This window comes from Mustelus asterias, chromosome 17 (assembly GCF_964213995.1).
Source record: "Mustelus asterias chromosome 17, sMusAst1.hap1.1, whole genome shotgun sequence".
In the NCBI taxonomy this organism is placed as follows: Eukaryota; Metazoa; Chordata; class Chondrichthyes; order Carcharhiniformes; family Triakidae; genus Mustelus; species Mustelus asterias.
Window position 1 is genome coordinate 54,754,915 of NC_135817.1, and position 144,179 is coordinate 54,899,093.

At 42.3% G+C, this 144,179-nt stretch overlaps 1 protein-coding gene across 2 annotated transcripts; it reads left to right on the top strand.

Annotated features, from left to right (window-relative positions):
• Window positions 1-7,407: 7,407 nt before the first annotated feature.
• tbx15 (T-box transcription factor 15) lies at window positions 7,408-107,094 on the top strand. 2 transcript variants are annotated; one of them, XM_078232701.1, is made up of 9 exons: window positions 7,720-8,217; window positions 38,907-38,938; window positions 44,515-44,740; window positions 49,814-49,915; window positions 57,562-57,733; window positions 62,101-62,268; window positions 65,646-65,710; window positions 91,740-91,837; window positions 103,099-107,094. In XM_078232701.1, the coding sequence occupies exons 1-9, from the start codon at window positions 8,117-8,119 to the stop codon at window positions 103,875-103,877; spliced, it is 1,743 nt and encodes a 580-aa protein (XP_078088827.1). In that variant the 5' UTR covers window positions 7,720-8,116; the 3' UTR covers window positions 103,878-107,094. The 2 variants fall into 2 exon arrangements, with proteins under 2 accessions (XP_078088826.1, XP_078088827.1); XM_078232700.1 differs by lacking the exon at window positions 38,907-38,938 and having other exon boundaries at window positions 7,408-8,217.
• The last annotated feature ends 37,085 nt before the right edge of the window (window positions 107,095-144,179 follow it).

Below are 144,179 nucleotides of genomic sequence, written 5' to 3' on the forward strand. Positions count from 1 at the left end.
TATACTTCTAATGCTGGAGCCCGTCTGAACATACCTGTAACATTATAGAATGCATGTACGCCTGTAAGACTGGAGACTTCTGTGTACATCTGCAATACTGGAGACTGTGCATACCTGTAATAGCAGAGAATGCCTGATGTGCCTGTAACGCTGAATCTGAGTGTACTGTCGGAGTAAATCTGGAGTCTCGAAATGTCTGAAACCAACTGGGGGAATAACGTCGGTCCCCCTCTTATCTCCTACGTTTTAGTTTATATATACATTATAAAGGTTCACTCGAGGACCATAAACTCAGACAAATCAGCTGGGATTAGAAACTCGCTCATTCCACATATGTTACCCGTTTATTTAATGTCGGTCTAAAGTATAATCCAATACACTTGTGTAATTACCATTAGTAATAATGACCCTCACTAACTGTACTGAACAATTACATGTTTAATTTTTCATAAAAGATCTGTTTAAACAATTGCATTAATAGTCCACGTTGCAAATAAAGCGTTGGTTTTTGCAAAAAATAGTTTCTGGCCGTGCTGAGGTTTTTTAAAAATATATTAGCTGCAACCGGAGACACGCACACTTCCATAGTGTAACAAACTGGTTTTTTGTCAGGGTTAAAACATTTTATTAATTGCTAATATTAAATATCCCAATAGCAAGAAGTGTATTAAGGGAACAAAGCCATATTAGTAAAACAGAGGTAAACATCAAATTAATGTTGCCAATAAAATCTCCTAATTGCGATGAAAATTCATTTCGGGGATTCGCCTTCTAACCCTTCACTCTGTCTGGTTTATGATGTTATTCGTTCTCACCCACTGAGAGACTCCGGATACAGGAGGAATTTCACAGTAACTTCATTGCAATATTAATGTAAGCCTTACTCGTGACGTTTAAATAAACTTTACATGAAGCGGATTTGTGTTCAGACAGGTTTCGCCATTAAGTGCGATTGTCACCGTGTGAAAAGCCTTGTAGATCGGAGTATTCCCAAGAACCGATACACTGGGGGGGGGAGGGGGGACAGTTTTCTATTCTAACTTTCCGGGAGTGGGGGAGTAAATTGGCGATCACTGCAGCAGGCAGATTTGGCCCATCAAAAATAAATAGTGTACAGCACGGTCGATTGATAATTATTGTATCGAGAAATATGCCGGCAAATACAAGCATTTAGAAGCAAAGGCAGTCCCTCCAAGTTATTCAGCAGGCTGCGTTTGTTTCATGTGTTAAACACAAACCCTAATGATTAGGAAGTGAGCGTCCATCGCTCTAAGAAGACATTGGGCTGAGTTTACCAGAGTTATTCCAAAACACGTTTGCAGTACATTTATCTCGTAAACAATCTCTTTGATTGATGAAAAGGTCACACATCAATGGTTTGGATTTGAAAACACGCGTGCCAGTGCCCTGAGAATGTGTGTAAAGAAAGGAGCCGTCTGCACGATTTACCTACCTCTGTTGTTGGTCCAGATTGCATTGTATATCGGAGCCAGCGAATGGCTTTGATTCTGATTTGATTTATTATTGTCACATGTATTAGTATGCAGTGAAAAACATTGTTTCTATACAAAGCATACCGTACATTGAGAAGGAAAGGAGAGAGTGTAGAGTGTGGTCACAGTCATAGCTAGCGTGTAGAGAAAGATCAACTTAATACCAGGTAGGTCCATTCAAAAGTCTGATGGCAGCAGGGAAGAAGAGTTTGAATTGAAGCATTGTTACAGATTTTAAAAGAGTTAGAGTTTTAAAAGTGTAGAACGAGAATAAAATATAGAATTAGACGGTATGCTGGACTTTAGAAAAGCTTCCTTAATAATATTGTTCAGGGGCCGTGTCAAAATGCCTAGGCGGAAGATGCAGCCAGGTTCTGTAAGGATTATCCCAATAGAATGTACAATCTTAACCAGCTGGAGCGTGGACTCACCTTGAAACTCGGCCTGTGCATCTTCTAGGTACCTTGGGCCGATATCGGATCAGGATTGAACCTGAGATGTTGCAGATAAATAAAAGCCAATGCTTTATTTTCTGAATAAATGCCCTCTGACTTTTATTTTCAATCTTTCTGCCTGACATTTATTTAGCCCGGGGATAGGAACATATACAATGTGGCTTGAGCTTTAGAGAAGGGAAGTTTTCCTGTTATACGGACGTGGTGGCCGGGAGGGGGGCGGGGGAGGGAAACACTGCTGTTACTTTCATTCATTTCCGAATAATCCCGCTAAAACTCTGGACATTTTGACCCCCCAGGCCAGACACTTCAATTTCCTTTGATCTGGTAGGACGGACTATATAACCTAACCGATAGAAACAAGTTCTCATGGTTTCATCGATCCCACTTTTTTTTTAAACCCCGTCCTAAACAAAAAGGCCAAATTACAAGAGCAATCGTTCTCTCGCCGTTCTTCGGTTTCTTAACTCCACACCAGGCTGTTGGCTTCATTCCCCCCCCCCCCCCCCCCCCCGCTCCGTGTTAAAGGCGAGCAACAGCGTGAGGAGGAATCGATCATTTGGGTGCCGGGGTTGAGGTTTCAACAGAGCCGGAGCTGCAGTAAACCATTCCCGAACTTCCAGCACGCCACCAAGAAGCGGTCATTAGAAACAAAAAGCCGGGGAAGAGGTGACTTTGACACGGGATGAATTTTGATTGACGTGTTCGAGGGGCCTAGGAAAACTGGCCTCTTGTTATTGTTGATGTTTGGCAAGTAGAATTGACGCAAATGCGGGTTGAAATTTGTTTTTGCTGACGCTCCTTTCAATTACTAAAGCTGGACTGGCAGTTTTACTCCGCAATTCTTAAATGTTGGCTTGACTGTCTCCTCCCCAACATTAGAAACACACAGCGCGGAGGAGGAAAGGTTCCTGAGAGAGAGAAAGAGAGAGAGAGAGAGAAAGAACTGTTTGAAGGTTGGAGTTCTAACCCAAAGTTTCTAATGCGTCCTTGGTGCAGGATCTGACAACGCCGGTTAGTTGAGAGATCATCAGAATGTTTTTTAAACTCTTACTAGCTTGTTTAGATTGCATTGGAAAAGCACATCGCTCTCCCAAGTGTCCAGGTCAACATTATCCCTCCAACCCACCGCAACCAAATATTTTTTTTGTGTACTCGTGTGCATAAGCTCTGTTGTACCCAAACCGGCAGCGCCCTTTACAATAGAACAGTGACTGCAAGAGCAGCCAGTGCTTTGTGAAGGTCTTTGGGACCTCCTGAGAATCTCTTAAGGCGTTACATTGACATCGGTTATTCATTTCCTTCACTGTCTTCAGATACAAATAGAACACGATAGGACTTTTCACCAAATCACTGAGTGTCTCACGCAGGGCCAGTTGTGGCCTGACACGATGCTGTGGTTATGTTCATGCTATTGACCGCACTGCCAAGTCCCCTGTGTCAGACCTTCAGCCATGGCACCAGTGATTCAACTTTCCCCTGAGACCCGTCACTGATCAGAATAAGCGCCCTTGTGCCCTGTGTCACAACAGCCTATCTGTAAATATGCACCCCTTGTAGCAATGGCGGGTGTCAGGGGTCTAGCCCCAAGCTGTATCATTAATAACTGACAATGCCAGACACGACACCACCCTCACACACAGAGAAAAATAAACAGCCTCTAGTTTTATTTGAATTATATATTTGAAGGTGGCGAGGATCATTTGGTTTCATTTAGTGGCAGGGATAATATTCAGAAGACCATGAAGACGGAGATTTTCCAATGACTGTCAGGTCCTCTGTGAATCGTGCCGAACAATTCCCTGTTTAGTCTTGAATTCTGTGGCGATTCCACTATTTTCACGACCCCGTAATTTCTGAGCCAAAATCGGCTCTGGGGTGCTCGGAGAAGCGGAGGTACGAAGGTAACAGGCAGTGAAAAGAAGGAAAAGTCCTCTAAAACTGGCCTCCTTCTCTGTATTAGAAATCGTAGCGCCATAGCACCAAGAGGCGGTAGCCATCAGTCTGTAAAGCAACACGGCGTGTGAGGACCTGTCTTGGGGACAGACAGAAGTTGGGCCTCAGTCACCACCAAACTTCACCCAAGTCTTGTTACTTACAATAAGATTCGGCGATTCTTTGATTATGCTTACGGGGTGATCCGCTTTTTGATAACGGCGAAATTGGAGCGAATTCTTATTACAACGCCGTAATAAACAGACAGTTAACTAGATACTTATGTAATAATATGTATATATTAATGGATATTACTAATTCACCTATCGCCACACATATCGAAACGCACATATACATGTAGAATTCTGTTTTATGGAACATGTATTAGATATAAACACTTAAGCATTCCGCCAGTCTCGGAATGTAATGTGCTAAGTTGCAAAACTGTCCGAAACATTTCAAATTCCTTAATGTGCAGAATTTTCAGATTTAAGGCTAACATATAACCATTACATCAGACTATTATACAGGCGCAAAACAACTGTAATCACGGCTTCTGTGTTTCTACAATAACTAATCGCGCACCTTCATGTGCTTTATTCCTGTTTGCGTTCCTTGTCCATGTGAATTCTGTCACATATATCCATCGGCCCTATAGATGTATCCTACACCAGATTTCACAGAGTTTGAGAGATTTATCGGAATTCTAACTCCTAAATTAGATTTATAAGAATTAATTCTCATTTTTAGTGTGCGCGCGTGAGAAAAAAAACTCACTTTATTTTACAACTGTTTAGTCTCCTGGTCCGCATAATTATTCTGAAGGCACATGCAAAGAGAGGGAGAGTATTTATTCACTCTTCTGTCTATCGATACAACGCTTCTTTTGGGAGAAATTGAAGCATCGTGCCTCTTAGCCCTTGAACTTAATGTTAAAACGTAAAAAGAACACTTAGAAAAATAAACTAAAAGACATTCACTTTACCATTGCCGGTCATATAGCAAAGAATGTTCGGCGGTTGAAATGCAATATATTGAAGTAGGAAAGTTATGGATATTGGAGGTAGACATTTCCCCTTTGGCTGACATGTGTGTGTGTGTATATATATATATATATTTTATATATTATATGTAACTATATATAAAATATATAAAACTAACTAACTATATTACATCTGTAGTTAGTTTTATAAATGAATATATATATATAGTTAGTTATATATAGCTAGTTTTATATATATATATATATAGTTAGATAAAAAGCTCCCTTTCCTTAAGGTCTTAATTTCCTTCCGTTATTTCTGGACCTTGTATTTTGCTTATCTCTTGCTACCCGGTAGGAAGTGTGCAGAATAACATTGCGGGATAGGGAGAGAGGAGGAGGGGGAAAGCTCCGCGATTCGAGATCAGTAAAACATTAGTGGAATAGTCCAACCTGCTGGAGAAGATTAGAAGAAAACTATCGGGTTTATTGAGTGGAGTTCAAAACATTCTGAAGATACTTCGCGGAAGGATACCGGAGATGTGACAGTGTTGAAATAAATTGTCCCTGTTGCACACTAATGTTTTCAGCTCGAGTTTATTCGACGATTTATTATTACGTGATATGAATTACACTTTATGTGTAACATATGCATACGTTTATTATGCACACACGTATATAATATACATAGGATGTTCGCTATCGGTATTCATTAGTTTCCGCTTGTTAGCTTCGATTTAAATGGTTGTTTTGAATAATGGGGAATTTGGTTTTGTGAGCTTTTTCGGGATTATTTCCGAACCAAAGTGATCTAATTAAGTGACATCGAGAAAAAAGTCAAACAACGAATATGACGTCTTGATTAATTAACGAAGACATCGATAACATTAAAAACGGCAGAATGTTACCGAGCATTTGCTCCACTTACAGGATTTCAAAAAAATCCCAGTTTGAATTTCAGTAAATGCATAAGTGTGTGTGTATGTGTATATGTGTGTATGTACGTGTGTATGCGCGTGAGTGTGTGTATATTTGTGTATATATGTGCGTATATATGTATATATGTGTGTTTGCATATGTGTACATGTGTGTATGTGTAAATGTGTATGTGTGTTTGTATATGCGTGTATGTATGTGCGTATTTATATGTGTGTATGTGCGTGTATATGTATGTGCGTGTGTAAGTGTGTATATGTGTGCCTGTGTGTGTTCGTATGGATGTACGTGTGTCTATAAATGTGTGTATGTGTGTGTGTGTCTGTGCGTGTGCAGGGTGGAGAGGGTAATGAATAAAAGTCTACACCTGAACCGTTAACCTATTTCTGTACACATTCTGATGGAGCTGGCGTGTATTGCTACAGCATTTCCCATTTTATTCCGTTTATTCCCGGCATCAGGAACAGTCAGCAACAGGCGAGCTGATCTGTCCACCTTCCTATACATCCCTAGCGAGGATTTGGTTTGAAAAAGGTTGTTCTTCCCCACTGTTTGCATACTTTCAAATCAGAATATTTTTTTCAGGTTAATTCCGGTCGGTGCATGCACCCAGCAGCAGGGTGCCAGCTGCACGGGGTTTAAATCCAGCTAGACTCACAATGTTATATAACTACTGCTCCCATCAAGTGACCCCGTGTGCCCAAAAGTAAATTGAATGCCGTTAATTTTAGCTACATACATTCAAAATGGGAACATAACTTCAGCACTCATAACACCCGCAGCCAACCAAGGATAATTTTCCTCAAGCAAATCTAAATGGCAAATTTCCAACAGCGTGGAATACTCAAGGGAGACATGAAAGGCATATGGACCTGTTTGTTTGACACTTCGTCCGTGCCTTTTTGTTTGTTTTAATAATTTCTCGAACCAGAATATTTTGATTCTTCAAGAGCTAAACTAAATCCCGTCAAGAAAGTGGAGGAAGCTGTTTCGGCGTGGAAATTCATTCTAAGTATCGTTTGTAGGAATCTGAGGATAAAGTTAATATTTCTGGAACTTCAAAACGCTTTTGCTTTATCCCAGTCGGTGCATTTTGCAATAGTTATCTTTAGTTCTCTCCCCTGTTCCATCGCAACATGGCAAGGAGAAGGGAAGTACAGATGGGAGTTAACTATTAAGTAAAAGGGAAAGGAATGACAGAATATGCGGGAAATTGGTGTTTCTTCCAATGTTGCGCTCGCATGAATATAGTTTCTAAACTATTATCACCGTTGGCAGAAATTCGCAAGGAAGTTTGACACAATGCTCTGTAACGTTGTTATTAACGGAATTTAAAACTCCAGCAGAAGTGGAGGGGGTGGGGAAGGGGGTGTCAGGAGCCACCAAAGGGTTAATCCTCAACACTGGATAAAAGCAAATTACTGCAGATTCTGGAATCTGAAACCAAAAGAGAAAACGCTGGAAAATCTCAGCAGGTCTGGCAGCACCTGTAAGGAGAGAAAAGAGCTGACGTTTCGAGTCCAGATGACCCTTTGTGAAAGCTGGCCAGACCTGCTGAGATTTTCCAGCATTTTCCCTTTTGGTTTTAATCCTCAACACCCCTGGTCCATTTTAAAACGGCACACGGAACATGTGGGAGGAAAATAGCAGCTTTTCCAATGCAGTTGGCCACAGAGGCGGTAGAACGGCGCCTTGCGGTCCCCAAACGGTTAAATCTGGGCACTTTTCTCCGTCGCTGTGAACATCAAGGTGTCTGGTTGGGGACGAAAGTATCCAAAGTTGCGGCTGTTTGTCTTGGAGTTCTGCTGGCGTGCCATTGGATACTGGCCGCTGGCTGAGTGTCTATTGGATGGGGAGGTTTTGACAGACACGGAAATCTCTGCCCTGCAGTAAAATGCAGCAGAAGTTTGCATCAATCAGCCAAGGGGGGGAGATGACAGAGCCGAGGCAGAAAGTGGACTAAGTTCAATGACTGATCTCACTCAGTCAGCAACATGCTAACTGGGACTGTGAGAGATGTAATCAGCTCTGGACTTCTTGCGTGAAGTACTGAACTTGCAACCGTTATTCTGATCTTGTTTCTTGTATAAAAAAAATATTGGAATCTGCAACTGGTATACACACAACTGCCCGCGCCCCGCAACTTCACAGTGTTGAGAGTATTTGAAGGAAAATTTGGTATTTGCTCATTCTTGGACGGTTCTTGTACGGGCGATGAGTGAGCGGAGGAGGTCGGCCGCTGCCCTCAGTTCAAGGGCTCACGCGTTCTCCGTCGAATCACTGATCGGGACAAATAAAAAGAGAAAAATCCAGGAATGGGGCGAAAAGACCATGGAACTGAGTGTGGACAGTCTAAGCCCGGAATCGGAGCTCGCAGACAACGTGGATTCCAGCCAGTGTATGGAGGTCAACTCCGGTTAGTCTTCATATGTAATATATTTTAGATATAAAAACACTCCTGTTTTCTCCAACACAACTTCCTGACTACAGCTTCACTCTACAGACTGTCGGAGTTCAGAAAGAATAAACCCGGAAGAATGGCGGTAGATCATTTTCTTTAGAAAAAATTCATCTTGCATTTTTTGTGTCCCGTTGCTTTTTTGTTTGAATAATCCTTCCGTTTTATTTATTTTTTTCCGGAGCCGTGTTGCCAACTTTTTCCCTCCCGTTTTCAGGGGCGCAAAAGGCTAATTCTGGGCGGGAGGATCAAATCCCGTGTGCTCCCAGTTCAAACAAAAACATGTTTTTAAATGATTATTTCATCGCCGTCAAGGCGAACTATTTTCTGGTTGATAATCTGAGGTTCAGACAGGGTGCACGTGTTCCCCGCTTCCACATCTAAAAAAATAGACCACTGGCCAGACTGTAGGCTCGCTCTGGGCCACTATTCCAGTTTATAAAGTTTGTTGTTTCGCCTTTGCCGTTTTGTGGGATGGCGCGAGTATTATTTTTCTGACGTGAGAAAGTTCAGATGTTAAACTCGCAATAAGTGTTTACCCACTTGTTCCAGTGTCTGACTTTAAATCTTAGTTTAAATTGCGCTTTTATGCCCGGTACCACCACCGGCCCCCTCCCCCCGCTGTTTGACAGATAGTTCAGCGGGTCAGAGTCAGGACTGACCGAGGTGTCCTCTGTTGCTCCGGAGGACGAGTCCCACTCCGGAGTGATTGGCAAAAACATTGTAACAACTCGAGTGATATTTAACCAGGAGAATCAGAATAAATAACAGGGCACTGTTTACACCACAATTATCTCGCAAAATTCACAGTGCGATCTTGATAGTTCCTGTCAAATGTCAGACTCTGCCAATAAATAAAAAGGTTCAACAACTCGCCCCTTTAGAATCCGCGGTGACATCTGCTCACCAACTCCAATCCCTTTAAAACGCGACAATTATTTTTCGAGAAGTTGCCGATTGCATTGCGTTGTGTTGCATTGATTCCTCGCTGATGCTAAGTTTTCTTTATACGCGGCCTCCGATGGTTGTAAAGGACGGTAAGATATTCTCGGGTACAACTCATTTCTGTCTGGGAGGTTGACACAGACCCCTGCCATTCTATTTGTTCTCACTGTCAGACTGGGAAAGGTCTGCCTGGGAAGCTGGTAAGTTGCTCACGTTTCATTTAACACCGGCTATACTTGAACTCCGAGACCACCCCGAGAAACCTTAAACAATCAGTCAGAAGTAAGAGTTGTGTGTCTGTCTTTAAACACAAGAGTTAGAAACAGGCTGACATTAGATAATGTAGGTTTCCATCGACAAATAAACTTTAAAGTAATAAGTCGTGCGGTTCCAATTGTATTTGGTGCAAGGCGGGCAAGTACATGAAATGCCAAAGTGGCTCCTTCACTCATCCCTCTTTACCTCTGGTTTATTGGATTTTAACTCGCATTGTACCGGGAGAGACTGATCCGATTTACAGTTGCATTTGGTGATACACAGGCCACAACCCAGTCAAAAAAAAAGTCATGTTTCTTTCTAACTCTCGGCCCCTCACCTATTATAGGGGAGCTAGGATGAAAAGCGAGTGCGCGTTTGCAGGTAGTTTGTAGTGTGCGGAATGACAGGTACCTATAGGAGCGGCTGCTGCGGCCGGGGTTCCTGTTTGCCATTGTAGAGGGTGGGGGTTCCTCTGGACAGTGCAGGGGACAGAAACCGGGCGCTACCGTTTTCGTATAGTCGAGATATAATGTAGAAACTGGACAAACATTGGCGCAACACTCCTCTCATTTGGAAAGAGCAGAGACCAACTCGCCAGCACCAAGCGGTTTGTGTTTGAGGGATGGCCAACTCGCACTCGGCACATTTGGCCATGTTAAATACAATATGAACGGGTTTTGCATCCAAAGAAATGTTGGCATTCTCCACTTCATTTTTCACTGCGGGGAATTCAGTCTGTGTGCTTTGACAATGACTCGTCTTTCTTTTCGTTCCAAATTTCAACGAAATCCCACCTGGAGCACGAAATAAAAAGCTCTTACCGCAGAATATTCCTGTAAATTGACATGGCTGGAAAGAAAGGGTGGGGGGGGGGGGAGTAGTTATGTGAAATTAATGGGGGAGTGGGTGAGGGGGGAGTTAGCTTTTTTTAGCTCGAATCTCTGTTGAGCGTTTAGATTTCAAATTTCCAGCATTGGCGATCAGGAGAGAACCGCACAATCTTCCAGTTCCTGCCCTGGAGCTGGTATCAGAAAGTTTATTTATTAGTGTCACAAGTAGGCTTACACTAACACTGCAATGACGTTACGGTGAAAATCCCCTCGTCGCCACACTCCTGTTTGTTGTTGAACCGGGTGCTATGTATTATTCCCATTCTTCTCAATATTCATGGCCAACATTATTGTTAGCTCAAATGATTTCGGTCAGTTTTCCAGATGTGATCTGAGGGAGAAGGTTATTTGCCCGAGCTGGAGCAGACTCAACCGAGAGAAACGCAGAAGATCACACCAACGACCTTTCTTATTTATCGCCGATCAGTTTTATAGAATCATAGTTTGCTGTATTTGAAATAAATCAGTCATTAGTTCCTACTTGTGAACCGTTTGAGTTGCCTGTTTGCTCCAGATACAGCTTTCGAATATACGTTTTGCACAAAACATAAGTTTGTAAAAACAGGATTTTTAAAAAGCAATCTGGTGGCTTGCGAATGATGGTAAAATAACATTGCCGGAGTTGTGTCAAGTGTCCGGGTTTGGCCATTCACACAGTTGTCTGTCTGTAATGTCCTTTGCTGGGCTAAGCTCCACTTTCAGGACATTGGCATTAGTTCTGAAGAAGCCAACAGCTGATGTTGAGTTGGAAGAATGATTTATTAGCTACGAGGAGGGCTGCACAAAAGGAAGCTGACATCTTGCGGCTTCTTTAACATATGCTAAGACCCTAAAAAAAGATAAAAGAACGGGGGTAGGAACAATAAGCAACGCGTGGGAGACTTTTTTTTAAAAAATTACTCTAGAACAGCCAGTGTTGGTCACTGTGCCGATTATTCTAGAAAGGGACGGCGGTAACATTTTAGAAAGCGCGTTCTGCCGAACAGGCTGGACGGCGCGGCGGGATTGTAGGGCGTTTAATTCATTCTTTGAAGATGCATTCTGGCCTTTCATTCCAGAAGGGACGGCGATGGGTGCCGTTTAATACTTCAGTGGACAGAATTTTCATTCAAGGCTTTGGTTTAGGCAATCACAGAACTTCAGTTTAATGATTTATTGGACGCTCACTAATTCTGGAGAGGACAATTTCTGTTAATGCGTTCGTTTTTTTTTAACTGCAATTTACATTCCCTGATTCAAAAGCACAATTTCTTCTTAAATACTTTAACAGGCGCGCCATCTCTGTGTAATATTTCTGGATGGAAGCAATGTGGACCCGGCTTTATAACGTGTTTGATCTACTGATATATGGGTCACACCTTTGTTTAATACCTTAGAAGAGCCAGTGCCTTCGGAAACAGGCTGCGCTGCAGTTCAGAAGAGAAAAAAAAGTAATATTTTAAGTTTGGACAGAATTCTTGAGAAAGAAAACATTCTGTAATTGCAATGTAATATTATCAGCGAAACAACTTGGCCGTTTCAGGATAGTACTTTAGCAAAGGGGCTGTTGTACTTTCTGTAATGTTTTCTGCGTGGATACAGCGCGACGTGTTCGAAGAAGCAAAGTCATTTCAACGTAATACGGTCCAGAGGTACGGCTACATTGTCCGGGCATTCACTTAGAAACGGCAGATATTTAGTTCTAACGAGCGTTATAATTTGAAAGAAGTACTTCAGAAGACGGAGGGCTGTTATTTGAATCTGATATCTTAGAAAAAGCGAGTGTTGTCCTTTTTCAGTGTAGATTTACAGTAAAGGCAACTTTCAAATTGTGGCCGATGTGTTTCAGACGCGGAAACGGCGCGGTTTCAGCGTGATGTTCAAAATTGCCGTTATTATACACTTGGGAGTGGTTATTTTTTAGCGGAGATACTTTGTTTTCGGCCTAAGTAGTACTGTACTTCAGATGAAGTATCGCAATTTCAGTGTAATAATTTAGACACGGCAATGTTGTAATTTCAGGGTCTTATTTTAGATGAAATAGTGTTGTAATTTGAGTGACGCTCTTTACACGATGTAGATTTGTAATTTTTATGCTAGACTCTAGAAAAGTAAGACTGTAAATATATATTTAATATGTAGGAACAGTGTACTTTGAGTCCAATACTTTGCAAGTTATGTAGTTTCGCTATATGATCAGAGAGGCAAAAATTCGAAGACGCCGTGGTGCAGTCCAATTTACTATATTTGAAAAGGCAGTATTGTAACCGCAATATAATATCATGGAAGAAGCAGCAACATTGTAATTTAGGCTCAATAGTTTGGCTGAACCATTTTTGTCATCTCAGTGCAATATATCCAAAGTGGCAATGATATAATTTGTGTTATGGTGGATGGGACAGTATTGTAAATGTAATATAATAGATTAGAAGAGGAACAATTGTCATTTAAGGGTGGGTTGGAGCAGGTAACGTTTTCATTTCATTGCACCATTTTAAACGTGACTGTGTTGTATTTCGAGAGTAACAATCCAGAAAAGACTTTATAATAATTTAACCCGATTGAAGCTGCTGTGATTCAGTGTTGTACAAGAGGCTAATTTTCAATGTGATTTGTTAAGTTACGCAACGTTGGCAGTTAAGTTTGACATTGTAGAACAGGTAGTAGTTTAATTGTGGTGAAGAATTCTTGAAAATTTATTGCTGCAATCAGTGTGATATTTAAGCAATGATGGTGTTGTAATATCGGTACAACATTTTAGAAAAGTTTGTGTGGAGAAGGTGGGTTCCAGAAATGAGAAGAATAATGGTGGGGTCAACTGCGATCGAATCCCATGGAATTTTAGGAACTGAACGACTCTCTCCTTTTGACCCCTCAGCTTAATATACTTTATGAAGTTAATGGAAAACATAAAATAAAACTACAATAGTGTGCAATTAGAATATTGTTATTCCCCTCTCTCACACTTTCCCTCTCCCCCTTTCACACACAGATTGTCTTTTTTCCTAAAAAAAAACTCTGTATAAATGTTATCCTAATAAATCTTTTGAAAATTGTCTTCCTAGTTTTCAAAATTGTTATTTGTACCTACTGAGCAGATAATGTTTCCTTGGGAATTTGTTCAGATATTCAGATTACAGAATTCAAACCCAGCTCAGATTGGCATAGTTATGGGCAAAACAATTGTGTCAAAATAAAGGCTATGGAGAGAGTGTTGGCTGCAAATAAAAGCTTTGTTGTGGGCACTAAAAGACATAAGAGAAAATACAATCGCTAATATTGCCATTATAGATATACATATTTAAACCTTGCTTTGGACATTAGAAATTTCAGTTACTGAGAAAACAAATCAACAAAAAATTCAGAGCATTTTGATCAATTTGTGTGTACCTAATTGTGTGATCAGATGGTGATGTAAAAAATTATTGTAAAATAACAGCTATTCTGCAGTGCAGTGTTAGACTATTAACATCAAAAAGATACATCGCAGAACCACCAATAACAAGGAATCTTCAACGAAATGTATGTCCATGCACTGAATTGAATAAATTAGAGGTTTTAAATGTTGCAGTATTGAAATTTCATTTTAAAAGTCAGGAAGTGACAGTGTTGCAATATTAAGAAGAGGCAACATTATAATTGAGTAAATTACAACAGAATACGTCGGCTGAGTAAATCAACAGAATACTTTGGAAGGAGTAGTTTTGTATTTAGTATTGTGCAACATAGTAGAAGTGACAGCTTTATAGTTTTGGTGTAATATTTATGAAGTGTTGTAAATTCTCAATGATACTTTAATGATGGAAACATTATAATTTCAGTGCAATATTTTAGGAAAAGGAGTGTTTGTTTGATAAAATACCAAACAAAAGTTTTGTTGTAGTTTTATTGTAATATTTTGGTAGATGCTTTATTATAATTTGTTGAAATATTTTTGAAATAATAATATTGTTGAAATAAGAGACAGTGTTGGACATTTGGTGCAATATTTGAAGAACATGGTCATTCAACCAGTCCAAAACAACCCAAAACCTATCAATTGATCACTTCTTCTACTATCTATCTGATTCTTACTTAACTTGTCTGTCTCATGGGCTCCCTCATCAATTTGTTTGACATATTCACCACCCTCTGTGTGCTTGCATTTAAATTGTGTATCTTCCTTTTTCTAAGCAGAAACACATGTCCTTTGTTTTCGAGTGGAAAACCTGCACATAATATCAATTCCAATTTAATACTTGAATACTTTTTTTCCACAGCATACAATTCAGGGTCTGCTTATCTCATAGATCTTAAGGTAGCTGTGAGTTTTGTATCCCTTTCCTCCACTGCCTCCACTCCTCGGATATCCTCGCTGTAGTCATGACCAGAATTACACAGTGTATCAGCAGAAATAGATTGCATTCAGTGCCTGTCATGATGTTAGGATGTCCCAAAATGCTTCACAGCCAATTACTTAGTTTTGAAGTAGATTACAATGCAGCAACTAATTCATGAAAATAATGATTGCACAAACGGCAATACGAAATGATGGTATGTGTGTGTGTGTGTGGGGGGGGGGGGGGGGGGGGGGGGTGGTACTCCCCTGTCAGCTTCAAACAATGCCATTAGATCATTATTATCCACCAAGAGGACAGAGCATAATGTCTCCAACAATGTAGCACTCCCTCAATATTGCACTGTAGTGTCAACTTTTATTTTGTGTTCAGGTCTCAGGGGTAGAACTTGAATCATAGAATCATAGAAGCATAGGATCCCTACAGTGCAGAAGGAGGGCATCAACTCTGCACACACTCACAGCCAGAGCATCTTTCCGAGGGCCACCCCACACCCTATCTCTGTAGCCCCAAATATTTACCCCGCCAGTCCACTCAACCTACATATGTTGAGACACGAAGGGCAGGATTTTCCAACTGCGCTTGCCCCAAGGCCAGAAATTCAATTAACCTTTGTATGTTCTGCCTCCGCCCGCTATGATTCCCGTGGCAGGTGGGACGGTAAAATTCCGCCCTAAGGTGCAATTTGGCATGACCAAGCAACCTAACCTGCACATCTTTGGATTGTGGGAGGAAACCAAAGCATCTGGAGGAAGCCCGCACTGACACAGGGAGAACATGCAAACTCCAAATAGGCAGTTACCCAAGGCTGGAATAAAATCTGGATGTCTGGTATTCTGTATTGTTTGAATGTCCACCTTCCTGACCCCTGTCATGGTGTCATCTGAAAACTCACAAATCTTTACCAATGTTTCTAAATCCAAATCACAATTACACATTCGACACAACAGTCACTTCAGGACTTAGGGTTACCCTGCTAGTGATCCTTTGCAAAACTGGTGCACTCTATTCAGAATAATATCACTTTCCCTCAGCCCAGTTTGCTTTATCTTAGCTTGCCATATTCCAATCCATCTCAGAAGTATTTTTTCTATTCCATGTGTTCGTACTTGTGGCAAATTATTTAAGTTATTGTTTAATTCCCTTCCTTGGAATCATTACTCTGCATTTTTTCATGATAAATGAGCAGCTATGGAATATAAACTCAGTCGATGAATTAAAATTTGGAATAAAAAGGTAATATCAGTAACGATGACCATGAAACTAAGATAAAAGCAAAATACAGCGGATACTGGAATCTGAAGCAAAAACAGAAAATGCTGAAAAATCTCGGCAGGTCAGGCAGCATCTGTGGAGAGAGAATAGAGCCAACGTTTCGAGTCAGGATGACCCTTTGTCCAATGACTATCTGGTTTTCTGATGCCCTTAAAGGAAATATAGTCCATGTGTGATGCCAGCCCTCAACAATGCGTTTGATCTTTAGTTGGTTTCTGAAATAGCCTAGCAAACCATCAACTGTAAAGAAGTGGGCTTGCCAGCTGTATTCACATATTGTGAACAAATAAAATAAAACATTAGTGTCGTACAAGCTTCAAAGGTTCACATTAAATCTGAACAGATGACTCCACAGAATTTCTGTTGTCATTTACTTAGAGAACTCCATTAAATTTTGGCAAACTTCCCATCACATAAATCGATGCTCGCACTCACTTACCATGTCATCACCGTCTATGTGTTTAACTATTCTCTCTTTCAGGATGCCTTCTTACACTTCACCCACGATGAATGTTTGTCACATGAGCCTTCAGTTTCCTGAGTTCCCTATTTGATAAAAAAAGTACCTTTCATTTTTGTTTCGAACAACTTAGCTCGGTAAAAGCTTCCTTAATTCTATCAATGCATTCTGAGTTGAAAACCAGCTTCACCCACAGAGAAGTATTTCAGCTCATTTTTGATACATCTGTTGCAGAGTTTAGTTGTATTTTATCTAAAGAAGGGTATCCAGGAGAGGAGCCGAGTCATTCAACCCGAAAGGCCTTCTTAGTGTTTTGTCAAAATATACTTTTGAGCCATTAGTTAAATTCTGTTTAAATTTCAGTCAGAAGTTATTTATCAGCGTGTCTTTTCAAAATTGATTAATCTGCTGACAGGCTCTGAGGAGAGATTTTCTAGAGCTTTCAAAAGGAGTTAATGAGGTCATTTAGCTTCTGCAATTCATATGAAAAAGAATTGCTCTGTCAAACTAAATGCATAATTCTAGTTCACATCGTAGTTGTAAACAATATATTGTTTTCTACAAAAATTGAATTAAGCTTAACAACTACTCTAAAAAATATTATTAAAATACCACTATTTATTGTTCAATAACTATTTGATAAGTGATTTGATCAGGTAAAGCCTAAAAACAGATTGATACTGTGGTCTTGTCCTGCCTCTTCAAGGACGGTAAGAGATGAAGAGCCCTTTGAAGGAACAGGATAACATAAGTAGTTAAATATTGGTTTTTTTAAAAAAAAAGGGGTTTTCTTGTTTGTTACTTGTGGCTCCTTCAAATGTTTCCTAGGTGAAAACTTTCTCTGGGACTTAGAGTTACAGCTCACATGTGAGAATTGTCTGAGATATGAAGCTAAAAATCCCAAGAGCAAAAAGATTACAGGAAGCACAAAAATGTTCCAGGCCCAATGCACCTTTTGAAAAATGTGTTTTACATTAACTGCTTTCCAATCTTCAGGCATTATTTCAGTTTTTAATAATCCCAATAAGCAAGCACCCAGGACATGGTTTTGGTGGTAGAGCCATGGAAATCCTTGGGGAGTAAATCTTGGATAGAACTTTCTATGCCATTTCTATGGCTTTTTTTTTCAGCTCTTTCACCAAACTTACAGCAGATAAATTGGGAACCAGGACAGGAATTCATCATCATTTTCTGTTTTTATCTGTATCTCAGAGTCCAGTTTAACCTTTGTTTCCTAGCTATCAACACCATCCCTTTTCCTGACTACTGTCTGAGGTTCAACCAGACTGTTTGCAACTTTGGAATCCCATTTGCTGAGCTTCTGCATTCATATTCTCTCCATAATTGCCTACTTCTACCTCTATTTATCCATGCCTTTCATATCGTTAGACTGGATTATTCCAATTCCAATCTGGCACCTTCAATAAACTGGAGCTAATCTAAACTTATTCTGCGCCAGATCTTAACTTCCACCAAGTCCCATTCGCCCATCATCCCTGGACTGGCTGTTGGTTCAGTAACACCTCAATTTTCAGATTCTCATCCTTATTTTCAAAAATTTCCAAGACCTTATCCCTCCTGTTCCCTGTAACCTCCTCCACCCTTTAAACCATTAAAAACCTCTGTGCTCCTCTAATTTTGGCTTCCTACATGCTCTGATCTTAATATCTCTACTGGCAGCCATCCCTTCAGCTGTTCAGGCCCCGGAATTTCACCCCCACCCCAATCCCCCAACCCCAGGCCAATCTGCCTTTCTCTCCTTCTTTAAAATACGCCTTAAAACTTACCCATCACCTTATTAGTATCTCACTATATGATTCAAGTCAAAGTTTCTTTGAACTAACCCCTGTGAAGCACTTTGAGTCATTTTACTGCATTAACAGTTGTGCAGCTGTAGCCATACAACCCCATCCTTCTGGTTGGGTATCTGTAACCCCGTGAAGTCTCTGCATATATCTGTACATATCTATGTAGCCCATGGCAATTTTAAAAAATGATTTTGGATGTGGACAACATTGGTGAGGCAATTTCTTTTGTCCATTCTTGGGCCGATCATTTAATACCGAGGTGTGTAGAAATTTCTTCTGGCACAGGATTGTGAATCTCCGGAATTCTCTGCCCCAAAGGAAGGCTAGATCTTGAGAAGTATTTAAAGTAGAGGTAGGTAAATATTTGACAGATCGAGTAATAAAGGGCTATGGGGAAATGGCACAGAACAGGAGCTGAGGTTGGCATAGATCAGCCATGATCATAGTGAATGGTGGGGCAGTCTTGAAGGGCTTGGTAGCCTACTCCTGCTTCTATTTCTTGTGTTCTTGTAGTTCCTCAGAGCTCAGTAGGAATCAACAATAAAGTATGGGTCTGGAATCAGATGTAGGTCTCGGGTGATAGATTCCCTTGACAAGGACATTAGTGAACCCATTGGGTTTGTACAGCACTCAGCAGCTTCCATTGTAATTTCTGGGGGAAAGGCTAGCAGGCAAATTTACCGGATTTATTGAATACAGCTTCCCAACTTGTCCACAATGTCCAAGGTCAACAATGATATGGGCTGAGTGAACATAAAACCCAGTAACACTGTTTACACAGTATATTGAGACATAAAAACAAGATGCGTATTGTAATTTTATAGAAACATTTTTAAAGCGCTAGTTATGTCATTTGGCTGAACAGCAGTCGAGGACATACTATTAAAATTCCGATGTCATATTTAGATGGAACAGCCTAAAGGTAGATATAGCCGCACAAAACTGAGCATTCATTTGGAGCTTTGAGCCATTACAGCAGCTGTATTGTGTTCCAGCACAATCTGTAATCTCACAGCCCAGCACAACTCCTCCACTACCAGGTGACCTACTCCATAAAAGAACATACAATGCACAGCATAATACATCCTGTAAAATGTTGTATAACCCTAGTGAAGCTACTACATTTGGTTAGCTGCATGTTAAACACCAGGAGTATGGATGGCTGGGCCAGCATTAATTGCCCACCCCTAATTGCTCGTGAACGAAGTGGCTTACTGGGCCATTTCAGAGGACATTTCTTTTTAAGAAGTCCACACATTGCTGTGGACCTGCAGTCACATGTAGGCCAAACCAGGTAAGGACGGCAGATTTCCTTCCCGAAAGGACACCAGTGAACCAGATGTGTTTTTAACGACAATCGGCAATGGTTTTGTGGTCGTCATTAGACTTTTAACTAGAATAGATGATCCTGTATGGACTCCAGGGACCTTCAAGATCATATACCCCAACCCTATCCCTATCATCAATAAGTTGCCTCATCAAGCGATACTTCCAGTCTGAGATTGCTCACTGGATTTTAAATTTTAAAAAGTGACATATTACAGTGCAAATAAGTGAATGTTCATTCTCGTTATGAAGATAAATTGAAATAAAGTAGAAACGTTTGCCGTGATGTGAATGCGGTTATTCCAGACTGTGTGGTGGGAGAATGAGGGACACTGACTGTTTAACCAAAAACGCCCCTCTCTTTCCAAACACCGTCTGAAGAAATCTCCATGGCACCCAACTTTATCTAAACATCAATAAGCTTTTCAAAAATCTGCGAAGTTTAATATTCCGAGAAACGCTTTACGTTATTTGTCTTAGGCTTTGATCGCTCCCGCAACAAGCAGGCAAGTGATGCTTCTAACTTCATCGGCCGTTAATAAAATTCAGGCTATTGAAAACATTGCGCGAGTGGAAAATACCGGGTAGAAATCTGAAAGGGGACTTGTTGGAGGCCTCTGCCTGGCCTGGATGATCACACGAATTATTTGGAATAAGAATAACGGTAGACTTCCCTAACCTGGAGATAAGTTCCAACAACCCCAGTCGACTATGGCCTGTCTCTCTTTGCTTTTACATGGTTCATTTCTGACCTAGTGAGTTCCACTCTCTTCAAAACGACAAGGTTCGGCTGGAAACGGGGGTTCGAGATCCAATAGAGCAAGACTCCTGAAAAATAATTCGACCTGTGTGGTTCGCGTGCTTTATAACATTGTGGCGTCGCCTATAGATCGGGTGAAAATAATTACGTGAAATTACTGCTGTGTGTGTTCTTTTTAAAATTAGTGGCTTGGTAAAATCGGAAGTGGCGAGATTTCTATAGTGTCCTAAACTAATGAAATCACCAGTCCGATTTTTTCTCGCGTGGAAAAGGATGTTAACATTGAATTCTCTGAGCCCTCCCAGGAACGGTTCCATCTCATACTGCTTTTAGCAATCAGGGTACATTGAGTAAAAATAATTCTGGAAAGGACACGATACGAGGAGAGGTTTCGGAGTTGGGTGGCTCAATACCAAAGTCTCGAGCCGTTCATTTTAATTTTCTTCCAAAGTTGAATATTTATTTCAAAGAATCGGTTAACTGAACAGTGAAGATCCCAGACACAACGTTAATGATAAATGATCACTTTAAGATAATAACAATCTTCACAGTAAATAGCCTCTCCTATATTGAATACAAGTTGTAGTTTTACTATTGGGTCGAGCTGACAGGACAGTGTCGTTGTGCATACTATTTGCAGTTAGGTTTTTTGTTGATCTGAAAAGACAACAGTAATGATTGGATGTCGTTATGATACATTGGGATAAATACACTCAGATCCAGGCGCGCAATTGGGTCATCTTTAAGCATTTGTTTAATGATTTATTTCAAACATTTTGCTTGCTTCCTCGAACCAACTAGTAACAACAGAAACAATCTCCCAACCGTATCGCCCCACCCCGGGAGATCAGGTCCATGAGACATAGGGGCAGAATTGGGCCATTCGGCCCATCGAGTCTGCTCCGCCATTCAAATGTTTCGGTTCTCTAAAGCATTAGGTTCCGGGAATTGCGGTCAATGGTCATTTATCCAACCCGAAACAAATCCTTGAAAACGACAGCACCGAATGAATATACATGTTTCATAGCATTCAATTTGAAAAATTAACCAATATTGAACTTCAACAGGATTCTGGGAAGTCAGTAGTATTTCAATAATTGTCGAATGCTGTTACACACTTTACAATATTTCTAAATATTATTTTCTAGATCCTAATAATATCTCATTTAACAGAAGTCAGCATTCCTACAACCTGTTTGTAGGTGACACAATTCGCAGTTACCCGCAGAGCAGCACAGGGGCAAAGATCCGAGCCTGTGTGTAAGGCTGGACAAACTCTGTGCTGAGTCAATGTACACAATATGAAAGGGGGTTGGACATGGATAGATCCTCTCCCCATTGTGTGTTGAGCAAGTCTTGTGTGTGCAGTGTGTGCCCACTTGGAGTCCTGGCTCCGGTGGGTCGCCTCTTTCCATTGCTCTCCTTCCCTTCTTGTTACTGACTTGCTGCATCGAATTTCAGAACGAAAGGGTATTTTATTCAGAATCATTTTTTAAAAATGACGCTAAACGTATTTACAGAGCTGTATTCTGCTTTTCGGAAACGCCGATTAACTGCTGTTTACATCCAGACCCAATGCGAAAGTGAGGAAGAAATATGACTGTATTTATGGAAAACGATCCTCGTTTGCTCATTCTGATTATTTTCAAACCTGAACAGACTCATTGGGCGGCACGGTGGTACAGTAGTTAGCACTGCTACCTCACAATGCCAGACACCCGGGTTCGATTCCCGGCTTGCATTAAATAAATGAACTTTACTTTCATAGAAAAATGCAATATAGGAGGAGGCCAGTTAGCTAAGACCAAATTCCTTTTAATTCTTTCATGAGGTGTAGGCGTGGCTGGCTAGGCTAACATTTAACATTTGTTCACCATCCCCAATTGCCTCTGAGAAGGTGGTGGTGAATCATAGAATCCCTATAATGCATATGGAAGCCATTTGGTCCATTGAATCTGCACCAACTCTCCCACACTATCCCCATAACCCCACATATTTACCCCACTAATCCCCCTAACCCACACATCCAGGGACACTAAGGGGCAATTTAGCATGGCCAATCCACCTAATCAACATGTCTTTTGAACTGTGGGAGGAAACCGATGCACCCAGAGGAAACACACATAGACACAGGGAGAATGTGCAAACTCACACAGTCACCCAAAGCAGGAATTGAACTGTTAATCAAGCAGTTCCTGGTGCTGTGAGGTAGCAGTGCTAACCCACTGTGCCACCCATGAGCTATGGTTTTGAATCACTGCAGTCAATGTGGCGTAGGTACACTCACAGTGCTATTAGGAATGAATCCCAGGATTTTGACCAAGCGGTGGCAAAGGAACAGCAACATATTTCCAGATCAGGATGGAGTGTGGTTTGGAGGGAAACTTGCAGGTGGTGGTGTTCCCATGCATCTCCTGCCCTTGTCCTTCTAGATAGTAGTGGTCTAGGATTTGGAGGAGTATTAGAGAATTGCTACAGTGCATCTTGTACTGTACTGTAGTGGGACCTCTGCTATTTGTGATATATATAAATGATTTGGAAGAAGGTGTAACTGGTGTTATCAGCAAGTTTGCGGATGACACGAAGATGGCTGGACTTGCGGATAGCGATGAACATTGTCGGACAATACAGCAGGATATAGATAGGCTGGAAAATTGGGTGGAGAAATGGCAGATGGATTTTAATCCGGATAAATGCGAAGTGATGCATTTTGGAAGAACTAATGTAGGGGGGAGTTATACAATAAATGGCAGAGCCATCAAGAGTATAGAAACACAAAGGGACCTAGGTGTGCAAGTCCACAAATCGTTGAAGGTGGCAACACAGGTGAAGAAGGTGGTGAAGAAGGCATATGGTATGCTTGCCTTTATAGGACGGGGTATAGAGCATAAAAGCTGGAGTCTGATGTGAAAAATTGCCTAGGTATGTCCTGTACACAAAAAGCAGGACAAATCCAATGCGGCCAATTCCTGCCCCATCAGTCCACACTGATCATCAGTAAAGTGATGGAAGGGATCATCAACAATATTATCAAGTAGCACTTGTTTAACAGTAACATGCTCACCGAAGCTTAGTTTGAGTTTGCCAGGGTCTCTCAGCAGCTCTCTTCATTACAGCCTTGGTACAAACATGGCAAAAGAGCTGAACTCCGGAAGTGAGGTGAGAGTGACAGCCCTTGACATCAAGGCAGTATTTGACTGAGTACAGCATCAAGGAACCCCAGCAAAACTGAAGTCATTGGGAATCAGGAGGAAATCTGTCTGCTGGTTGGAGTCATACCTAGCACAAAGTAAGATAGTTGTGGCTATTGGAGGTCAATCACTTCAGTTCCAGGACACCACTTCAGGAGTTCCTCAGGGTAGTGTCCTAGGCCCAACAATCTCCAGCTGTTCTGTCAATGACCTTCCTGCCATCATAAGGTCAGAAGTGGGGATGTTTGCTAATGATTGCACAATGTTCAGCACAATCTGCAACTCCTCAGATACTGAAGCAGCAAGGCGTGGACAATATCCAGGCTTGGGCTGACAAGCAGCAAGTAACACTCATGTTGCATAAGTGCGAGGCAATGACCATCTCCAACAACAGAGGATCTACCCATTGCTCCTTAACATTGAATGGCATTGCCATTGCTGAATCCATACCATTAACATCCTGGGGTTACCATTGACCAGAAACTAAACTGGACTAGCCATAAAATCACTGTGGCTACAAGAACAGATCAGAGCTGGGAATCCTGCAGTGAGTAACTCACCTCCTGACCACGCCCCTCCCCCCACCCCACCTCCCCCCACAGAGCCTGTTCACCATCTACAAGTCACAAGTCAGGAATGTGATGGAATGCGCCCTACTTGCTTGTTGCAACTCCAACAGCACTCAAGAAGCTTGGTACCATCTAAAAGAAAGCAGCCTGCTTGATTGGCACCCGATCCACAAACTTTCAATCCCTCACCACTGACACACAGTGACAGCAGAGTGTACCATTACAAGAAGCACAGTAGGAACGCACCAAGTCTTCTTGGACAGAACCTTCCTATTCCACATCCATTCCCATCTAGAAGGACAATGGCAGCTGACGCATGGGAACAGCACGCCTGGAGGTTCTTCTCCAACCCACTCATCATCTTGACTTGGACATAATCCCTTCAATGTCTCTGGGTCAAAATCCTGGAACTCTCTTCCTAACAGCACTGTGCGTGTATCTATACTGTATGAACTGCGGCAGTTCAAGAAGGCGGATCGCCACAACCTTCTCAAAGGCAATTAGGGATGGGCAATAAATGATGGCCTAGCCACATCGCATAACCAAATAAAAAAACTCTTGACTTATGCTTTCTCGGTTATGGACAGACTTTGTGGAGTCAGGAACTGAGTAATTCCTCCTGCTCCTGTAGACACAGTATTTATATGGCTGATCCAGCTCAGTTTCTGGTCAATGGTCACCCTGCTAGGATGTTGATACTGGAGGAGGGGATTTCAATGATGGTAATGCCATTGAATATCAAGAGGAGATGGTTAGACTATCTCTTGTTAGAGATGGTTATTGCCTTTGTGGAGCGAATGTTACTTGTCACTTGTCAGGCCAGCTTGATTTCAGTTGATGTGTTACTGCATATGGACACCAGCTGTTTCTGTATCTGAGGAATTGTGAAAGGTATTCCACATTGTATAATCATCAGCAAATATCCCTACTTCTGACCTGATGATGGCAAGAATGTCATTGATGAAGCAGCTGAAGATGGTTGGGCCAAGGACACCACCTTAAGGTCTTGGGACTGAGGTGCTTGGGCTTCAACAACCACAACCACCTTCCTTTGTGCTAGGTATGGCATCAACCAGTGGAGTCCCCTGATTCCCGTTAATGTCAGCTTTGCTAGGGTTCCTTGATTCCCACTCGGTCAAATGATGCCTTGTTGTCAAGAGCAGTCACTCTCACCTCACCTCCTGATTACAGTCCATTTGTCCATGTTTGGACCAAAGCTGCAATGAGGTCAAGGGCCATGTGGTCCTGGTGGAACCTAAACCGAGCATCAGTGAGTGGGTTATTGCAGTGTTAGTGTTGCACTGTCAATGACATCTTCGCTGTTGATCGAGAGTAGACTGACGGAACAGTAAGCTGCTGGATTGGATTGTCCTGCTTTTTGTGAACAGGGCCCATGCAACTTTTCGCATTTCCGGGTAGATGTCAGTGTTGTAGCTGTAGTGGAACATGATAGCTCAAGGCACAAAACTTCAGTACTATTGCCGGGATGGTAGGAAGGCCCATAGCTTTTGCAGTATCCGGTGCCTTTAGCCATTTTTGATATGATGTTGAGTGAATCAAGTTGTTTGAAGACTAGTATCTGTGATGTTGGGGATCTCGGGCAGAGACCAAGATGGCTCATCCACTCAGCACTTCTCTCTAAAGATGGTTGCAAATGCTTCAACCTTGTCTTTGCACTGATATGCTCGGCTCCCCCTTCATTGAGGATGGGGGTATATGTGGACTTTACAAGAGCAATCCAGTGAGTCCCACCCATCCCTCTCTTTCCCTATATTCCTGCATTTTTTTCCTTCAAGTATTTTAGATTTACCACACAACATTTATGCACCACTTTGTCCAATTATGATGAATTAGAGTTATATTGAAGACTTTTAGATTAAGTATACTATTTTGCTGGCACTTGGCTTCACTACAAAGTGTAAAAGATGACCTCAAAGACATTCAAATCTGGAATCAGATCCTGATCTGACTCAGGAATAGTGTTTGAGACTTTTCCCAATCTGGCTTACATTACTTGAATTTGACATCAGTTGGGACTTAACTCAAGCGTATAATCAAGGATAAGTTTACAAAGCAATTTGACTTCCTCAATCTTTCCTAAATTTTAAGAGGTGAGTTGAAATATTTCAGGAAAACAGGAGCTCTCTAGTGGCTGCTAGATGACTGACAATATGCAGCATAGCTCTGATGCGGCCAGTTGCAAATCACACTCTGCAGGTATTAATCTCAGATCAGCCAACTAATGCACGGCTGCAGTATAACAAGTATCCACCAATACACATGTGCACATGTGGCACACACACACAAACACACACACTCAGTTAAATTACAATTTTCACAAACTATTGAAAAAAGTATAACTTAAATGTGTTATTACTGATTTCCTGCATCAAATGTACAGCAAGCAAGGATTACAAGGAGTCTTTATGCCATTATCAGTTATATTTAATGGCTTGTTATGTTATTATTGGCAAAGCCAATGGTCCCACTGTAGGCTGGCGTTAGAGAGACTTGGCTTGACCTGTAATTCCAGACTGCACACTGATTAGCCTTGTGTTTGATAGATGAATAAAGGTCAATAGGAGAAGTATTAAATCATATATATAATTCTAACTGCCTAGACATGAACAAGGTTGAAATTTAATGCAATTTTGTCGAGGAATAAGAAGATACATAAATTGTGATGTGAACAGATTCTCTTCTGAAATATTATGAATTCTATATTAGATTGGAATTTAAGCTCATAATTTACCATATAAATGTTTTATATTCCTAGATTGCATTGTCAGAAATATTTAAACAGCACAAAGTAAGCTCAATTTGAATGTCAGTTGAAAAATATTATCATAAAAGATCATAAATATATGAAGATCATGAATATATAACTATTTTTTAAATAGTGAATTATAATGCAATAACTGATGAATAACATCTTCAGGTAATCACTATCAATGATATACTCAGAGTACCTCACCAGTTTTAGTTTTATTTAAGTTACATTTTAGTTTTTAATTTTTAATATATTCTTATTTAGACAATGAGTGCAGTATGTACACATGTTAACATTTGAGGCAATACCAAACTATTTTAAAATAATTCTCAAAAACCGATAGTCATTCCACAATCATTAGATACTGAGGACAATGACCGCCTCGGCAGACTTGTTGCTTGGTGTTCCTAACAGGCCCACTTGCTTGAAAAATTGTACTGAGAACCCTATTAAAGAGCCTTGTAAATTGAGCTATTTACATCTGTGAAATGCTCTCTATACGATCTCTTATCATTGGTTGTGGATACCTCATTCCACTAAGAGCCTGGTTTATATCATAGAACACAATGGTTGTGCTGCGAGCTAAGTTATGGGATCCAAAGATGGAAGAAATGTGCAAAAGTGATGCCTGAGAGACATATGAATCTCAAAAGCAGTTCAAGAGGGTCTTAAACAGTTTGGCAGCTATCGATTGTTATTTTTGGATTTTGTGGTTTTGATTAAAGAAATAATCCTTTTTTTTTCTTTTTTAGATAGTTATCGAATGAATGTACAAATACTCGAGGCTAAAGAGTCTCAGTTATATTTATGCTTAGCATCTCTGTGAAGATGCTTCTGATTCAAAGAGGCACATTAGTGATAGTATACCAGGGTAGCAGCCTGAGCCCATCTGGAGGAGACTACCTCAAACTCCATGGAATACAAATCAAAGTCAAGCATGGTGTCAGGGTCATTTAAAACTGTGCTCAGTTCCATTGGGCCTGCTCTTTGAATGTTGGTGATGTTGGTAAGGCAGAATTTATTACTCATCCCTGGTTGCCTCAAGAACATTAAGAGTTAATTATGTAGTGCAGAATGATAGACCAGTGCAGGTAGAAATGGAACATTTTCTTCCCTGAAGTACATTAATGAAGCAGTTAGGTTTTTACAATAACCCTTGCGATCCCAGTTGATGGATATAATTTACTGAGTTTACTGGGTGGCATGGTGGCACAGTGGTTAGCACTGCTGCCTCACAGCACCAGGGACCCGGGTTCAAATCCCAGCTTGGGTCACTGTGGAGTTTGCACATTCTCCCCGTGTCTGAGTGGGTTTCTTCCAGGTGCTCCGGTTTCCTCCGAAAGGCATGTGCTGATTAGGTGCATTGGCCGTGCTAAATTCTCCCTCAGTGTATCCGAGCAGATGCCGGAGTGTGGTGACTAGGGGATTTTCACAGTAACTTCATTGCAGTGTTAATGTAAGCCTACTCGTAACTAATAATAAATAAATAAATAAATTGAATGAATCAAATTTTAGGGGCGGCACGGTAGCACAGTGGTTAGCACTGCTGCTTCACAGCTCCAGGGACCTGGGTTCGATTCCCGGCTTGGGTCACTGTCTGTGTGGAGTTTGCACATTCTCCTCATGTCTGCGTGGGTTTCCTCCGGGTGCTCCGGTTTCCTCCCACAGTCCAAAGATGTGCGGGTTAGGTTGATTGGCCATGCTAAAATTGCCCCTTAGTGTCCTGGGATGCGTAGATTAGAGGGATTAGCGGATAAAATATGTAGGGATATGGGGGTAGGGCCTGGGTGGGATTGTGGTCAGTGCAGACTCGATGGGCCGAATGGCCTCCTTCTGTACTGTAGGGTTTCTATGACTTTCTATGACTTCTATGAGTTCAATGCTACAACTCACCATGGTGGGATAGGAACTCACAAGCTCTGGATTATTGATCTACCCTATCATACCCATTTTAAACTGAAATCAAATTAGTTTCACTAACTTGAATCTAAGAACACCCCTGCCTGTTGTCTCAATACGTCGAACATTCTCTGGAAGGTTAGGTAGATTGGCAATGCTAAATTGCCCCTTTGTGTCCAAAGATGTGGAGGTTAGGTTGATTGGCCAGGCTAAATTGACCCTAGTGTCAGGGGATTAACAGGGTAAATATGTGGGGTTATGGGAATAGGGCCTGGGTAGGATTGTGGTTGGTGCAGACTCAATGGGCTGAATGGCCTCCTTCTGCACTGTAGGGATTCTATGATTCTATGAAGCATGTGTCAGGGCGCACTCATGCACAGATTTTGGATCTCTCAAAGTTATCCTGGCTGACAGAATCACGCTTGCAGTCAGATGGTATAAACTGGGAGGTGCTGCTGCGAATGGACACCACATGTATCAATCTGAGATCATCGCGACAATATAATTACAGTTTAAGAGTGAAAACAGTACTGGCATAGGACCAGGGTGTACGTGGCAATGCAGAATAGGTGCTGTAGAACAAGTTTGGTTTTGTTCTGTCAGTGGACCATGAGAATTTACTTTGCAATGCACGCTATTGTACAGAAATTTTTGTTGTCAGCTTTGTTTTGAGACTGGATTCCAGATTTGAAATCATTCTCTGATAGCACAAATTTATTACAGCGCATATACTTATAAATTCTTACTTTGTATGTTAACAGCATCTATGTTAAGTTGTTTGGTCTCAGCATAGTGTTGGAGTGTGAGCATTTTTACCATTTTAACTTGGCTAAGCCTGATCTCCTGTGAGTAAATGGAGACCATATCATTTAGCTGCTAGCCCAGTTTGCCCCACATGTCAGGTACTTCCTGTGTGGGGCGGGGGGTGGGGGGGGGGGCGGGTGGGGGGGGGGGGGGGAGTGCTCTAAGTATTCCCTAAGGTCAATTAGAGGCTAATTACTGTTGTTGTTGGAAGTTTTTTGTAAAACAGCAGCTGCCTGGACTTTCTTTTTTTAAATCTCAACAAAAACAACAGGTTATCTCAAGATCAGAAAAGGAGTAAAAAATAACTAGATTTCTTTTCCGTTTTGTATGCCTTTTAAAAATTGCTCTCTTTCGATTTGCTCAACTATGTTAATTCTAGAGTGCGAATTTAGAAAAGAAGACTGGCTCTCTCGAAACTTTTATATAAAATATCGATAGATTTGAAGAAGGAATAGCCTTATTAGGGATAGGGAAGAGCCTCGGGGAAATTTTGTCTGAATGAGTCAGTGGGTAAAGTAATGTAAAAGGGTCAGAGAAGTTTCAGCATCTCACTGCAGTGGCAGGAAAGATTCACTTGCGTACCCTTGGATCAGTAAACTGTTGGGAATGTTACTTGTAGAAATCAGAGCAGCTGCACAATTCTGGTTTACTGCAATCTCATTAAGCATAGAGCTTCTGTGTGAAGCTTTTTTTTTACACAAATGGATGACTTGACGTCCATTACATGACTGCTGTGTCAGCATCTGGCATACTGAATCTTCAGCAAAAAATGTTTACTTGTTTTCAGTGGCAGTAACAAATGCAGAAATACATTTTTAAAGAACCGGTCAAGCTTCCAACTCTTGATGTGCAGCACACAGTTATGCACGTAAAGTAAAGATAGAAATGAGGCATGTTAAATGCCCTTCATCATTGAATAGCCAACCAATATGGATATATTCAGAGTGGCTTTCTCATCACTTCTCCATTATGAAGGGATATGGTGTATATTTTTTATTTCCTAACTGTAAGCTCTTTCTATTTTTTTTCCAGTGGCAAGAGGAACAGAGTTAACTGTTTGTTAAATGTCAATGTTTGTAAGAGAGAAGTTGGCCAATTACTTCCTGTGCTGGGTCAGTAGATGTCCCTGCAACTCTAGGCTTTGTGGGTATTGATGCAATGGTTGCCTGTGTTCATATGTTATTTGATCATTTATTGTTATTTTGTGGGGCGGCTGGGTATGATGGACATGGTGCCATATGGAGAAACAACCCGTTACCCATGCAAGTTCCCACAATACATCTGAAACTGGATACCTCCTCTGCGATCTGTGTGAGAGATTTATGATCTTGTTGAAGGCATACATTATGACCATCTCAACTTGATTGCCAGATATGTTGAAATTGGACTGGAAGGTCTGTGGACTCTCATTCACAGTATTCAGGAAAGAATCTATGGCTGCACTTAGAAGATCAGGCAAAGATGCTGTGGTCAGAAGTGGTCAAATTTTCCGTGGGTGTTGCACAACTTTGTTGAATGACAAAAAACACAGCCTGGGGGCAAATTGCAGACTTCTCAGTGGATGTGTCAAATTGTATTGGTTTCTTGATCACTCTCAAGTAGTTACACTTATCAGCTGCACAAATCCTCTGCCCTTCAGCCAGCAGGTTTCAATTCCTCCCAGTGCTCCTTGTACTTTCTTTGTGCTTTGTGCTCCAACAATTGCTCCCTGATGAAACCACCAAAGCATGATTGTATCTGGATATATTAGCACTGTAGGAGTGAGTGTTATGAAATACTTGATGGAGACTGCTCGTTGTATTCTGACACTTTCTAGATGAACAGAAGAAGAATATATTTTGGAATACTGCAGTAAGACACCCCTTGGAACAGAGTTTAATGTGGCCTTTGTAGCATGGCTGTGCAGGAGGGAATGCATGAATAAATGAGGAGAAAAGATATGCTATTCCATGTATAATGCTAACCATGGGTTTGGGGATGGCCTACAAGCACTTCCTACCATATTCTAGCAATTGTTAACATTTCAGCATCTGCAGCACACTCTTCCAGAAGTAATCAATGTTTGCAGTATCAATCACCTTCTTCCCATCTGCATTTCTTAATGCCAAAAATATGCTGGAAAAAGCAATATAAGCGACATGTATGATCCAATGGCCCAAACTAGCAGCCTCCTTATGTAAAGGTGCTGACATACCGCAGCCCTGTAGCAACATACTTGGTGATTGTTGCCATATTTCTTGGCTTACATCTTGCTGGCTGCAAAGCGAACTGATATAAAATGAGTATGCTTATACATTTGGGGAGTACATGAACTAGAGTACATGAACTACATGGAGCTATATATTGTACTTTACAACAGTGACTGCAAAAGTACATTCCAAAATCTGGTTGGAAAGTGCATTGGGATGTCCTGAGGTGGCAAATGGTGTTATATCAATGCAAGTCTTTAATTTTTAAATCTTCGATGCTGAAATAGGCTTACATTACAGTGCTGTTTTGGTACACTGTTACATAATACTATTGAATGCTGCAAACTGTAAGCAGACTTGCCTTGACAATAGATCAACCCATTTACCCTTCTCCTGTTCCTCGACCTGGAACACAGATGAGGCAGGATTCACTTTACCTATCATGTCTATCTAGAGCTTCTTGGTAGAATCATTGACTGCAGGGTGCCCTTCCATTTCAAAATATACACCCTTGTCTGTAGCACTTCCTACTGGAGCACCTCCAAAGCTGCCCCTTGGAATGGTGCTTCTCAATGTCTGTGCCTTACTTTGGCATTTTATTACCTTTTCAGTTAGTTCAATTTTAAGAGCTGGTAATGCTCCCAGACCTTGCATTAGAGCGTGACAATAGCTTAGTAGAGGTGGATGGAGAACAGCTGCAGCCTGATCAAATAATCAAACTTTGGAATCAGCCTGCTTGATAACTTTAAACTTAAAGAAGCTATTTCTTAAAATTATATTTGACTTGTGACTTTTCCAGTCTCAGATGATCTATTTTTGGTCCCTGGTCCCAGTTTTCACAGTGCACCTTTCTTCATGGTGACACAGTGGTTAGCACAGCTGCCTCACAGCACCAAGGGCCTGGGTTCAATTCCTGGCTCGGGTCACCATCTGTGCAGAGTCTACACATTCTCCCCATGTCTGTGTGTGTTTCCTCCAGTTGCTCTGGTTTCCTCCCACAGTCCAAAAGACATGCTGGTTAGGTGCATTGGCCACGCTAAATTCTCCCTCAGTGTACCCGAACAGGCGCCAGAATGTGGCGACTTGGGGATTTTCACAATGACTTCATTGAAGTGTTAACATATGCTTCCTTTATATCCAGCTAATGAACTTTCGTCATGATCTTAAAAATAAAATTATGAATGCTTCTATCGTTTTTTTCTTCAATGTTCATATCAATATTCAAGTATGATAGGCCTGAGGTCCTGGGGAGCCTCTTCTCATTGGGCACTCTGTGGTCCATAGGTGGGCCTTCTTATCGTAATGGTCTTCCAAGTGGCAACACCCCATCCTGCCTTCATTAATCAAACCCCTGCCCAACTGGCCCTGGTGAATACCAGCCTCACTCATCTTGCTGGGAGGTTGACATCCATTGTGATATTCCGACTGGGCATATTTCCAGCTGTGGCTGGGATTGAAGAGACGCTGCACTTCTATTGGTTACCAGCTTTTGAAGGTGGGCAGTCACACCTTAAATAGACAGGAGTCGCAGCAGCAGCTGTTACGTTGTCATAACATCCAACCTGGGCCTCCTCCAAAAGGCTGAGGTGGGATTGCCTACAGCTTCCCACCTGTCGCACCAGCACCCCGATGAAATTCAGCCTCATTGGTGCAAATTCCACCAGAGCACTTTGCCATTGTTAATTTAGTTTTAAAATATCTGACCATCAAGCTGTCGGATTGTTATAAAAACCCAAGGGATTCACTAATGTCTTTCTGGGAAGGAAACCTGTTGCTCTTATTCAGCCTAACCTATATTTGGCCCCAGTCCAGTTGGCTCCTAATTCCCTTCTGAAGTGACCTAGCAAGTCATTTGTATCAAATAGCTATCAGCAGTTCAAAAAGATGAATATTTCAGGATAAATAGGGAGCAAAAACAGGTTCACTCAGGAGCGTGACTGCCAGACCCATTTCTGCTCTGACCTCATGTTTCAGCAGAGGTGACAGGATAACAATTAGGAGTGAACCTTTTGTTGGTTATTTTCACTCTTTAGCCCGGGGTAAATGCAGTGCTTCCCCTACCAGTTTAGGTTGCATGAGTTAATAAAAATTGCCAAAGTCGCAGATGACCGTAGGCTGCTGACCCCTTTTTTGAGAGAGAGAGCTGACTGGTGATGATTTAACCTGAGGGTAACCAGACCTCAAGCGAGGGGCAAGGTTGAGAACATGAGGCCTTCATGAATAACCTCAGGATTATTGAACCTGCACTGTTGGCATCGCTCTGCATCACGAACCAGCTGTCCAGCCAACTGAGCGAACCAACCCCTACATGAGTTAATACAGTGCAGTTCAGGAATTAAACCTGAGACCATCCATATTTATTGAAGTCAATACTTTATTGCAGCTCTTATTCAGTGTGCTACTTAGTGCAAGCATATAATTAATTTTTTTTATTCATTCATGGGGCATGGGCATTGCTGACTGGCCAGCATTTATTGCCCATCCCAAGTTCCCTTGTTCAGAGGGCAGTTGAGAGTTAACCATATTGCTGTGGCTCTGGAGTCACATGTAGGCCAGACCAGGTAAGGACGGCAGATTTCCTTCCCTAAAGGACATGAATGAACCAGATGCGTTTTTCCGACAATAGTTTCAAGGTCATCAGTGGATTCTTAATTCCAGATATTTCTTTTCATTGAATTCAAATTCCACCATCTGCCGTGCCGGGATTTGAAAGCAGGTCCCCAGAACATTGGCTGAGTTTCTGGATTAATGTTCTAGCAACAATACCACTTGGCCATTGCCTTCCAATTGAGTCTCTTTGAGGATGGACCTTCAATATTTTTGTGATACTGTGCTGCAGCATGTGACATATGAAATCTATATAATTTATTTTAATGTTGCGTTCTGGTTATGGGCTGTTAATGTTTAAAGTAAAATTTGAACACCATGTGAGTAACCATCAGAACTACAAGATTTCATATTTTTAAACAAGAAACACATTTATTGCATATAAAGAGAATTTAAAGCAAGCACCACAAACTCAACACTATAGTTCATAAAGATTTATGTTAAAAACTCAGTTCTGCTTCTTACTTCCTCTCCAAGCATTCTTATCACAAAATTTCAAAGGTTCATTCATGTTTCCTGGCAGCAACATACAGCCCTCTGGAATTCACTTTAATTCTCCTCAAAGTTCCAGCAATCTTCCAAGGTAAGATTCAATGGAATCCTTCCATTCGCTTTTTCATTGCATGGCCCTCCACGTTTTGTTTACAGAGTTCAGAATTGTCGATGTCTTGATCAAGTTCCCAGCACATACCCAACTGCCTTCCACAGCTAACTCTGCTGATTGCTTTCAGCCACAAGGTTCTGGGAGGTCCTCTGTAGATTTCTTTCACTAGCTGTAAGCTAGAGAAAATCTTCGAGCTGCATTTCCCTCAGGTAATCCAAACTTAGATAGAACCCCATGCACGTTCTACACCGTGAACAATGAAGTTAGTAATTTCGCTACTTAAAAGTTGGCCTGACGAACTTTCACTTCCTTCATCTCTCCCCATTCAATGAATTGCAGCCTACACAAGACCAAATCTGCAACTGCCTGTATCTGTTTGCAAACTGAACTGTTTCCTTCTATCAGCAAACACACGGAGATAGATTAAACAAAAGAACCTTTTAACCAAGGCTCCACCCTGAAACGCTACCTCTATGGCAACATGGCATGCTTTGGGATGGTTCAAACTGAAATGCGAATTAATCATTTTGCCTTCAACACCGCTCTTTGATTCTAATGGAGTTTTATGACACTCTTTCCCAGAATTGCTAGCTTTTGGGGAGATAACAATAAACAATCTGGATCTACCAAGAGATCCAGAAAATGTTTCAGCTTAACCTAAAGTTATATTCCTTAAACCGCATGAATCATGAACCAGATTTTGTTTGCAACATTCAGAATACCTAATACGCTTAAAATATACATACAGTGTAATTATAAAGACATATATAGTAAGGGTATTTTTTAACAATTAACTTTCTTGACATTTAAAATCCTGATGAATTGTACAGCACACAAATTTACAACACACAGTTTATGAGTTTAATTAACAAAGCATTAGAAACATAACAAAGAGTTTAGATGTCCTGTTTCACTCAGATTTTGGACCAGATGACTGCATATTTTAAGCACAAGATCCAGTAAAATTGGAATATATATGAAAGTGCTGGAAATAAGACAGAATTCAGGTGGTAGTGCAATTTAGAAACATTCTTGCCCTCTGTGATTAATATGAAAAATAACAACACAAGAATTTTTATTGAAATCACATTTCTGATTATCTTGGGTATTTTTTTTTCTATTCAAATGTTACCTCTGCCAGATGGAATTTTCTGTGTAAGTGCTCACACATGTCGTTTTGAATGACAGATAGGATTCAAAATGGGTGCCAATGCCTTTCTATCACCGCCATTGAGTTTGAAAGCAAAATAAATGAAAAATAAACATTTTTTTCCTTCAAGCCACCTTGATTTTCAGATGTTACCGAATTTATTCCATAAATTACATTTTAATTGCAAGTGATGAAATTTGAAGTGCTCTGCGTTTGACTGTCAATTGTCACAACTCTATTATGCTGTATGAAATGGCTACTCCAACTGTGAGGAGAAATTGCCATTGACATGTATAGCACGTGCAATTCCCTTTATACAATTAAATCATAGAATCCCTACAATGCAGAAGGAGGCCATTCGGCCCATCGAGCCTGCACTGACAACAATCCCACCCATGCCCTATCTCTATAACCCCAGGTATTTAATCTGCTAGTCACCCTGATGCTAAGGGGCAATTTAGCATGGTCAATCTACCTAACCTGCATATCTTTGGAGTGTGGGAGGAAACCGGAGCACCCGGGGGAAACCCACGCAGGCACGGGGAGAACGTGCAAACTCCACACAGACAGTGACTTGAACCCGGGTCCCTGATGCTATGAGGCAACAGTGTGAACCACTGTGCCACCGTGGTTAATATCTAAATATATACTGTATACTGAGCAAATAATTTGATGCTGGAAAATTCCAGAGAGTAAGAATCACAGAAACTGATAGCTTAGCAATTATGTCCATTGAACCATGGCTGATAAAGGGAAAATCAGCAATGGTGCCTGCCCCTAATCATTATCCAAAGAGAAGAGCATGTTTGTGGATGTCACCACACACAGGCTTAGACACAATGCCCCACCACCCAATTAGCCAACAGCCTGCTGCCACTCACTAATTAGATTCACTCATGAAAATGTCTGCTTTAACAAAGTACTGGACAGCAGTAGATGCCCGAGGAACTGTTCCAAGACTGACTTGTTACATTCAGCAAAGAATGAGAGAAAAGGCCAAAACAAAATGGGAAAAATTCATAATCGAAACATTAAGCTTGTTTGCTCCACAGAAAGTCTCCAAGTAAAAGTTCTGACATTTTAATATTTAAAAAGGCATTTTATAATACTTATCTTTAATTTAATCTCTTGGTTCCCTTTGCATGTAATGCAAAATGCCTTAATGGATGCCTCTAAATTCGATAATAGATACAGAATATAGAGAATGCATATTCAAAATGGAGGCAAATACAATCAACTGATCTCACAAATGTGGCTGGCTAAGTCTAGATCTTGGTTAATTTAGTTGACTTTTTGCTCAATGTCCTTAGGCAAAGTATTGTTCACATTGGAAATTGCTTCCATGACATCCTGGGGTCACACTGTTGTTCAACCCAAAGATGATTGTTAAATATATGAAATGTGAACAGAACTTCCATCAATTTTTTTTTACCCTTAAGGCAAGCTTCCTTGCTTCCCACCTGGCAGCTGGAATGAGAACTGATGAAATTGCAAAAGTATTTTTCTGTATCAGAGGGGATTTGGGGTTGAAAAGCCATATGTCACAGAAATCTATGATTTGAACCAGTTACAACATTCAACTTGAAATGTTTTTTCAATCTATGCGAATTGTTACGTAGTTTAAGAAAGCTAATGCAGTTGAGTGATTTTATATATATTCTGACTTTTTTATTTGTAACATTTGATTAATTAACCCGGTGGCACGGTGGCACAGTGGTTAGCATTGCTGCCTCACAGGGCCGGGAACCTGGCTTTGATTCCCAGCTTGGGTCACTGTCTGCGCGGTGTCTGCATGTTCTCCCCATGTCTGCGTGGGTTTCCTCTGAGTGCTCCGGTTTCCTCCCACAGTCCGAAAGACGTGCTGGTTAGGTGCATTGGCCATGCTAAATTCTCCCTCAGTGTACCCGAACAGGCGTTGGAGTGTGGCGACTATGGGATTTTCACAGTAACTTCACTGCAGTGTTAATGTAAGCCTACTTGTGACACTCATAAATAAATAAACTTAATTTATCCTATATCAAGGGGAATCACTGGTATAAATGAAAACCTTTAACATTGACACCAGTACTTTGAATCTATGTTTTGGTATAGATAATATCCTCTTTGTTTTCTTTTTCTCCTTTACTCAATTGGACATTAATACTCAATGAGCGTTTCACAACCAAGGGGGCTTACAAGCTTATGCTGCGTTAACCCAGAGTTAGAAAAGAGTGGCTTGGCTTGGAAATCTGTTCCACTTTAATTTTCCCTGCCCCCTTCCCTGCAGGGGAACTACTGGCCTGTATTCTATACTTCACACAGTGCTGTGGGTAAAATTTCAACTCTGTGGTGCAGAGATCTTTGAAATCAATACACGTCCCACCCTTTAATGGCAACACACAACTTGAATGTACCACTCCACAGTGCCTTATCTTAAATCTACGTCTCAGCCCAAATGATATCTTTCACAATGTGTACTTTTAAAGTGGAAAGTAACATGTATTGACAACATACATGGAGGGATCAGATGCTTGTGGAGCAATAGGTGAATGACAATGAGTTATAAGATTGTAATTGAATTGAGTATGTCTGAGAATCTGATAAACAGCGAGAGAGCCCCAGGCATTTTACAAATCCCAGTAGGATTGTAATTCTTAATTATTACTTTTCCATCTGCCAGATGTTTGATATTCTATATATAAGGTAGTCTTTAGTTTTTCTGAAGCTGAGTTTTTCCACCATTAAATGGCTGCTGCATTGCCTACAGTTAAAGCAACATGTGAAGATGAATGTGTGACAAAAGTAATAATGGCACAGATCCTAAATGCATATGTCATGTGTTTTCAGCACCTACATCACAACAGAAAGCAACAAGGAAGGTCAGTGGTGAATTAATGGAAAATACACTATAAGGGAATAATTCAATGTAATGTAATTCCTTTAAACTGCTGCGTTTGTGCAATGACATTACTCAGTACCTTAGATATGGTGTTTCTAAATGTTGTATTGCTCCAGAATGCAAAACACCCTGTCTCTGATCTACCAACTACAATCTGTGTACCAGACTAGCTTGCCTTGTGAACTGCTAAATTTAGACTGTTAGCGAGCTGCTGCTCAAATGACTAATTCTAGTAGGAATGGTGACTCTATATAAACTAAAGTAACTTTCTGAGCAAGAAATTATGTTTTGCAACATCAACACTTACTCGACAAATTATTTTTATAATTTTTCTGTGGGGTTGGCAAACCCAATCAACTTGGATGAACAATATTTCAGGTCTACTGTGACGTTGTGGTCTTTCTTAAACTTATCTTGTGTTAAAATGTTATTTACATTTCAATTTTTATCCACAATTATTTGTAAAATTTTTCTCACATTTGCCTATATCATTCGATCAAAGTCAAAATAATAAAAAGAAAACAACTTCAAGTATAATTGTGGTACAGCAGATTCTAAGCAGTCTATCCACGTGTCATCGAGCCCCATCCTATCCAACTCCAACATATTATTTCACATCCCCTTCACACCCATCATACCAAATTGCTGTACTTGTTCCAATATATCCATTACCCTGTGGTGGAATGTGGGTTGAATCTCACATGTTTCTTGTATCATCTGTATTCTGTTCTCTATTTCTGCAATCACAATCTAGGTTAAATTGCATACCTACATATGTATTATCCATTTCTCTCAGAATTTTAAAATCTTGGATAATGTTCACATTCAACCTTTTATTTGTAGTAAAAACAAAATGGCTCATGCAAGATTCTTGTCATAACTCAAAGCCATTACGCTTTGCATTATTCTCACTGCTGTACTGAGAGTGTTCTGTCTGCATCAACGTTCCTTTGCAGAAAGCAACCCCAAATCTCCAACGGACTTCTCTTCAATCTCCCGCTATAACTTTGGGAAAAGATCAATGTAGTGCCAATTTCTGCCATTCTTCCCAATTCTCTAATGATCTTCTGTGAAAGCTGTGATGGTAGAATCAGGAGAACCTGAAACTGTATAAAATACTGCAGATACTGGAATCTGAAACAAAAACAGAAAATGCTGGAAAATCTCAGCAGGTCTGACAGCATCGGCGGAGAGAGAATAGAGCCAACATTATGAGTCAACATGACCCTTCATCAGAGCTATTGCATGTGGTGTGGACATGTCATAACTTTGCTAGAAGATTAGCTGAAAAGCCCATTTCTGCCATTCGTCCCCAAAGTATTCAAAATACATACAATATTCTAATTCTAGCCTTACCAGTGAGGGATCGTAATCTGTTCAAATTATAATCAAATGTTTTTCAGACAAACCTCAGTATCTGACAACCTTGTTGATAACAGCTGTACTCTGACTTTGGTGCATGCTACATTAACCTAAAGCAAATCTATTAAATGTACTCTCTACTTTATGCCTTTAATGATTTTCTGTGCCGTGTATATAAGATTCTAGCTATTGTCTATCTAATGTTGTGTACAAATGTAACTTTACACTATGCCCTATTTATGAAATAATGTTACTCAGCCCCAATTGCAATAGTTCCAAAATGCACTAAGATCTGCTGTGGCTCAGCATTTGATATTGCAAAGTTTTATTTGAAATTCTCATATTCTACTCCAGCCATCTGAATTGCTATCCCATTCAGAGAATTCGAATTGACAAAATCATCTGGGGTCATTCCCATTTCATAGAATTCCTTATTGAAGGCATCAGTGGTTGATCCTTGGTGGCACTCTTGCATCCGAGTCAGGATGCTGTGGGTTCACAGTTCCTCTCCAGAGACTTGAGAACAAAAATCACAAACACCTGAAAATAAATCAACACCCATCTGCCCTCTCAGATGGCCTTCAAAGATCTCTTGGTACAATTTTGAGGAGCAGCTGGGGAGTTATCCCTGGTGTCCTGGTCAATTGTGATCATAGAATCCCTACAGTGCAGAAGGAGGCCATTCAGCCCATCGAGTCTGCACCGAACACAATCCCATCCAGACCCTATTCCTGTAATCCCTCATATTTATCCTGCCAATCCGCCTGGCACTAAGGGTCAATTTAGCACGACCAATGAACCTAACCGCACATCTTTGGACTGTGGGAGGAAACCAGAGCACCCGCAGGAAACCCATGCAAACACGGGGAGAACATGCAAACTCCACACAGACAGTGACTCGAGGTCAGAATTGAATCCGGGTCCCTGGTGCCGTGAGGCAGCTAACCACTCTGCCACCATGCTGCCCTTAATCCCTTAATCAGCATCTCTGACGAAAGATCATCTAGTCATTTTAACTTTGGTGTTTCTGGGAGTGTGCAGTGCGCAGATTGACTGCAAGATTTCCTAAACTGCAACAATGGCTACATTTCAGAAGTACTTATTGTCTGTAAAGGAACTTGCGTTTTCCTGAGCTCATGAAAGTTGCTACATAAATGCAAGCCTTTCCTTCACTATTTAGAAACACAACTCTCCTTTGAGTCATAGCCATTATCTGGATTTTAACGTTCAAGTTCATGAATTAAAGGTATAACTATAATTATCGTCACAGACACACACATAGGTGCAGATGTTTTACTGAGAGGTATCAGCATGCTTCAAAAATACAATTGCCTCAATGCAAAATGTGTTTTGGTTAAATGTTTTCTGTTGGTGTTGTTTAGATTGATTGAATTATTTATTAGGCTGTGGTGCGAGTAGTCTGCCAATTGGCTACTTTTAATCTGCGATTTATAAAAACCCTCATCCAAGCATAACTTTCATCCAAGCATAAATGTTCTTGGCAGTCTCACAATGCATTCATTAGGATTCAGCTGTACATTCACCGTTGCCCCCGAATTAGAATTTTCAGTTTTCCTGGATGTGAAGGTATTTTGGTGAAGATTATCATTACTTTGAGCTAAATGGAGATGAAAAACACTGGTCTACTGTTAACCATAACAGAATCAGGTCTGATTAGCACTGCCCTTCAAAAATCTGGAGCAGCATTGAGAGTGACATCAAGTCTCCTCTCACAGTGATTGTTGGATATGTTGGATTTTGAACTTAGTCTGTTCCAGCTAGGTAAATTTAACAGATGCATTTTATTCTGATTCTGTACAGGTGTTTTTTTTTCTATGTAGATAAGCTTAAGGCATGGCAAATATTTATGTAAAGTTCTGGGATTTTTGGACTATTTTTCCACAAACATTTTTTTGGAAGAATGTTATTTTCCAATCCAACATTTCAAAGCATGATGTATGTGCATAAGTTAAAAAATGAGCACAGAACAGAATCATAGTGTTTAGAGTGCAGGAGAAGACCATTGGGCTCATCATGTCCATGCTAGCTCTTTACAAGCGCAATTCACTTAGTCCCCGGCCCCACCTTTCACTATAGCCCTGCAAGTGTTTTCTCTTTAGATTAGTGTCCAATTCTCTTTTGAAGACCTCTATTGAACCTGTCTCTACCACACTTTCAAGGTGTCCATTCCAGATCCTAACCACTCAATGCATAAAAATATTTCTCCTCATGTCACCATTGCTTCTTCTGCCATTTTTCTTATTTTTAATTATCTTGGATGTAACTGTTCTAAAATGCCATAAATGTTTATGATACAGTATTGCTGTCATATCTATTGTGTTAACAGATTGTTCATTACCTACTTGAATTTAATCATTAAATTTGCATTTATCTTGAAATTAACATTAAAATTAAGCTTAAATCTTCTTATGTACTCAGCAGAAGTAATAGCAATGTAAATCATCACTTATGTTCACAGAGACAGTGGGGGAAAAGTGATTCATATTAAGTATAATGCACAAATTGGGCAGAAGGATTTGTACTACAGCGAATTTGCTCATTGTTTTTGAGATTTATACAAAACCAGGATCCAGATGAGACAGCTTTTTATATATTACACTGGAGCTAGCTTAACAAGGGTTTACATTAAAGCTTTGAGAACTGGCAATGGACCTGTACAAGTCTCCTGTGTAAATAGACCTAAATTGCAATTATAGAATTCCTGTGCCACCAGTTCACTTCTCTGCAGATCTGTTTCAACAACTTTGTAAAAAATTGTCAATGCCATCAGTTTAAAGTGAACAGCACTCTATAAACTTTCACAGGGCTCTGAGAAGGATAGACTAGGTTAGGCTGAACAACAATATTTTATCTAATAATTAATACAGAAAATATAATTGTGATTCACTGGATTAATTGTGTTAAGGTGAAACAGAGATGTTATCAATAGCAGTGTATATCTTCAATCTATCAATATGGTATAGCAAGGCTCAATTCAAACCTGTTATTTGTCTAATGTGTGGTTATATGTACTAAAATAGAACTAGATGTGGATGCTGAAATAAACAAGTTAATAAATAAGCAGATCAATAATAAATGCCTGAATTGACAAAGAAAAAGGCTTTACACTAGAGCTTTTGACAACCTTAACTTATCTAAACATGTTGGAGGACATTACATTTGGGAGCTGGAAGTGAGAAAGAGTAGGAAGGGAGATGAGAAAGTGCATTTGAAGAAGCATTTCAAACTGGAGAGTGTTGTAACAAGGCAATGGAACTGAGTTCCAGACTTTGGAGAGAAGATGGTTGAGTGCTTTCCCATTGATGGTAAAGTGAAAGAACATGACCCTTAAAAAGAAACAATAATTATCAAGAACCATTAGGTAGATAGGTATTTCGTTTATTGAAAAATCATCATGATGACAGGTGCCAAATTATGATGATACAAATAAAACAAGTAATCATAATTTATAACATTGTTACAGATGATTATTACCATAAAAATAAAGTATAAAATAATAAAAGAATACAAATAATTATAATGTGTGGCAAAATGCAGATCTCCTTAATTTACAGAATAAAAATGAAAAGTCCACTAGACTGCATTTTCTATTAACGTCCATAAATCATATATTATCAGGTTGAGTTCATTAAATTCTCAGTCATCTGCACACTACTCATAAGTCGTTTTATAAAGTAAGGGATCAGGCTGACTTGTTGTCCATTCGTTCTGTATCTTAGAATGGCGGAGTATTGTCTTTTCACCTTAATTCCATTGCTCATTTACTTTTGCGTGGTTTTGGCAAGAGATGGTGGCAGTGGGAGTTGGGATTCAAGAGTGGTCGAGCAAAGACCAAACAGGGCACTTAGTGCCTTTCAGTAAGGAAACATATTATTCAGTTGTTTAATTGTGTCAGGGTAGTTTTAAAAAATTAAAATATTAAAGGAGAGAATGATGCCGAGGGTTTATATTCTTTGTGGAGGAATACTGCTTGCACTAAAACTCCAGTATCCTCTATTTAACATTTCCATTCTGCCTACGTGGATGATAATGAGGCGATGCACACAAAGTGCTTACCTATGTGTCTTTTCTGGTGTTGATTGACTTTTGTCTAATTTCCAAATTTTTATATTTTTACTTCCTATTTTCTTTTATCCTGATTGTCTAATGAGATTTCTTGCGTTGTGTTTGTAGAGTCTCAGCTGAGTTCAGATCAGGAGCAGAGCCCGGGAGCAGAGGGTGAGAGCCCAACGCAACGCACAGCCTGTTCATACAGCTCGCCCACAGAACTCACTCCCAACTCTACCACATCTCTCCCAACCTCCTCCATGGATGAGATTCAGATGGAATTGCAATGCGTCGATCTTTGGAAACGATTTCATGATATTGGCACCGAAATGATTATTACCAAAGCTGGAAGGTATCAGGCCAGATTTCCTTTTGATCATTTAAATCTGTGCTATTTTAGTACTACTCAGCCTGAAGCACTATTTCAAGGCTCATTTTGTTTTCCAATGTTATTCATGTTAAACTACCAAGTTCCTCCAGGTTTTTCCAGAGTTGTCACTCAAAGTTTGCTATTGCCAGTAGCAGAATCTTTGCTCACCATATCCAGAAACTCTGTAATTTACTCCCTAACCTCCTCATAGTAATCTTCCTGCTGTCAACTCCATGAACGCCTACATGGAGCTCAGTAGGCTCCATGAAGCCTATCCTTTTGACTGTTCCTTTGGTTAGTTCCTATAATTTCTGATTGCTGAATTCCAATTTCCTGTAAAGTAGTTTGAAATGTTGGTAAAAGTGCTACATAAATGTGCATTGTTGTTGCTACAAAATAGCTTTAGCACCCCATGTTAGGGAGCTATGGTTCCCAACCATCCAGCTGTAGTTTCGCCTGTCTGGAAACAGTGAATGGGGATAGAAATCAGCTGGATTGCAGCCTCCTCGACACTCATATTACCTACTAACACTTGGGCGACACGGTGGTACACTGGCTATCACTACTGCCTCACAGCGCCAGGGACTCGGGTTAAATTCTGGCCTCGCATTTGCACATTGACCCCGTGTCTGCGTGGGTTTCCTCTGGGTACTTCAGTTTCCTCCTACAGTCCAAAGATGTGCTGGTTAGGTGATTGGCCATGCTAAATTGCTCCTTCATATCAGGGGGACCAGCAAGTTAAATATGGGGATGAGGACTGGGTGGGATTGTTGTTGGCGCAGGCTTGATGGGCTGAATGGCCTCCTTCTGTACTGTAGGATCCTATGATTCTATTCTATGACTTAATGTAAATGATGTCCATTGTGTAGGGTCTCAGTAGGCCATCAGAACAGAAGAGAAGAAGGGAAAACTGATCAGAAAAATAATCAAACACAAACAGTTAAAAATGTTCCCATCTTGTTACTCTTATGTTTTTAAATTGATAGTAAATTATATATTTTTCAAGAAACACCCTTAGTTCTCCCCACCTATTCTACTTGGAAGATTTTGCAGCCTGGCCAAGAATTAACAAAACTTGGATTCATGAAACTTGAAGCTGCCAACAGCTGACTTAGAATACAGGGATTGAAAAGGAAACTATTCAAATCACAGTTCCCATGAATTAAAAAGTTGAAATAATTTACTTAACCTTTTCCCTCAATATTTACATTTTTGGAGGTGATTTATTAAAAGAAATGTTGATCTGAACTTTATGGATTGTTTTATTGGCTTAAGCCTTTTGGAGGCTGTGATTTAAAAATGCACAGTCTGTAACCCTGACTGTTATGCAGGGATGTTGCCTGCCTTTGCCCAACAACACTGATAGGACCATAGTTTGCAGGGTCTGCAGCAGCCAGCTTCATTTGCATTGGGTCAGTGGGTGTTCATGTCACAATGAGTGAAACTTTGGTGACCATATGCCCCTCTCCTGCCTTCCATTGGATAACAGGCCAAGCTTTTATCATAGAATCATAGAAACCCTACAGTGCAGAAAGAGGCTATTTGGCCCATCAAGTTTGCACCCACCACAATCCCACCCAAGGCCCTACCCCCATATCCCTACATATTTACCCACTAATCCCTCTAACCTACGCATCTCAGGACACTAAGGGGCAATTTTAGCATGGCCAATCAATCTAACCCGCACATCTTTGGACTGTGAGAGGAAACCGGAGCACCTGAAGGAAATCCACGCAGACATGAGGAGAATGTGCAAACTCCACACAGACAGTGACCCAAGCCGGGAATCGAACCCAGGTCCCTGGAGCTATGAAGCAGCAGTGCTAACCACTGTGCTACCGTGCCGCCCCTGTCACTCTACTTATCTCTCCTCCCTGTCACTCTAGTTATCTCTCCTTCAACCCCCTGTGACAATTCATTGGCAGAAAAAAAGTAATTCAGCTGTTTCCCTCGCCAAAACTGACAACCTCCCCCTACTGGAGCTATTTGCACTCATATCAAGTATTTCTTGCCTCACTCAGTATACAGATGTGCGGCACTACATTAAACTCCTACTAAGCTGTGGACGTGGGAACTCCCAAAGCTAGGTAAATCCCCACCTCAACAAAGCATCCAGGGGCTATTCCCTGTCATCAGTGCCCTTGTAAAGGGTGGGTGGAAGTACTGAACCTTAAAAGGCTGGCTGGAAAATTATGGAATTGATGGAGACCAAAGCACAGCTGGGTGCCTTCCATTTTCTGGTTGGTTCTACCAGAGTGATACCATCCAGAACTCTGATGGAAACCAGTGTGTATTTCTTGTGAGTTAACTGTAAGAATCTTCCAAGGATTGTTCCGTTCCTCGCCAAAACTTGCAGGATTAAACCCAGTTCGAACAAGACATTCTACTGTTTCAGCAAATGTGCACTGTAGCGCATGTATCTGAATTTTGATATAAATCTGGTGTCTATTTGAATCCATTCGCCAATTCCATTGATTAAACATCATCATTTTGTTTTTTATTCTGAAACTTGCTTTTTCATTGAGAGCTCTCTCTCTCTCTCAATCCACAATCAGTCCTCCTCCTGTCTGGAACATCATCCTCAACAACACGATGCACCATTCCAGGACAGAAACATTTGTTCACTGTTTATGGAGCTTTCGACAACCAGCTGCTGGGAAAAGTATAAGGAAACTTTTGAGTTGACTTGGCCTCTGGTTTAACTGCCCTGTCCAGACTGCTAACTGAAATTAGGAATAACTAAGGAATCACTGATTGATCTACCATTCTGTATAATACCTAGTAGTGCTGCTCCTAAAAAAAAACTCAGGGAACCTGATGAAACAACTTTCATCTTGCAAATAAACAGTTTGAATTCTGAATTTTGTTTTCAAATGAGGCATTGAAAATATAACTGAAAAAGGATTTGTGAATAACACACACAGAAACTGCTGACTATTTATTTCCCTGCACTGATTTCATTCAGAACTAAATATAAGTGTATAACTTTGAAAAGCTTAAAGAGGAAGGAAATCCCTCAGGCAGTCAAAGTTAATAAAAATAGGCCCTTAATTCCCTTCTCTAAACTGGTTCTGCCATACAATTTCACTTTCAGTTATTCCCTTGTTGAGATTTTTCTGAGTGAGGGCAAAGGCGAAAATGCAAAGTGGCATTAAATTTCATTGCAATGAATTCTGAGCACACAGCCCTCTTGCATTATGCATACATGTCACCACTTATTCTGTGCTCAACAGGCCATATGTAAAATGACTGGTACTCAAAAACCCTTTGAAAGTAAATTTGAATCTGTACAAGATTGGGCAGCTTGCAAATCAGGTTCAAACAGGATTAACCCTTCTTGGACTCACCAACTTTCAACTTTCAGTTGCGTGGAAACACGTTTCCCTTTGTATACTTTTCCAAGGTGCTATTGGCTATTACCAAATACAAGGAAATTCCAAATAAGTTTGATTTTCCTATTATATGCTGTGGAGTAAATTAAAATTTACCCTTCAGTTTTGCTGCTGTTTTATCTCTGATTTGTGCTCTATTCCTTTGCTCTCTCAGGATCTGTTGTCACATATAGCTTTCTTCATCCAGGATACACTGTGTTTATGTTGTTGATTATGTTGTAATTTATAAAGGTCAAATGGGGTAATAACAGGGAAACATGCCAAAACGCTGGGCCCAGTTTCAGTTTTCTAATGTCCCTGGTGTCAACTCGGGACAAGTCAAAGCGGAGCGTTCAGACAAAGTCAAGTTTGCACATTGAAGTGGACTTTTCCTTAGTGATAATTAGCAAAGTTAATGACCCCCTATTTTAACTGAGTATCAGAAAGCTTCAAATTGTGTTGTGCTATTGGCATGGAACTGATCAAGGATTGATTCATAGAACTCAGACCGCTATGGGGTTCAGAACTTTGATTAACAGCTGGTGACCATTGATTAAACATCAACGCGGCATGATGGCACAGTGGTCAGCACTGCTGCTTCACAGTGCCAAGGACCTGGGTTTGATTCCTGGCTCGGGTCACTGTCTGTGTGGAGTTTGTACGTTCTCCCCGTGTCTGTGTGGATTTCTTCTGGGTGCTCCGATTTCCTCCCACAGTCCGAAAGAAGTGCTGGTTAGGTGCATTGGCCATGCTAAATTCTCCCTCAGTGTACCCGAACAGGCACCAGAGTGTGGGGTTTTCACAGTAATTTAATTGCAGTGTTAATGTAAGCCTACTAGTGACACTAATAAATAGTCCTTAGAGATCATCATTTTATTTATTTTTTATTCTGAAACTTACTTTTTCACAAAGTGAGCTCCCTCTCTTAAACCACACTTCAGCCCTCCTCCTCTTGAAACGTCATCTTCAACAACACGATGCACCATTCCAGGACAGAAACATTTGTCCACTGTTTACGGAGCTCTTCAACCAGCTACTGGGACAAGTATCAGGGAACTTTGAGTTGACTTGGCCCCTGCTTTTACAGCCCTGTCCAGACTGCTAACTAAAATTAGGATTAAATAAAGAATTACAGACGCAGGACTGATCTACCATTCTCTATAATAACCCAGTGGTTCTGCTCCAAAGAAAATGTCAGTGAACCTGATGAAACGACTTTGAAATTGTGTGGTGATGGCATGTAATTTTGATTTTTACTGAATGTTCCACCTCAGGCTATGTAAAGTAGCCAAACTCCATAAACTAGGGGATGAGCTAACATTTTAAACATTCCCATGCTTTAAGATCTAAGGATATGATGAAACTAAAAGATGTTTCTCTATTGCCAAAGAGCCAACTATGTGTGAAGAGTTAGCGAGCAGATTGAGCATTTTGAAGATTTGAATGGGGGAAGAGGGAATCATAATTTATACCAAAAATAAATAGATAATTTCCTCTGAACAGAATGTGCAGGTCCAAAGAAAAGGGAAACTAAAGGAGAAGTCAACTCCCAGCTTGCTCTTCAGCACTCGGTGCTCTGCTAACTAACAAGCTGTCTCAGTCAGGGAATGGGATGTGGGGAAGATATAAAACCTATGAACGAACTCATTCTGATGAGAAAACACAATTTATTTTTCATTCACAGGCGAATGTTCCCAGCAATTAGAGTGAAGATCACAGGGCTGGATCCTCATCAGCAATATTACATAGCAATGGATATCATCCCCGTGGACAACAAGAGATACCGGTATGTTCCATAGTAGTTGGGCTACTTCTCTTTAACTATATGAATATATTTAACTTCAGTCCAAAAATATGGGTTTCAACCTGATTATTCCATTATCATTCAATAATGTAGATACCAACCGTTTGTGAGAGATGGTGTACTTGGAAAGAAGAACTGCAGTTAAATTAAGTTAAATTAATTCCCATATGTTTTAATGAAGCATTTCTGTTTTACAGGGTTGGTTTTCATTGCTTGCTCCTTGTAAATGTTTCCAAATGAAAATATGTCAAATATGTCATTAGCCATTGATGAATTCACTGTAATAGTCAAAAAGGGAAGCATCACTTCAAATATTTGTGATCTGCAGTAATTTTTTAAATTGATTTTGTTATTAATTTAACCTATTTTATTTAACTAATTTTAGCTTGGTTTATTTCACCAATTTTAGCTTGGTTTATTATGATATACTCGAGGGTCCCTCTCACACACATAATTAACAAAGGATATTTTGTTTAGTATCTCTGACTTTCAGTCAGGGACTTCCTACTATATTGTCTGGCTGAAACCTCCGCAGTATTGTTCTCCACATGATGGTCTGCATATATGTGCATAGCTCCTCTCCTAGCAACTTCAATTTAAATATTTATAATATGTGGACAGCAGCATCAGTATTTTTCAAATACTTAAACTAATTGAATGCTTTTTACACATGATTCGACAACATAAGCTACTTACTGATCAGCCCAGTTTTGCAAGTGTACACCGGCAGTCAGAGCAACTAGTACAAGTTCTAATATCCTGCACCCGATCAATTCTGTGCTGTATTTTATGACTGGGAAATTTTAGGGTAGAAAGAGCAAGGTAAGCAAGCATAGACCACATTTCAATCAAAAAACTGCTTTAGTTCTGAATTTTACAGCAGTAGACAAGCTTCTGTCTCAGCTTGCACCATATCCATATAATATTAGCTACCTGTCTGCTTGACTTATTTTGGTGTGATTTTTAAAATAATCATTTATGCGATGTGGGTGGCGCTGGCTAGACCAGCATTTATTACTCATCCCTTCAGAAGGTGCTGGTGAACTGCCTTCTTGAACCTTTGCAGTGCCTGTGGTGTAGGTCCACCCACAGTGCTATTAGGGAGGGAGTTCCAGGATTTTGACCCAGTGAAGGAACAATGATACATTTCCAATTCACGATGGTGAGTGACTTGAAGGGAACTTCCAGGTGGTGGTGTTCCCATGTATCTGCTGCTCTTGTCCTTCTAGGTGGTAGTGGTTGTCGATTTGGAAGGCGCCGTCTCAGGAACGTTGTTGAGATCCTGCAGTGCATCTTGAAGATGGTACACACGGCTGCCATTGTTCATTGGTGGCTGAGGGATTGAATGTTTGTAAAAGGGGTAGCAATCAAGCAGATTGCTTTGTCCCGGATGGTGTCAAGCTCCTTAAGTGTTGTTGGAGCTGCAGTCATCCAGGCAAGTGGGCCGTATTCCATTACTCCTGATTTGTGCTTTGTAGATGGAGGACAGGCTTTGGAGAGTCAGGAGGTGAGTTTATAATATGTGGAATATGTATAATATATTCACTACAGGATCCCGAGCCTTTGACCTGCTCTGGTAGCCACAAGGGGTGATCTTACCAAAAATGTAAGAGTGTGAAAAAGGGACAGTTTCAGATCTGTTTTATTGGTGAGGCCACAATTCCAATCTTATACCACATTGCAAAAAATAATGCAAAATCTGTTTCTCACCATAAGGGGAGGGGGCATGGTCTAAGCTGGGCGGAAAGCCAACAACTCAAGGTAGAGGGCTCTATTGCGCATGCGTAGATCTCTGTTGAGAAATCTCACCACCCCTGTCCCCGACCTCCCGGGAGGCCTCAATTGCTTCCAGTCCTACTGGCAAGGCCACCACGAGAGGTCCCCATTGAAGTCGTCAGCTTGCTAAGTAAAACTTCCAAATATCTCTTTCTTTGGCTCAGTGTCAACTCTTGGTCCAGTATGCTCCTGTGAAACAACTTAGGACATTTTCATACTTTAGAGGCACTATAAAAATGCAAATTATTGTTGCGGCAAGGAGTATGAAAGTGAAAAGATAATAAGTGGAGAATATTTTTTAGACAGTGGCACCATGTCTTCAAACATACTCTTGCCAAACCTTTCCATGGCTCAAAGGTTCATTTCCTTATAATGAGTGAACTATGTCAGCATAGTTTGTTCTTTGTCTCTCCTGGTCATTTCTTGTGTTCCAACTTGATATAGTTAGGAAGATTTATCAACTGTCTGATCACCCCAACAGCATTCCAAATTGCTTGTTGGCCTATCCTAGGCTTTATGTTGTATGAAGGAATGCTGCAAAAAGGAGTAAATGTTCTTTGCATGTTATCTCCATAAGGACATAGCGTTGACTTTGGAATCCCTACAGTGCAGACGGGGGTTACTTGGCCCATGGTTTGCCAATCTCAAAAATTGCGTTCTCTCATTTCTCCAGCATTGCATCTTGTCCCTCAAGTGTATTAATTGGGTGGCTTTTGATACCAAAAAATGCCAATTTTCTTTTCAGTTTCTCCTATACAAGATTTCCAACGAGGAAGTCTTAATCATAGCCTTCTTGGGGAAAAGAAATCTCCCTAAAGCTGTACTTTGTTACTAATTGATACTGGTATTAATTAATGGGTTAATAAGCAGGTGCGCAGCACAGCACAAAACTCATTAGTTGATCACTTTTGTCAAAACTCACCACAAAATTTAAAGTTTAGTTATAGCTTGACATTTTTTGCATTTCAATTCCAAAGTTCTCATCACTTATAGTATAAGGCCAAATAAAATAAAAATCTCCTTCAATTGCAAGCAAAACCTTTTCGGAGGTGGTGGCTTGCCCTATATAGAAAGTGACAACTTAGAAAAAGGCTGGCCTGCCTTCCTGCAGATTGAAATAAATAGAACATAGAACAGTACAGCACAGAACAGGCCCTTCGGCCCACGATGTTGTGCCGAGCTTTATCTGAAACCAAGATCAAGCTATCCCACTCCCTATCATCCTGGTGTGCTCCATGTGCCTATCCAATAACCGCTTAAATGTTTCTAAAGTGTCTGACTCCACTATCACTGCAGGCAGTCCATTCCACACCCCAACCACTCTCTGCGTAAAGAACCTACCTCTGATATCCGTCCTGTATCTCCCACCACGAACCCTATAGTTATGCCCCCTTGTAATAGCTCCATCCACCCGAGGAAATAGTCTTTGAACGTTCACTCTATCTATCCCCTTCATCATTTTATACACCTCTATTAAGTCTCCCCTCAGCCTCCTCCGCTCCAGAGAGAATAGCCCTAGCTCCCTCAACCTTTCCTCATATGACCTACCCTCCAAACCAGGCAGCATCCTGGTAAATCTCCTCTGCACTCCTTCCAGCGCTTCCACATCCTTCCTATAGTGAGGTGACCAGAACTGCACACAATATTCCAAATGTGGTCTCACCAAGGTCCTGTACAGTTGCAGCATAACCCCACGGCTCTTAAACTCCAACCCCCTGTTAATAAAAGCTAACACACTACAGGCCTTCTTCACAGCTCTATCCACTTGAGTGGCAACCTTTAGAGATCTGTGGATATGGACCCCAAGATCTCTCTGTTCCTCCACAGTCTTCAGAACCCTACCTTTGACCCTGTAATCCACATTTAAATTTGTCCTACCAAAATGAATCACCTCACATTTATCAGGGTTAAACTCCATTTGCCATTTTTCAGCCCAGCTTTGCATCCTATCTATGTCTCTTTGCAGCCTACAACAGCCCTCCACCTCATCCACTACTCCACCAATCTTGGTGTCATCAGCAAATTTACTGATCCACCCTTCAGCCCCCTCCTCTAAGTCATTAATAAAAATCAGAAAGAGCAGAGGACCAAGCACTGATCCCTGCGGCACACCGCTAGCAACCTGCCTCCAATCCGAAAATTTTCCATCGACCACCACCCTCTGTCTTCGGTCAGACAGCCAGTTGCCTATCCAATCGGCCAACTTTCCCTCTATCCCACACCTCCTCACTTTCATCATAAGCCGACCATGGGGGACCTTATCAAACGCCTTACTAAAATCCATGTATATGACATCAACTGCCCTACCTTCATCAACACACTTAGTTACCTCCTCAAAAAATTCTATCAAATTTGTGAGGCACGACTTGCCCTTCACGAATCCGTGCTGACTATCTCGGATTAATCCGCATCTTTCTAAATGGTCGTAAATCCCATCCCTAAGGACCCTTTCCATCAATTTACCAACCACCGAAGTAAGACTAACCGGTCTATAATTACCAGGGTCATTTCTATTCCCTTTCTTAAACAGAGGAACAACATTCGCCATTCTCCAGTCCTCTGGCACCATCCCCGTGGACAGCGAGGACCCAAAGATCAACGCCAAAGGCTCTGCAATCTCATCCCTTGCCTCCCAAAGAATCCTAGGATACATTTCATCAGGCCCAGGGGACTTATCGACCTTCAGTTTATTCAAAACTGCCAAGACATCCTCCCTCCGAACATCTATTTCCTCCAGCCTATTAGCCTGTAACACCTTCTCTTCCTCAAAAACATGGCCCCTCTCCTTGGTGAACACTGAAGAAAAGTATTCATTCATCACCTCGCCTATCTCTACTGACTCCATACACAAGTTCCCACTACTGTCCTTGACCGGCCCTAACCTCACCCTGGTCATTCTTTTATTCCTCACATAAGAGTAAAAAGCCTTGGGGTTTTCCTTGATCCGACCCGCCAAGGACTTCTCATGTCCCCTCCTAGCTCTCCTAAGCCCCTTTTTCAGCTCATTCCTTGCTAACTTGTAACCCTCAATCGAGCCATCTGAACCTTGTTTCCTCATCCCGACATAAGCTTCCCTCTTCCTTTTCACAAGACATTCCACCTCTTTTGTGAACCATGGTTCCCTCACTCGGCCATTTCCTCCCTGCCTGACAGGAACATACCTATCAAGGACATCCAGTATTTGTTCCTTGAAAAAATTCCACTTTTCATTAGTTCCTTTCTCTGACAGTTTCTGTTCCCAACTTATGCCCCCTAATTCTTGCCTAATCGCATCATAATTACCCCTCCCCCAATTGTAAACCTTGCCCTGCCGTACGGCCCTATCCCTCTCCATTGCAATAACAAAAGACACCGAATTGTGGTCACTATCTCCAAATTGCTCTCCCACAACCAAATCTAACACTTGGCCCGGTTCATTTCCCAGTACCAAATCCAATGTGGCCTCACCTCTAGTCGGCCCATCCACATATTGTGTCAGGAAACCCTCCCGCACACACTGCACAAAAACTGCCCCATCCAAACTATTTGACCTACAAAGGTTCCAATCAATATTTGGAAAGTTAAAGTCCCCCATGACAACTACCCTGTGACCCCCACACATATCCATAATCTGCTTAGCAATTTCTTCCTCCACATCTCTATTACTATTTGGGGGCCTATAGTAAACTCCTAGCAACGTGACCGCTCCTTTCCTATTTCTAACTTCAGCCCATATTACCTCAGTGTGCAGATCCCCCACGAAGTGCCTTTCCGCAGCCGTTAAACTATCCTTGATTAACAATGCCACTCCTCCACCTCTTTTACCAGCTTCCCTACACTTAGTGAAACATCTATACCCCGGAACGTCCAACAACCATTCCTGTCCTTGTTCTACCCACGTCTCCGTAATGGCCACAACATCGTAGTCCCAAGTACCAATCCACGCCCCAAGTTCATCTACCTTGTTCCGGATGCTCCTTGCATTGAAGTAGACACACTTCAACCCACCTTCCTGTCTACCAGTACCCACCCTTGACCCTGATACCTTCCCCAATACCTCACCACCCTCACTGACTTCTGGACTACAACTCCCTTTCCCACTCCCCTGACAAATTAGTTTAAACCCCCCTGAAGAGCCGTAACAAATTTCCCTCCGAGGATATTGGTGCCCCTCTGGTTCAGGTGCACCCCGTCCTGTTTGTACAGGTCCCACCTTCCCCAGAACGTGTTCCAATTATCCACGTATCTGAAACCCTCCCTCCTACACCATCCCTGCAACCACATATTTAACTGCACTCTCTCCCTGTTCCTCAACTCGCTATCACGTGGTACCGGCAACGTACCAGAGATGACCACATGTTTCGTCTTGGCTCTCAGCTTCCAGCCCAGCTCCAGAAATTCCTGCTTTAAATCCCCGTCCCTTCTCTTACCTATGTCATTGGTACCAATGTGCACCACGACTTGTGACTGTTTCCCCTCCCCCTTCAGAATCTGGAAAACACGGTCTGAGACATCACGGACCTTGGCATCCGGTAGGCAACATACCATCCGTGAGTCTCTTTTGCTGCCACAGAACCTCCTATCTATCCCTCTAACTAACGAGTCCCCAATAACTATCGCCCTCCCGCTCTCCCCCTTTCCCTCCCGAGCCACAGAGACGGACACAGTGCTGGAGATCCTCTCACTGCGGCTCCCCACTGGTATGTCATCCCCCTCAACCATATCCAAAGCGGAATACTTGTTGCTAAGGGGAACGACCACCGGGGATCCCTGCACGGACTGCTTCCTCCCAGCCCCTCTCACCGTCACCCATCTGTTTTCAATCCTCGGAGTAACTGTATTCCTAAAGCTTGTGTCTATGGCCATCTCTGCGTCCCTGATGATCCTAAGTTCCTCCAACTCCAGCTCCAGTTCCCTAACACGGTTTTGGAGGAGCTGCAGATGGGTGCACTTCCCACAAGTGTAATCAGTAGGGACACTGTCGTCGTCCCTCACCTCAAACATAGTGCAAGAGGAACATTGCACTGCCTGCACACCCATCCCCTCGAGATACCTTGCCAGTACCAGGTAGAAAGTGCAAAAATGAATTCAACTCACCCCTGCTCGCCCTTTCTGCCTAAGCCCTGTGAGCCAAAGTCTTATAGCTCACACTCTGCTTCCCACACACTCCACTGCCCGCTCCCGATGCTGCCCGCTGTATACTGCAGCCTACCTTTTATACTTCACGTGCTTAAAAAACCCTTCCCAGACTCCTTTGCTGCCCACTTCTAGTTTTCACTTTAAACTTGAAAAACTGCTGTTAAAGTAAAGGCCAAAAAAATACACACACTAGCTGACTAATTAAATAAATAAACAATTCAATTAATCCAATTAATCCAATTAAAAATGAAAAATAAATGTAGGATAATAGTTTTGAAAATACATATCAATTCTAATATTTCAATCATTCTGCATATTTGGAGAGAAGCGCATGAGAGGACCTGAGTTAAAGAAAAAACAGGTCCAAATAATAGGACATGTTGTGGTAAGATTATTTCATATTGTGCTGCTGTGCTCACTGTAATAGCCATAGAAGATTATGTGTTTTGACATTTGTGATGAGTAAAAACCAACTATCAGAATTTTCTTTGCCCAAACATGTAAATAAATTTAAACGTCTTGGTTTGAAAGTTCAGCAAATAAAAACATGTTTACATTCAGATCTAGCTTTTAACTTGTTCTCACAATCAAGTCACCACCAATCATAGGTGAAGATCTTATTACTCATTTGAGTTTCAATTACCATTTCAATGATATAAAGGTAAATGGAAGCGAGCTGTGCTACATTCCAGGGGGTTTTCTGATTTTGTTATTTGTTTCCTTTCTGACTGCAGATATGTTTATCACAGTTCGAAGTGGATGGTGGCTGGGAATGCTGATTCACCGGTGCCTCCTCGGGTCTACATCCATCCAGATTCCCTGGCTTCTGGGGATACATGGATGCGACAAGTCATCAGCTTTGATAAACTCAAACTTACAAACAATGAGTTGGATGATCAAGGACATGTATGTAGATAAAAAATATATATTTTAATGACTGGCACTGAAATAGCTCCTCATATTAATGTTCCAAAACTGTGCAATATTCAGCAAATTTCTAATTTGTCACTAATTGTCACTGATATTAATTAAAGGGCTAATAAACAGGCCCGTGGCACAGCACCAAACTCATTAATGGATTACCTTTGTCAACACTCACCACTAAATTTAAAGTTCATTTATAGCTTGACATTTTTTGCATTTCAATTCCAAAGTTCTCATTATTTTAGGATGGATATGAAGGCTTAAAAGAGGGTGCAAAAAAGATTTATGAAAACGCACGGTAGCGCAGTGGTTAGCACTGCTGCTTCACAGCTCCAGGGACCTGGGTTCGATTCCCGGCTTGGGTCACTGTCTGTGTGGAGTTTGCACATTCTCCTCGTGTCTGCGTGGGTTTCCTCTGGGTGCTCCGGTTTCCTCCCACAGTCCAAAGATGTGCGGGTTAGGTTGATTGGCCATGCTAAAATTGCCCCTTAGTGTCTTGAGATGGGTAGATTAGAGGGATTAGCGGGTAAATATGTAGGGATATGGGGATAGGGCCTGGGTGGGATTGTGGTTGGTGTAGACTCGATGGGCCGAATGGCCTCTTTCTACACTGTAGGGTTTCTATGATTCTATGAAAATGATTGCTGCAATGAAGACCTTCAATTACATGGATAGGCTGGGCTGTTCACCTTAGAGAAGAGAAGGTTGAGTGGAAATTTGACAGAGGTTTTTAGATGCAGTAGATAGAGAGAAATTGTTCCCACTGGTGGAAGAGTTATGAGTTTAAAGTGATTGGACCAAAAGCACACAAGGAAGTGCTCTTTTTATGCAGTGAGTAATTAGGATCTGGAAGCTGCAAGGGTGGTTGAGAAATATTAGTTTGTGGCTTTCGAAAGGGAACTGGACAAAAAAACTGAAAAACTACAGGGTTATGGGATAAAGATGGGAAAGTGGGAGTAACGGAATTCTTCTTGTAGAGAGCCAGCATGAACAGGAGAGGCCAAATGGCCCACTTCTGTGCTGTAGCCATTCTATGATTCCATTATCATCAAATAATTCTGGGGAAGAATATAATTTAACTGAATTATTTTCCAGCCCTTCTTCACCTGATTTGTAATCAAAATTTTCAAATCAGGTTGTGAAAGATTAGACTTCAACTAAGAAACTAATAAACAGAATCAAACCTGAATCAGTGCAAACCTGACACATATCCTGCTAATCTGCACCTTTTGACCACAATCTATTTATTCCTAACTTGATAAGTCTATGTGCTGCCAATCCTACTATTTGCAAGTCTAGTTGTAAAAATCTTTTGGTAATTTCTGACTATTGCATCGAACCAAATTTCACCAAATTGCTCGGATGCAGTGTTTGATATTTGTGACACAATTTGCAGGAATAGTTTTCATGAAACATAAATCAATAATGATAACGTGTCTGGAATATATTCATTTTTAAAACAGACCCACTATGATTTGGTTTAGCATAAAACTATTTTCAAAATTAAAACTGACAGCTGAGGAATAATTGCAAACTTAAATCGCTCTGCGCTCTGTGATGACATCATGCCTTCCAAGGTCAAAAATAGCACTGACCAGATGTGATCCAAATCTTCCACTCCGTGTCTCAACTCCAGTTTCTGAAGAACACCGTGTACCACATCAGTGGTGTTAGTTCCATTCTCCACATTTCCAATTCTTGGTGTACTCCAATTTGATGCTGACGCCATGAGCGCTTGTATGCCGTGGCTGTATGTCCAAAAGGAACTGAATTGGCAGTCAAATCTCATCCCGCAGCCGTTTTCATGAAAAAAAACCCCAGTACACCCCATGTGTCAGGTGCATACCAATACAGCTTCCTGGAGTCAGAGGACACTGCCTTCTGCACTGCCCAATCCACACAATGCTTTTATTTAACTTTTTCTTCAGGCGACAGATGAACGCGTTTGTGTGTGATCTGTCTAGTTTTACACCTCTGTTTGACTATGTTAAGAAAAGGTATTCTTTGAAATATGAATTAAATTCTGGCCCTTCTCGTTCATCTTTTAAAATCAGGTAGTTGCAATCCAAAGCAAAATTGGTTGTCACTTCTTATTTGTAGAGCTCAAAGCACAATGGACAAGTGACACTGCTAGTTCAGCATCATTGAGGTTTGTGCGGAGCTACCTAACGGCAAAGGTCTATGATTGAGTGTTTGACCACTTGCATAGATCCTGCTCCTATGACTTGTTTAATTTCTTCACCTGATTTGACCTGAAATCGTGCCTTAGAGGACATTGTTCCAATGAGCTGTACTGCCAATTCCTTTGCACGGTCAAAGGGAGGAGATCTCCCCAAGTTTTGGGCTGTACTATATGTAGCTTCCTGAAGTGAAATTATTGTATTCCAATCAACTGTACACTAGATTCCTCAAGGAAAGTGGATAACCCTAATTTCTGTCTGGATTAAATTATAAACCAACTCAGAGGTGAAATAGTAATGTTTTAACACACTTTGCCACCACGCCATAAGAATAAACATTTACTGATCCACTTTATAAATGTAATGAAATTCGAATATAAACTCGATGGTAGTTAAGTATGTCAGTACAATAATTTTAACCAGACATCAGCTCATTATTTTGACACTCTACAAATTATTTTAATAATTGACTGCATCTGGACATATGCTTAATTTTCTGTTTATGTACAACAAGCTACAGATGGTCGCCATTTTCAACTAATTATGTTGTCCAATTAAAATATAACATTCTTCCTGATTCAAAGTCTACTTCCAACAGACGATTGAGGAATATTTATTTTAATTTAATGATGGCAGCAATGATCTCCATTCTCAGTACATTGGCCTGAAAACTGTGCAATGCCAATAGCCCGTGCCAGCCTGGCTTGTTGCTGCATTAATGGGACTCCGAGTTGAGTACCAGTCTTAGCTCATTGGAAACCTCTCTCTGTCCTGCCGCAATGCTGCAGCTTCAGATGCTGCTCCTCCTTATGATTTTAGTAGTGGTTCTGATAGGAGGGTGAAAGAGGAGCCCGTCGCTGTTAAAAATAGAATAACAACCATAAGAGGCAAAAAGATGGACTTAAAAGAGGGACTGCGCCGTCTTTTCTTTAAAAGAAACCGTTACGTTGACTGTCATTTAATAGTTGGACTTGCCGCTAAATTGTTTGGTAATAAGCCATGGTTTGTCAGGCAATCGAGCCTACTCTTGGTTCTAAGAAAAAATACAAGGTGAATTTAGAACCGCAAGATTTTCAAGTCGGTTAACTACAATTAGATAATGAATTCCAGAGGCATCCACAAGCACATTTCATTTTAAATTCATTCCAGCATATATAGAAATGTAGCAAGTTGACTAATAGGAAACTAGCCGCTGGTGGAGTCGTCCCATATCACCATGACCCTACACCCACCAACAGCCACGTATTCAACTAGTTAGTATCTCAGCTCCTGTTAACGCAATGTTAGGAGTGAAGTTACTTTTTAACATGCAAATCGGTTTCATTGAATAGTGTGCGATATGGCTGAGAGCTAAGTTTTAACTTTCTAACCCGAGGATCTCACTAATTCACACTAATATTCAGAGGTCCGAGGTCGGGAAGTTAATAACCTGAGACCAAGGCTTTTTGATCATTCGTTGAATAGATGTCTGTTTCAATGCACGGTTTGAGAAAATAACAATAGAATTCGGGTAGCACTTGTTCAGTGATAAAGGTCTCGCTATATTAATAACACGTCTAAACGCAGATGAAGTCGGCTAACTATCAGTTGCATCGATGAGCATTTAGCTAATCCCCCCCAATCCCCACCACAGAAAGCCTAGTTCCCCCGCCGCCCCAAATCCTCCCAGAAAGCCAGTTTGATCTTGCAATGCAGTGAAGGAACTGGCAGCCACCAGCACTAGTGAAAAACTGAAATGTACATTATTTTTGTTACCCAACTGAACCACATTGTTACCCAGGTCCGGAGAGTTCTGATATATCAAGAAAATATGCATTGTCTCCGTCTCTCTTCCTTTTCAACCTGTCAATAATAATTTATTTTGTTGGATCATCATATTAATTTACTCGATAGACTGGAAGAAAATGCCTCTGTCAGTTGCAGCCAAATGTTCGACGTGCTATTTGCCCGTCTGTTTGTGAGAGTTTTCCTTTGAGACGGGAACGCAGATCATGTTGTGATGTTTTAATGAACGTTCTCCTCTTATGATTTTTTAAAAATTGGTTTATAGGACAGCTTAAACCATCGTTTGTGTTTATCCTGTTTAATGTGGCTCACCTATAACAAAGTTTCATTCTTCTTCACCTCCAATTGCCACCCCCGCCCCCCCCCCTTCCCTAATTCGAACAGATAATTCTTCATTCAATGCATAAGTACCAGCCGAGGGTGCATGTGATCCGAAAGGACTTCAGCAGCGAGCTTTGTCCAACCAAACCAGTGCCGGGAGGAGAGGGGGTGAAAACGTTTACTTTCCCGGAGACTGTCTTCACGACAGTAACAGCATATCAGAACCAGCAGGTAGGCTTTCCGTTATCAAGACAGCGTGCAGAAAGAAATGGTGCGTTTTAAATATTCGTTGTTAAGAAGTATGCATCGGTATTTACAGAACCTATTGTTTGAAGTGCAGTGTTGCCGAATTGAAACCGACAGGTATGCAACCCTGTCTGGTACCGAATTCTTTGGAAAAAAAAGAGAATGCGTGCGATTAATTTTTAACATATGTCTATTCTCAAAGTAAGTGGTTGCAATTAATCACAGCCGAACAATGGGGCATGTTTCGTGTTTATATATAAAAAGGATAAATGAATATAGTCCATATTTATTTTTAAGGATTTTATTTCTGGTGAATGCCCATCTAGAAACTATAATTACTCCAAAAGAAAACATAAAACAAATACTGTGGATTCACTGATTTCTTCCTGCATTATTCTTGCTGTTTACAAATTTGTTTTAAAATACATTTGTGTGTGTGTGTGTTAACGATCATTTCGGTATTTTCACCAAATTCAAGGTTTGCACTGTCGTAACTAATAGATACTTAATTCTTACAAGTTAAATTCTGAAATAACCGGGTGGAGTAAACACAGAATACGTTTCATAATCGACACCTCTTTCACAGAGCGGCCTTTGACTGATAACCCAGACCAGCCGGAATGTTATAAATGTAGATGGAAAATGCTGTCTAGAAATCTTCAAATAATCCGCGAGACCTTCCGGGAACGCCGGCCTCTCTAAATAAATGACTGAACGAGTAAACACATATATATGTAAATACTACCATGACGTATTTATTTTCAAACAAAAGGCGTTTCTGAATGTCGTGACATATCAAAGCAAAAACTTGTTATGGGAGACTTTAAAAAACAAAAGGACTATATTGCATAATTAAAAGAAAATTCCAATCTCAGAGGAAGAATTTCGCTTGCAGCTGTACAGAGGGGGCAATTCTTTCCCATCTCATTAAGTCCCTTCACTGCGCAACTGGAATTCCCCCTTTTCCAATCCTTTGCAACTCCTTGTTACAGGCGAGGTCCACCCCCCCCCCCCCCCGGAATTCTTTGAATACCTGTGCCAAATGGATGAACAAATTTAAATGCAGTTGCCACACACCTTCCTATCACTAACAGGCCTACGTCGAAGCAAACACAACGTGGCATGCCACTTGGAAGGAAACAACTATTGCTTATCCCTTTAATTTCCAGAGAGCAGTAATTACAAATTATTTCCCCAACTAATTAACTCCAAACAGAAAACACACTCTGGAGAAGGGCCGGCCAGACAACATCTATATTCCAGCATCCGCAGTAGTTTTGCTTTTATCTCAATAATTTGAAGACCGTTTTTAATGTTTCTTTTTAAAGCGAAATTCTCCGTTATTTTGCGCGCAACGCGAAGAAGGAAAGCGCAAAGTGTGTGTGTTTTTTGTGGCAGTTAGGGAGTATTACTGCCAGATATAAACTGCTTTAATACAGTTAACTCCACTATAGTCGACGGAAAGTTCTGATGCTCCGTTTGCAGTTAGAGCTTTAAACCAAACCATTTAAATTCATTCAGATGTTTAATATAAGCACGCATTTCTTCCTGGGGGGAAATCGTTAGCGAAATATTTAAATTTAATATTTCATATTAAAAGATAAGTTCAAGTATTTTGAGTGATTTAATTTAATTTTTGTGGAATTGAGAAACTCCGCACACGCTTCCATTAAAACGCTCAAACCTCTAATAGTTCCTGCCCCCGAAAGGAAATATTTATATATTAAATAAAACAATAATCCATTTAAAATCATATCGACAAGAGTTATAAAACGGCACAAATCAGTTCTCTGGATCGGCGAGCGTTAGGAATGATGCTACTTTTTAACACTTTCCATTCTAACCTGGCTGAACTCCTCTCTAAATCAGAACAGAAAGGATCTGCCCGTTCTTACCAATAGAAGTTTAACAACACCACGTTCTTACCAATGGCCAGATCTCTTCATTTCCCCGTATCATGTAACTTTTTGGAATAGCCACTGGAGCGTTCAGAATCATAGAATTCTACAGTGCAGAAGGAGGTCATTCGGCCCATCGAGTCTACACCAACCACAATCCCACCTAGGCCCTATCCCCATAACACATGCATTTACCCTAGCTAGTCCTCCTGACACTTCGGGGCAGTTTACCATGGACAATCCACCTAACCCGCACATCTTTGGATTGTGGGAGGCAACAGGAGCACCCGGAGGAAACCCACGCAGACACGAGGAGAATGTGTAAACTCCGCACAGACTCCACACAGTGACTCAAGTCAGGAATCGAACCTGGGTCCCTGGCACTGTGAGACAGCAGTACTAACTGTGCCACCGTGCTGCCCCATGTCAGGCTCTCAACATGTTAAATGTGGAGGAGGAAGGGCGCTCTGAGCATTACTGAAAGCAGGTATGGCACCGGCCTTCAATTATAGATTGAACCGAATGATGTGAGCGGCTTCCTCCGGACTTCTTTCACCTCGTTGTCCTCTAGATCGGGAGCTGGAGTTGTTCTATTGGTTATAAGGAAACTCTCTCTTCCCCAACCCCCGCCCTCCCTCCACCACCACCAGCAATGCAAACATGCGATTCCACAACAGAATCTCCTGTGCAATTCTGACTGCAATCTGTGCCTGTCTCACTGTTCATCGCAGCCGTGATATTTCCCCGTCCCAGGGGCTGGATTCGGGGGTTCACTGAATGTGATGTACAGTAACGGGCGGACGGGTTCATCTCCAGTCACTGGGACAGTTTGGGAACATTCTTAAAGCTGAGAAAGGGATTTCCTGAACTGATTTTAAAAATAATATAAAACAAAATACAACAGAAGGGATCAATGTAAACATTTTTAAAAATCTATTAGGAAGATCTTACGGGCATATTCACCAGACTTCCCTTTTTGTCAATAATAAACCGCAGAAAAACTCCTAGAAACATTTCTGTCAGGACTATTTCGCCGCGTTCAAACGGTATAAGTGAACACGATTGTTAGACAATGCTACGAATGCAATTGAGAAGAATAGTAAGAATAGTTTGGTGAGTATGAATGAGCTGCAATATCTTAACCACAAATAATACATCAAAATCCTGAAAAAAAAATCCGCTTCATCTAATGACGCCGATCAGTCCTTTGTCCTGGAGATTATTTTGACAACTGCATCATTTGCAACCATTCTTATTTCCCTCGCGCGTTACTTATTATTGAATGGGATGTTGACTTTGCGAGCTTATTTCATTTCCAATCTAGGTTTCATTTGGATGGGAGTGTGAAGACTGTCCGTCCCCCCCCCCCCTCTCCCCGTGTTCTTACACTGAAACCTCTCCAAACCTTTCTCATCTGGAAGCAAGAGTTTTTTTTAAAGGTGAATTTCTTCTTCTGTTTCTCAGATCACCAGGCTGAAGATCGACAGGAATCCGTTCGCAAAAGGGTTCCGGGACTCAGGGAGAAACAGGTGAGGGAGGAGTAAAAAAAAAACACATTCTTTCAAACTGAATAATCCAAAATGTAACCGCCCCAGACAAGCGCCTTGTACTCCTGATCCGAAAGAGAAAGGCTGTTCCTGTCCGTAGACACCAGCCGATGATCCCTTTATTAGTTAAGGGAGTGCGTTAGAAGCTTGCCCAGTTTTGACATTTTAACCAGAGTCACACCGTCTCTGTTTGCAATGACTGTCTGGTCCAGTAACCAGACCTTCCCAGTTATCGCCTCCTCCCACAGAGCAGTAGCAGCAGTCAGTGCCTTCAGATCCCTCACATTTCCTACCTCTTCATGTCTAGAATCACCCAGAAAATCTCCTGTTGACATTTCTTTTATATCACAGCTGAAGGAAATACGCAGGCGCTCAGAAGTATTAGATGTGTGCAAACTAATTGCAAAAAAAAAGTTATTTTAAAAATAACGTTGCAGGATCTTTAGCGATTTACTGCAACCCTGCAGTATACTAATTACATTGGAGGTTTAGCACTGACCTATTTCAGGTTGCAATAACAGTCTTCCACATCCATGCAGAGAGGTTTCGGGTGCACGGTTAGGTGGGAATAGCGGAATAAACCGGGAATTAAATGCCAGTCTTACATATACACACCCCGTCGTCAGCTAAAACAGCACGATGCACAGTGGATAGTCTGACACCAGGTACAGTGATATCAGAGCTGATGCAACGCCACATTGATTTGAATTGATTTGATTTATTGTTGTCACGTATTGGTATACAGTGAAAAGTATTGTTTCTTGTGCGCTGTACAGACAAAGCATACCGTACATAGGGACGGAAAGGAGAGAGTGCAGAATGTAGTGTTACATTCATAGCTAGGGTGTAGAAAAAGATCACTTTAATGCGAGGTAGGTCCATTCAAAAGTCTGATGGCAGCAGGGAAGAAGCTGTTTTTACATCGAAACATAGAAGATAGGAGCAGGAGGAGGCCATTTGGCCCTTCCAGCCTGCTCCACCATTCATTAAGATCATGGCTGATCATCCAACTCAGTAGCCTAATCCTGCTTTTTCCCCATAACCTTTGATCCCATTCACCCCAAATGCTATATACAACCGCCTCTTGAATGCATTCAATGTTTTGGCATCAACTACTTCCTGTGGTAATGAATTCCACAGGCTCACCACTCTTTGGGTGAAGAAATGTCTCCTCACCTCCGTCCTAAATGGTCTACCCTGAATCCTCAGACTGTGACCCCTGGACTCTCCCACCATTGGGAACATCCTTCCTGCATCTATCCTGTCCACACCTGTTAGAATTTTGTAAGTCTCTATGAGATCCCCCCTCATTTGTCTGAACTCCAGCGAAAACAATCCTAACCTAGTCAATCCCTCCTCATACATCAGTCCCGCTATCCCTGGAAACAGCCTGGTAAACCTTTCGAGTCGGTTGGTACGTGTCCTCAGACTTTTGTATCTTTTTCCTGATGGAAGAAAGTGGAAGAGAGTATGTCCAGGGTGCATGGGGTCCTTGATTATGCTGGCTGCTTTTCTGAGGCAGTGGGAAGTGTGGACAGTGTTAATTGTGGGAGGCTGGTTTGAGTGATAGACTGGGCTTCATTCATGACCCTTTGTAGTTTATTGCAGTCTTGGACAGAGCAGGTGCCATACCAAGTTGTGATCAAACCAGAAAGAATGCTTTCTATGGTGCATCTGTAAAAGTTGGTGAGAGTTGTAGCGGACATGCCAAATTTCCTTAGCCTTCTAGAACGTAGAGGTATTGGTGGGCTTTCTTAACTATAGTGTCTGTGTGGAGGGACCAGAACAGGTTGTTGGTGATCTGGACACCTAAAAACGTGAAGTTCTTGACCATTTCTACTTTGTCCCACTGATGTAGACAAGGACATGCCCTCCACTATGCTCCCTGAAGTCTATGGCTATCTTCTTCATTTTGTTGACATTGAGGTAGAGATTATTGTCATCGCACCAGTTCACCAGATTCTCTATCTCTTTCCTGTACTTCGTCTCGTCATTGTTTGCGATCCGACCCACTACGCGGGTGTCTTCAGCAAACTTGAAAATCAAATTGGAGGGGAATTTGGCCATACAGTCACAGGTGTATAAGGAGTACAGTAAGAGGCTGAGGACACAGCCTTGTGGAGCACCAGTATTGAGGATGATAGTGGAGAAGGTGTTGTTGCCTATCCTTACTGAATGTAGTCTTTGGGTTAGGAAGTTCAGGATTCAGTTGCAGAGGGAGGAGCCGAGCCCCAGGCCACGAAGTTTGGAGATGAGTCTCATAGGAATAATGCTGCTAAAGGCTGAGTTGTAGTCTATGAATAGGAGTCTGACATAGGTGTCTGTTATCTAGGTATTCCAGGGTTGAGTGCAGGGCCAGGGAGATGGCATCTGCTATGGACCTGTTGCGGCAGTAAGTGAACTGTAGTGGATCCTGGCACTCTGGGGGGCAAGAATTTATTTGTGCCATGACTAACCTTTTGAAGCACTTCATAATGATGGATGCCTCAGATTGGTGTGAAGCGAGGTTATTAATTTCTGTGAAAACCCTCGCCAGCTGGTCCACGCAGGATCTGAGTGTTCGTCTGGGTACTCCATCCAGGCCAGTCGCTTTCCGTTGGTTGACTTTTGAGAAGGCTGTTCTGATGTCGGCAATCGTGACCTCGGATACGGGTTCGTCTGAGGCTTCCGGGATGGAGGGCATGCTCTCGCTTACCTCTTGCTCAAAACGGGCCCAAAATGCGTTATGCTCATCGTAGAGGGGTGCATTGGTGCCGGCGATTTTACATGCCTTCATCTTGTAGTCTATTATGTCTTGCAGACCTTGCCATAATCAACGGGAGTCAATGTGGCTAGCCAGGGGCTCTATCTTGGTCCAGTATTATCTTTTGGCATCTTTGATGGATCTCCTTAGATCATATCTGGCTTTTTTGTATAGGTCAGGGTCGCCTGACTTGAACGCCTCAGACTTGGATTTCGGCAGGCAGTGGATATCCCTGTTCATCCATGGTTTGCAGTTAGGAAACACACAGATTTGCTTTTTTGGCACACAGTATTCTACACACTTACTAATGAAGTCAGTTACTGTAGTGGCATACTTGTTCAGGCTGGTCACAGAGATTTTAATACTGACCGGTCTACTGCAGGCTAGCACCTCGTGAAAAATGTGGGACTGTTTTGATGTTAGGAGAAAGCTGATGTTCCGCATCCTGCGCTGCTAATTGGAACCGGGAATAACACCGTCTATATTCAAACGCACACAGCTCCTTTGTCACTCACTTCAGTGTAGGCGTAGGAACTGGCAGCAAATCCGGGGAAGCTGTGGAGCGCAAAGCTCCATCAATAAAGAGGAATTGTTAAATTGCTGTATTGCATGAATGGTCATGTGGCCATTCATAGAATCCCTACAGTGCTGAAAGAAGCCATTCGGCCCATCGAGTATGCACCAACCACAATCCCACCCAGGCCCTATCCCAGTAACCCCACGTCTTTACCCTGCTAGCCTGCCTGATACTTAAGGATCAATTTAACATGGCCAATCCACTAATCCACACATCCTTGGACCGTGGAAGGAAACTGGAGCACCCGGAGGAAACCCATGCAGACATGGGGAGAATGTGCAGACTCCACACAAACAGTGACCCAATCCAGGAATTGAACCAGTACCCCTGGCGCTGTGAGGCAGCAATGCTAACCACTGTGCCATCGTGCCACCCATAAAGTCATTCAAAACCCTGTGCTTACATACATAGTAAGAAGTCTCACAACACCAGGTTAAAGTCTAACAGGTTTATTTGGCAGCACAAGTTTCGGAGCACTGCCCCTTCATCAGGTGAGTGAGGAGCTGTGTTCACAAACAGGGCATATACAGACACAAACTCAATTTACAAGATAATGGTTGGAATGCGACTCTTTACAGGTAATCAAGTCTTAAAGGTACAGACAATGTGAGTGGAGAGAGCTTGTGAGACTTCTTACTGTGTTTACCCCAGTCCAACACCAGCATCTCCACATCATGCCTTACATACATACTCAGAACTCACTCCTTGGGTGGTTAATGTTAGGAGAGTTCAGGAGAGAGTATTTACCCTCTCTGAAAGTTATTTTTAAAATGGAAAACGATCATTTAAAAGTCAACGTTGCACCAATTCCGACCCAAATTAGGACAGGTTCCGAGTGAATTTGGCTTTAATACATTCAGGACTTCCATCAGTATTTCGCCTACACACTATCCTCTCGCAGCTCACCACAATTTTCTCAAGGACCATTTGGGATGGGCAATAACTGCTGGATTTGTCAATGTCACTCTCATCTCAAGAATGAATTAGACAAAAAAGATCAATTGAAAACAAGTGGGGCCAACATGTAACAAAAACAGACCTGCATAGTGGCAGGCAGGTGGCATAGTGGTACTGTCACAAGGCTAATAATTCAGAGACCCAGTGTCCCACCATGACAGATGGTGAAATTTAAATTCATAAAGATAATCTATGGCAGATGCTGAAAATACAGAACCTGAACCTGAAATGCCAAACTCAATTTCTCCCTCCGCAAATGCTGCCTGACCTACTGGGTATTTCCAGCAATTTCTGTTTTCATTTCAGATTTCCAGAATCGGCAGTTTTTTTTCAAAAATATATTTTATTTGTAAAATATCTGAAAGGAGGATTGGAAAACATTTCAAATTATCATAGCAAGGAAGTGCAATGATATTCCCATTCTCTACAGAGATCAAAATGCACTCTGAGGTGCTTTGACACAGTAATGAGAACATTACAAGCATTCGAATATTTTCGTTACAGAGAGTACAGTGTTGTTCAAATTATATGCATAGGCCATCTTGCACTCTGAGGTGCTTCAATACACTTACATAGGGTTAGGATTAAACACACAGTCTGAGTGGTTTTATACATTTGCTAACCCCTTGGTGTACATTGGCTGAAGCGCCTTACACAGTGCCCTTTGTCCATTGTGCCTTGGCGGAGGCTGCCCCAAGCCTGAGAGCGTCCCTCAGAATGGACATTGGAATGTGCCAGTCTGCAGCACTGGGTGGAGGACAATATTTTCCTCTTATATCAGGTTTCACATGAACATTGATGACACCCAGCTCTAGCTCACCACCACCTCTCTCCACCCCTCTAGTGTCTTTTATTCATCACGCTACTTTTCTGACATCCAATATTCGGTGAGCCGAAATTTTCTCCAGCAGGAAGACAGATGCCATTGCCTTTGGTTTCTACCACAAATTCCATTCCCAATAGCCAATGGTTGCATCCCTCTGCTAAGCAACAGTCTGAGTATGAACTGAACTGTTCCCAGCCGAGGTGCCATACTTGACACCAAGTTGAGCTCCCAACCATTTGCGAACATCATTATCGAGACTACACAATTTCACCTCTGTAACATCTGCTAACTCCCGCACCACCTTCGCTCCTCTGTTGCTGAAAACCCCATCTATGTCATTGCTACCTCTGGACTCAACAATTCCAATACATTCCTGGTTGGTTTCAAATCTGACAGGTTTATTTGGTAGCAAATACCATAGGCTTTCGCAGCGCTGCTCCTTCGTCAGATGGATTGACAATACACATCTCTTTAACCTGTGTTTAATGCTCCCTCCACCCACATTGTCTGTATCTTTAAGACCTGGCTGGCTGTAGGGATTCGCATTCTAATCAGTATTCTGTAACTTGATTTTGTGTCTCTGTGCACTGTTTGAGAACACATTTCCACTCCATCTGATGAAGGAGCAGCGCTCCGAAAGCTTATGGTATTTGCTACCAAATAAACCTGTTGGACTTTAACCTGGTGTTGTTAAAACTCTTACTGTGTTCACCCCAGTCCAACGCTGGCATCTCCACATCATGGCTTCAAATCTTCCACCACTTAAGCTCATCCAAAACTCTGCTGCCAACTAACTCACACCAAGCTCCTTTCAACCACATCCCTGTGCTCAGTCACTTATATTGGTTCCTGGTTAAGCAACACCACAATTTTAAATTTTTCATCCTTGCTTTCATATCCCTCCATGGCCTTGCCCCTTCCTAGTTCTGTAACCTCCTCCAGACCTACACTCCATCTGAGATATCTGCCCTCCTCCAATTCTGGACTCTTGTGCACTCCTACTTTAATTGTTCCACCAATTGTTAGTCTGGCCTTGAGCTGCCAAAGCCCTTAGACCAGAATTCCCTTCCCAAAACTTCCTGGCTCTCCACCTCTTTCCTCTTTTAGATATTCCTTCAAACCTACCTCTTTGACTGAGCTTTCGATGATCTGGCCTAATATCTCCTTAAGAGGCTCAGGGTCAAACTTAGATCGCTGATGCTCCTGTGAAGTGCCTTGAGACATTGAGAACATACTATAAATACAAGTTGTTATGATCATCTTCCTTCTTTGAATGAACTAATTTACCTTGACATGAATGTGGCACCATAAACGCTTGGAACAGATCATTAATTTGAGTTTGTTTCCTTGTTGTAGCAATGGTATTGAAACTTTTGGCACTCAACCTATATTTAACATTAAATTGAAATTGAATGTCATTGAGTTCTTAATTCTTCACGATCGATCAGATTTTGCAGTGGGTGGTGATGTTCCCCAATTCAATGACAATCACCAAAGATTTGCAAGGCTTTCGAGCAGCCTACCTTGAATCAGTTGTCTATTCCAGAGCATGCCCTCTGCAGGGCATTTGTAACATGCGTGAGCAGGAGAAGAAACAACGAGGCAATCAGATCGATGAATCCTCACTCAGACAAGAGAGTCCAAACCTGAACCTATAAAGCAGATTCGATTTCAATTCTGTAAAGAAAGAGAAATGGATATTAGGGAAATACAGATGAAATTGAGGGAATAGGACAAAAGAAACAGACAGAAAATTTAAACAAAATTTGCTGTATGTTTTAAACTCTCCAATTTTTTTTTTCTGGGTGGAATGAAACTCCCCATTTGTAAAATTATCTTTTGAGGGTCAGGGAGGTTGTTCATCAGTAATTATCACATACCAGATCTCACATACCACTAAATGCACCAGCTGTAGATTTCAGATGCAACCATAGAATCAATAGAACCAATAGAATCCCTACAGGAGGCCATTCAGCCCATCGGGTCTGCACCGACTCTCCTAAAGAGAATCTTACCCAGGCCCACCCTCCTGCCCTGTCCCGTAACCCTGTGCATTTATCATGGCTAATTTAGCTAACCCACACAAGGAATGTAACAGCACACCAGAGCAGCAAGGCATTTCATACAGCAACCTCTGGATTTCTGCTTTTGTGGATGCCAAAAGTTGTTATCTAATTTACTCTGAAATATCAGTGAGTGCTGGGGGCCTGATCATCATTAATAACACAAAATCTGGGATTTTTTTGCTGGTTTTAGTGGACAGATTTTGAAGATGTCAGGTTGATTGAATTATCATTTTGCGATGTTGAGTATTAATGATTGATCAGGAGCAGAAAAATAATTCAAGCTTTCCTCACTAACAAACCAACCTGAATAGGGACAGCTGGACCATAAAGCTCCATTTCTACTCCACTTTGCTCTGAGTCAGTTTGGATCCTGATTTCAGCGTTACATTGTCAGTTGAGTACTGGTATGAATCTTACATTGTTTTGAAGGTATTGGATTTTCATACTGTTAAAGTGTAGAACAGAGATCACCTGGAATCTCCCATCTCAAATTTTGAGAAGACTGAAGACATTTGTTTTTGGTCCCTGCTCCAGAATCTATTCTTTTGTTACAGACTCCATCCCTTTCTCTGGCAACAAGTCTGAGACTAAGACGAACTGTTCACAATCTTGGCATCATATTTGACCCCAACATGAGTTCCAATCGTACATTCACACTATCATTAAGACCGCCTATTTCTACCTCTGTAACCTCACCCAACTTCTTCCCTGTCTCAACTCATCTTTGGAGTGGCACAGTGGTTAGCATTGCTGCCTCACAGTGCTAGGGACCTGGGTTCAATTCCCAGCTTGGGTCACTGTCTGTGTAGAGTCATAGAGGTTTACAGCATGGAAACAGGCCCTTCGGCCCAACTTGTCCATGCCACTCTTTTTTTTTAAACCCCTAAACTAATCCCAATTGCCCGCATTTGGCCCAAATCCCTCTATACCCATCGTACCCATGTAACTATCTAAATGCTTTTTAAAAGATAGAATTGTACCCGCCTCTACTACTACCTCTGGCAGCTTGTTCCAGACACTCACCACCCTCTGTGTGAAAAAATTGCCCTCTGGACACTTTTGTATCTCTCCCCTCTCACCTTAAACCTATACCCGCTAGTTTTAGACTCCCCTACCTTTGGGAAAAGATATTGACTATCTACCTTGTCTATGCCCCTCATTATTTTATAGACCTCTATAAAGTCACCCCTCAGCCTCCTACGCTCCAGAGAAAAATGTCCCAGTCTATTCAGCCTCTCCTTATAACTCTATCCATCAAGTCCCGGTAGCATCCGAGTAAATCTTTTCTGCACTCTTTCTAGTTTAATAATATCCTTTCTATAATAGGGTGTTTGCACATTCCCCCCATGTCTGCATGGGTTTCCTCCGGGTACTCTGCTTTCCTCCCATGCTCCAAAGATGTGTGTGTTAGGTGGATTGGCCACGCTAAATTGCCTTTTAGTGTCAGGGAAGCTAGCTAGAGTAAATGCATGGGGTTATGGGGATAGGGCCTGGGTGGGATTGTGGTCGGTGCAGACTCGATGGGCCGAATGGCCACCTTGCGCACGGTAGGATTTTAGGATTCTATTCTATCTGCCTCATTCATGTCTTTGCTACTTTTAGTCTTGACTAGTCCAACACACCCTTGACTGGTTTTCCACAATGTACCCTCCATAAACCTGAGGTCATCCAAAACGTTGCTGCCTGTCAATGAACTCACATCAAGTCCAGTTCACCAATCACCCCTGTGCTCACTGACCTACGCTGGTTCCCAATCAAGCAACATCTTGATTTTTAAATTCTCATCCTTGTTTTCAAATCCCTCTGACCTCACCCATTTCTGTAATCTCCTTCAGCCACTGAAACCTCTGAAATTCCTGCACTCCTCCAACTCTGGCCTCTTCCACATCCTTGAGTAGCCTCAGCCCAACCCTCTGTAATTAATTCCCTAAGTCTCTTTGTCTCTATCACATTTTGCCCCTTTAAAACGTATCTATTCAACTAAGCTTTTGGTTATCTGACCTAAGGGCGGTACTGTGGCACAGTGGTTAGCACTGCTGTCTCACAGCACCAGGAACCCGGGTTCAATTCCCGGGTTGGGTCACTGTCTGTGCAGCATATGCACTTTCTCCCCGTTCTGTGTGGGTTTCCTCTGGGTGCTTCGGTTTCCCCCCACAGTCCGAAAAATGTGCTGGTTAGGTGCATTGGCCATGTTAAATTCTCCCTCTGTGTGCCCGAACAGGCGCCGGAGTGTTAATGTAAGCCTATGTGTCACACTAATCTTTAAACTTAATATCTTCTTATGTGGTTTGCTGCCATACTTGGTTTTATAATGCTCCTGTGTACCGCATTGACATTTTATTATGTTAAAGATGTGATATAAGTATAAGTTTTTGTTAATTTTATAATGTTTTTAAATAGATGCCTGCACAATGGCTTCACTCATACTGAAACCAGGTGGTTTGAGAGCAGTAACTTGAGGCGATTGCACAGTTCATCCAGAATTTGATGCGTCAACAGATTGGGCGGCACTGTAGCACAGTGGTTAGCACTGCTGCTTCACAGCTCTAGGGACCTGGGTTCGATTCCCGGCTTGGGTCACTGTCTGTGTGGAGTTTGCACATTCTCCTCGTGTCTGCATGGGTTTCCTCCGGGTGCTCTGGTTTCCTCCCACAGTCCAAAGATGTGCGGGTTAGGTTGATTGGCTATGCTAAAATTGCCCCTTAGTGTCCTGGGATGCGTAGATTAGAGGGATTAGCGGGTAGGATATGGGGGTAGGGCCTGGGTGGGATTGTGGTCGGTGCAGACTTGATGGGCCGAATGGCCTCTTTCTGTACTGTAGGGTTTCTATGATTCTATGATTAATAACCCTATGTACGTGGCAGATTTTTGCATGCAATTGTATTAAAGTTTTATGTTAACAACAACTTCAGCACCGTGTATCTTTCTACATATTGATTTTGTTTCCTCATTCCATTGGTTCCGTTAACTTCTTTAAGCCTTACTTGATGTCATTACCATTCCAGGTTTAACCAAAAACTTTGAGTGCAATGAAATTTTTTTTTAAAATGTCAAAGTTAGTCCTTGTTGAAATTAATTAGCTCATCTTTAAACCAAATCTAAATGATAATATTGCTTCTCTGTCTGAGTTTCTATATCTAAGCGCTAAGTTGATTGGACTAACGATAGTTCCCTGCAGAAGTTTTAATTTTTATGACCAGCTAAAAGTAAGCCCCATCTTTTAAGCATTAATGGCATATTGGAAACACTATTAGATTTGTGTTTGTCCACAGCTAGTTGCTAACAACGGAGTTACAGTTACGAAATATAGGTCCAGATGTCCTACAGAGCTCTACATGCATTTGAAGATTGCACAGATGCTGTTGAAAGAAAACTGTACAGCAGTTTTTAATAACCGCTTGAATTTGGAAACTTTCTGCTTATATAGTTCTGTCATAATAGATTGTGATAGAAACCTTTTTCTAATCTACTGTTCAGGGCTGGATTCTAACGTGCTGAAAGTGATTTGAAATAACCAGCACCGAATGTACTGAAGTGTACTTCTAGTGATATAGAGACATCTGAAAGAACAATTTAACTGTTTCGTGTCTTTAAGTATCTGATAATTGATGTGCAGTATACAGAATATTTATGCAATGCTCAAGATGGTATTAATTTAGTACAGATCAGATGATGCCTATGCCAGATATTGCGCTATGTTGCAAGTTACCTTAGGTCCACATCTTAAAAATGATGGGATTTCTCAAAATAATTTGTAAGTGAAATGAAACCTGAGCATTATTTTATGGTCATTGGGTGAGCTTCATGAGTTATTGGCTAGACTGTTGGATGGAACATGATTATTTTACTGGGTGGGGTGGGAGGTGAAGTCATGAGTACTGCTTTCTCCTCAAAAATACGCAATTCTACTCTCAGACACTTATGGATCCATATTGATTGTACGGACATAAATCCCCCAATTTCCACCTCAGCCAGCAATTATAGTGACAGAAAGCAAATGGTGGAGAGTCAGTAGGGTGAAACTGTGGGAGAAAATACTCCCAATCAAAAAGAGAATGATGACTATCATTAATAGAGCTTTTCTTTGAGCAGCCAAGTGCACAGTTGAAGTATATAAGTAATGCCCAATAGCTACAGTATTAATATGGAAAAGCTCCATGAGTAGCTTCTTTTTCAATTTTCTGCTCAGGAAAGAACACATTTTGACTTGTTGCATAAATCAAAGTTTTACTAAGGCAAAATACTGTGGATGCTGGAATCCGAAACAAAAATGGAAAATGCTGGAGAAACTCAGCAGGTCTGACAGCATCTGCGGAGAGAGAATAGAGCCAACGTTTCGAGTCTGGATGTCCATTGTCTAAATGTTGAGTTTCTCCAGCATTTTCTGTTTTTGTTTCAAAGTCTTATACTTGGGGGACTTGTGTTTTCACGCATGCATTACTGCTCTCAGCCAGCACTTTACCATTGTATTTATTTAGAATTGCTACGTAGCGACAGCACAGCTTTGCTTGCTACTGATTTGTCCAGTTTCCTCATCCCTTGGAAAATGTTTGTCGATTGCACGTTTCACTGCTTGAAATATAGGGACAGCATCATATACTCAACTCAATCAGAAAGCTTTTTGCATAAAATATTACCCCATTAAAGGGAGAAAGTAATAATTTCTGAAATATTTGAAATAAATGATTCTGGTTCAAAAGTAAAAAAGCAATTAATTTTGAGAAATGTTGCCTTGTCCACTCTGACAAACAACTGACTGAACGATCCCTTCAAAATACATCAGACAGGTTGCTTCCTTAAAAATCGTCCAGCCCTTTTTTTCAGCTAAGGGTTGCTTGTAAATTCTTCAGCCTGAATTAATTGTGTTGCGGAGCAGTCACTAAAAAAAGTCATGATGTGGAGATGCCGGCGTTGGACTGGGGTAAACACAGTAAGAAGTTTAACAACACCAGGTTAAAGTCCAACAGGTTTATTTGGTAGCAAAAGCCACACAAGCTTTCGAGGCTCTGAGCCCCTTCTTCAGGTGAGTGGGAATTCCTTGTAAGAATTCCTTGTAAGAATCAGCTTGTAAGAATTCCCACTCACCTGAAGAAGGGGCTCAGAGCCTCGAAAGCTTGTGTGGCTTTTGCTACCAAATAAACCTGTTGGACTTTAACCTGGTGTTGTTAAACTTCTTACTAAAAAAAGTAACAGGACCTTTACTTTCCATTCAGAAAGCTGAAGACTGTTTTCTATTGTTCAGAATGAATTCCATTAGCAGTTAGTAGGTTAGTGTGATGAACTGTTTTTGGCACATTGGGGCCTTCTATCTCATTGGAAGGGAATTGCTTCAGTCACACAACGTGTACCGACTCTTAACTGAATGAAATGGTATTGATAAATATTTATTAGTGTCACAAGTAGGCTTACATTAACACTGCAATTAAGTTACTGTGAAAATCCCCGAGTCGCCACACGCCGGCACCTACTCGGGTACACTGAGGGAGAATTTAGCATGGCCAATGTATCTAACCAGCACATCTTTCGGACTGTGGGAGGAAACCGGAGCACCCGGAGGAAACCCACACAGACACAGGGAGAACATGTAGAGTCCACACAGCCAGTGACCCAAGCAGGGAATTGAACCCAGGTCCCTGGTGCTGTGAGGCAGCAGTGCTAACCACTGTGCTATCAAGGTAAATTGCATAATAGCTCCAGTGGGCAAAGCCAGATTAAATATCCTAATAAAATTGGAAAAGTAAAATCTATTCATAACTCATTGGTTAATGTTAATCTATATAATGTTTTCCTATTATTTAGTTAAATTATTTTGCTAAAGGTTTTGACAGGATCATGAGTTATGAGTTTACTGTGAGCTTGTAAGATTTCTTTTGTTCTGGTCTATTTTTCCTTAATTCTTTAATACTAATGATCAGGAAATTGTAGTCATTTTCAGTCCTTTATCTTTTAGAATGTCTTTTCCTAGTCTTTGAGCAAAATAGCTTGATAGGTTTACTGTGTCTCACCCAATTCCTGCCCTATCAGCAGTCAACCTATGGAAGGAATCTTCAATAGTGCCATCGAGTAGCACCTATCACCCATAACCTGCTCACTGATGCTCAATCTGGGTTCCATCAGAATCATTCAGCTTCAGACCTTATCACAGCCCTGACCCAGACATGGACCCAAGAACTGAATGAAGGAGGAGAGCAGGTGATTCATCTCCAATCACCAACCTTCCTTCTCTGTGCTAGGCATGAATTCAGCCAGTAGACAGATTTCCCCTGACTCACGTCAGTTTCAATTTTATCAGGGGCTACTCAGTCATACTTGGTCAAATACTGCCCCGTCAAGGGCCATTACTCTCACCTCAGCTCTAGAATTCAGTTCTTTTGTCTATGTTTGGACCAAGGCCAGGAGTGAATGATCATGGCAGTACTCAAACTGAGCACTGGGAACACATCATTGGTGCTTGTCTGCCACTCACAGCTTCTAAGACTTTACTGATGATTGAGAGTAGACTGATGGGCAGTAATTGGCTGTGTTCGATTTGTCCTGCTTTTTGTGGACAGGCCATACCAGGCAACGCTCCACAACATTGGTTAGATGCCAGTCTTGGAGTTGCCTGCCTCGCAACATTGTGGGAGCAGCCTCATGACAAGAACTGCAATACTTAAACAAAACTCACCACCACCTTCTGAACCATTACGTGTTATTATGGTCTCCGTAGAAACCGATAACGTTTTCAAAGAGATTAATTTCCCAGGGATCGACAAAAATAACTGAATGACAAGATTTCATCTTTTAATGTAACAAAAAACTAACATCAAAGTGAATCAAATATTACTTGACAGGCACTAATAAACCAAACTAAAGAAAATATATTTTTGCATCAACTAATGCAATCTAGACATGTCATACAACCCTCTATGCTGTGCATCTGGTCAATGTGGAGCATTACAAGAACTAGAAGAATAAAGTTACCACTGGTTCTCCAGAAAGTTTAGTTCTCCTGTTGTGCTATGTCAAAACTTTCCTCTGGTGTCCTTCAAAAGTCATTCCACTCAGCCCAAGTCTTCCAGATTCGACTTGCCCCAGCAAGCTTGTTCCTTCAATTTCCAAGGTCCTGTTGGTGCTCTCCCCTTCTTTTTGAACAAAAAAAACAACTCTCACAAGCATCCTGCTTGGTTGTTAACTCAAAACTCTCCTTCACTGTTCTTCGCAGCAGTAGCGGCTTTGTTTCTCCACATGACAATATGTTGTCTCTGTGTCTCCTTTCTGTAAGTTACTGTGCATAGGTGTGAAAACTTTACTTGATTTGAAGAGGTCCTGTTTGAGTTTCACCCTCAGGGCAGCTAGACTATATAGACATGTTTCCAAGCTGGGGTGGCTTCCCAAATTCCTAACTTGCCTCAACTTAAAGGAGACAGTTAAAATATACATGTCTTGTAAAGTCCAGCATTTCTAACAATATGGCCTTGCCAGCAACATTGCAGGGCTGAATTTTAGCCATCCCCAGTGGACATATTTTCTGTGGTGGCGGGAGGGAATGTAAAATGGGATGCGTGCCCGTCCCACCACCTTCCCACCCATCCCAGAGCTCTCCCCCATAATACAGGGGTAGGCGGGTTGCCTGCCCACTGACAACCTGTCCACCATATTTAAATGAACTGTTAAGAGTCAGCTAGGCTTGTTTTCAAGCTAAGTGACCCGAATATTACATCGCCCATGGCAGGAGCAGGAAGCCTGTTTTTTAAGAGGGCAGCAAGGAAATGGGGGTGTTGTTCTTTGGAGGCTGTCTTTGGCCGAACATGGGGTAGGTGCCCTTTGGCCGAACACCCCCTCCCCCCCGCCCCTCTACCTAACTAACCTATACAAACCCTCCTGGCCCAAGACCCTAGACTTAGTTACCTGCTCCGGTGATCCATGGTTTTTGATGTTGCACTTTTTCTGTTGCCTAGGCAGCTATCACTGACACCTTCTTGGCGCTGCTGGGTTAGCTGGCAGCTCCCGATGGTGGCACTTACACTCCAGTGAGGGGCGCAAGTCCCTCTCAGTCCTCATTAATCAGCTCAGCAGTGCTTTATGTCTGTGGACGAGTTGGAGTGGGACATATCAGCTCCACACTGATGTCGCTTCAGGAAGGGTCTGTATTATTCCGTCCACAGAGTGTGCAAGTATGTACATATATTTCAGGTGAACTGAGATGCCAAATGATTTTGGCTAAGGGAATCCTCCAGACGGTCAGAGGGTAATGGGAACAGACATCCATTGCAGTTAATACAGGAGTCTAGTCCCAACGACTGGGCTGTAGAGCCACAAAAAGTTCAATGACCTCTCCCGACTGGTCAAGTCAATGAACTTACCTTCAAATGCCATATCGTTAAACCTGAATCAGTAGCTTCAGATAATATTTAATTCACTACAGACCCCCAACCCCCCACTCCCTCTTCACTCCCATACTATCATTCATGATGCTCACCTCACATTCATAGTTTCACATACTTGACACTGCTGCAGGCTTTACCTCCACAACCGGCACATGCTGCCAGCTATTTAACCATGCCAGTCACATCATCGAAACGCATGGCACCAAACTTCCCTTCTCTTGCAGGGCAAGGTTTCACATAACTACAAGCAACAACACCTAACAGGTAGGGGTAGGTACAGATCCATGTCCTGGCAAACTAGAGGAAATGGTGTTCACCATCAGTAGAGTGATCGCTCCTCCTCCTCTTTCTCCTTCACCACCAGCCCCCCCACCCATCCTTATCTGCTAGCTGCTTACCTGATGACAAGACCTTGGCCTCAAATTGGTGACTTTAAACAGGAGACCATGACAAATAGTGTGTGACATACAGTCTTAAAGTGGGACTCCTCCAGTGCAGTTGAGAGAGTGGAAACATTGCTTAATCATCCCAATGGTCTGATGACATTTCTATGGCTGCATGACTCTCATTGTAAGTAGGCTATCCATGTGCGCATGGGTTGTGCACTAACGTCATGAGCCAGGATGTCAGTGAATAGCTCTTGTTGCCCTGTAGTCACCCTCTGATCTTCCTGGTGGGTCAATTGCTTATAGTAAGTGTAGAATAAAGACATCATGACTGTGTCAGGATACGGGGTGATGAACTGAGTCAGGTCGCACACCAGCAAAACATTAAGGGAATGGAACCCTTTGGGGTTGCAGCACACCTCTGAATTTAGATGCGGCACTCTCAAAATGACATGTATGCAGTCAGTAGTGCCTGGCACCATGGGGAAGAAGCTATCCTGGCAAAACCATGTGCTCATCCTACTTTTAACTGGGAAGAGAGAATGTAACTAATTCCCCTCTCCTTGCATGCACCTCATTTATATACCGGCAAGCAGAAAACTATGAGATGTTGAAGGTGTTCCCTTCCTGCAGCCTGAAGGAAGCCCAGTGTGAAGTAATGAAAGGCCACAGTCACTGGCAGTGATATTCCCCACGTTGCTCTGTAGTTGCAGGTCTGCCTGCAAGAGGTGGCAAACTTTAGGGAGCACCTCCTCCGTGAAATGTACATGGTGCACACACTGTTCCTGATGTGATGAGGGAGGAAATATGTTCTTTGAAACCCTGAATGGATATGGGTGCCTGCTGACAACCCCTCTCCCTATCCTTCCTCCTCCCTATCCTCCCATCCTCCCTCCCCCCAATCCTCCCTTCCCTCATCATCCCTCCCCCCCCCCCCCCCCCATCCTCCCTCCCCCCATTGAGAAGCAAGGCCTTTGTTATGTACCACTCTACTCCATGTAGACATTACTAGGCCAGCAGTACAAACTACCAACACTTCCACTAAGTGGAAGTGAAACTATGTTCTGCTGTGTGAGGTTAAGACAGAACATTCGCTGGAGCACAAGTTAAAAATGGCACTGCTGGGATGAAATCAGCATTAAATGCTGACCCCACATCACAATCTCCCGAATCTGCATGCATCCGGCGCAAGTGATGGCCACCTCAGCAAAGTAAGGTCCAGTGTGGCCTGCGGCAGAGGTGTGCATACACAGGCAAACGCTATATTGGACAGCATCCGTAAAAAACAGGGGTGATACGCATCCGAATTTTACAGCCCAAGCTTCTCAAAAACATGAAAGTATTTGTTCAATTCTGAAATGATCTATTTTTAAATTGTTGGACCATGAATCCTTTGGTTTGCTGCAGTGAAAGTGCATTGAAGGAAATAAGAATTCTGTGCGGCTCACCAAACTTTCAGAGTTTGGAGTAAACAGGAGGAGATAGATGTGTGAAAAGAAGGGTTGGGTTTTTTGAAAATTTGGATCACCGTAAGTGGAAAAACTGGGTTGAAATGGTTGAATCACAAAACCCTGGAAAATAAATCAGAATCTTCCTACCCACATGGACACAGATTTATTCTGGGTTTCTCCCAAGTACCCAGCTCATTTGTATCAATCCTAACTCGCTCCATGAGCACAGACAGAAATAACATTCCACAAGGGGAAAGCAAACAAAGAAATGAAAATGTCAGAGGCAGAATGAATGACATTAAAAAACACTTAATAAAACCTCTGTAGCTTTTTTCAGATCCAAAATATTTGAGGATGAGAAAGGAAAGAGACATTACGCTAATACATAATACAGGATGCATGTGGAACCAATTAAACTGCCAATATTGAAGAAATCTTTTTGTTGTTCTTATGAAACACTAAATGATTTACACCAAGCAGAATTTTTAAAGGGAAATGAACCAACAGACATTGCTACAAAATGAAGACTTCACCACAGGTTAACTCCTGTCTGCCAAGTTTCAGGTGACACTCTGCAGAGCTGAAAAATGCTGATCTGTTTATAAGTACAGATTGAAGTGTATCTAATTCTAAGAAACTAAAGTTGCCACTGAAAAGTGCAACGAGTTGGCGAACTCATTGCTCCAGGTCCCAAATGCATTGAACCAATCAGCCGCAGACATTGATCCAGCTTCTCAGCAACCTGAGCTGCTGCTGAACGTGGCTATGGTCTTCTGGTAAATCCTGGGTATTGCGGGAGACGCAGAGCTGCTGGGTTCCGTATCAAACTTGTAAGGACCACTGGTGAGAGGAAACTAAGCCACACATGCGCGGCATGGGCACAGCTCAGCTATTTCCAAATTTGGACCATTGCCGGCATTGCAAGCAGCCAAAGCTGGCGATCTGAAGCAAGATTAGGATAGAATGTGGTTAGAATAATCAAAGTGCCAAATGCCTGTTCTGGGCAGTGCCCCTGGGAACGCTGCAGTCATCCGACTGACTGTCTATTGATGACCGATACACAGTGGGAGGGATTGGACCCAGGAAAGTGCCATCCAAAATCAATGGCCCCAATCCTGATTTTGCACTCGGAAATCATATGTACCAATTACTCCTTCGTCATTTGATCTTTGATTTGATTTATTATTGTCACATGTATTAGTACACAGTGAAGAGTATTGTTTCTTGCACGCTATCCAGACAAAACATACCGTTCATAGAGCACATAGGGGAGAAGGAAAGGAGAAGTTACAGAATGTAGTGTTACAGTCACAGCTAGGGTGTAGAGAAAGATCATCTTAATATAAGGTAGGTCCATTCAAAAGTCTGTTGGCAGCAGGGAAGAAGCTGTTCTTGAGTCGGTTGGTGCGTGATCTCAGATTTTTGTCTCATTTCCACACCAGATTCTCCCTCCTCTGAGTTTTAATCCAATAGACTTGTCATTTGTTTTAAAATGGAGTAATGATATATGTTTGCTGGAATCTGGAACTCCCTTAATTCTCTGGCATTGATTTATATGAAAAAAATGCAACTTTTAACAGTTCTGTTTCAAAATGTGTTGGCTATTTTGAAATGAACCATATTAAAAGCCAAAACCAAGACTGGCACAAATCTTCCTTTATTTGAAGCTGTAGATTTTGTTCTTTAGGAAGTTTTTTTCCCCTGTAATTGTGTCGTGCAAGTTTAAACACATATTTTCCTTTTTTACTTATTCTTTCACTGGATGTGAGCATCACTGGCTGGGCCAGCATTTGTTGCCCATCTCTAATTGCCCTTGAACGGAGTGGCTTTCTTGGCCATTTCAGAGGACAGTTTAGAGTCAACCACATTGTTGTGGGTCTGGAGTCACATGTAGGCCAGGTTGGGTAAGAAGGACATTAGTCAACCGGATTTTTTTTTACTGCAACAATCAGTGATAGTTGTCATGGTCAACTCCCAAAACACTAGCCTGGGCCTCTGGATTAGGAACCAGAAGAGAAAATGCTGGAAAATCTCAGCAGGTCTGACAGCATCTGTAAGGAGAGAAAAGAGCTGATGTTTCGAGTCCAAATGACCCTTTGTCAAAGAGTCATTTGGACTTGAAACGTCAGCTCTTTTCTCTCCTTACGGATGCTGCCAGATCTGCTGAGATTTTCTAGCGTTTTCTCTTTTGGTTTCAGATTCCAGCATCCGCAGTAATTTGCTTTTATCCTCTGGATTAGTAATCCAGTGACATTACCACAATCTTCATTTAACCAAATATCTGATTAGCTTAGTAAGTGTGGTCAAATCACATCAAAATTGAAATTCCAGTTTTCAAGAGCTCTGTGATGACATATTCTTGAAAGTTTGTCACTTTCTATTGTAAGATTTCTGTTTTGGAACATTTGAATGAGATCATCTACACTTGCAATGAGCTGGATCTTCTGCTTATCTGCTGTGCTAGTTGATGTGCGACAGGAGATTTCTATTTATCCAGGTGTGTGTTGAATTTGGGTAGACTCATAGTTGTATCCTTCCAGTGGTTTTGATAGTTTACACTTGATGGGATCAAAATCTTCTTGCTTCTGTATACTTCCAGCAGCAACCTTGTCTTACTGTTTTACCCAATGATTGTTGGCATGGGGATGATCAGGAGTAGGCAGGGTGAATGTTATTGCACTTAAACCATATCATAAGATGAGTCAACTGGGAGAATGTTGCAGATATTTTGGGCTGATATCGGATTCTCCCCATTCCTGCTATGGCTGCTGGTTCCACGCACCCCTCTTTTTGTGACTTCCCTCCCTGTCAATTTTCAGAGCAACATTGCAATGGGCAGACTCTGTTGTGGAGGCTCACTCAGGACTCTGCTGCAATGCTCCATCAGAGTTATCCATGAACATGAAGCGTGCATTCAGCGTGTTGATGAGGTGTTCGAGTAACATTGCTGTGACAGAATAGCCCTCATTGAATCTGTGATTTGGTGTGTTCCTGAGAATCCTCAAGTGCATTGTTAGCCAAGACAAAGGAGGATGTTCTACTCCCACAGATTATCAATAGATGTTTGAAGAAAGTTTGAAGAATTGTGCACTGCCTCAAGAGAAAAGTCACATCAGTTCCCTAATTAATTATAATTCACATGCATTAGTTTATGACAATGGCCATGCATATATAAGACCATCAGACCATAAGCAATTGGAACAGTAGTAGGCCGTTCCATCCCTCAAACTTGCTCTGCCATCCAATAAGATCATGGCTGATCTGATTGTGGCCTCAATCCTTCATTCCACCTACCCCGGGTAATCTTTGTCTCCCTTATTATTCAAGAATCTATCTGCCCCTGCCTTAAAAATATTCAATGACCCTGCCTTTACTGCTCTCCAAGGAAGAAAGTTCCAAAATTTTCACAACCTCCTGAGAGAAAAATGTCTTCTCATTTTCTGTCTTAAATGAGAGACCTCACATTTTTGAATTGTGTCATCTAGTTTTAGTGTCACCCACAAGGGGAAACATCCTTTCAGCAGCAACCCTGTCAAGTCCGCTCAGGATCTGATATCTTCTAAACTCCAAAGGATACAGGCCCAGCCTGTCCAACCTTTCCTTGTAAGATAGCACGGCACGGTAGCACAGTGGTTAGCACTGCTGCTTCACAGCTCCAGGGTCCCGGGTTCGATTCCCGGCTCGGGTCACTGTCTGTGTGGAGTTTGCACATTCTCCTCGTGTCTGCGTGGGTTTCCTCCGGGCGCTCCGGTTTCCTCCCACAGTCCAAAGATGTGCGGGTTAGGTTGATTGGCCAGGTTAAAAATTGTCCCTTAGAGTCCTGGGATGCGTAGGTTAGAGGGATTAGCGGGTAAAATATGTGGGGGTAGGGCCTGGGTGGGATTGTGGTCGGTGCAGACTCGATGGGCCGAATGGCCTCCTTCTGCACTGTAGGGTTTCTATGTTTCTATAACAACCCCCCTCCCCAATCCTCGGTATCAGTTGAGTGAACCTTCTCTGAACTGCTTCTAACCCATTTATATCCTTTCTCAAAGAGACCAAAGCTCACGCTATACTCTCAATACGGTCTCATTAATGACCTGTAAAGCTGTAGCAAAATATCCCTACTCTCGGTTTCATACCCCTTCCAATAAACAAGAACATTCCATTTACCTTCCTGATCACTTGCCGTATCTATGTACTAACTTTCTGTGATTCATGTACCAGGGCACCCGGATCCCTCTGCACCTCCAAGTTCTACAATCTTTCTCCATTTAAATAATATACTGCTTTTCTATTCTTTCTGCCAAAGTGGACAAGTTCAGATTTTCCCACATTATACTCCATCTACCAATTTTTTGCCCACTCACTTAACCTATCTATGTCCCTTTGCAGACTCCTTACGTTCTCTTCACAATTTATTCACAATTTACTTTCCTAACAATCTTTGTGTTATCAGCAAATTTATCAGCCATACATTCAGTCCCTTAATCCAAATCACAGATATAAATTGTAAATATTGAGGCTTTGTCTGTCTCTCTCCCCATGTCTAACAGGACTAGACAGGATAGATGCAGGGAGGATATTCCCGATTGTGGGGGGGTCCAGAACCAGGGGTCACAGTCTGAGGATTCAGGATAGACCATTTAGGATGGAGAAGAGGAGACGTTTTTTCACCCAAAGAGTGGTGAGCCTGTGGAATTCATTACCACAGGAAGTAGTTGATGCCAAAACATTGAATGTATTCAAGAGGTGGCTGGATATAGCACTTGGGGCGAATGAGATCAAAGGTTATGGGGAAAAAGCAGGATTAGGCTATTGAGTTGGAAGATCAGCTATTATCATGATGAATGACAGAGCAGGCTCGAAGGGCCAAGTTGCCTCCTCCAGCTCCTATCTTCTATGTTTCCATGTGTCTCCTAACCACCTGTCCCTTTACAGTGAAAGGTGTGGAAACTGTCACTTAATATTTCAATCGGTTTTTGTTTGAGTTTCTGCCTTGTGGTAGCCAGACAGGTGGAGATTTTTAGTATGACCTCACTATCCTCTAATCCAGAACATTCAATTTCACTTTAATTTAAAGGAGACATTTTAAAACATGTCTTGTAAAGTCCAGTGTTAGTAACAATTCTTTGCAGTGTCGATAGCTCCCATTTCTGCTATTTTGTGCAGGGATGATTAGCTGCTGGCTATTTTTCCATCTTTAACAAATATTCATTTTATTCTACTAAAACTATTGTAATTTCTCTTATGCTATTCAACATTACACAGTAAATTTGGTTACCTCTTTCATTTAGTGAGATTTGGTTGATTTGTTATTCTAATTCCAATTCTCTTCTCATACCTAATGATGTGTTAAGGCAGCCCTTCCTCTGGTGCCATAGGTAGTCATTTCTAGAACAGGTCGCTAGTCTGTTGCCAGGGGCTTAGAGGTTGAGGTGCGCCACCCCACATCAAGCATCGCTGAGTCTATTCCGCTCTTACCACCAGCCATTGGCATGTTGGAAGGATTTGCAGGTTTACACTCTCGACATGTATGACCACGTTATGAATGCACCTTCCTTGACCATCAAGTCCTGGGGTGGGACTCGAACCCGGAACTTCTGTCTCAGAGGCAGGGACGCTATCCACTGTGCCACTGTGCCTCCTGTTTCATGATGATTGTATTCAATTTTTGATTTCTGTCATGTAGTACATCTTCATAAACATTATAGGTTGTGGAAATCAATTGTGAGAGTTTATATTATTGAGTGTATATAAATTAATTGTCAAAATGAAGTCTGCAGCACAAACTTGGAGTTCTGAGTGCTTCAGTTGGATATCTGGAGTGTACAACAGATGTACTACTAGCTCACCCATCTACAATTCCATTTGGTCTGAGATGTTTGCAATAGGAATACACACATACTATAGGAAAACAGTGATGGGTGATTTCTCTAATTGGACGGAGCTTCAGTCGAATAGATGGAGATGGAAGTAAAGCTACTTTCTGGATGAGGACTTGCAAATACCTGACACAGCAGAGGGAATGCAGAAATCCTCTGAGACTGACCTGATGAAATATATGAATTTTAGACTGAGTTAGACTAAAGGCAGACTTTGTTAAAGGTGCAGAATATCAGAAATCATAAATGCAACAGTTTTCTAACTGAATGGGCTTGAAATAACAATGTAGAAATTCAATGTAATCTACAGCAGTTGACATTTTGAACTACACACAAGAAAACTCTGCAGCATCCATTTGGAGGTGCAATGAAGAGTCTTCCATTAATACACACATAATTATGCTTCTATAATCACCTCACTGGTTCAGGTGAAAGTCAGGTGAAAAAAGAGAGGGTGGGAAGAAGGGCAAGCTAAAGGATTGGGAGAAATGTGTAAGAACACATAATCAGTATTCTGCAGAACCTGAGAGGATACAAGAGCAAACTGATGTTTGAGGACAAATATAAAAATGCTTCAGTCTTTAAACTTGCCTATTTCCTCTCTTGTTTGCTTGGAATTTGTTTTGCTCCATGGTAACATGTTTCCGGTACATGTTTACTGTTTAATACATTGCCTCAGAAAGAGTTACCACCATAACATATCCTGGCTGAGTTTGATTGGTTGAGGTGTACAAGAAACAGATGTGATGCAATATTTAGCAGTGGTACTTTTTCTGCCAACACCAGATGTGAGTCGCCTACTCATGCCTTCCTGATTGGATATATCCACACGGAATCCCATTGGCCATCAGCCTGCACCTTCAATACAAAATTAATCAAATTAAGTGTTGCAGCCAAAGTTTTTCAAACAACTTTTTCCCTAGTCTCTTCTTTCAAATCCATTTAACATTCTCATGAAAAAAATCAACTGGCTTCATCACCTGATTGCTTTTATGGTGAACAGCTCTGACCTCTTTTGCACCTCTGCTGTAAATCTTGTTCCCCTGCCTTGTTCCCTTTTTACATCCACCCGCTTACTTTAGTTCGCCCTCTTATTATTTTTTACACCTCTCTGGTTCTACAGAATACTCTCCATGCGTTATTACAACTTGTTCCCAATCCTTTATTTATTCATTAATTCGTGGGACATGGACACCGCTGACTGGCGAGCATTTATTGCCCATCCGTAGTTGACCTTGAAAGGGTAGTGGTGAGCCGCCTTCTTGAAAAGCGGCAGTACACAACTGAGTGACTTGCTAGGCCATTTCAGAGTCAACCACATTGCTGTGGGTCAGGAGTCACACGTAGGCTAGACCAGGTAAGGATGGCAGCTTTCCTTCCCTAAAGGACATGAGTGAACCAGATGTGTTTTTCTGACGATTGACAATGGTTTCAGGGTCATCAGTAGATTCTTAATTCCAGATTGTTTTTTTATTGAATTCAAATTCCATCATCTGCTATGGCAGGATTTGAACCCGGGTCTCCAAAATATTAACTGAATTTGTGGTTTAATAGTCTAGCGATAATACCACTAGGCCATTGCCTCCCCTGCATTTTTTGCATTTCACCTTCTCCCTTTCCATCATTCTCACAATTTCTGCAGTCATTTTTGTCCTGTCAGAGGAAATGGAATGCCCCTCTTATTAGGCCAGTGTTCTATAAATAATTACTCACATAGGTAAGCTATATAGCAAAATAGCCTATTAAACCCACCTGTCCACTGTATTCCTTGGTGCATTTCTAATATTCTTGAATCCTGATCAGACTTTCAGAGTTCTTTCTTGAGACACATTAAGATTTCTTCTTCCATTGCTTGCAATCTACTCCACATACTTAGAAAAGTTCCTTCCACATTTATTATTTTCCTTTGTTGTTGGACCAGAGGTATACAAAAGAAGTGGGAGGGCAGAAGTAATTAATGGACAGTAAATGTGTGAAAAGTTACATCAACATCTGTTATCTTTCTGAACCTAATGAACTTAATTAAATGAAAATCCTATTTTACAATGCTGACCCTTTAGATCAAATATACATTCTGGGTGGCACGGTGGGAGAGTGGTCAGCGCTGCTGCCTGACAGCGCCAGTGACCCGGGTTCGATTCTCGGCTTGGGTCACTGTCTGTGTGGAGTCTGCACGTTCTCCCCATGTCTGCGTGGGTTTCCTCCAGGTGCTCTGGTTTCCTCCCACAGTCTAATGATGTGCAGGTTAGGTGGATTGGCCATACTAAATTTTCCCTTAGTGTCAGGGGGACTAGCCAGAATAAATGCATGGGGTTATGGGGATAGGGCCTGGGTGGGATTGTGGTCAGTGTGGATTCGATGGGCCAAATGGCCTCCTTCTGCGCTGTAGGATTCTATGTTTCTAAAACATCTTGATAAAACCTGCCTGTATTTAACGGAATTATTTAATGAAATAAGGGAGTGTACTTAGAACATGTGTGTAAGATTATGGAAGACCGATTATAATACAAGAGCTTTATTAAGGTAAAGATTCCAAAATTAAACAACACCTCTTCACAACCTTAGAACAGCGAAGGTTCAAAATAAGGATTTCCAGCCCATTAAATGATCTGGTTAGGGGTTAAGAATACGTTTTGTGGAAAATGTTGGAACATAAATCTGACTGGAGCAGTGTGAGAAAAAAATGCACCAGCTGGAAACAGGACAATGGGGAGATTGATGTGTGTTGAAGTTATACACAGTTATATTTCCTCTTTGCTTTCTTTTGAGCAGAACTGGTTTAGAAGCCATCATGGAGACATATGCCTTCTGGAGACCTCCTGTTCGGACCCTGACGTTTGAGGATTTTACCAACATGCAGAAGCAACAAGGTAATGCTTACCTGCATTTTTAGTTTCTTTTCCTCCCTGTACAGGCTGCAGAATTTCTCTGCCATTGTCACAGTCACTCTTTGATTAGCTCTTAACAACAACAACCTGTAACTACATAGCACCATGAATGTAATAACAGAATCCAAGGTCCTTCTCAGGAGCATCATTAAACAAAATTTGCCACTGAGCCACATGAGAAGCGATTAGGACAAATTATCTAAAGCTCGGTTCAAGAGGTGAGTTTTAAGGAGCATCTTAAATGAAGAAAAAATGGAAGTGATGTGCAGAGGTTCAGGGAGGGAATTCCAGAGCTTCAGGTCTTGTCAGCTGAAAGAACAACCACCAGTGGCGGAACAATTGAGCTTGGGGATGTTCAAGGGATCAGAATTGGTGGGAAGAATATTTCATGGGGGGTTGTAAGGCTGTAGAAAGTTACAGAGAGAGGGCGAGATGAGGGAAGTGGAAGAATTTGAAATCACGGATTCAAATTTTAAAGCCAAGACATTACTTAACTGGGAGCCAACATAGGTCACTGAGCATCTGGGTGAAGGGTGAATGCATTTGGTATGAGTTGGGACACAGGCAGCAGAGCTTTAGATGACCTCAAGTTTATGGAAATTAGAATGTGGGAGGCCAGCCATGAGTGTGTTCAAACCGTCAAGTCGAGAGGTAAAGTTACAGATGAGGATTTCAGCACAAAATGAGCTGAGGAAAGGGTGGATTTAGATGACGTTATACAGGTAGAAATATGTAGACTTGGTGATGGTGTTAGCATGTAGTTGGGAGCTCATATTAGGATCAAGTTGACACAGAGGTTGCAAACAGCCTGGTTCAGTCTCAGACAATTTCCAGGATGAGGGTTAGGGTTGGTACCTCGGGAATAAAATGTATTACAGGGATTGAATACAAAGGTTTGAATTTTCCTATTATGCGAGTGGATGAAATTTCTGCTCATCCATGGACGTCCAGGAAGCAGTCTGACAATTTAGAGTGATCAAGCGAGATGGTGGTGAGTCATGTGGAAACTGACACTGTGGCCAGAATTCCATCTCCCTCACCCCTTCTCCCACCGCCGCAGTGTGTTTTCTGGCAGTAGAGGCAGATCGCCATTGATCGCTGGTGGGGTCTTCCAGAGGCCCCCAAAGTCTATGGTGTTTTGTATGGCTCGCCTGCCCCGCTGCTGGGGAAACTGCCATAGGAAGGTTGGGTGGGGTGGGGGGAGTGGGGCTTACCTTTGGCCGGACCAGAGGATCCCATCAGTGGGTCAGTGGGAGGAGTCGGAAAATCCCGCCATGTGTTTTTGCATGATGTCACTGATGGACAGAACTTAGATGTAAACTAGGAGGGAGACCAAGGATGGATTTTTGGGGGACAACAGAGGTAACAGTGTGGATGGAGAAAGAGATGAAAAAGAATAGAACTAAGCGAAGACAATTACATCCTTCTGGGCAGTGGAAAAGAGGATTTGGAGGAGGATGGGGTGGTCAAAGCAGCAGATAGGTTGTGAAAGATGTGAAAGAATGCTTTATCTTTGTCGCAGTCACGTAAGATGACATTTGATAAGAAACTTTCTGTCAGGTTGCATCTCCAGTTCCTTCTCTCGAGAAGTCCTATTGCTACACGACACTTTTCACTGATACCTCAATTAGAACATGGAATCATAGAATTTTTACATCACAGAAGGAGGCGATTTAACCCTAACCCTGCCAGCACATTGCAAGAGAAACTTAGCTAGTCCCACTCCCCTGCCTTCCCCCCTGTAGACTGCAAATTCTTTTCCTCTTCAGGTGGTTATTCAATTCCTTTTTGAAAGCCATAACCAAATTTGCCTCCAACAAGTTTTCAGACAGTCCATTCCACATCCTAACTACTCACTGTATTAAATGATTTTTCCTCATGTTGCCATTGGTGTATTTGCAAATTACCTTAAATTGGTGTCCGCTGGTTCTCAACTCTTCCGCCAGTGAGAAGACCTTCCTCTAACTACACTGTCTTCTCTGTCACCCTCATGATCTTGAACCATCTCAATCAAATCTCCTCTTAATTTTTTCTTCTCCAAGGAGAACAGCTCCAGTTTCTCCAGTCTATTCACATAGTTGAAGGTCCTCATCCCTGGAATCATTCTTTTAACTTATATATTTCCAAAAGTGTGATACCCTGAATTGAATACAATACTCAGTTGGGATCAAACCAATGTTCCTTCCTTTTGTACTCTATTCTATGCCTCTCTTTATAAAGGTCAGAATCCCTTATACCTTTTATAACCACTTCCTCAATCTGCCTGGCTATCTTCAGTGAATTGTGCACATGTATCCCAGGTTTCTCTGTTCCTGCCTCCCTTTTAGAATTGTACCTTTTGTTTTATATTGGGGAGATGGTAGCATAGAGGTAATGTCACTGGACATGGATTCAAATACCACCATGGTGGAATTTAAATTCTACGAACAAATGTGGAATATAAAGCCAGTCTCTGTAATGGTTACCATGAAGCTACCACCAATTATTGTAAAAGGCCATCTGTTTCATTAATGTCTATTAGTGGAGGAAATCTGCCATCCTTTCTTGGTCTGACCTAAATGTGACTCCAGACCCATAGCGACATAGTTGACTCTTTACTGCATTCTGAAATGGCCAAGCAAGCCAGTCAGTTCAAGAGAAATTAGGGATGGGCAACAAATGCTGGCCTCGCTAGCGATGCCCACATCCCATGATAGAATAAAGAAGAAAACACTGTCCCCTTTCTTCTTTTTACCATAATGTATCTCTTCACACTTCTCTGCATTTAATTTCAGCTGTCACATGTCTACCCATTCCACAAGCCAGTCCATATCACTTTAAAGTCTATCGCTATCCTCTTTACCGTTCGCTATACTTTCAACTATTGTGTGAACTGCAAATTTTAAATTTACCAACTTTCACCAACCCTCTCCATTTCTCATCAAAAGATTCAATTAAGTTAGTTAAACATGATCTGCTCTTAAACAAATCTGTTTTGGCTTTCCTCAATTAATCTTCAATTATCTAAGTGGCTGTTAATTTCACTCCAGATTAATGTTTCTATAAGCTTTCCCACCACTGAGGTCAAACTCACAGGACTGTCGTTTTAGGGTTTATTCTCATACACATTTTTGAATATGGACGTAACATTTGCAATTCTCCAGTCCTCTGGAACCATCCCTGTATCTGAAGAGAACTGGAAGAGTATGGCCAATGCCTCTGCAATTTCCACCCATAATTCGGTCAGTATCCTTGGATGTATCCCATCTGGCCCTGGTGACTCATTCACTTTCAATACAGCCAGTCTTTCTGATACTTCCTCTTTATCAATTTGTGAATTCAGTAAAGACTCATTTAAAGGAGGCGGTGGCATAGTGGTAATGTCCCTGGCTTCTGTGCCTCTGCAAGACTGGAAGACAGCTCAACATCAAAGCTGGAGGTTTCACATATTTGACTGTCCTTGGCATTGAATTCCAAATTCAGAAACTTGTCAAATAAGTGTTAAAACTAATGGACTGGGACATTTAAGTTTTAAGCTTAAGTTTATTTATTAATGTCACAAGTAGGCTTACATTAACACTGCAATTAAGTTTCTGTGAAAATCCCCTAGTCACCACACTCTGGCACCTGTTTGGGAGAATTTAGCATGGCCAATGCGCCTAACCACCACGTCTTTCAGACTATGGGAGGAAACCGGAGCACCAGGAGGAAACCCACGCAGACATGGGGAGAACATGCAGACTCTGCACAGTGACCCAAGCCGGGAATCGAACCCAAGTCCCTGGCGCTATGAGGTAGCAGTGCTGTGCCACCCTGCCGCCCTCAAAGACAACTGCCAACTGCAATAAATGGTTTGCAACACATTGGAAGAAAATAGAAGCTTCCAAGTCCACAAAGTGGTGATAAACAGCACTCAGTTTTATTGATCTCCATCAGTAACAGATCATTTCAGGCTGTACCTGTGTTTAATTAGAAGATGCCTCTCTCATTCTGACTTTCGAAAAAGTACAAGTAACTCTCTGCCTCACCTGGAAGGAGGGATTGAGACCTTGAACAGAGAGGAGGGAGGATGTAAAAGGACAGCTGTCACACCTCGTGCAAATGCATGGGAAGGTGATGCAGCAATTTACATGTATTTCTTCAATGTAGTACAGTGTTTGCTGCTCACAGTCTGGTTTCCTCTACACTTGGGAGATAAAACGCAGACTGCGTGGCCACCTTGCAGAATACCTCTGCTCCGTCTGCAAGGATGACCTTGCTCCTCTGGTCATTTCAATTCACCATCATGCTCTCATGCCCACATTTCTGTCCCTGGCCCGCTGCGATGTTGCAATGAAGCTCAACACCAGCTGGAGGAACTGCACCTCATCTTCCAGTTTGGCATTTTACAGCCTTTTGGGCTCAACATTGAGTTCAACAACTTCAGACCATCAAATCTGTCCTTCAATTTGATTTTTTATTTTGCTGTAAGAGCCAGTCGATATCCTGTTTTCATGTTTTTTTGCTCTCAGATGGAACGACCCAGTATTCTGCCCTTAACACGAACTCTGGGCCAAATATTTGTTCCTTTGCTACAATCATTCCCATTCCCTTTGCCTTTTGTTCTTTGTTATTAAATCTCTCCGGCTCTTTAACCTACTCCTGGCTTTCTGAGGGCCGTTCTCTGGTGACGTTGTGCCCCGCGCAAATCCCGCTATGTCGGGAAAATACTGGGAAAGCCCTGGAACAAGGAGTGCGCCGGGTGCCAAACAGTTTGTGATGTTTCCAGGCCACCCCAACAGATGTAATCAGGTACATGCCCAGCATGTGATCCTGATTATCACTCATTTAAATAGATTTGTATGTTCAAAAGCACCTTGATGCTGAATCTTCTGGGAATGCGCAATGTTCCCACCCACCAGCATGATGTGGCGCAGGCAGGAATCACTACTGCTCTTTATAATGGAGACCAGATATGATCACCATGGCCTGGGAGAGGGTGGTGGGGGTGTGTGTGGGGGAGGGGGTGGGGGGGTGTTGTTCAGAGACCATTGTAATCTTCGGTGGTCGGGAGCATGGTACTGCCACTTTCACACAGCCAGTTTCACAGTGCCAGATTGGCATTGCCAGGTTTCAACTGCGATGGTGTTGGGGGTAGTGCCAAGGGAGTGGGGCAAGAAGGAAGTGGGGCATGGCCCAGGGAGGTCACCCAGGGAGGGGACCCATTGGGAGACCCCCGATGCTGGTGATCTATGGGGGGATATGAGGCCCGATCAGTGGTGGGGGGTGGGGAGATAAGGCCGGCAATCTGTTGTTGAAGGGGGAGGGCTGAGTGTGGGGGGCATGCCATCAACGAGGAGGATCCCGATGTCCGTGGTGGGGGAGAGGGGTCTTCAATTTCACTTTGAAATCTGGGTGCCCTTTATAAATGGTGCCTAATCTCTGAAGCCGGGCTTGCCAGCGTGTTTAAGTCCTGTCCCTCTCTGAACTGGTGCAAAATTTGTCCCCGTCCCAAAAAGTAAGATGGTTATCGCATTTGCTCCAGACATGCCGACGCGAATCGCGCCAGTCTTCTCACATTTTTGTTCTACTTCCCTCTCTCCCCCTCCCCTTTCAACAGCATAAAAGCCATCACATTTCTACCTCTTTTCAGTTCCAAAGAAGCCGTGCTGGACTCAATACATTGGCTCTGTTTCTCTCTCCACAGATGCTGCCAGACCTGCTGAGTATTTCCAGCATTTTCTGTTTCTATTCTATTTTTCCTTGCTTAGAGGTTCATTGCCAAGATTTTGGAAAGATGCAGTGCAGCCAGTATGAGGACTAAATGCTCAATCTTACTGTGGCCAGCAGATTTGAGAGGCGGATTGAATAACTCAACATCCTGTCCATCTGAAAGAGAAATATGTATCACGACTGCTGGGCTGCTATGGTTGGATTCATGATCATACTAAGACACATACTATTCTTAACATATTAAAGTGAATTTCATTTCTCCTTTTAACTTTGAAACTATTTTTCATCTCTGACCCACAAACAATTCTCTAGCTGACAGTGAAAGTGTTAAATGTGCTCCTGTGTCTGCATGAAGATGGTATTTACTCACGTGTTTCCTCTTTTCCTAGGAAGCGGCATCTCCCAGATTAAAAAACCAACTTTTATACTTTACACTAACCATTTGGAGAATGCTGCTGGAGGAACTTCCAACTTACTTATAGATGCTGTGGTGCATTGTTAATATTTTCTTACTGGTACTTACTTGCAAGTAGATTATTGGGTGGAGTCTTACCGGCTGTACATACCCCATTGCCGCTGCAGTGAGGTGACAGAGAATTTGGCGCCCAGCCAAATCTCTGTTCACTACAGTGGGACCAGAAAATCCCACCAACATTCCACCCATTGTATTTGAGATATAGGGCGGGATTTTCCGACCGCGCTCGCACCAAGGCTGGAAAATCCCACCCGAAGTCAACAGACTTTTACATGTTCCGCCCCCACCCGCAACGATTCCCATGGTGGGTGGGACAAAAAAATTCCGCCCCTCAGTGTAGATTATGGAAGAAGTAAAATGTCTTCCTATGATATTTTCAAATGCGCAATGTAATGTTAAAGCCAATTATTTATACTTCTGAATTAATTCAGTATGAAATCTTTGTATTAATGTAAATAAATAAGCAGCCATATTCTAATAATAATGGACTATTTTGTCCTTTAACCTAATTGGCAATGGATACGGCCTATGTTTTCCTCTCATTTAAACCCAAGTGAGTATTCTTGTGTATGCCAATTTCATGCTGCCCAGAGCAATGCATGGTTTTATTTCTCTCACACTTTCCCATTGTCTTCAATTGGAGACACATTCAATATGTGTAATAAATCCTCTTTGCTGAAGACAGTCTTTTATGATGTCATAGAAAAGGCAGAAAAAAATCACTGGGAAAATGTTGTACAAGTGCCAAAAAGCTGAATAAAATTCAGTTTTCTTTTCAACCATGGATTGGAGCAGATCCAAGTTTGGCAGATTGATTTATTTTCATAGTTTGATTCATCTTACATAGTTACTCTATTCTGTTAGATGATGCTGTAATTTAGTAACAATCCATAATATTTGGTCTGGCCAAGAGTATTCTGCCTTTTCTCAATCTGGTCTCCCAGGTGTAGCACAGAGCTGCATTCAAAAGCTATCACTGGCACAATATTACAAAATAAAAGGAAGAAAAGCTTACATTTATATAGCAATTTTTACAACCACAGGACGTCCCAAAGTGCTTTACAACCCATGGAGTACTTTTAAGGTGTAGTCAGCATTGTAATGTAGGAAATACAGCAGCTAATATGTGCTCCGCAATCTCCCACATATGGCAAAGTGATGATTAACGTATAATCTGTTTTTGCGATCTTGATTGAGGGATAATAATATTGGTCAGGTCACTGAGTGTAACTCCCCTGTTGTTCTACATAGCACCATAGGATTTTTATATCCATCTGACAGGGAAGATGGGCCTCCATCTCCCATCTCAACCAAAAGACCTCCAACAGTGTAGCACCTCTCGGTACTGCACTGGAATGTAACTTCTGATTTTTATGCTCAAGTCCTGGAGTAGGATTTGAACCCACAACCTTCTGTGTCAGAGGTAAGAAGAGAAAAATTGGCTTTGGGAATTGGATAATTATTCAAAGAAAACAATTTTTCAGGCTGGCACACACACACACAGTGGGCCAAATGGCATCCTTCTGCTGGTAAGCATTCTATGATTCCAACAGGAGTGACACAAGGTGAACAACAGTGAACCAGCTGCAATGTATAAATATAGCCTTATTTTCTTTTCCATTGGCCAATAAAGTCAGATCAGCATCAAGAGGTGTAATGGCTCACCCATTCCATTTAACAACTTCACTAGTTGACTAACACCACTTCCTGCTCCGTCCCATTAACCATAACATTTAAGGTCATCAGGTAACCATTTCAAATGACTATCATTTATTTTTTTTATTCATTCATGGGACATTTGAGAGTCAACCGCATTGCTGTGGCTCTGGAGTCACAAGTAGGCCAGGCCAGGTAAGGACGACAGATTTCCTTTCCCTAAAGGACATTAGTGAACAAGATGGGTTTTTCCAACAATTGCCAATGGTTTCATGGTCATCAGTAGATTCTTAATTCAGGATATTTTTGATTGAATTCAAAAGCCTCCATCTGCCATTGCCTCCCCTATTATTGCGGCGAATAAGTTGACCAGTGTATAAGATGACCCCATTTTTCAGCTACAACATGATATTAATAGTTTATTATTACTATTTTATCTATTACTGTTAGGCATTATTAATCGGCTTCAATTTTCTACCCTACAATGGATGTTTTACTTTATCATATAACCCAGTGCTCAAGGGATAAAGCAGGCGTTGTCGCAAATATACTAGAAGTTTCAGACACGTCCACGTAGAGTAGACCCACATGGTCATTGACAAAGATGGCCACCACCCACGCCAGCAGTTCACTTCTATACTCCGCGTGTAAGTCAATCCCTGCTTTTGGCTGGATTTTTTGAGGTTTCAAAGGATGACTTACACGCTGACTTCTATTATATTTCAAGGGATCCACAGCTCTTCTCAGATACAGCTAAACAGGGATTTTGAGGACAATGTTTTCAAACAGCATTTTGAGTTCTTTTAGAAATCTTAGAAAACCTACAGTACAGAAAGAGGCCATTCGGCCCATCGAGTCCACACCGACCACAATCCCACCCAGGCCCTACCCCCATATCCATACATATTTACCCACTAATCCCTCTAACCTATGCATCCCAGGACACTGAGGGCAATTTTAGCATGGCCAATGAACCTAACCCGCACATCTTTGGACTGTGGGAGGAAACCGGAGCACCCGGAGGAAACCCACACAGACACGAGGAGAATGTGCAAACTCCACACAGACAGTGACCCAAGCCGGGAATCGAACCCAGGTCCCTGGAGCTGTGAAGCAGCAGTGCTAACCACTGTGCTACCGTGCCGCCGAATTATAGAACACCTACAGTACAGAAGGAGGCCATTTGACCCATTGAGTCTGCACCGATCACAATCCCACCCAGGCCATATCCCCACATGTTTACCCTACTAATCCCCCGACACGAAGAATCAATTTAGCACAGCCAATCCACCTACTCCGCACATCTTTTGACAAAAAGATTTGCAAGTCCCTGTCGTTGCTGGATAAGTAGGGTGTTTTTAGAACTGCAGCTATTTCCTCATGTGGGTCATGTCCAAATCCTGAGAGGAGGAGGGGAAAGAGGAACAGGTGGAAGGAGCAAACAACTAGCAAGGTGCATGCCAGAACCAACATACCTGCAGTTCTCTGAGGAATGGTACATCAGAAGACTGTGATTTTCTAGAGAAACAGTGTGAGTTGTGTTCCATCTTGCAAGAAGACATATAGCTAACTGCAGCCAGCCCTGCAATGTTTACTGCAGGAGCAGGTGGAGGTGGTTAGTGATTGAGCTAAGCCCAAGGCCAACTCACTTTCGAGCACTGCTGAAGGAGACAGAGGTGCGGAAATCGGGGGCCCAACACTAAAAATGAAATTGATTTCTATGCACCAACAACTGCTGAATAGTCTGGGCTGCCTGTTAGGGAGCAACATGATGGATAGTTTGGTGAAATCTACAGCCTACTTTGTGCAGGTCCGGTGTGACCTCACTGGCTCGAAAAGAATGTTCGCATTATTTTTGTTTTTAAAAAAGTTTACCTTTCTTGGTGGATATTGTGGAATCCTGAGCACAGCAAGCCTGGCTCCCACCCTGTTCATTTTGCAGATTAGTTTCAACAGCTAAAGCAGGATTTAGGCTCTTCATCTCCAGATGGATGGGACTGGATGTCTATTTTGAGTGGACAGAGTGTATTGACCCCCGAAACTGGGCCCTGTTCCATTGGAATTATGCCAATAAAATAAACAAAATGAAGTGCAATTTCTGCTTGCTCTGGCCTGGTTTTCAAGCAGAAACAGACCTGTAAGAAGAAGGAAAAAACTCAGCTTTTGAGAGGTATAAAAGTGTGGATGATGTAGATGTAGCTCAGCTCTTCAACTTGGGATCTGACTGTTGAACGAGAAGAGAATGGTTAAAAATGTCACATTCCTCTGAGATCAGAAGGGGGATTTTAAGGCCTCGCTCGAGTGAGATCGGAAATTCCCGCCCGAACTCACCTGATATTTCTGTTGTCCGTCCCTTGCCCGCTCTGAATCTGTGGCGGGCAATTCTGTAGAATTCCGGCGGAGAAATTCAACATGGGCAGCACCGTGGCACAGTGGTTAGCACTGCTGCCTCACAGCGCCAGGGACCCGGGTTCAAGTCCCGGCTCGGGTCACTGTCTGTGTGGGGTTTGCACATTCTCCCAGTGTGGTTTCCTCTGGGCGCTCCGGTTTCCTCCCACAGTCCAAAGATGTGCTGGTTAGGTGGATTGGCCATGCTAAATTGCCCCTTAGTGTCAGGGGGACTAGCTAGGGTAAATGCATGGGGTTATGGGGATAGGGCCTGGGTGAGATTGTGGTTGGTGCAGACTCGATGGGCTGAATGGCCTCCTTCTGCACAGTGGGATTCTATGATTCTAAATCAGAAAAACAATCTTTTCCACTATTGAATAAATATATGGAACAATATCAGAAAGAACAGTTAATGGCATGTTGATTAACAGCAACAGAAAATAAATCTGATTGCAACAAAGATTGGAAATTTATAGGTGCGTTATGTTATGATTAAAAAAAACTATGATACAAATAGAATTGATTATCAAACGTCCTTTCTTGCTGTCTTATGTTTTATGTTATATTTGCCTCAACAACGAAATAGATTTATTTTATTTCTGAGTAAACGTTTAATTGATCTCTCTCATCAGTGACTTAGCAGCACGGTGGCACAGTGGTTAGCATTGTTGCCTCACGGCACCAGGGATCCGGGTTCGATTCCCAGTTTGGGTCACTGTCTGTGTGGAGTTTGCACATTCTCCTTGTGTCTGCGTGGGTTTCCTCTGGGTGCTCCCACAGTCTGAAAGACGCGCTGGTTAGGTGCATTGGCCATGTTAAATTCTCCCTCAGTGCACCTGAACAGGTGCCACAGTGTGGCGACTAGGGGATTTTCACAGTACTTTCATTGCAATATTAATGTAAGCCTACTTGTGACATTTAATAAATAAACTTAAATTTTCCTATGGGGTTATGAAGTTGTCCTCACTTGTGGGACAACATGCAAAGGATTGGAAACTGTTTCAACATCTGGTGTTTTCTGTTTTGGTTGCAGGAGGTAGCACAGGAACATCTCCAACAACATCTAGCCCAGGAACTCCATCCCCTTCAGCTTCTTCCCATCTACTGTCTCCATCCTGCTCCCCGCCTACTTTCCACTTGGCCCCCAACACCTTTAATGTTGGCTGCAGGGAGAGCCAACTCTGCAATCTCAACCTCTCTGAATATCCAGCCTGTGCCCGAGGCAACATGGCTACCCTGCAGAGTTACCCTGCTCTAGCTGAGGGTGGATACAATCGATTACAAGGTCCCAGTGCTTCTTCTCAACCACCATCAGAAACGTTTGTTCCACAGAGGACTTCTTCATTAATCTCTGCAGTACCCACCCCTTCTTCACTACAAGGCAACAACAAGATGGATGCTTACAACGGTCAACTGCCACCATTTACTGCCTCCCAATTTCAATACGTCATGCAAGCAGGAAGTCCTACCTCTAACACCTCTTCATCTCACATGTTTAGCGGTAGCCATGTCCAACAGAGCTCCTACAATGCCTTCTCATTACACAACCCATACAACCTTTACGGTTACAACTTCTCCGCCTCCCCCAGACTGGCAGCCGGCCCTGAGAAACTTAATGCCTCCCAAAGCACTTTACTCTGCTCCTCTTCTCCCAATGGGGCCTTCAGCGAGAGACAGTTCTTGTCCACGGGAATGGATGGGATGCATGTGATTGGCTCCACTCCTTCCCAGCAGCCTCAGAATGCGTGCGACACCAGACAATATGGGACTGTCCCAGGGAGTTCTTCACAAATGTCAGTGCATATGGTATAAAAGCAATATTTAACAAAAAAAATATTTACCTGAGTTGTCCATACACATGCAGCACTATGCACCAGGGCCTCCACAGTGGATTGATGTCAGCACCAGCAACAATAAAATTGTGCCTCCAAAGACTATTAATACTAATCTTCCTAAGTTAACTGGCCTAAAAGCACCCATAACACAACAATCTCTGAAATTGTAGTGACACTGGGATAAGCAAACCCTCAGCTAAACTATACAGAGCACAGAAGATAAAAATGTCATTGGGTCTCTATCAGTGTCGAGCATTTGCTGATATTTTCCCTTTTACACAGGTTACAGAACAAATATATAGCTCTGTTTCTTCCAGAAACTGTAAAAATGCCTTGCAGCAACAGATGTAATTTGCATTGGATGTGGACAAAGTATGTTGTCTAGCTTTGAGGAACGATTGCTCACCTTTCTCAATACCTGGGAGTATTCTGTCCCATTTCGGACCCTTACCATGCTGAGTTCCACATTGTTGTGTTCAGGATTGTCTCATCATGCAGTTGCAAAGCAGACATACTGTAGTATTTCAAGACTGGCCCATTCCAACATCTCTTTGTGTATCGGCCCTCAGCAGAAGAACTTTGCTTTAAGTTTCTGAGAAACAAGCTCATTTGTCGTTTTTTTTCTCCCCTTTTCTTTTGCAATTTTGCAAAACTGCAGTGTTGGCGATTACGATCCCTAACTCGAACAGAGTGTAGAAAGTACAGTTTGTGTTCACTGTGAAGAAAATACAAACATTTCTAATCAATGCTGAAGACGGCTGTTAATGGTGAAACTTTGTTACTTCTAAAATGCTCCTTTCAACCAGCTGTGCACTCATCCAGATGGGGACAATGCTGTGCAAGTGGCAAAGAACAAAAGACATTAACTAACCCTTTTAGATGGTAAGACTGTCCCATTGGGCATGCCATATTAAATAGCAGAAAGGCACACACAATTTGTTCAGTCTCTGGATGTATAGGACAACATACCTTCACCAAAAGAAGAACTCAACACTTCTCAAGCTGATCGCAGAACTTGGGGGACTTACATGCAAGGAAACTCTGGACTGTTTTGTGCTAAGTGTTTGGATTTGCTAATCTAATAGTGGGAACTTTCTCTGGTTCAAATAATTGTGCCTGTAAAGAAGCAGCCTCCTGTAAACTGACCTGTAAATCAAATTAAAAATGTGTGGGGAATGAAACTTGTGCTCGTGAAAATGTTCCTTTTAGACAAATGCTCCCGTACAATTGTGCTTATGAAGCGGATTGTGCTGCATTTGGGGTGGGGGGTGAGGGGTGGGGAGAAAAGACAATGAAGGGTTAATGCATTTGTGTTGGAAATAGGCAAAGTTCAAGAAATCCTTCAGCACAGCTTTCACTGACTGCCGGATAACAGACATCATTAAGATCTGTGGCATTCAGGCAGCGTTATGTTTAATAATTGGAGCAAGAGAAGTTGAAGCAACACAATACACAGCTGCAGCAGCTAACAGCGTATTTGAGGTCTGAAACCTGGCTAAATGTCTGACCCATATGGTATTGGGCTGATTCCATTCAACTCCATCACCTTTGCCCATTGTTTGGATTGAACTTTTCTATTCAAAATTTAAATTAAAATTTTAAAACATCAGATTTAATGAGGATTTCTAAATGATTGTTCGTGAACCTGAGTCCCTTTCCAAAATTCCTTCTTCATGCATTCAGATTGTCTTATTTTTAGCCAATTAGTGAGCTCAGGTGCAGACATGTGTTTAAGTGTTTTACAATGTTCCCAACTATAACTGCATCTGCAACGAGAGCTTCCAACTTTCCTTTGGAATTTTCTGCAAAAAATCCTGATGAGAATGAGCCTTTCCCTTTGCAACCATCTTTTTCACCACAACTCTACAATGACAGCTAAGCAAATCATAATGATCTGCATACTGCACTCAATTGTTCCCTTATTGCAAATATTTTCCCTTACCTTTCCCAGAAAATCTGTGTTTATTTGATTGGACACAGAAAGATGTCCCAGGAAATCTGTGAAGCGGTCTCTTTCCATAGGAGGGATAAGTGAACCAACTATAGAACTGCTGCACAAGCAATTACTTTGCACTTTGTGGGAAAAGCCCAACCTGTTCTGCAGAGCTTCCTAAATCTACCTGAACCAACTTAGTAGTCTTCGGGATTAAATCCTACACAATTTCAGAAAGAAATTGGTCCTTTCTACCCCAAAGAACTTCCATTGTAGGCCTGAAAAAAGTTCAAAATCCCTCAAATGGTCAAACAGCAAACTCACAGGAAAAGTTTTACCATGATAAACAAGCACATGGACAGACATGATTTTCCAACATACTTGTCCAGAAGTCTAATAGGCTGGAATTTTACCGCCTCATGGAACGGCATTCTCCGTGGGCCTCAGATAGGATCTTACGAGACTCGGGCGGGCGAGGCGGTAAAATTCCGGCAATAATTTCCTAAACAAATGAGCAAACACCTCACCAGTAAAGCTTTTTCTTGGACAAACCAATACCCAATGGTAATTAACTTTACACATTTGAATATTTTTTACAAGTTAACTTGATTCTATTTTTAAGTACTTAGAACTGGAGAAGATACTGTTACTTATTTTCTTGATCTATTTTTTTTTTCATGCAGACTAGGCTTGCATCTATAAACACGATCAAGATTTCCATTTTCCTTTTTATATGTGCCCGTGTATCAGGTGTCTGCATTTCAATGCTATCTTCAGATGAACATGATCTGCTTATTGCATTGCATAAGGGAGAGAGTTGAACTCAGCAATATTCATTAAGAGGAGCTCTGTGAACTGAACTGTGCATTTCAATGAGTAGCTCCATGATGGACAAGAGATTATACTGAGGAGACTCTGTGTTATACAGCAACATTTATTGGAATAAACCGTGTCTTTTACTGGCGACCTCTGTGGATTAAACAGTATTATAGTAATTGGATCTTCAGATGTATTAATGTGTTGCATTAGGGAGATCTGTGAGCCCAATGCCATATTTACATGGAATATAAACAGTTATAGAGAAACTCTTTTGACTGAATGGTGCATTACACAGGAAAGCTTTATGGACTGGGTAATATGTTTTGTTGGGAAGAGCGAGTGGAACAGTACTTTACACATAGGTTTAGGTTTGAGCTCATATGGTTTCAAAGTGCATAATTATGAGTGTAAGATATTAATAAATAATTAAACACTTTTCATTGGTAGTTAAAAGAACGTTAGTATTTTGTTAATTTCATTGTCATTTCATGGTACAAAACTATTGCTGAAAGAAGAGACATGCTGTCGAAACTTTTCTTCTTGCACTCATCAGGACAGCTCACAAAGATAAAGCAACGGTAAAGGGAAAAGTAAATTATACTGCATGGGAAGAGAATACTAATTGGTTAGCAAATGGACTATGTTAACTCACTTTTATTGTTCCTCTTCCCCCACCATCACATTTTGCCACTTGTCCTCAAAAGGCATTTTGCCGAAAAGTAACCATTTTAATATGGTGATAAATGGTGGCCCAAACATCAGTTTTTGTGCACTCAGCCACATTGGATCCTTGCAAGATAACTTACGTGATTTGAAGACATTATTACTGCTCCTGAACGAAGCCAAACATAAATGATAGAATGCTCTGAATTTCAGAATTATCTGATAAAAGAAACTGTCCCAGCAGTGGACTGATCAAATCTTGCTTAGCTTCATTCAGACCCAGCCTCACATTTGCACAAACTCAGGAACAAGATACATTGATACATCCTCAGAACTTGAGAGTCAATTTAGGACCACATCAGTTCAAAGCAAGCACTGTTAGAAGCTTCATTCAGGCTGAGGTGTTGCTATGTTCATATTATTTTTTCCACAAACCTTAACTTTGTTCTGTGACTACACAAGGCAACATATTTAATTGGGAACTGCATTCTACCTCAGAGAAAATTGAATCACAGTCACCAACATTTTAAACTGTATCTACACTGAAATGAAATTTTGCTGGTTATGAATGTTCAGTTAAATTTAACAGAAACCTATTTAAAAGCAACCTTTTAAATAATGAGCAATTCAAAGACCTATCTTTCTAAATACAGGACACCAGCTGTAACACTGGTGACACTAATAAATAAAATTATGGCCAGGATTCTCCAGGCTTGCCCATGGCTGGGATTCCCCGGTCCTGCTGCAATGAATGGAGATTTGGCTGACTGCCAAATTTCCCGTTCTCGATGGCAGATTTGCCGGGTGTATGAAATTGGAGAATTCCGGCTTATATTTTGCTTAAATTGCTCACTTCTGAAACTTTCAAAATTAACCGCATACCAACATTATTTGCTGCCAACAATCATGGCACTGAACTCCCGAAGGAAAATAAGATATTTAAATAAGCAGTTAAAAAGGTCATTGTCATGCTAATTGCCCTTGAACTGAGAGGCTTGTGTGGTCATTTCAGAGAGCACTTTAGAGTCAACCACACTGCTGCAGATCTGGAGTCACAAGTAGGTCAGACCAGGTAAGGACGGTCGATTTCCTTCCGAAAAGGCAACTTGTGAACCAGATAGGTTTTTACGATGATAGTTTCATGGCTGTCATTCGAATTTTAATTCCAGATTTTTATTGAATCCAAATTTCACCACCCGCTGTAATTTGAACCCAGGTCCCCAGAGCATTATCATGGATCCCTGGATTACTGTCGAGCGACAATGCCACTATGCCAATGCCTCCCTGCTGTTGCCTAACCACTATAAGCAGTTCATTGCAGCAACTCATGCATCTGTTGCAACCTGAACTTTATTGCAGCAATTTGTTCTTCAAATTTGAACATTTTATAATCTTCGGTCATTGACCACGATCCTCATGGAGCAGTTTTCTGGATAAGAAAACAGCAATAATCAATGTTGGTCTCCACAAAAGAAGTGATAGGTGCAATTTAGAATCTCGTTGCTGGTTTCGGAATGTGAATTTGGATGTGAAGGAGGCCTCATTTTGCGTCACTTCAGTGTTGTGCACAGAAAGTCACTCCATATTGCTTCCATTGAAAGGAAATGCAGCTGCAAACATTCTTCTTATTTGAAGTATCATTTAAGAAATTATCTTGGAATGAGAAGCAGCACTTGGAAAGTCAAACCACAGCTTTTATTTTGTTTGACTATTCTTGAAGCAGAATGCGATATAGAGTTACAAGATTGAAAAGAAAGCAGTGGTATCCTCTCTGTATGCAAAATGTGAGGGGAACATGTTCCTGTGGCTGTCACCTGCAGTTTAGCTCAACTGGACATGAAACATGATAGTAGCCATCCAAATATGTGTATTAAAATCAATTCTATTAACAAATTTTGGAAGTCATATCAATTGTACAGTTTCACAGAAGTTAACATCGTCATTCCTAAGTAACAAAGTAAGAAGTCTCACAACACCAGGTTAAAGTCCAACAGGTTTATTTGGAATCATGAGCTTTCGGAATGCTGCTCCTTCATTAGGTGAGTGGAGAAGTAGATGGAGAGGTATCCTTACCTGGTCTGGCCTACTTGTGACTCCTACCTCTCACTCACCTGACGAAGGAGCAGCACTCCGAAGCTCGTGATTCCAAATAAACCTGTTGGACTTTAACCTGGTGTTGTGAGACTTCTTACTGTGCCCACCCCAGTCCAACACCAGCATCTCCACATCTTAATTAACAAAATCAGTATTGATGAAAGCATTAAATAAATCTTTTTTTATTCATTTATGGGAAATGGGCATCTCTGGTTGGACCAGTATTTATTGTCCATCTCTAACTGCACTCCATTTCAGAGGGAATTAAAGAGTCAACCACATGGAAACCAGACCGGGTAATGATGGCAGATTTCCTTCCCTAAAGGACATTAGTAAACCAGATGACAATTGACAATGGTTTCATGATCATCATTAGACTTTTAATTCCAGATTTTTATTAAATTCAAATTTCACCATCTGCTGTGGTGGGATTTGAACCCACATCCCCTGAGCATTATCCTGGCTCTCTGGATTACTAGTCCAGTGACAACACCATTACACCACCAGTGTGTTGTTTACAAAGACTCCTATTTATATGATTAATAGTAAATCAGTAATGTAGATAATGCAATCAATCAGATATATGGGCCGGAATTTTACCATCCCGCCCACCACAGGAATTGGAGTGGGCGAGGGATGGACCATGGAAAGGTCCGTTGACCTCAGGTGGGATTTTACGGTTTTGGGACGAGCAAGTCCGTGAAATCCTGCCCATGTAATCTGTAAAAGGTATAGGGAAGTAGCCTATACGCAAAATTGTGTATATCGTGACAGACGGAGAAATGTTTCAATAAATAATTCCACAATGCTTACTTTGGTTGCGAATCTGTTATGTAAATGCTTTCTTTTCTTTTTTTTTGACACACATACATCATTCTCCGTATAAACTATGAAGTCGGGTACCCATACTATATCTCCCGCAGACCTTAATGTTTCCAATTTCCTGGTTGGATGCAGTAAATCACATGCAAAAACAATCTTCATTTCATTGTTTGGAGTCTCCTTAGGTTGTGCACGTTTATATGTTGCAATAAATCAAAGACAAAAAGAGTTTAAATCTGTTGCAGATGCCTCACCAAAAATGCCACATCTCTATGATAAGTGTCCCAGATGTGGTAAGGATGAGCACACTGTCCTAAGATCCCTCGGGTGATTTGGTTTGATCTTACATGTTGAATTGGAGGTTAGATCTGAATCATTCCAATTGCTCACCATCCAATACCACAAGGCAGAGATTTCCACAGCCTATTCTGATTTCGGGCTTGGATTTGAAAGTTTGAATCTGGTTCAAATCAATCATATTTCCCAAATTCACATTCTGTTGGATCTCCGACCCAGATATGGGCATAATTTAATATATAGTACTGATTGTGTGCACCACAATGTTTTCTCGCAATGTTAAGATATGAGCCTGAATTTGGCCCATGTTGGCCATGCACAATTGGTGTGACCAGAAGTAGCCGTGTTTTCCGCTTCTATGTGAGATCGACCAAAACCCACGATGTAATACTGGCTGGCTAATTAATGGGTAACCAGTGAGAAACATGTTCTGAGAAAGGCTCAGTGCTGCCGAGGGGGGCAAGAAGAGAACAGGCGCCAAGATAACAGAAGGTGCTGGCTGGTACTTCTGATGGGCTCCTTCAAGGTGGACAACTGCTGCGGATCTGTCTCAGGGAGTCGCACACTGACCTCTCTAAAAATTAAATCCTGATAGAAAAATGCAGCAAACTGTCTAGGCAGCATATTCAAACACAAATCTCAGTCCCCCGACAGCTTTTAACATTTAATTTCAGTCCCACCTCGGATTGAGATTGGAACTAAAATAGAAAGGCTGCCTGGCCAATGGGTCCCACCCATCAACCATAAAAGTTGACGATCCAGGAAAAATAACTTTCAATTGGTCCCTTAATAAGTTTAATTGCCTGCTTCACTGTTGGAGGAAGCGCCTCTATCTCTCGCGCATGCCCATGATTGAAATATCACATGAGTCCATCGCTGTGAAGAGCTCCACATTGTCTTCAGCTCTGACCTTGAGAGAATGGCCACTGTCATGAAGCGCCACATAGAGCAACACCTCGAGCAGTGCCTCGATCTACAAATGGCTCACGCAGTAACCTGGATTAGTCCGCTCAGAGTATGAGAACTGACATCCAAGGAGTACATCAGGAGTTGCATTCCTTTTGTAGGGTGGTTATACTGTTGGCACAGCAGTTGCTTGTTTGGATGACTGCCATGTGCCAGCGGCCAGACCCATCAACTCCACCTGGAGATGAATTCAAGGCTGTGGAGGTTAGATCAGAGGATGAAGATATGAAGAGCATCTCAGAGCCTTCATCTTCTTCCAACACCTCAGCCCTTCAGTCAGCGATGTCTTTGTCTGCTTTTGTACCCTTAAAACCTCACTGAAAACAGAATGAAAGTCATTCTTACCAGTAGACTGCATGCTGAGGCCCATGTCACATTGACGTTATTAGGATCCGGGTGTCCCTATACTTCCAGCTTTGGAAAGCTTCTTTCTTCACTGCTCCTTCAGATAAGGACACCAAGAGTTATGGATGGAGAACCTTGCATTTGTTATTGTCCATCAGTAACTGACTTTAAGGCAGATTTAATGATCTAAGACAACAGTCAGATGGAACTCATCGGGACATTCTTATAGGGGAAAACTGTAGAATGGTCAAGACACCTGAAGCACATGTTGAGAATGCCAGAAGCCTGCTCTGTCATACTCTATGTCACCACATGACTGTTGTTATAGTTCCATTTGGGCTCCATGTGTGGCCACCCACAGATGGTTATTACCTCCTTAAGGGTAGCCTTTGTCTCCCAGAAGCCAATCATGGATCTGTGTCAATGCTTGAAATAGCTGAGGCAGTAGTTAATTCCTCATTATTGAGTTGTGGCAGCTACCAGGGTACCCAGACTCACATGAACACTTTGGTGTGGGCACATACCACCTGCACATTCAGAGTGTGAAAGGGTTTCCTGTTCATGAGGCGTCAGGTTGATGGGTTGTGTCCTTATGGTGATGTGAGCACAGTTGATAACCTCCTGCACTTGAGTGAAGCCTGCTAATAATGCAAATCCCCTCGCCCTCTCTGCCTGTGAAGACATATCCAGTGGGAAGTGAATGTGCTCTGTCCACCCGAGCAAACAGTACATCAGTGATTGTGTTAATGCCGCTGTGTGCGATTCTGACTGTGAGATTCCACAGAGATCTCCCACAGAGCCCAGGAAAAACTTGGCTGCATAATTCTTCAGAGCTACGGTAAACTGGGCAGTTAATGAGGGCATGAGGAACGGCATACTGTGGTTCAAAATGTTGTTGTTCCATGCCACATACGTCGTGACCATTGCCCAGCTTAACCTGAGCCACCTTCTATCTTGGTTTTCGATCATTTGAGATATAACCTAAGCTGTCAGTAGATCTTTACCTCAAGGTAAAGCCTGGTTGTTGTCCTCCTCCTCCCTGGTGCACACAGCCTGACCTAGTGTCCTCCCTCTGGCCTCACATTCACTTTCCTCTATGACACAAATATGTAAAGATGCCACCCCACTTAGTCTCTTCTTTGGAACAATGGTGGCATGGTGACACAGTGGTTAGCATTGTTGCCTCACAACTCCAGGGACCTGGGTTCAATTCTGGCCTTGGGTGACTGTCTGTGTGGAGTTTGCACGTTCTCCACCTGCCTGCGTGAGTTTCCTCCAGGTGTTCCGGTTTCCACCCACAGTCCAAAGATGTGCAGTGCAGGTTAGGTGGATTGTGGATTGGCTCTGCTAAGTTGTCCCTTAGAGTCCCAAGATGCATAGGTTAGATGAATTCACATGGTACTTGTGTGGGGTTACAATAATAGAGCAGGGGAGAGGGCCTGGATAAGATACTCTGTCAGTGCAGATTTGATGGGCTGAATGGCCTCTTCTGCATTGTAGGTATTCTATGCATGAACAATGCTCTCTCAGTGGCACACTCTACTTCCTGCCAGCGGGGTGCCCACCAGTCACTTGAGGAAAAAACCTCTGTCCCTGCAAGGCTAACTGGCCTACCCTCCATATCCCTTGGGGTCAGCCACACACCTGTGATTGATTTTTTTCAACTTCTGTGCCAGTTGTTGCAAATTTTAAATGGTATCCAAAAGGGGTTTCAGGACCTATCCAAAATGGTATCTTACCGCCACCACCCACCCCTCTTCCCCCTCCACCCTCCCCCCCCCCCCCCCCCTACCACTCCCAAAGAATTCGGCAAACTTTACAATTTCTCCTGAAAAATGTAAAGCGTGCAGGTCATATTTCACACTCCTTGCTGTTAAAAACCGCATCTGACTGAAGGCAGCTGCAGTTTTCTATGTGCAGCTGCCTCTGTGCACCAATACACGTGTAGGTCCAAAGTGCAATAAAAACAGAAAATGCTGGAAAAACTCTGCAGGTTTGGCTGCATCCATGCAGAGAGAAACAGAGTTAACCTCTTATGTCTGAGTCCGAGGACTGTTGACTCTGTTTCTCTCTCCACGGACGTTGCCCGACCTGCTGAATTTTCCCAGCATTTTCTGATTTTATTTCAGATTTCCAGCATCTGCAGTATTTTGCCTTTATGTTCGAAGTGCAGCTGCCCCTGAATCCTCACCCTGAGAACGAATGGTTAGTGCCAGTGTTTAGAAGCAGCACTTCTAGAGTTGGGGCTCCGGCACCATTTTGGTCACAATGGTGACCTTCCCCATCTTTGTGAAAATTCAGACCAAAGGCTGAAATCTTACCACCATTCACACTGGCGGGATCTTCCCATCTGCTTCAGTGAACGGAGATTTGGCTGACCGCCAAAATCTCCGACCTCACTGCAGCGGGAATGTGACATCAGCAGGTAAGATCGCGCCCTAAGTCTTTATCTAATGGAATGTACACATTTCTGAAACCTTAAAATCCTGACAGGTTTTGCACCTCTGCATAGATCCATGGCTTAAAGAAAGATTCAGATTTTAAAAAAATTCATTTGTGGGACATGGGCATCGCTGGCTGGCCAGCATTTATTGCCCATCCCTAGCTGCCCTTGAGAAGGTGGTGGTGAGCTGCCTTCTTGAATCGCTGCAGTCCTCGTTCTGTGGGTTGAGCCACAATGCCGTTAGGGAGGGAATTCCAGGATTTTGACCCATGGACTGCGAAGGAACGGTGATATATTTCCAAGTCAGGCTGGTGAGTGGCTTGGAGGGGAACTTGCAGATGGTGGTGTTCCCATGTATCTGCTGCCCTTGTCCTTCTAGATGGAAGTGATCGTGAGTTTGGAAGGTGCTGTCTAGGGGTCTTTGGTGATTGTTTCAAAACCCACATGCATTTTATTTTCTTCTTTACTTACCAGTTGGAAAGCAATATTATCATTATGTGTAATGCATGTCAAGCACAGAATTGGTTCATCCCTCTCACTCTTTTGAAAGAGTGGTGTGACTTGAAAATAAATGTATACTGGGGAACGTTTCATAGGAGCAGTTGCTAATAAAACTGAAATTACAATGTTGTCTAGCTCTGTCCATGAATTTGTCAATAAATTCTAAACTAAGACAAGACATCAATCTATCTCTTCCACCTTCTTCCGTCGGGAAAAAGATACAAAACCTGAGATCACGTACCAACCGACTCAAGAACAGCTTCTTCCCTGCTGCTGTCAGACTTTTGAACCTTATATTAAGCTGATCTTTCTCTACACCCTAGCTATGACTGCAACACTATATTCTGTACCCTCTATTTTCCTTCTCCTCTGTGTACTCTATGTTTTGTCTGTATAGTGCGCAAGAAACAATTCTTTTCATTGTATCCCAATGCATGTGACGATAATAAATCAAATAAAATCAAATAGTTTTGTGATGGATAATACGAATAACATGAATAAAATCATTACAAAGAATTACATTTTCAGCAAAGTGAGTAAAACCATTGTTGATTGTTAGAAAATCCCATCTGGTTCACTAATGTCCTTTCGGGAAGGAAATCTTTGAGTTAAGTTAACTTAAGCTTATTTATTAGTCACATTACATTACATTAGGGAGAATTTAGCATTGCCAATACTCCTAACCAGCACGTCTTTCAGACTATGGGAGGAAAGCAGAGCACCCGGAGGAAATGCATGCAGACACGGAGAACGTGCAGACTCCGAACAGACAGTGATCCAAGCCGGCAATCGAACCCAGGTCCCTAGTGCTATGAGGCAGCAGTGTTAACCACTGTGCCACTGTGCCTTGCCTGGCCTGGCCTATATGTGACTCCAGAGCCATGGCAATGTGGTTAACTCTCAACTGCACTCTGAAATGGCCTAGCAAGCCACTCAGTTGTCACCACCATCTTCTCAAGGGCAACTAGGGATGGGCAATAAATGTTGGCCAACCATGCCCCACGAATAAAAAAAAAAGTGAAAGGCACGATGTATTAATCAACCATATAGGGGTGGAATATTTAACTTTAATCCATATTCTCTGCTTGCTTGGTCCACCTCACCCAGAGTGGCAGCTAGGTATTACAAACAGGTTGTGAAGATGCCAAGTACTGTATTGTGATTACTATTGAGCAGCCCTAACTCAGAGTGACTGCGAGTACATATCAGATGAGTGTGAGGTCACAGCTTTGTTCTGACGTTCTTCATGGTCAACATGCTCATATCAATTTCCATCTTCAGGAAGCTGGGAGAAAATTGAAGAACTGGGGAACAGATGAGAGAAAGAAAACCCCATCGTATCACAGTATCCCCGGTTTACCAGATTATAATGATATAATGCATTTCAGGTATTTTCAGACTGGCGAGATTGCCCCACTTTTAGTGACTTGAACATCTTGAATTCATTATTGTGATAGTGAATGTCTGCCCTCATTATACTATAGTTGAAGAATACTCAAATAATATACGCATGTGTCTATCAGCCTGTTGCTCTTTAAATTGTTGGTTAACCAGGTTTATTAAATCATACATTAGGGAAAGGATCTGCACTTTGGTACCCAACACAATTATTTTTATTGCCATGTGTCCCCTGTCATGGTTCCCATCAGCTCCACATTTCTGTTGTGTCACCTTAAATAGTAAAACAATTTAGAGGAGATCTTCATGTGATAAGCATGCTGATGCAATAAAACATCAACCGAATGAAGATAAATACTTTCATCAGACCAGAACTGTGTAGCCAAAGAAGATGCCAGGTTGATTAGGCCTAAAACGTGGTCATTTATATTCAAAAGAACAGGCACATGAGTCTTTGATATAGTATGCATGTTAGTGAATGGACAGCATTCTTAAAACTGCTGATCATATGGTCTACCTTCTGTATCGGTTGTCGTGTAATTGCTTGTTAGTTTGTAGATGTGCTAGTTTGTCTGTAGATGTACAGTCGACATTTCAGTATGTTTATGTGTCGTGCAGTTTTGAATATGTATTTGTAAGGGTATGCAGGCAGGTATAGTGTATAATTTGTGAGTGTGTGTTTCATGTCAGAAGGTCTGCCCCTTTCACCCATTACAAATGTGGAGCACACACAGGCCACATTCAAGAGGAAATTTGTTATTGAAAAAAGTCATTTATCACATTAGAAAATTCCACACAAACTGTATGTGTTTTCCTTAGTTTGCCTGTCTGTGCAGGTGGTTTCAAATGAATGAAAAGATTAATGAAAGATTAAAGTCAATATTAAAAGCCACATCTATTTTCAGAAACTGGATTGACTCACATGTATTGGTATCTCGGTTAAAATTTGTTGACATATTTAGGTAATTATTTCAACATGTTGGTTTCTAATTTGGCTGAATAATTTTAGAATTTGCAGCCTGGAATTTAGTTCAGCTTTTCCCACCAAATTGAGCACCTAACAGGAGGTATGTTGTGATGGAGTACACTTGTACTTGAACATGAAAGGCAATGAACTCTTTTATTCAAAAAGAAACATTAACTGAACATGGAAGAAGCAATCTAAGAAATATATGTATTTAAATGTCAACCTCTGTCTCTCTTAATGGTCCATACACATCTGTTCCATATTTCTTTCTTGATTTTTTTTTGGTTATCTTTAACCTACTGATTTGGCAGAACAGATAATGCCACAAAATTGTCCACAGTGACCTAGGATATTTTATTTGAAGGACGGAATGGCTAAATTTCCACAAAGTTATTTCCCACTGGCTAAATAAGGAACGTCAGTTACAATACAGACTGTAGCATGAAATCCTTGCTTCAAATGCTTAAAAAGTCTAGTTGTTAATCATAGAATCATAGAAACCCTACAGTACAGAAAGAGGCCATTCGGCCCATCGAGTCTGCACCGACCACATTCCCACCCAGGCCCTACCCCCATATCCCTACATATTTTACCCACTAATCCCTCTAACCTACACATCTCAGGACACTAAGGGGTAATTTAATCATGGCCAATCAACCTAACCCGCATATCTTTGTGAAATGCTAGCATTATATTCTTATAAGGGACTTGATTTAAATCCGGCCCGGTCAGACAATACAAAGGTGGGGCGCGGGGGTGGGGGGGGGGGGGGGGGGGGGTGGGGATTTTCTGCTCCTGTTTTTGTCGGGTGGGATTGACGATGGGAGTGGAAAATCCCACAAGAGGTCCAAATCGCATTTCACGCTGATGCAAAGATATGACGCAATTGTCCTGCCGCACGCGCCCTGTTCTCCCCCCCGCCAGTGACGTAACGGAAACCCCAACGTTCAACATCAGCAATCTAATTATCAGGCCTCGACGCCTGATAATTTCCCCTGTTACATTATCCATTATCCACTGCAGTGCCTAAGTAGTTCCCAGGAAGATGGTGGGATCGTTTTCGGGGTCTCCTCAGAACATCCCTGAAGCGATCAATCATCCCCACTGACTTATGGGAGTTCCTGGCTTGTCACCAACTAAAATGGAGAAGGTTTATTCAGGAAGCAATTGAACACTTTGAGAGACGTTGTTGGGAACACTCTGAGGTGAAGTTGGCGCAAAAACCTCCAAACACCACATCTACTCATCCTTTCAAGTATCATCTGCCCTGCAAGTAACAGAGACTACAAATCGCACATTGGGCTGATCAGCCATCTCAGAACTCATCAAATGGAGTGAAAGCAAGTCATCCTCGATCCCAGGGGACTACTTTAGAGGAAGATTTTTCAGTCAGTAATTTGCTGTGATTAGGAATTCATTGTCAATTCTGCTCTATGCTAACCTATATCTGAAAGTAATAACGCTGCATATTGTTATTCATAAAAAACTCGATCTGCTATAGAAACTGTAGCCATGTAGGGAACTAGAGAGATATCTGTATTAATAAAAACCTGAATTGTGAAAATGGGTAGTGGTAAAATTGAGATAGTTTTGGCCAAATTAACTGAAGACCTATGAATTTACAAAAAGCTTTAAAAAAAAACATTATGCACTTTCCAAAATGAAGATAATTATAAACCATTTCACTCATTGTAAAGCACACTGGGCCATGTACCCCAATGATGCGCTAGGATATCTCTCTTGGAAGTTCTCAGGTAAGGGTTTCAGTGACAATTGTCCAGAACTGCAGACTTCCCATGAACAATTACACTGGGCTTGGAACCATCCGACAAAGTGACTTAAATCACTAACTTTGGGTGGTTCTGCCAGTTTTACACTCATAGTTACTCTAAAAGAGTTGGAATGAAAAATATCATTTCTAACCTAAGAGGAACCATTTTAAAGACCCAAACTGAGCCCCACATGGGCCCCTCACATCCACAACTCCTAGGGAAACACCCATATCACACCACCCACCCCCCCTCCACACCACACCACTCCTGAACCCCCAGAGAACCTCCAAACCCCTAACCAAGTACATACCCTCCTAATTCAAATCCCACACCCCACCGCAAGGCCCAGTCCTACCTGGTACCAGATCCCCCTCCCCCCACATCACCCTCTGGCCTAATCCCCAGGTCAGACACCACCCCCTCGCCCACCCCCTTCACTTTGACCTCTACCACCTATACTCACCCCCCACAACACCTGCCCCGGCGATGTCTGAATACCCACGTCCTGTTCAGTTACCTTTGAATGTTACCTTCTCTCTTTCAATCATCCTTTTAAACTCACCTGCTTTATGGCAGCTAGTGCTGTAAAAAGAGGGCGTGTCTTCCTTCGCTGTGCTCCCTTTAAACCTTACTGATGGATCCCCGGATCTGCTTCACTGCTCCTATCTCACCCAGCCTGAGTGAGTACGGTCAGGCAAGACAGGAATTTTGGAATTCCAGTGAAGGTAAGTGCTTACCGAGTGACAATCTGACAGTATTGTTACTGGTCAGTCAAATCTCTCGAACATGGGGTAGGAGAAGGTCGCACTCATGAGTAGATTGACTGATTTCTACAGGTAATTCTCGATGGGCTGAATGGCCTAATTCTGCTCCTATATCTTATGAACTTATATTGATAATGGGTTGAAGGGTTATGGGGAGAAGGCAGGAAAATGGGGATGAGGAGCACATCAGCCATGATCGAATGGTGGAGCGGACTCGATGGGCTGAATGGCCTAATTCTACTCCTATATCTTATGAACTTAAGGTATCCTGACATGATAACATCATTATATGCATAAGTTGAAGGTTTGTGGTAATTTGCCAAGACAGTTATCATGCAAATAATGGAGGAGGAATGGACAGTAGACCCTCATTTGGAAGGGTTTAATGGGAAGCATTGTTGAATTGCCAATTAAACTATCAATTTATATTGCGTTCGTTAAGTTTAAAATTGTTCATGCGATGTGGGTGTCACTGGCTTGGCCAATATTTATTGCCCATCCCTAATTGCCCTTGAACTGTGTGGCTTTATGGACCATTTCAGAGGGCATTTAAGAGTCAACCACATTGTTGTGGGTCTGGAGTCACATGCAGGTCAGATCAGGTATGGGCGGCAGATTTCCTTCCCTTAAGAACATTTAGTGTAGTGAACCAGATGGGGTTTTGCAACAATCAATAATCTTTCATGGTCATCAGTAGCCTTTTAATTCCAAATTTTTATTGAATTCAAATTTCACCACCTGCAGATCTCCAGAGTCTTACCCTGAGTCTCTGGATTACTAGACCAGTGGCAATACCACTACACCACCACCTTCCCTAGTAGTACCAATAGTCTGGTGCTGAACTTAGAATCCAATCTGTACAGTAGTAATGGTGTTAAAGGAACAATAAGTTTCTTCATTCTTATCAACACCTGTTAGTGTAGAAACTTCATTTACCACTTCCAAGTCTTGGCTTTAGCTGATTCCATGCAGGAATCAGCTAAAGCAAACAAATTCTATAGTAGAAATGGCAACATTGTAATTTATTCAATTCGTCATTCCTGGCTTATTGTAGTATTATTCCTGAGTAGAATGTCTTACCCTCCGACACATCCCATTTTCCTTCAATTATTGATATTTCTTACAACAAGAGATTAAAAGAATTACACTCTTAAACAAATCTGTAACCATAGGCCACTTCAGTCTCTGGATAATAGATTTAACAAATGCTTTCCACCTGTTGGAGAAAGGAATGTTGTGTTAAATTTATGACGGCATTGTATCGACCAATGAAACAGCACAGAATGTCTTTTAATTAAATATCCATAATTGAATACATGTTTTGTTGATAAAAGAAATCAAAGTTTTAAGAAGGCAAGCTATAAACTACCAGTTATGAACTCAAAAGGCCAAAACATTGAAATGTTTTTAACATTTCCATACCTGGAGTTTCTCAGCATTTTTGCATTATATTGACTTAAAATTTATACATTTTGATCAAAGTAATTAGTAAATATCAGCAAGTACTTTGCTCTCCCCCATCCACCCACCCCCATCTCCTTGTAGACATTGTCATGCCATATTGAGTTAATGCTTACAGTATAGGGGCTTGTGTGATATAGATAGGGTGGATAGTGAGAGCCTTTTTCCTCGGATGGTGTTGGCTAGCACGAGGGGACATAGCTTTAAATTGAGGGGTGATAGATTTAGGACAGATGTTAGAGGTAGGTTCTTTACTCAGAGTGTAGTAAGGGCGTGGAATGCCCTGCCTGCAGCAGTGGTGGACTCGTCAACGTTGAGAGCGTTCAAGTGGTTATTGGATAAACATATGGATGATATTGGAATAGTGTAGATTAGAGGGGCTTTAGATTGGTACCACTGGTTGGCACAACATTGACGGCCAAAGGGCCTGTACTGCGCTGTAATGTTCTATGTTCTATGTTGTATAGTAGTTTAGTAAATGCTCTTTTACCTCTGGTGCAAATTTCAAATTCAGACCAGTCGTATGTGATGTAACTCTTTTCTTGGAGATCAAAGAGGTTAACAAGGAATGCGGTTGGACATTCTTAACTTTGTTTCTTGTGGGACAGGGTCCGTTCCCAAAAGTTTAAAGTTTATTTATTAGTGTCACAAGCAGGCTAACATTAACACTGCAATCAAGTTACTGTGAAAATCCCCCAGTCGCCACACTCTGGTTCCTGTTCAGGTACACTGAGGGAGAATTTAGCATGGCCAATGCACCTAACCAGAACGTCTTTCAGACTGCGGGAGGAAACCGGAGCACTCAGAGGAAACCCACGCAGACACAGGGAGAACGTGCAGACTCCGTACAGACGGTGACCCAAGCTGGGAATCGAACCTGGGTCCATGGTGTTGTTAAACAGCAGTGCTAACCACAGTGCCACCGTGATGCCTTCAGCCAGGGCGTCACAGGACTGAAAACCTCAGTCAATGAGATGGCTACAGGAATCAAAACATTTAGTTGGTTAATTTCAATTACTAACTTATATTTACTGGTAACAGGGTACCAACTAACACAACACAAGGGTGTCAGAATTCCTTAAAGTGACATGAGAGAGAGAAAGCTTTGCGTTGGTTTTGATCCAAGTGTTAATGTGAAAGAGGAATGAATGTTTCGCAAGCAAGTCAGCCTTCAAGGAATAAGATATCTTTATAAAAAAAGGCATCGGATTCTGACAAATGCTTTCAGATATTTAAAACTTACATTTGTTCTTTTGTACCAACTTTGAATAGAAATTTGACGAGGTTTATTGGACCGAAGCGGTGTTCTATTATTCACGCCATCCTATGCAGTTGTAATATGTTAAATCATCTCAATAGGGTGAGGAGATCTGACTATTTCACAGCACTAACTCTTCCCATTTCAAGTTTTAAATGCTTATTTGATATTACTTCTTAAGACGGTATCTAGAGAATGAGTCATGTAGAAGATGTCACGATGCCCATACTCTTTGTAAATCGGTGCTGGGGAATTGGGTACCTTTTACTACTTTTCCACTCTGTCTTATTTTTAAGCACACAAATGAGATATATCATAACTAGGAGCTTCATTTACCTTGCTCCAAGAATTGACTTCAGTGTTTTCCTACTGTCATATGTGCAATTCCTGCCTTTGTATTGGTTACACTGCAATTAATTCCTGCCTCTTTATTACTGCATGTGCGACATCCTTCTACTAATTATTTCACATATCGTCTTCTACTACTAGTCTATGGTTCATTCTCCTTTACCTGTAATTCTGAATGTAACTGTCCTTCCTCTCCATTATTCATATGTTACTATTTCCTATGGATGTCTCATTTCAGCCTTATTATTTTTCTACATACCAGAAAGTTTATTTATTAGTGTCACAAGTGGGCTTATATTAACACTGCAATGAAGTTACTGTGAAAATCCCCTAGTTGCCACACTCTGGCACCTGTTTGGGTACACTGAGGTATGGCCAATGTACCTAACTTAGAATGGCCAATGCACCTAACCAGCATGTCTTTCAGACTCTGGGAGAAAACCGGAGTACCCGAAGGAAACCCACGCAGACATGGGGAGAACGCGCAGACTCCCAACAGACAGCGACCCAAGCCGGAAATCAAACCCAGGTCCCTGACGCTGTGAGGCAGCACTGTGCCACCCTATTATTATCCATGAAATAATCAAAATTAGGCTTCCAATACATATAGGAAAGTTACATGTTATACCTTTCTTGTATGGTTGTGAAGCTTTGGAGATATAATTTATGAAGCAGGGTGAAGAAAGGAAACGGCAAGGTAGGAATGAAAGATATACGTAAGTATATCATTATATATAAGCTATCAAATCTAATGTGGCTCCCACATGTACACAGACGCTGCATAGGATTTTGATGTGGGAAAACACAAAATATACAAAAACGCCTAAGCTTTTTGTTCAAGGAGGCTTAATGCTTGAGAAATGCGCTTTAACCTCTTTGACCTCCCCTAAGTCTTGAGACTTAACTTTTTAAAATCCCAGCAAGAAATTGTGATTCCAATAATTGTTGAGCAGCTGGTGGAATGCACCCTAACTGTGCTCAGCTGTTCTTATGCATGGCCTCATATAAACGACACAGGATGAAGGGACTTAACATCACAGGCATCTGCTGACACTATGCAGCTCTCTCCTACAACACCAAGGTCACAGTCCTACCAGAAACAAAAATACTCCACCTCAACACAACAAGCCAGATAGGCTGTCTTTGAAAATATTAAAGTAGCAACTGACAGCAGATATTTATGCCTTTTCAATGGATGCCTGGTGTATTTATAGTGCAACTGAGGATTAATATCTGGTACATGAGTCTTTAGGTAGTGTGCGTTGACATTAACCCAAGTCGAAGAGTCAAACATTTGGCAGCTAACATTGAACAAGATATTTACTCGATGCCACTTGTTATTATTTTAATAAATGCCAATTGTGGCTTAGTTCTGAGCAAAAATAATTAAATTTAGGGCAACTGTTGAAGCAGTGCCTGTTTGGAACGTTCTTGTTACCTTATTGGGGAGCAATTTTCACTGTGAAATTATTTACAAAGGGTGATAGCATATTGATATCCCATGTTACATTTCTCCCAATTTTTCTTTCCTTTAGGAAGGAGTAGCCTGAATGTCTTCAAGAGTTCCGATTAGGCAGCTCGTAATAGGTAGCTTCCATTGGTCAGCAGAATGGCAACAATTCATAAAGGTAAGATGATTACAAATGGAATTAAAGAGGAGGTTAGAAAATGTCAGTCTGCAGTGAATAATGTCAAACGGTGCTACTTTCTGGTGTTTACTCTCTGTCTCTATGTCCCGAGATCAGGTTGGATGTTTCTTTCTTCTGTTGTATAATGCGCCATTTTGTTTTGTGTTGAGCCATATCACTCTTTTCCATAGTGTCCTGCAACCTAGAATCATTCACCCTAAATTCCCACCTCATTTGTTAATCTTAGAACAAAGAACAAAGAACAGTACAGCACAGGAACAGGCCCTTCGGCCCACCAAGCCTCTGCCGATCACGTTGTCCTGCCTAGACCAACACTGCATCCCTCTGCACTCCGCCTGTTCATGTGCCTATCCAGGTAAGTCTTAAATGTCTTCTGCCTCAGCCACCTCACTTGGCAGTGCATTCCCAGGCCCCCACCACCCACCGTGTAAAAAACCTCCCCCGCGCATCTCTATTGAACCTTTCCCCCCTTACCTTGAATTTGTGCCCTCTTGTGATTGTCATTTCTGCCCTGGAAAAGGCTTTCAACTGTTCACCTTATCTATGCCTTTCATAATTTTCAAAACGTACATCAGGACGCACCTCGGTCTCCGTCTTTCCAGGGAGAACAATCCCGGTTTATTAGATTCCATTTGCCATCCATAAACACACCTTCCCAAACTACCTAACTTTAAAAAAAAATTGTTTGCCTTTTCCAATTGTATGAAACCCAATCTGTTGATATCTTTGTCTCGCAAATTATTCATATACACTATAAACAGCACAGTGTCACTATGGCATGTCCTGCTCTGGTTTAGCCTATTTCCAATCCACCTCAGAAGTTTGCATTCTTTCCTGCAGTTAATTTTGACTTTTGGTTAGTGAGTGCAATTCTTTTGGAGCATAGTTTGACATTGTGGTACTTACCTGAACCAATGGCATTGGAAGGCTTAGAACTAAGATCCTGCAAATGGGGTTGCAGAATTAAAGATTTTGATTAAAAATAATGGATTTAAAGGGTTGGAATGGCTGGATTATCTGATGCTAAATGCTGGTTAATATAGGAACAGAAAGGCAAGGGAAGCAAATGCTGCAGAGGGAAAGCTTCCAATACCTAAGATGCGGGGACCCATTCAGTGCAGGTGTGGCCTTTACACAATAATGGACCTCTTTGGAATTAGGATCAATGTACTTGCAGGAAAATAACTGGCATTGTGAATGCAAGAAAAAAAATGACATTTAGTAAAACCCAGATGTCACCATTAATGTGTGTGTTTGCATTGAACAATGAAATTCTATGTGAGGCTTGAGGTCGGTTGAATGCATGTAAGGTTGTGGTGTGGAGATGCCGGCATTGGACTGGGGTGGGCACAGTAAGAAGTCTCACCAGGTTAAAGTCCAACAGGTTTGTTTGGAATCTTGAGCTTTCAGAGTGCTGCTCCTTCATAAAGTGAGTCAGGTGTTGGACTTTAACCTGGTGTTGTGAGACTTCTTACTGCATGTACGGTCGAGAGTGAATGAACACTATCTGGCTAAGGCCGATAGTGCAGTACCTCTCGCATTAGTGACTAACAATTCAGCTACATTAATAGTAAGATAGAAATCATTGTAAGTGCCAGTTCTGCTCGGAACAATGTATTCTTGGCGGAAAGCAAGATATTTTGTTTTCGAGGGCTCTTCTTAAGGTTTTCTCAAGGGGTACTTTTCATTTTTGGGGGCTACTTTTTCATTCATTCCATGGACTGCTGAGGTGACAGCTAATATTTATCAAATATGTACAAAGCTAAAAACTTCCAACCAGGCAATTCTCTGATTTTGCTGCAGTGGGAGCGTGACATGAGTAGCTGGTAAGATTGCACCCACAATGTTTAATGTTTCATTTCTGGTTGAATTTTTAAAAATTGGAATCCTCTGGAAACAATGGCGAAACTACCCTGACTGTTGCAATACACAGAATCTCACATCCCACCAAGCAAGGTGAAAAAACAGGTACTCAACCCATTGAGGAGCATGAAAGTCCTCATTCTTTGTTGGCTTCATGCTATCCTGAGACCTTTCAAATGTTTCTGAGGTGAGATATCAAAATGCAACTACCTGTTCTGAAATAATAACTGCAGCAGATATGAACTAATAGAATTTCTCTGGAATGTACAGCCAGCGAGATACTTCAGGAGAACTTAACAAGCAGGAGAGAGAGAGAAAACAAAGGGCAATGCTATACTGAATACAAGCTGCTGAAGTTGTGTGCCCTTTCTGTGTCTCTCCCTTGGAAGTGTTGTGCCCAGTTTTTGCCATCCTGAGAAGAGAAACCTATTGCGAACCCTTTGGGAATAAAACATGGAAATTTGCTCCATACAATTACACCTGGGAAGACAACTAAACAGAACAGCTACAATGTGGAATTACCGCATCAGGAACCAGTGAAAGATCAGTTAGCTGTATACTCCTGTTTTATTTTTCATGAACTTTAAAATCCGATAAACCTACCCTCTGACTCTGTCATCTGTACAGGTGTGCGTGCATGCGTGTGTGCGTGCATGCGTGTGCGTGCATGCGTGTGTGCACTCAGATCAATGGGTGTGATATATGAATGGTGGTTCCAATTTGCCTGCTCTTTTCAGTTTGGGAAATAGTTTCATAAACTTATCTTCTTCTTTGTTTAACCTAAGCAAACCTGTCTATTTCTTTACAACCTAAAGGCATAAATAGTGAGATTCTTACAGACACAAGCTATCTCACTTCCCAATTCTCCTCCCCCCCACTACACTCACTCACTCAACCGTCTCACTTCCCAACCCTTGGAGTCTCCCTCACCCTTGGGAGTCTGTCTGTTTATTTGTTTCTCTCACACACCCTCTCTAAGAGCCTGTCCATTTCTTTCTCACCCCCATTTGGAATGTGTGTCCATCTCCCTCACCCCCTTGGAGACTGTGTGTGTGTCTCTCTCATTCTCTCTCTCACTCTCACCCTGTTTTGTGTCTGTGTGTGTGTCTCTCTCTCTTTCTCACTCTCACTCTCACCCTCGGTGTTATGGGAATTTACCCCAGTTATAATAAAAACAACCAGGCCTCACCTGTCACATCTTCTTATCCTCCACACATATTCTGTGCCCCATCCATGCCAACTCATGTCACCTCATGTTCTCCCCCTGTTCCCCCCCCCCCCCCCCCCCACCCCCATGGCCCCTCATTCCCCATGTCACCTCATGTGATACATCCACCCACTTGGCTTCTCATACCTCCATTGGGTGGCATGGTAGCACAGTGGTTAGCACTGCTGCTCCACAGCGCCGATTCCCAGCTTGGGTAACTGTCTGTGTGGAGTTTGCACGTTCTCCCTGTGTCTGCATGAGTTTTCTCCGGGGGCTCCGGGTTCCTCCCACATTCTGAAGGACGTGCTGGTTAGGTGCATTGACCTGAACAGGCGCCGGAGTGTGGCAACTAGGGGAATTTCACAGTAACTTCATTGCAGTGTTAATGTGAGCCTTACTTGTGACTAATAAATAAACTTTACTTTACTTTGATACCTCATGCCTCTCCATTCATCTCCTTTCAACTTAGTGCCAACTCATGTCAATACATGCCCCACATTCATCCAATGATCCTTTATGGCCTTTATGCCAATTTAGTGCCAAATCATGCCAACCAATACCCTCTACACAGCAGGCTTTGCCCTGATACCCTCCCGGACTCACCCAATATCTATCATGGACAGACCGCAGGACCCATACTGAGATGAACTTAAAATAAGTTCTTAGTATCAGTTACAGACTTAGTGCATTAAAATAAGCACTCTCATTGTCATAAGACCATTCAATATATAGGTTCCATCAAGTACTTAATCCCTTATTACAACAAATATTTGTGAATATTCATAGCCACACATCAAATACACCTAATCCCTTCACAAACAAATTGAAGCTGTCAATCAAACTGTGAATTTACAAGCCACCCACTGTGATAATGATAGGTTGTGGAAGCAGTTAAGCAGTACTAATACCACAATGATCACCTTCAGGCTTACATCAATAAGTGTATTTTGAAATTTCAAGCACTGATTTTTCTTTCCAACTGCAAGTGGCTTTTTCAAAATTTAAAGAGTGGGAGATTTAAATGACTTGACAGCTTGACAGTTCCACAGGCCTTAACCACTTTTCATGCATATTCATATTTATTCTTAGAAATTCCAAAGGACTACCTAACTTCTCCAAAAGAGTACCTGGCCTCTCCAAAGAACTTATAGCAGGTGTCGACTTTTCCTCAAATTTGTTAATCCCTTAGGGTGTATTTCAGAAACTTTAATGATGAAAATTGCTTCTGTTTGAAAGCAGCTGCACTTTTAAATGCTCCACTGCCTCTTTGTGCAGATGTACAAAATACATCCTGCTCTGCATTTCCCACCAGTGAAAATGATGGATGCCAGACATGGCGGCACGACCTCTGGATCTAGGACTCTGGTTCCATTTTGGCTAAGGTGTGGAGTCCTTCCATCTCAATGAAAACTTGGTCCCCAGTGTCTCTCACTCTCTCTCACCCCTTTGGAATTTGTATCTGTGAGTGTGTTTCTTACTCGCACCTTATCAAATGCTGTGGGCACGATCTCACGACCTTGTCCTGCCCGTCTTTCGGCGAGGCAAGATGGTACAATTGGGTGAAAGGCGAAAAATGAGAAACACGGCCGGTTTCTCGCCTCCCCAGCTATATTTTGCCGGTGAAAGCAATTTCAGTATTAATAGCATGTCATTAGTGAGTCCTGGCCGCTATCTTCTGGGCTCACTTGCACTTACTTACTCTCCAGACAAGCTTCTCACTGGTGAGAATCACAGCTGGTCTCCAGACGTGATGGCCTCGCCGAGTGGATCGGAGGCCACTGAAGCTCTGAGTGGTTGGGAGGGGTGTTGAGAAATACTCATGAGGCAATGCCAGGCTGGGTTCAATGTGGGTGTCCCCGGGGTGAGGGTGACCGAGTTCCCAGTTGCCGCCTCCTGGTCATGTTCCCTGCGGTCAGGATCTGAGCTCTTTCCTTTCAGCCTGTCTGTATTATGCATTGACCTTCACCTTTCCACTGCTCCTCCAAGCGCTGGCTGTTTTCCTTCTGCATTTGCTGCTGCACTAGTGAGACGCAGTTAAGCCTAACAGCACCAAACTTGGGAGAGAATCCTATGATTGGCGGAGCAGCTCTCTCCCATGTATGGGGGCAACTTTCTTCTCACTGCTTGCCCCTGTGATTGAATTTTCCAAGGCTTTTTGTGGACATTTGAGGGCAAATTCACCATTGCTCCTGTGTATTTTGAACCATAATTGTTGGCCTTAGATTTAAGGTAATTCAACTTTTCAGGCACTGAGGTGGTATACTGGTTTGGGCTTTGACTATTTTGCTGAATATCTTCCATGCCTTTTTAAGCAGATTTACTTGACAGATTATATTGTTTCATGCCAAACAGGACCTCCTTCCCCTGCCTGACTTCACTTGGCAGGATTTTGACAGCTCCAGAGGAGAATCCGGAGGTTCCCTGCTCTCCTGTGCAACGATCAGAAATCATTTTGCTGGTAATCTTGATGCTGCATTCCCACATTGATTGAGTTGCTGCAGGCCATTAAATCCTTCAGCAGTACATCACTTCCCATTCTCCTTTACAACTGGCCAGCTTCCAGTTAGTGGTAGCCCTGAGACTTGAGGCCTGTCCTGATTATTTAAATTGGGCTAACTGCAGGGGAGCCAGTCTACATTAAAGCAACATCCTTCTAACTCAAGATAGATTGCATAGCGGACACATTAACCATCTCAGAACCCATCAAACCAGGGTGGAAAGCTGACAGATTGTTCAAGAAGTCTCAGGATTGCCCCAGAGCTGGAATCTCAAGTTTCCGGGAGGATTTCTCATGATACTACTGCTTAATTTCAATCTCTAGCAGGGTTTTGGGAGTGGGAAATGATGGAAGGATTTTATGTAAAGTGTATTCAAATGATACAGTTGTTATGAGACAGTTCGATCAATGTATTTCAGCAAAGTTAGCTACCAGGAACACTGTTTTGCTGAGAAAGCACACAGACGGAGGGGAGTGTGATTAAATTGGAGTTCCACAGCAGCAACAACATGACTTTGTGCAGTGCCTTCAACATAGTAAAAATCTCCAAAAGCTTGTCATAGAAGTACAATCCAACAAAATTTCACACCAAGCCACACCAAGGTTTATTTTTTAAAAAATAGATTTCTGCTGCAATCTTCTTCATAGGGATGGTAATCAGATGGAGGACATCACCCGCTCATTATAAAGCTCCTCTAACTTCATTGCAGTGTTGGTGTAAGCCTACTTGCAACAATAATAAATAAAGTTAAAACTTAAACTCTCCACTGATTACAATGGTTTGAAGAACAGAAGGATTGGAGGATCGGAGGCTGGAGAATTGGGGAATAGAGGGATATAAGCGGTTTGTCTCGATAGGACGACGTGATCGGCACAGCTTGGAGGGCCAAAGGGCCTATTCCCGTACTGTACTGTTTTTAGGGGCGGCATGGTGGCACAGTAGTTAGCACTGTTGCCTCGCAGTGCTAGGGACCTGGGTTCGATTCTCAGCTTGGGTCACTATCTGTGTGGAGTTTGCACGTTCTCCCCATGTCTGCTGGGGTTTTCTCCGGGTGCTCTGGTTTCCTCCCACAGTCCAAAGATGTGCAGATTAGGTGAATTGGCCATGCTAAGTTCTCCCTCAGTGTACCCGAACTGGCGCCGGAGAGTGGTGACTAGGGGATTTTCACAGTAACTTCATCACAGCGTGAATGTAACTAATAAATAAACTTTACTTTTTTCTTTGTTTTTGTTCTTTGATTCTACCAAGGGGTGACCAACTGCTCACCCAGATAATCAGCTACAGAGTGATGGTGAAGATGTGCTTGAATGTCTCTAAAATATCTCCCCTCGTGAGATTGTTTACAATAGTTATCAACCACCAAACCTAATTCTTTCCTCAACGATTGTGTGTATTTATAAACTCCCACCGTGCCCCTGGCCTTGCTGCTGCTTGTTGTGAAAATGTGTTTCCATGTTTTTACATAAGTTACTACTGTAGCATCTTTAGGCTATACTTTAGAAAACCTTGTTTGCAAAACACTGCAAATGATCGACTGTTTGGCTGAGTTTTATGTTTCCAAAATTTCCTTTTACAGATTTTCACTCCCAGAAAAGGATAAACAATCGCTGCAGGTGTAATACACCAGTAAACAAGTGCATGTTGAAAAAGCTGCGAGCGATATGCAACCTTCTAAAGTTTAAGATGTGAATTTCAATCTTAGAATATCACATACTTCAAGGGATGACCCCAGCAGCTGCAGCAGGAGGGGTGTTGGACTCCCAACCCAGAAGGTCATGAGCTGGAATTCCAGTCACCATTGACATCTGAACTTAATCAAGTAAATGTCATTGATTCATTCACTTAAGAATGGAACATTTACAATGGCAGAGTGCGCCATCTCATTTGATAGGAAGCCTTGAAGGAACAGTTCCAAAGCTCAGTGATGCATCTGTAGTCAGTCAGCCACCACATCGCAATAATTTCAAACTTTACAGCATTCTGGCAGTCGGATAACATGTGGGGAACCCGGAAGTTTCAGCATTTTTGTCATTGGCCTTTTAACACAGCCAACGCATTGGCATCTGACCCCTAGGTTTCCTCCCCAATTAGCATGACTGGGTGTGATGATGATCCACTGGAATGTGTTTCAGCTAAGCTATTTAAAGGGACACTTGAAGGATCAGTCAGGTGTTTCAACGGAGCAAGACACTGCAACACCAGACCCACAACATTGCAAGACAGCACCTCACTTCATTTTTTCAAAAAAATATTCATTCACAGGATGTGGGCGTTACCGGCAAGACCAGGGGAGGATGCATAATCTTTTAGTCTTCCCTACACTCAGGGGAGGTGCCAGATGACTGGAGAAGTGCAAACATTACAACCTTTTCAAAAACGGTTGTAAGGATGAGCTGAGCAATTACAGACCAGTCAGTTTAACTTGAGAATTGAAAGTTAATTTCAATTCTCAAGCTTCTTATTTGCAATAGAATTAGTAGTCACGTGGCAAAATGTGGGTTGATTAGAAAAAGCCAGCATGGATTTATTAAAGGAAAATTACGTTTAACTAACTTGCTGGAGTTTTCTAAAGAGGTAACAGAAAGGGTTGATGAGGGCAATGCTGTTGATGAGGTGTATATGGTCTTTCAGATGGCATTCGATACAGTGCAACACAGCTTTTGTGACAAAAGTTATAGCTCATGGAATAAAAGGAACAGGAGCAACGTGGATACAGAATTGGCTGAGTAGTAGGAAACACAGAATAATGGTCAATGGATATTTTTCAGACTGGACGAAGGTTTGTAGTGGAGTTTCCCAGAGTTTGGTACGGGGACCCTTGCTTTTCATGATATGTATTAATGATCTAATACTTAAAGCACAGGAGACAATTTAAAACTTTGGGATGATACGAAACTTGGAAGTATGTAAGACAGTGTGGACCTTCAAAAGGACATAGACATTTTGGTGGAATGGGCAGATAGGTGGCAGATGAAGTTCAGTGCAGAGAAGTATGAGGTGATTCATTTTGGTGGGAAGGATATGGAGAAATAATACAAAATAAGGGGTGCAATTCTAAAGGGTGTGCAGGAGGTGAGGCACCTGGGTATATATGTGCGTATGTCATTAAAGGTGGCAGGACAGGTGGAGAGAGTAGTCAATAAAGCATGCAGTATTCTAGGCTTAATTAACAGTGGCATAGAATACAAGAGCAAGGAGGTCATGCTGAGCTTGTATAAGACACTAGTTAGATCTCAGCTGGAATATGGTGTACGGTTCTGGGCACTACTGTATAGGAAGGATGTGAACTCACTGGAAAGAGTGCAGAAGAGGTTTCTGGGGGTAGGCGATGGCCTAGTGGTATTATCACTGGGCTATTAATCCAGAAACTCAACTAATGTTTTGGGGACCCAGATTTGAATCCTGCGATGGCAGATGATGAAATTTGAATTCAATAAAATTATTTGGAATTAAGAATCTACTGATGACATAAAACCACCGTCGATTGTCGGAAAAACCCATCTCGTCCACTAACGTCCTTTAGGGAAGGAAATCTGCCATCCTTACCTGGTCTGGCCTACATGTGACACCAAAGACACAGCTAAGTGGTTGACTCTCAATTGCCCTCTGAAAAGGCTTAAAACATGCTACCGTGCAAAGGGACCTGGGGGTCCTTGTGCATGAGACGCAAAAGCCCAGTCTGCAGGTACAACAGGTGAGCAAGAAGGCAAATGGGATGTTGGCCTATATTGCGGGGGGATAGAATATAAAAGCAGGGATGTCTTGATGCACCTGTACAGGGCATTGGTGAGGCCGCAGCTGGAATACTGTGTGCAGTATTGGTCCCCTTATATGAGGAAGGATATATTGGCATTGGAGGGAGTGCAGAGAAGGTTCACCAGGTTGATACCGGAGATGAGGGGTTTGGATTATGAGGAGAGGCTGAGGAGATTGGGTTTGTACTCGTTGGAGTTTAGAAGGATGAGGGGGGATCTTATGGAGACTTATAAGATAATGCGGGGGCTGGATAGGGTGGAGGCGGAGAGATTCTTTCCACTTAGTAAGGAAGTTAAAACTAGAGGACACAGCCTCAAAATAAAGGGGGGTCGGTTTAAGACAGAGTTGAGGAGGAACTTCTTCTCCCAGAGGGTGGTGAATCTCTGGAATTCTCTGCCCACTGAGGTGGTGGAGGCTACCTCGCTGAATATGTTTAAAGCGCAGATGGATGGATTCCTGATCGGTAAGGGAATTAAGGGTTATGGGGATCAGGCGGGGGAGTGGTACTGATCCACGTCAGATCAGCCATGATCTTATTGAATGGCGGGGCAGGCTCGAGGGGCTAGATGACCTACTCCTGCTCCTATTTCTTATGTTCTTATGTTCTTAAAAGGCCTTGCAAGCCGCTCAGTTCAAGGGCAACTGGGATGGGCAAGAAATGCTGGCCAGCCAGCAACGCCCACATCCCACGAATGAATAAAAAAAAAGGTTTACAAGAATGCTTTCAGGAATGAGGTTGCAGAAGCTGGGTCTGTTCTTCTTGGAGAGAAAAAGGCAATGAGATTTGATAAAGATGTTCAAAATCGTGAGGGGGCTTAACAGAATCGATAGGAAAAACTGTTCCTGCTCATAAAAGGATCAAGAATGAAAGGGCACAGCTTTAAAGTGATTTGGAAGAGAAGCAAATGAGAAATGAGAAAACAAAATCACACAACGAGTAGTTCAGGTCTGGAATGCATTGGCTGGAAGTATGGGGGAGGCAGGTTCAATCGAGGCATTCATAATCTTGTAGACTTGTATCAGGTAGCCCCTCAACGTCTGTCGTTTCAATGAGAACAAAACAAGTTTCTCCAACCTCTCCTCACAGCTAATGCCCTCCATACCAGGCAACATCCTGGCAAATATTTTCTGTACCCTCTCCAAAGTCTCCATATCCTTCTAGTAGTGTGGCGACCAGAATTGAATACTACATTCCAAGTGCAGCCTAATTAAGGTTCTATAAATCTGCAACATGACTTGCCAATTTTTAAACTCAATGCCCCAGCCGATGAAGGCAAGCATGCCGTATGCCTTCTTGACTACCTTTTCCACCTGCATTGCCACTTTCAGTGACCTGTGTACCTGTACACCCAGATCCCTCTGCCTATCAATATTCTTCGGGGTTCTGCCATTTACTGGATATTTCCTATCTTTATTAGACCTTTCAAAATGCATTACCTCACATTTGTCCGGATTAAACTCCATCTGCCATCTCTCCGCCCAAGCCTCCAACCTATCTATATCCTGCTGTATCCTCTGATGGTCCTCATCGCTATCCACAAATCCACCAACCTTTGTGTCGTCTGCAAACTGACTAATCAAACTAGTTACATTTTCCTCCAAATCATTTATATATATTACAAACACCAAAAGTCCCAGCACTGATCTCTGAGGAACGCCACTTGTCACAGCCCTCCATTCAGAAACACACCCTTCCACTGCTACCCTCTGTCTTTGATGACCGAGTCAGTTCTGTATCCACCTTGCCAGCTCACCTCTGATCCATGCAACTTCACCTTCTGCACCAGTCTGCCATGAGGGACCTTGTCAAAGGCTTTACTGAAGTCCATATGGACAACATCCACTGCCCTACCCTCATCAATCATCTTCGTCACTGCCTCGAAAAACTCGATCAAGTTAGTGAGACATGGCTTCACAAAACCATGTTGCCTCTCGTTAATATGTCCACTCATTTCCAAGTGGGAGTAAATCCTGTCTCGAAGAATCCTCTCCAATAATTTTCCTACCACTGATGTAAGGCTCACCGGCCTGTAATTACCTGGATTATTCTTGCTACCCTTCTTAAACACAGGAACAACATTGGCTATTCTCCAATGTTCTGGGACCTCCCTGGAAGCCAGTGAGGATACAAAGATTTCTCTCAAGGCCCCAGCAATTTCCCCCCTTGTCTCTCTCTGATAAACCATCAGGCCCTGGGGACCTGTCTACCTTAATGTTTCTCAAGAACTCTAATACCTCCTCCTTTTTGATCTCAACATGACTCAAACTATCTACACACCCTTTCCCAGATTCATCATCCACCAAGTCCTTCTCTTTGGTGAATACTGACGCAAAATACTCATTTAATACCTCACCCATTTCCTCTGGCTCCATGCATAGATTCCCTCCCCTGTCCTTGAGTGGGCCAACCCTCTCCCTAGCTACCCTATTGCTCTTCATATATGTACAAAATACCTTGGGATTTTTCTTAATTCTGCTGGCCAATGATTTTTCATGACCCAGTAATCAGTTAGGAAGGCAAATATCATATTGACTTTTATTGCAAGGGGATTGGAATAAGGAACTCTTGCTACATAGGACTGCCCAAGCAAAGAAATGATAACTGCACAAAAAAAAATGCAGAATGCATGTCAGCAATTTAAAGTCCAGGAGGGGGTTGTGTTAAATAAACTAATCAAATTCAAAGAAGATAAAGCCTCTGGCCTGAATGGATTGCATCCACACATTTTAAAACAATTAGGGAAGAGATTGCAAAGGCATTAATATATGTATTTAATAATTCATTTAAAAATGGTATGGTGCTAGAACACAGTAAGAAGTCTCACAACACCAGGTTAAAGTCCAACAGGTTTATTTGGTAGCAAATACCATAAGCTTTCGGAGCACTGCTCCTTCGTCAGATGGAGTGGAAATGTGCTCTCAAACAGTGCAAACAGACACAAAATCATTGCACTGTTTGAGAGCACATTTCCACTCCATCTGACGAAGGAGCAGTGCTCCGAAAGCTTATGGTATTTGCTACCAAATAAACCTGTTGGACTTTAACCTGGTGTTGTGAGACTTCTTACTGTGTTTACCCCAGTCCAACGCCGGCATCTCCACATCATGGTGCTAGAACACAGGGAGATAGCTAAAGTACTTCCTATATTCAGAAAGATGGACAGAACGTGCCCAGGTAATTGAAGACAGCTCAACATCAGTGATAGGAAAATTAAATAATTCCTACAAAAGATTGGAGGGGGAAGGGAATATCTGGTTATAATGATAGATTTAATTTGGAAAGATGACTTCAGTGGGACATAAACACCAAATATTAACAGAACACAAGTAATTTGTTAATTTAGACCTCCCATGTTGCACCAGAAGAAAAGTTTTGTTGTACAGCATGTGATTTCCTGCAGTATGTGGTGAAAGGGAAGGGAACCGTTTTGATGAATAAGGGAACATGATACTCACAATGGAGAGAAACAAAAATTATATCTCATGGGAATCACTCCATGGATGGAAAAAATGGAACAACACAGCAGAAAAAATTAAAAACAAACCTTCAAAGTAAACTGATCCCACCATCAGTGAAAATTAATGGTGTGCCTTTGAATGAGGTTGCGAGGTGACACCATGTAGGATGAGAAATAAGAAGGGGCCAAGGATTGTCCTTCACGTAAATAGGATTTTTTCTTGATTGACTACAATAAGAATCCTGCGCTTCTTCAACTCAACATCGCTATCATTCAAAGAGCAATTATTAGTCATTTTATTATTTTCAGTGTTTTTCTGCTACGCGTTAAATTCCCAGTTTAGTGTCTTCAGAAGATGAACAATCAGCTTCAACCATCATCATCTAAGGGTCTGTAAGTATCAATGATTAAACCTGATCATAGTTTAAAGTTGATTTATTAGTGTCACAAGTAGGCTTACAAAGAACAAACAAAGAACAAGGAACAATACAGCACAGGAACAGGCCCTTCGGCCCTCCAAGCCCGCGCCGCTCCCCGGTCCAGGATTGAATCCTGAATCCAGGATCCCCGCCCAATTTTCCAGCCTATCTACATCCTAATATCCTATCCACCGAGCTGTCCCTCACAGCTACGATGCTTTGTTCATCACAACATTAATACTGCGGCCGGAATTATTCCAGCACGTCCGCCCCAATTCCGGGGCTGGGCGAGGCTCAGAGAACGGCATGCTCCTTTGGCCTCGGGCAGGATCATACAAATCTCGGGCGGGCGTGCCAGTAAAATTCGGCCCTGCAATGAAGTTACTGTGGAAATTCCCCGAGTCGCCACACTCCAGCACCTGTTCGGGTACACTGAGGGAGAATTTAGCATGACCCAATGCACCTATACAGCCACGTCTTTCGGACTGTGGGAGGAAACCGGAGTGCCCAGAGGAAACCCACGTAGACACGCGGAGAATGTGCAGAGTCTGCATACTCAGTCAGGAATCGAACCCAGGTCCCTGGCGCTGTGAGGCAGCAGTGCTAACCATTGTGCCACCGTGCCGCCCTGATCATAGTGCTACCATAGAAAAGGTGAAAAACACAGCATGGGGCAGAATAAATCTTCCTGATTAAGCCCTCATTTTTCTACAGTCAGATACTGCTCATCAGCCTGCGAGAAATGCACAGCCTCCTGTGCGAGGACTGAGACTAACTGGAAATAGTCAAAGCTGTGTTTCAGACTGAACCGCCATGTTATGATCTTCAGATATTCCAACAAAATGAGCTTCCAATTACACAATCAAGGAAAGGCAGGAAAACCATGTCCAACTGTACTGCCAACATCCTTGCTTCATATTCTTTAAAAGTACACCATAGATGGAATTCATTTTTCTTCAGAACTATAAAAAAAGAGGAAAAAGAAATGGTCTTCACGATACCCAACACAAGTTGTAATCAGTAACTCGCGTCTATAAATATCTATGATTAAGCCTAATCCTAGTGCCACATCAGAACAGGAAGGGTGAAAAAACATGGCATGCAACAAGATAAATATTCCTGATTTTTATTATTCATTTGTGGGACATGGGCATCGCTGGCTGGTCAGCATTTATTGCCCATTCATAGTTGCCCTAAGGAAGATGAGATCAACCACATTGCTGTGGTTCTGAAGCCACATGTAGGCCAGACCAGGTAAGGACGACAGATTTCCTTCCCTAAAGGACATTAGTGAACCAGATGTGTTTTTCCGACAATCGACAGTGGTTTCATGGTCATCAGTAGATTCTTAATGCCAGATTTCTTTTATTGAATTCAAATTCCATCATATGTCGTGGTGGGATTCGAACCCGGGTCCTCACTGTGTTGATTTGGGGGTGGGGGGAGCTCACTGGAACTTGTAACTCAGGCTGCTAAGCTAAGATGCTGAAGGTGCCCGACAGCAACATTGAGGTAAGTTTCGGGAAAGCTCCCACTAGATTTTGGTGAGTATCCTTTCTGCCTGCTCAGTTGTTCAGGTTAACATTGGGAACGGTCACCACCTGGTATCTGCAGGGTGGGTCAGTAACCTGGGCCTTTTTAACTACAGTAAGAAGTCTCACAACACCAGGTTAAAGTCCAACAGGTTTATTTGGTAGCAAAAGCCACAGAAGCTTTCGGAGCCCCAAGCCCCTTCTTCAGGTGAGTGGGAATTCTGTTCACAAACAGGGCATATAACTTTTTAACTACACATCCACTCAGTTGTTGCTGGATGAATTGGCTTAAATTCATCCCCTATAATCCTCCTTTGTCCTCTTATCTTGTACACATAAGGGCATATAAGCACAGATTTTATGTTGCTGGACCTTTCCCCATCAGCGTCCATTCATTTCTTCCCTGGGAATGAGTACCAGCAGGCTGTTTATGTACTGAAGACAGCTGCCTCAGATTCTGCCCTCTCCAGCTTCTATACGTCCACTACCAGCAAATCACTGGGTCAAAGTCAGGAGCAGAACCCTCCAGTGATTTCTGAGGCCTGAGCTTTGGTCATGGACACAAGTTAGTGTACCCAGCTGATTGAGACGGGCCATCGAACTAATATGGGTCCTTAGTTGAACATTCGTTAGTGGAGAACTTAAGTGCATCTTTTTGTCACAATATTTTCAAATATTGAGTTTACTTTTGCTATTTAATGCACTTGAGCAGGAAATGAGAGTTTAATCCTTGCAATGAAATGTAAATTTTAAAGCAGCTGTTCCTGATAAGTCTGGCGGTGCTCATGTGTGTGTCAGCTGAAGCTTTCTGTGGTATTTTGCAGTAAAAAGAAACATAAAACATGATCTACATTGTAGTGCAAGATGCAATTTAACAGCTGACAACGCAACATCTGCTATTGCGGGGATAGCGGAGGTAAGGAGGGTTTGACAACAGAATGCTGGGATTTTATGCTGCAGTTCAGACCCAGAGGAACAATGGATTACCTGGGAGGCATTTCAGAGAACGTAGCAACAGGTCTATTTGATCGCAAGTTCAAAATAACACGTGGGGAGGTTTTCTCAGTGCAGAGGCTGAGTAGTGTAAATAAGTGGGGTTATGGGAATAGGGCCTGGGTGGGATTGTGATCGGTGTAGACTCGATGGGCCAAATGGCCTCTTTCTGTGCTGTAGGGATTCTATGATTCAATGTCACTCTTAAGACTGCTCACGGTGAATTAAAATAGATAGAAAATAGAAGAAAAACTGGGCCCTTTCATTCCAGCGAGGTAACTACTATTTTTAATTGAGAAAATGTGACACGTGTGCATTAAAATTGAAATATCACCAGGCTACAGGGTTTTAAGCTTGTGTGCAATGCTGTAAATATGAGAATAATTCCTCTGAAGCTGTTAATTATGATACAGTTATCTGAAACTTAAAGCTGTTATAATCGTGCCCTCTGCTGATTATTTATATATGGCATTGGACACCATGGGCAAAATCTTACCAAACAAACGGCAGAGTGAACCACCCCCAGTCTCCCACTGGACCCCCGCCACACACCCCTCACTCACACCCCCAACCCCATCTCTCACTCAGACACCTTGGCCTTTGCCAACACCAGGTTCCCCCCCTCCCTCCCGCAATCGCCACATTCCCCCAGTAGCTGCTACGCTCCGCACACTCCAGCTCCCACCCAAGCCCCACACCTGCCACACCTCATCACCATCTTAAATGACCACACTCCCACCTACACTCTTCCGCTCTGTGCCATTGCAGGACAAAGTCAACCACAACAGGTGTGAGTGGGCGCAGCCAGCTGGTGTCATGTCTGAGCTGAGAACCCTCACATGTTTTGGGGAGCGAGCCCTCCAACTGGCCGAAAAGGAGGAAGATCGTTTCTGTGCTGTTGGTGAAGTGGGGGCAGCAGAGAAACATGAGAATCCTCAACACATGCTGCCATTCCTCAAGTCTCAAGTGAGTAATCAATGTTCCCTCCGTATCCCCTGCAACGCACTGATGTCATGTCCCTTCTCTTGCAGGCTGACCAGTGGAACAAACCATCCTCGCGCCCCCTGGACCCACCGGACTCCAGCAGCTCAGAGGATGACTTCTCCAACCCCACCACTGAAGAGGTGTCACAGCTGTCAGCCACACCCGGCACCAGCTTAGATACTCACACCTCAGTGGGATCACTAAGGCTTCTGGGTCACTCACTGGTGAGCACCTCACAACTGAAGATCCACAGCAGGTGGAGTCAGGGATGTCCCAGGGAACTGGCACTCGGAGGGATGCTGGAACCCAGGACTTTGCGAGTCCCTTGCCAATGATGTATCCCTGGGCCTGGTCGTTCCACAGCTGCTGGAGTTGCAAAGGCAGAGTCACGAGCATCAGGAAAGGAGGACAGCATTCCTCCTTGGAGCACAAGACCAACTGGAGGAGTCCCATTGCCTTCTATCTGAGCAGTTGGTGCCATAGCTGCAGCGCACCGAGGCCAACACTGTGAGGTTGGCGTCAGCAGTGGAGACCTTGGTGCAGGACATGCGCTCCATGCCAGGAGATGTCCGTACCATGGTGCAGGACATCAACTGCATAGTGCAGGCACTGGTGGGAATCCACAAATGTCAGTGCCAGAGGGCGGCAAGGCTTCTGGATCTCACTCCAGTTGCCCCTCCATCCCATAGAGGAGCATAGGGGGGGTCCCAGGAACCCCAAGGGAAGAGGATAGGCAGGAGTACAGCCCAGGGCCCTCCAGCCAGGGGAACCTGGGTATCTCTAGCCCATCTAACACCCCCCTCTCTGTGAGTGACACACCTCCATCCTCTGACACCGAGGAGGGCAGCAGTCAAACATTCATGCTGCCCGAAAGCAGGCCTGGACCCTCAAGGTCCTGGCACCCCAGGGGACACCCGCCAGGGTCATGTCTGGTAAAAGGGCATGGAAGTCAGCAGGCTGTCTCAACCTCAGCTGTGGACCCTGGGGATACACCGAGATGTATGCAGTGGGAGAGTGAGGAAGATTAGGAAACCACTGGCACTAAGTGGGCATGGGTCAGTATGGGCACCAATGTAGACAGCTCACCATTTTGTATTGAATGTTTGGCATTAAATTTCACTTCATTCACCCACAGAGCTTTCACCCTGTCTGTTCATGCCACCAAGCTTGGTGCTCACCAAGTACTCACCTGGTGCCTCATCCCTGCAGAGTGTGAGAATGGCAGTGCACTGTCCCTCCCACACTGCTGACGCAGTAAGGAGATGCTGCTGCTGGTGCCACTCCCCCTCCCCCAACCCGCTCCAGAGCCCACTCCCTAGTCCCCATCCATGGAAAAGTAAACCCACTCGCTTATCTCCACCAAAGCTCACCCTTCTCAGGTCAAACAGTTTTCTGTAGTGATCACGAGGCCCAGAGCTGTCGAGATGCTGCCTGGTTGCCCACCTCAGCTGTAAGATGGATGTGAACACCAGAACCCCTGACGTGGATGAGGCCTGTAGTAGCTGGCGCTGCACATCCTGCATTTTTGAGACCTATGATAAGTCCATTCGATGGCAGGACGAGTTAAATTCTCTGTCAGGCAGGATTCAGACATATCGTTGAGGATGAGAGGAGCATCACTCTGTCCTTAACGCAAGTCATAATGGCTTTGCTGCAGAGTCAGGCCAATAGCTTCAGTGCCCTGCCCATGACATCTGACAACAGCATAGGAGCATACTGCCGGCCCCACATAACTGGTTAGATGTGTGCCCCCATGGTGGGAGAGCTAGTTCCTCGCAGTCCTGCTCATCCGTGAGGTGAGGTGTTTTAAGGCCATCCCCAGTGCGTTGCAAGTTAAACGATGCTCTCTGCTACCCAGTAGGGTGAATTCGCTGCACTGCGAGATAATCTTGCAGTTTACTTTTTACCTGAATTCACTGAGATATTGTGAAGATAATCGTAAGCACGTGTATAATGCGGGAATAGTAGTTATACACCGGATGCTTTGGCATCCTCAAAGCCACATAAGTACAGTTAGAAAGAAATAGAACTATATGCCTTTATTATCATTAATATAATAGGATCTGCAGTCATCCAAATGGGCCAGAATGAATAAAAACAGTTTTAACCCAACTTGTCAGGTAGAAAATGGATGGGCGGGAAGTTAAAGTTCAATAGGTTTGTTACCCATTTTAGTTCATCCGTTTCCCCCATCCAACGCCTGTAACCTTACTTTGCAAGATTCTGCATGGGGCTGGTGCACCCAATAAAATAAATGGTGAGGGGTTTGGTGGCTAATGAACTCAGATGAATCGGGCTCATGTTATGTCCATTTTTTACATAGAACATAGAACAGTACAGCACAGAACAGGCCCTTCGGCCCACGATGTTGTGCCGAGCTTTATCTTTTTCTGATTGGATTTTAATTGGGGCCTAAGTGGAGTGGAAAAAAATTACTCTGGCTTTTCCTGACAGCCGAAAGCAGGTTGGTGGTTACTGCGATGGATGAAGAGGGGGTTCAGGAGGAGTAGGAAGGCCTCTTCAGGTCTGGGGCTTCTCTTTCTCTCGATCTGAGATTCTCCCTGGCAGCCCAACAAGAAGCAGCTCACCTTTGGAAACCAGCAGCCACTCAGTGCTTCTTTCCTGCTTAGTCCAGGCGAAAATAGCACTGGAGGCCTTTAAATGAGGCCAAAGGCCTCCCCTTGATGGGTGGGAGATTAACTCACTGGAGGGAGTGTCTTCTCATCAGATACCGGCTCCGTTAAAGTCCATGCATTGTTTTAGAAACGACGTTGTCCAAATGAGGCAAAATGCAGTTCAGCAGATGGGTATTATTCCAGAGAATAGAATACCGTGCAGAACGAGGCCATTCAGCCCATCAAGTCTGCACCGACTCTCCGAAAAGAACATCTTACCCTTGGCCCAGGCTCTCACCCCCACCATAACCCCGTGCATTTACCAAGGCTAATCCAGCTAACCTGCAGACCTTTGGACCGTGGGAGGAAACCGGAGCATCTGGAGAAAACCTGTGAGGTAGCAGTGCTAACCACAGTGCCACCATGACATTCCACTCTCCTATTGAATCTCAAC

Excerpts from the sequence above, each read along its gene's own strand:
- tbx15 (XM_078232700.1), top strand. The coding sequence starts at position 8,016 with ATGAGTGAGCGGAGGAGGTCGGCCGCTGCCCTCAGTTCAAGGGCTCAC. Across the intron at positions 8,218-44,514 it reads GTGTATGGAGGTCAACTCCG|AGTCTCAGCTGAGTTCAGAT; the intron begins GTTAGTCTTCAT and ends TTGTGTTTGTAG. Across the intron at positions 62,269-65,645 it reads CAGCATATCAGAACCAGCAG|ATCACCAGGCTGAAGATCGA; the intron begins GTAGGCTTTCCG and ends TCTGTTTCTCAG.